At 49.8% G+C, this 141,222-nt stretch overlaps 1 protein-coding gene across 3 annotated transcripts; it reads left to right on the top strand.

The window, feature by feature from the left end:
• The first annotated feature begins 35,922 nt into the window (after window positions 1–35,922).
• ARHGAP32 (Rho GTPase activating protein 32) lies at window positions 35,923–125,374 on the top strand. 3 transcript variants are annotated; one of them, XM_083877901.1, is made up of 20 exons: window positions 35,923–35,944; window positions 36,466–36,550; window positions 53,561–53,647; window positions 66,309–66,446; window positions 68,323–68,415; window positions 69,875–69,997; window positions 70,751–70,828; window positions 76,163–76,244; window positions 97,352–97,501; window positions 106,296–106,398; window positions 108,002–108,146; window positions 108,772–108,854; window positions 109,679–109,786; window positions 111,080–111,225; window positions 112,975–113,176; window positions 113,938–114,083; window positions 114,992–115,066; window positions 115,563–116,414; window positions 117,061–117,923; window positions 118,977–125,374. In XM_083877901.1, exons 2-20 carry the CDS (start codon window positions 36,497–36,499, stop codon window positions 121,215–121,217), a joined length of 5,769 nt encoding a protein of 1,922 aa, XP_083734027.1. In that variant the 5' UTR covers window positions 35,923–35,944; window positions 36,466–36,496; the 3' UTR covers window positions 121,218–125,374. The 3 variants fall into 3 exon arrangements, with proteins under 3 accessions (XP_083734027.1, XP_083734026.1, XP_083734028.1); XM_083877900.1 differs by lacking the exon at window positions 35,923–35,944 and having other exon boundaries at window positions 36,350–36,550; XM_083877902.1 differs by lacking the exons at window positions 35,923–35,944; window positions 36,466–36,550; window positions 53,561–53,647; ... (3 more) ...; window positions 70,751–70,828; window positions 76,163–76,244 and adding an exon at window positions 85,484–86,205.
• The last annotated feature ends 15,848 nt before the right edge of the window (window positions 125,375–141,222 follow it).

Genomic DNA, 141,222 nt, shown 5'->3' with positions numbered 1-141,222 from the left:
TTAGTTCTGGCAGTGACATCCCCTTTTTTTGTCACTTGTGCAGAGTCCAGACTGTGACAGGAGTCAGGCTGAGCTTATTAAGGTTGGCTGTCTGAAGACAGATCCTTCCTCATGTCCTGCCTTTCAGCACAGAGATAAAATTGCTGTTGTCTTTTAGAAGCAAAGCTTGCATTTAACAGGATTATAGGAGTATTTCCAACTTCTGCTCTCACTCCAGTGCTCCTGATGGCTGCTCGGAGTGCGGGGAGTTTGCTGGTTACTGATGTCAAAGGGAATATGCTGTGCTGGTGCAGATTTCCTTCAGGAAAAACATCCTTTTCCAGGTGCCATATCAGAGGGCTGCAGAGGCTTTGCCCTGCCCATAGCAGTGACTTGGGGCTGGAGGGAAGAGGGCAGAAAGCAGCAGTGCTGGGCTCACGTCAGGACAGTGGTTGGGAGGGCAGGGCAGGGCAGAGCCAGGTGTGTTCCCGGGGTGGGGAACATCCTCTGGCCAGGACTGATGGGGGTTGATGTTGGAGCTGGTGCTCGGCACAGGCGGCTCAGGGTGGCTCTGGTGTCACAGTGTCCCCCCTGCCCAGGGCTCTCCCCCTGAGCTCTGCACCCCCTCCAGCTCCACACGCAGCTTTCCCAGGCTCTGGCCCCTGGGGATGCTCTCTGTGGAAAAAACCTGCATTTTTTCTTGTGCAAGGAGGGGACAGTTTTATCAGACCGTTAGTGAGCGTGTCCTTGGCTCCCCCGGGTCTTTCTGCAACACCCAGTGTAACGATGTCCTGTGTGACATATCCTCGGTGTTTATATCAAAAATACAGAAATAATCCTTTAATCCCACTTTGTTGAGCGTTTTGGTTTCTTTGTGCTGAATATTTCTTTGTGTTGAGCTGTGTTTCTCCTTATTATTTGATACTTTATGAAAACTTCATGCTCTGGTGTCAGGGAGCACAGTTTGATCTTTTGATGGTCTGCACCTCGTAGTTGTCATTAAAAGGAATTAAATCCCTCAGTTTTCACCTATGTTGAAAAAGGGAATGTTATTCCCAGCTTCCATTCAGTTATTAGCTTGAAGAAAAGAGGAAAAAAACCCCAGAGAATCTCTGGTGAAAAGGAGAAATCAGGTGAGTTTGGAATGGTGGGTATGATGGACAGAAAGCAGAACTGGGATGGGATCTGAACTTCCCAGTCCTGAGGATAAAGAGCAGGCAGCTCATTAAGCTGTTGAGTCAGAGCAGGGCAGGCTCCAGTGTTTTTTAATGTAAAAATAAAAAACCCCAGGCAGATAAACACCTTTTGTGTGTTCTTTTGATTATTGGGTACAGTGACAGGGTGCAGTGGCAGGGGCTGAGCAGGAGTGGGAATTTCTAGAATTCCACCCAGCTCCTTAGGACAGAGTGGTGCAGCTGCTCACTCTTTGTGTTTGTTGGGGGAGGTTGTGTGTGCTGTTTCTGGAGCAAACATGCCTGAACTGGGGATCCAGAGAGAAGCTGAAGTACAGCCCTCAGCACCTGGGTGCATTTCCCACTCCAGCTGCTCCTTTTGCTGATGGGAAGATCCAGAGTGATTCAGAGTGGAGCTGACAGGAGCAGGAGGGCAGGAATCTGAACTTGGTACCTTGCTTTAAAGCGTCATTTTTATTTCAGCTTCTCTTACACCCCGTGTTCCCTCCTTCTGAAAGTGTGACTGTGGAATTAGTTATCCCAGCACCTCTGGGGACACCTTGGAGTCTCACACCTGCTTTTCCATCAGCTGCCTTTCCTTTTGCAATCCACATCTAATCTAGTTTGCTTCTTCCTGTGGGTAAAGCAGCAGTGAAAGTTCTTGTTAAAAATCTGTTCCATTTTCCCTCAGCCTGGTCCGAGGAGCCCTGTGGTGGCAGGTGCCAGCCCTGTGGTGGCAGTGGCTGTGCTGGGCAGGGCCAGGCATGGCCAGAACAGGATCATCTGTCAGATTATTGCAGTTCTGAAGGGCTGTGCCTTCCCTCTCCTGTGAGGTCCCACTTGGCCTGACTGAGCTCCTGGAGCATCCAGAGGTGACACAGCCTTGCTCCTGGGGTTACACACTCCAGGTTCACTCTGAGGCTGCTGAAGGTCTGAATTCTCCAGTTCATCCAGCCTGGGGAAGGACTTCTAACCTGATACTTCCTGTAATGTTAAAGAGCAGAAAGCCCTTGTTCATTAGCATTGACAAGAGTTTAACTCAGCTTCTTGTTTCTTGCTTCAGACAGTTCAGGCTGGGGACACTTTTAGCTGGGGGATGATGTGGCTTTTCTGCAACGGGAGATGATCTTTCCTGGCCACAGAGCTGGTTCACAGCCTGCAGTGGTGGTGGTGCTCTCTCCTGGCAGATGGATTAGTGCACTGTGCAGCCCTGGTGGGATTTAACCACCCTGGGGAAGGGCAGTTCTGTGGCTGTGACTCTCCACTGGCTCTGGGTTCATGTTCCTGTTCTGAGTTAATGAACACCACTGGGCTGGGGGTTGTCCCTTTTACTGTGCATTACACTGAGATTTTCCTGCTCGCAGGGCTGTTGAATAGTCAAGGATTTCTCAACATTTTTTCCCCCCAGAGTTTATAAATTAGTGCTTCAGCCCTTGTTCAGGACTGGACTGTAGCAGGTGGGATTTCAGCCCTTAAAAGGAGTATTTTAACCCTGCAAACAGGCTGGATTCTCTGGCCACTTGTTTTCATTTGTGTATTTCAGAAGGCTTTGTCCTTTTGAAAGTGAAACATAACAAGATAGCGCACAAACCTTTTTCAGAAATAATAAATACAATATTTCCAAGCCTTTTCAGTCTGCTGTTCTCTGTGCCATAGCTCTGCTTGCTCTATGAGATAAATGTCATTTGTAAATGTGCATTGTATCTCTTTGCAGTGTCACTGTGCTGGCCTCTGTTTTGGGAGTGTAAATGTGCTGGGCCAGTGGATGCCATGTTTTAAAAAAAAATTATGTAAAATACCCAACTATTTCAAGTGCACATGCCTACAGTGGCCCTGTTCTTATAAAAATTGTGTTCTAATAAAAGTGATAGGAAAAAACTTTTGACAACCCAAAGTCTATGCAATTGAGAGTCAAAAGATAAATAAAAAGATTACTTGACTGCTTGGTGTATTTTTTTTTCATAGTTTCTGAGCATATCTCATAATCTCTGTTCCTCATGAGCAGTGGGGGAAACAAGGCCAACATACACCAGATACCAATTTCAGAGGATGGTCCTTCTTAAATCCTGCTATTTGTGGTTGCAAAGAGCCACTAAACCCGTGCCCCGAAGGTGAACCAAAGCTGTGTTGACTTTTTTTCACATACAAACTAATTTGTTTAAAGCTGCTACGGCTTTTTGCAGGACCAATAGTATGAGATTAACACGGCTCTGATCATTCATATCCATCCTCAAATCCCCCTGGGAAGCTGTGAGAGTGTCAGAGCTCTGCTGGGGGCAGCTGGGGGCTGCTCTGGCAAAGCCCAGGGTTGTTCTTTATGGCACGGGTTGGGATGGAGGAGCTGGGCCTCCACCTGGCAAAGCCCAGAGCTGTTTTTATGGCACATATTGGGATGCAGTTCTGGGATGATGGAGGAGCTGAGCCTCCCTCTGCAGCCTTGCAGCCAGCGTGAGTTTGGGAAGCAGCTGAGCTGCTGGGGCTGCCAGCCAGGGGTTCATTATTGGGAAGAAAAGACAAACACCCCCCTCCTTCCCCCCGCTGGACTCTTGAGAGGGAAGCGAGTTTCATACGGAGATAATTATGCTACTGGAAAAACTGCTGTGACAGCTCCCAGCACCACAAGGGGAGTTCTTGTGGGGAAAAAGCCATGTCAGACATACCAGTTCCTTCCCTTTTCTCCCATTACTGCAGTGTGCAGGCACAGCCTTGTCGTGGAGCACTCGAATCCTCCCCTTGGCTTCCCTTACCAGCTTCACCTCACAGAGTTTGCTGTTTCCAATGGAGTTTTTAAAATGACACACTTCATGGTCTGCTTTAGGAATGCAGATGGACACCTGAATTGTATTTTCCCCTGCTTACAAAAGCATCCATGATTGATTGATTGCTTCTGAGTGCAAAATGGGAAGCTTTTTCTTTAAAACAGAACCAAAATGAAGAACTCTCCCAGTTTCTGTGTGTGTGTCTATGTATAAGCAGCACAGAATGAACCAAAATTCCAACTAAGTATTGATTCTGAACCTGTGTTGTGCTCCTGGGCTCTGTTTGTGCAGTGTTTTTAGCCTTGTTGAGGTGACAACAGTTTTCTTACCTACTTCATGGAAACCTGCCCCAATCTCTGTGTTAGGTCTCCCTGGACATCTCGCAGCTCACAGCCCTTTCTCTGCAGAGTCCCTGCCTCATTTCTAGTTAATTTCCCCCAATTTCCCAGTGGTGTCTCTGCAGTTGACAAAAAAGGCTTTTCCTCAGTTCTGGAGCAGCAGAACCTTGGCAGAGATGTTGGTTCTCCCCTTGTGTGCAGCCCTGATGACTTGCAGAAATAATCCAGCTTTTCTCCACTCCTCAGTGTTAACAAACATTGGAGACACACCAGTCACACAAAACCCTTTTCTCCAGCAAACATCCCTGGGTTTGAGCACATTCTCACTTTTCAGTGCTTGACCACACATGGAACTTCTCAGGAGCAGCTGCTCACAAATAATTCCAGATGCTGACAGGCCCTGAATACAATTCTGTTCTGTTTTGTGTGGAGCCTGTTTGTGCTGACCCTTTCCAATCCCTTTTCTTGCTTTTTAGGCTCAGGATCACCTCTTTGCTCACTTAAAGACACTTGTAAATCTCAAAATTCACAGACAAAAGACAAAATTCCTTTTATTTGTTGTTCTATTCTTCTCTCCATTTGGGGCTGGTGGAGAGAAGGTGCCTGGCTGCTGCTCTCACTGTCCCTTTAGCAAGAATTGTGGGGTTTGCAGGGTCTGACCAGCTGCTGGGTGTGCAGACAACACTGATCCTGGTCTTGGCTTTGCTGCTTTATGAATTTCAGGAGCGAACTTCATTCCCCTGAGAATTTGTTACTCAGGTTGGGACCATTGGCCAGGGCAGATCTGACACACTTGGCCACAGGAAGATAAAGATTTTCCCTTCCAGGACTATTGAATCCATCTCCTTGATTCTGACTGTCCTCGGGTCAGAGCAGGAATGGCCACAAAGGCTGAGAATGAGTTTCAGATGAGCCATGAGCAGTCAGTGAGCAGCGAAATCTGTGCCTGACTGTGCTGCCACTGGAGCAGCCAGGAGAGCCCCACACAGCCAGGCTGGGGGCACTGGGAGCACTGGGGGCACTGCGGGCACTGGGAGCACTGGGAGCACTGGGGGCACTGGGGGCACTGGGAACACTGAGAGCACTGGGAGCACTGGGGGCACTGGGAGCACTGGGAGCACTGGGAGGGCACTGGGAACACTGGGGGCACTGGGAGCACTGGGGGCACTGGGAGGGCACTGGGAGCACTGGGGGCACTGGGAGCACTGGGAGGGCACTGGGAACACTGGGGGCACTGGGAGCACTGGGGGCACTGGGAGCACTGGGAGCACTGGGGATACTGGGAGCACTGGGAGCACTGGAGCTCTGCTGGAGCCCGTGTGAGGAGCAGCAGGAGCAGGGATCCAGCTGGAATGCAGCTGCTGCAGGATCTGGCTCCTGGTGTGGGCTGTGCCAGCACAGAGCTCTGAGCAGGCACAAAGGGCTTTGAATCTGCTGCTGGGAAATGTGAGTTTTGTGTGGGTTCAGGAAGCCAGGATGGGTTAATCTGCAGCCAGGAGACCCCAAAAGGGCTGTATTTGTGCGGAATGAATGGTCCCATGGGGTGTCAATGGCTCTGCTCCCTGTGCTCCAGCATCACTGTGCTTCACAACAACTCCTACCTCCTGGAGCACAACCCTGTGAGAGAGTGTGGAACCACTGAGGGGTTTTACCACACACTTCTCCTCTGGATCCTGTGGAGACAGGCTTAATGACACAGGAGGAATGCTCTGCAATTGCAGATTTCAGTGGCTTTAGGACAATGGTGAAAGCACACCCTGCTGCTTCATGGGGTGGAACCTCCTCCTGGGCTGTGCAGCACTTTCTGCTCCTCTGAGCAGTAGGAAGGGTGTTAAAAATGATGTGCTTGGGTGCTAACACCACCTGGCTGTGATGGCAAATTGCTGAAACGTTACTGGAAGAGGAAGAGTTCAAGGTGACTTGTTAAAAACTATTTTTCAGGATTTCATTTGACTCACTTCATGCCTTATAAACTCACTCCTCACACCCTGTGAACTCTGCTCTCCACACTTCACACCACCATGGCAGAAATTAACAACAAAAAAGAAGTTTGTGTGTATATGTTTTCCTTGTGTTCAGTCCTGGATCTGTGTGCAGTTGGGTTAATTCTCCCAGCACAGAGCACAGCCAAGCAGCACAAGGGAAAAAGTATCTGGAGTGATATGAGGTAATGGTGCATTTTCTATTCTTCCTTCACAAGTGCTGCATTGGCAGATCTGGCTGGCTTTGGGAGCAGCTGTGAGATCAAGGCATGAGATAGAGCTGGGTGAAAGAGAGGGCCTGTCTGAGCTGCCGTGCAGTGCTGTTAGGAGAATGCAGCAGCTTTAGGATGGACTGAAAATTACTAGAATTACCTATAGACACCAGAGTAGAGTGAAAAAGACAAAAATGCAGTTGCATATATTGCATCACCTCCCCTTCCTTCCCCCTTCCGCTTTTCCCCATCCCCTTTCCCCCTTTCCCCCTTTCCCCCTTTCCCCCTTTCCCCTTCCCCTTCCCCTCCAAGTGTGTCATCTTGTTCACCTTTCCTCCACAAGATAATTTAATCATTATACTGAAAACTGAGAATATTTCATTGCTGTTTGACTCCATGACTAGAGCTTTGAAAATACAAAATCGGAGAGTCTTGCAGTGAAATGGTGAGAAATTCTGACATTGTTTTAATGTGTTTATAATTCAAGGTCATGGCCAGTCCCAGGGACATTTGTAGAGGTTTTGTAAGTCCTGGGGGTTGGTCTGGCAGTAAAAGTATTTCCCCATTTCTCATCAGCTCCTTGAAAAGCAGCAGCAGGACATTTTTTCTGCATGTGCTTGTTAAATGTGCACACACTTCTTGTTCTCTTTGGAGGGGATTTTGAGTACAGCCTCACACAGAACTGTGAGGTTCTGTGGCAGCATTTCCTGCTTTATAAATATTTGAAGAGGACCAGCAAGTAACCTCATCTTCCCTTCTGCCTGGGTCAATGGGGAGTTTCAAATACTGGGATAATGTTCCCTGCCTTGTGGAGTTATTCTGTGCCTTCTGCAGGGAAATGGCAGCAACTGGGATCTGTATTTTTTGACTATTTTTGTGTATCCTATTGAAATAACTGAAATACTGCCTCGACTTTGGAGTGTGTAACATATTTCATGAACTCCACAGCGCCACTGGAGAAAAGGTGCTGCTCTGCCCGATGCAAACTCTGTAAATGAGATTTTGGATCTGATTACAGCCAACAAGGAAGAGACATTGGATATGGCACTGGAAACAGACACCATGAGATGTGAACCCCTTGCTGCTGCACACACAGGATGTTTAATTAGTACCTGGACCCTTTCTGAGTCAGGCTGTGCCTCTGCTTAGGGAACATTTTTGACAAATCCCCAGTGGCTCATAAAAGAGCAGAAGGTTTTTGGGCCGTTCTCTCTTGTGCAGACTCAGAATTTCCTTGGTGCTTGCTGAGGACAGACCAAAGCCTGTGGGTGCACAGGGACAGGAGGGCGCAGGAAATAACCTCAGGCTGCTGCTGCCTGGTAAAAAGGAGCTGTGCAGTTAGGGATGAAATGGATTCTGAGGTGTTGGATGGAGTCTGGAGGTGTCACTGCTGAGCCCTCTGTGCTCAGCCCCTTTGGCTGCAGCTCCTGTGTGGGAAGCTCTGGCCAGGGTGTTGAGATTCCTGCAGTAGTTGGGGTTTTAAAGGTGTTTTATCATAACCCATCAGGTTCTGGAAGTGCTGATCAGCAGGGAGCTCAGTCACCTGTGCAGCACAGGGAGCAAACAGGAAATTCTGGTTTGGGGAGAAGCCTTTTTGTGTTCAGCACTGTTGGAGAGGGGGAATATTGGAGTAGAAACTTCACGTCCTCCTAGATACGTGTGGTTTGCCCACTCTTGATTTTCCCTTTGCACATGTATTTCTTAAAAATTGGGATACAGCTCAAAATTGGGATACAGCTCAAAATTGGGATACAGCTCTCTTGAGGGAAATAAGGAGTTCAAAGGAAGCCAACAGCCCCTGAGTACATTGGAATATGTCCAGGTGTGTGCTCTGATGGGTTGAAATATTCTTGCTTTTGCTGCTGCCATAAATAAAGTATTTATAAGGCTACTGGTGTCTTGTCTCTCAGATATCCTTTCCCAAACACTCCCCCTTTCCCAGCTGTCCTAAAACACTCCCATAGTCAGTAAATTAGGGAAACAGCACCCACTGATGTTTGACACTTTCTGTGCAAACAGAACAGGAAGGACAAACAAGAACCCCAAGGGATACCTTTTGTCACTGTCACGAGCCTCAGGACTTCATAAAAATGATGCTTTTTGCTCCTTGAGTGTGCAGAAGGGAATTGGCCCTGCCTGGCTCTCTGTGCAGGAATAGGTGTGTGGCAGCAAGTCAGGGGAGCACAGAGCTCAGCTCTGAGAAAGGTTCCTCTGTCACCATTCCCAGCTGAAGGACTCTCACAGTTAAATTGAGGATCCTGGAGTGCCAGGAGAAAGGGAATGGGTTCCCACTGCCAGAGGGACAGGGTTGGGGGGATATTGGGGGTGTTGTTCCCTGTGAGGGTGCTGAGCCCTGGCACAGGGTCTGCAGAGGGGCTGTGGCTGCCCCATCCCTGGAACTGTCCAAGGCCAGGGCTTGGAGCAGCCTGGGATAGTGGAATTCTGTGGCACTGGGTGGTCTTTGAGCTCTCTCCCAACCCAACCTCTTTTGTCTCCATGGCTTATGGAATGTTTTTCCAAATAAGGAAAAAATATTCTTAAAAACCCACCCCAATTTCTGCACAAAGTTTGCAGAGAACATCTCAGTGAGCTCGTTTGTCTCTGGAAAGGAAAAGCCTGAGAGGAGGGAAGGAGCTGTGGCCTGTGCTGTCACATGGAATTGAGTCTCCCTCTGTGAAGTGCCCGGGAGCAGAGGGAGACCCCAGTGACCCAGTCACATCCCTGTGGGAAACCACCAGAGCCTGGGGAGGGCAGGGAGAGGAGCCTGGAATGGGAATGAACCTTCCCACAGACTGAGAGGGACTCACTCCTGGGTCAGTCACATTTCCAATGCCCACACCGTGGCTGCAGGAAATCCCACTCCTCTTGGGCAGAGAGAATTAGGGAGGGTTACAGGCTCATTTTTGTTGCCCTGGGCTTTTCCCTGCCCTGGTGACAAGAGGAATTGTCATTTCTGAGCGTTCTGACAGATGTGGGGGCAAGGAGCAGGTGCTTTTTGGGATGGTTCATTGCCTGTTCCGTGGCTCTCAAGCCACGTCCTCACCAGGAGCCATTGAAGTGCTGCTGAACAGGCTGCCCTATTCACTGAGGCTGCATTACATCTTGTAATTTTACTTCTTTGTTCACTGTATTTTATTTTTACCCATTCTCTCACAGCCACCTCTTTTTGCCGAGTTATTCATTGTGCACTAAAAAGTCTCTTTTGCAGGTGTCAGTTCTAAACTGATCCTGGTTACTGGGAGAGGGGGAAGAGGCTGGCAGGGCACTGCTCAGTGCCCTTTTCCTGGGCACTGAGATTAATGTGTGCTGCTTTCGGCAGGATCTCATTGCTCTGGGAAGGGCAATGGCCCAGTCATTTCATTATCCTGCTGCTCTGCACAGGTGCCAGTGGAATAGAAATGCTTTCATTTGCCAGATGACCCTTTGGGTGCTTGAGACAAACGCTTTCAAAAGCTGTTCCACACTTTCTTCTTCTTTTTTTTTTTTTTTTTTTTTTTCCTTTTTTTTTACTTTCCTTGTGGAAGTGACAAAGCTGTAAATCACCTCCTCACTTGCTCTGGCACATCACACCTGCAACCTTTCTGAATGCCTTCAACATAATGGACAGTGTGCTTTCACTGGTAGGCATTTAATAAAATCATTAAGGTGTTCTCTATTTATTTGTTTCCCCAAGAGGGTATTTTATTGCTGACAGCATGAGTCAGGACAATTGAAGGTTGCAGTGAAATATTCCAGCCTCTACACTGTGATGCAACTGGAATGAAGTGTTACCTTAGTCATGCTGAAAATAAACAATTCATGAACTGCTTCCGTGGCCCTTCCCAGCAGCTCCTTCCCCCAGAAGTGTTTTGGGAGCTCCTGGGAGGGGGATGTGGTTCCTCAGAGTCTGTCTGTGTGCAAACAGGTTGTCAGCATGGGTTAAAAAGGTGTCCATTGTCATGTTTTATGGAGGGAAGGCTTTTTTGGAGGACAGACAGCAGCTGGCATTCTGGCTTTTATTCCAAGCTTCCCTGACTGAGGCAATGCTGAGTCTTCTTGTGCATTATTTACACCATTTTAAAAGGAGGGGTAATAAAAATAGCTGTTTTACAGGAACATTTTGACTTAATTGTGAAGAGCCGCATGGCTCAAGTAGAAAAATTACTTCAGGGAAAAAAAATTGTTTTATTCCTGTTGGTCTTTTGAAAGAGGGTTGAGAGGTGGGTTGTATTTTCAGCAGGATTGTCCTTGTTCATTCCAGCCCCTCGAGTCCCTGGGCTGTGCCCGAGGTGCTGGGGGGGCCTGGCTGTTGACAGGGATGTCAGGAGGATGTTGCAGATGTCACTGTCCTCACCGTGGCTTCCTGTTTTTGGCTGTAACTGGTTGTGATACACCAGGCCAGGGTCCCCTTTGATCCCTCACTGCCAGCTCTTCTCACACACCTAATTCTGTGTGCAAGTCATGGAGCCCTTGCTTTCCTTGCTTTCAGGGGTTAATTTTCTCAGTAGTTGGTTATCAGGAGTGCTGTGATGGGAAAGGAGAACATTCAGAGCATCATTCCTGGTGCTGTTACCTTTCAGCTGCCCTTTTCTCCCCTCCCCTGTGATTTTATAGTTCCCTTCTCCAGCCAACACAGTTTCACAGAGTTATTCTGCTGCACAGAGGAGCTGTTGGCATCCTCTCCTCTTTTATTATGCTGGTGCAGCAGCAGAGTGATGGCAGAGATGCAGAATTGACACCAGTTCAACCCTGCAGAGATGCAGAACTGGACCAGGCCAGGTGAGATTCAGCAAGGCAGAGATAAGACCCAGGGCTTTTCAAGGGGTTGTGTTTGCCAGGGGGTGATGATGGAAAGGAATTGCAGTTACCTGATCCATCTCCTTTCCCCTCCTGCCTTGTAGAGCCCAGGAGCACCTGCTCAAATGTCACTGGGTGTCACCCAGCTCGGGCCAGGCAGATGCCCAGTGAGTGCCTTGGGGTCTCTCTGGGCTCCAGGCTGAAGGGACAGTGATGCTGCTGTGGGAATTTGGGAGGGTGGAGGATTAAATGTTCTTGAAAATCTAATTGCATCAAGGTTTGCAAAGGAGAGTGTGAGTAAGAATGTGTTCAGACTGAGCAGTGAAAGATGCACAGCTTGTCTTGCTCATCCATCTGGTTGGATGATGTTATCTCTGTTTAACAGATTACATTTAGTCTTACCTTTCCAGGAGGAGCTGTTGAGCCTCAGCAGTTATGGCAGAGCCCTCCTGGAAGGTTATGCAGGAGAAACAGGAGGTGGAATTTCATGCTCAGGAGGAGAAACAAGGAGGTGCAGGGCTGCTCTGTCACCTTCCTGTCCTGACCACCTTCCTGGGCCTGGCAGGGCAGCAGGATGACCCTTCTGCTTTGCCACTCGCCTACTCCCTTTGCTGGCTTCCCCAGGCTTGCATCCTGTCTGCTCTGTGCTTTCCTGGCTTGTGGCTGGGCTCACCAGTGTGAGCTTGGTGATCACACTGCTCACCACAAAAAGCACCTTTGCAGCCCTAAAGCCAGGCTTTCTGCTCCTGTGCCTGCTCAGGTGTGCTGGGGGGGGATCAGGATGGATGAGCATTCTCTCAGAGACAGCTCTGTGCACACAGGCACAATTCCAGCCAGGGAGCTCTGCTTCTGTCTCTTTATTACTTTACTTACTTTTTATGGTACCTGTCTATATTGAAAATACTTGCTTATCAGCTGCTGTGGTTTTTTGTTTGGTTTTTTTTCCCTTCCTGCTGAGTCATTGCACAGCTCACCAGTCCTCAGTGAGCTTTGCTCTCTGGAGTCCTGCCTTGGTTGTCACATCCCTTTCTGCTTTCCTCCTCCCTGCAGGGTACCAGCTCTCCCTCCAAGCCCCTGTGCAGTGCTGCTTCCATGGTCTCTCTGTGATCAGGGTGAGTGAGGCGTGTTCTAGTGGCAGGATTTGTTCCATGCTCAGGGCCTGTTATTCCTGTGATGTTCACATTCTGAAATTTTCATTTTCCTTGCACAGGGGTAGCTGGTGGGTGCAGACAGGTTTTCCTGGAGTCCAGGGGTCAGGAAACCTTGTTTGGTTTTGATTTTCCATGGATTGCATTGCTGGCAGCTGCCTTTGCAGTTCAACGCCTTTCACATTTTTTATCCCCTGTAATATATTAGAGAGGGCCTCTGTTCTTTGAGTATCTTTTCAATCTTGGCTATGAATATATAGTTCACTGTTTTCTTCTGTCTTTATCCCACCTTCCTTCTGCCTCTAAAATTGGATTGGTATTTCAGAGACTTTCTTGTCTGGTCTGATATAAAATTAAAGAGGTTTCATAAGCCCACAAAAATTCGAAGGAGCACAATTAAAATGTTTTGTTTTAAACAGTTGCATTTTCCCCCCCCAGTTTTAAAATCCCCTTGTTCTCAGTCACAGGTCATTTCTGTGGTTCTTATATTTTGTTGTTCATAGTTTGCTTTTAAAATTAACACAAATATTACCTATAATTTTCTGCTGAAGTGTTTGTGTTTCAGATGCTTCCCCCGCCAGTTAATTAGAAATAACAACAACCAACAAAACTATTATTTTTTTTCTCCTGGCATTCCCAGGGGATTAGGGTGATGTTGCATGAGGAGGCACCCTCATGCTGAGCCACCCTCCATGCCCAGGGACTCAGCTCCAGCATTTGCAAAGCAAAGATAATGTCCAGATTCCCAGTCAGTAGGAGGAGACAGAGGCTGACAACAGGGCAGGATCCTGGTTTAGCACTCAGATCTAGTAGTGAGTAGCATCCTGCCTGTGGCAGGGGGTTGGAATTACTTGTTCCTTAAGTTTTCCTCCAGCCCAGACCTTCTGGGATTCCTTGATGTGCAGAATCCCCCCTGGGGTTCCTGGGCAGGAGGTGGCCCAGGTCAGAGGGAGCTCTGAGCAGGGATGATGTCCCTGTCCCTGACCACGTCTCTGTGCAGCCACAGCTGGTGCAGTGACCCAAAGTGCTGCTGTCACTGCACCAGGTGTCCCCATCCTGGAGCTCTGGTGTGCCCCTCTTGTCTGCTTTGATGTGGGCAGTCCTTGCACTGATGTTTTATGGTCTCCTGGCATATCCAAGCACAGCTTTTAGCATAACTGGAGTCACTGTTTATTATCAGAAGTCCATATAATGTGGGTTACACCTGGCATTTCAGTGGTGTGCTCCTCTCAGCAGCTTTAGAGTTAAGGTTTGGGTTTCCATCTCTTGGTCTCCACTCCAAAACCAAAAATACATCTAAATTAGACTGAAGGCTTGATTAATTGTTCTTTCTGTGTTCCTCTGTGAGGCAGCAGGAAACCAAGCAGCAGGGTTTCCACTGAGAGCAGCCCTGAGTGCCAGCTTGGCTGCCTTTGCCCCACGCTGCCTGTGGCTCTCCAGGGGAAAAGGGGCAGCAGTGGCTGCAGCTGGACCCTTGAGAGCCAGGCAAGGGAGAGTGAGCAGCTCTTTCCTGCTTGTCAGGGGTTTATTATTCACTGAAAATGCTAATTAGCAGTTGTAAATTATTCAAAAAGCCGAAGTAAATGTGTTTCTGATTGTGAGAGATTTCATCAGTGCTGGGTGAGTTGTCACTGGAGGGAAATGTGCTCTGAGGCACTACAGAGGGTTTGCCCACTGTGCTCCTGCAGGTCTGCAGCTCTCGGGCACTGCTTCTCCTTGTACCCCCTGTGCCTTCTGCTCCCCTCCCACTTCCATCCTCCCATTCCCTGGCTCAGGAGCTCCTGTGCAGAGGGGAGGCAGGGCAGGTCTGTCCCGGGGCTGTGTGAACCCAGGGAGTCATGAATCACTTGGATTCACAGCTCCACTGTCAGGAATTAATTGCAGTGTGGCTTTGCACATTCCCTGCCTGTGTGACCCCCGCCTGCTCAAATCTGTCCCTGATGATGACTTGCTGCAGTTGGAGGCCTCCATTTAATTCCATTTAACTGGTCAGGAGCTATCCAATAGGAATAATTATAGTGAAATATAGAAGTAGTGATTTCTAGATGGAGAAAGGGCTGAGCAGCCTCCTGTTTGTTTTTGATACCAGTGAAGTGCAGTGATAATGGGAGGGTAGGGGGAGGACTGTTGTAAATATGATGCAAGGACCACCCATCATTTAGTACTATTTATTTAAGGCAGAGTACCCAGAGCTACTCTTTATTTATTTGCTTATACTTATCTTTTATTATTTGTTCAGCTATTCGGGTTCTGGCATTGCAGAGTTCATTTCCATTCATTTCCTTGTAAGAATTCACTAGCAAGTCTCCTTGGGGTGGGTTTTCCCCCCCTGGTTTCAACCACAGAGTGCCCCATAACCACATACGCAGGCAATTGGGATGTATTAGGGGGATAGAAAGTGTGGGATGGATAGAAAGTGTAGCTCTGGGTGTGTGTCTGATAAATGTTTTAGGCAGAGAAAGGTTTCCCTGCTCAGCAGCTGTGACTGGGCAAGTTCTGAACGTTGTTTCATGTTATGAGCAGTTGTCATTTAGCAGCACACGAGACTGATTGTGACTGATGAGGTGATGGCTCTTGATCATTCCATGTGCTGAAAATGTGGCTTTTTCAGGATGTGCTCCTCTGAGGGAACACTGAATTTGCTGTGGCTTTGCACTGGCACTGAACTACGAACAAACCCCAGAGGAGCCCAGATGTGTGTCCTTGGATTAGGTTTGGGTCATTCTTTACAATTTGGGGTCTCCTTTGATGTGAGCCACATTTGGATCCTCTGGGAGAGGATGGGGTTGGCTCATGCTTTGTGTGATGCTGAGGTTTGAAGGGTCCAGCAAGGGCAGAGCAGCACTTGATGGGCATTAAGAGGGGCTGGCTGGGAGAGAGCTTGGTCTTATCAGGACAAACAAAAAGAGGAGATTGCAGAGTGAGTGCAGGGAACAGCTCCTGACTGAGAGCTGGGTGAGAGGTCCCTGTTAGTGTCACTGGGGTGAGGCCAGGCAGCCAGGTGAGCCCTGCTCTGGGGTGTGGATTGTTGTGGGAGTGGGAGAGGCCTCAAGGCAGGACATCCCACTGCCCCACCAGGATCCTTGGCTGATGTGCCCAAGCTCAGACTCCTTGGCAGAGCAGGAGGGTGGGAGCAGCATCTTTTCCCATCTCCCTTCTGTGTTCCAGCTTTAGAGATGCTTGTAGCAGTTTATTAATGGTAAATAAGAGGTTTGTGCCCTTTTCCCTAGAGGTGGTTTTTTTAAATACTCTTATACTTGTTCCTGAGTCAAACAAAAGAAATCCAAGCCAGGGCTCAGTGATTCTGATTGTTCAGTGATTTCCTAATTCCTTTTTCTCATCCTGGGCAAAGTGATGAGAGAAACTTATTCCAGAGGAATTTTTTAATTGACTGTCACTGTGTTCTTCTGAAGGAAAATGCCGAGCACCTACTAAAATAACATCTTTTATGTGTTGCCAAATAAAAGAGCAGGTCTGTGCAGTAATACGTATGCAAAAGCATGAGGATTCTGTGATTATTTTTATAAAGCTTTTTAATGACTAAGAACATGTCTCTGAGCTTGTAAAAGCTGAATATTCCAACAACTTATTCTTTTCATAAAGTGCTTAAAGAAATGCCAGTTATGCAAGACCTGAATGCAGATTCTTAGAGCCCAGTTGCACAAACCTCTTAGTTCCATGTTCCAGTCCCTTCCAGAATGTGGAGTGCATCTCTCTGTACTCACTTGTGTACTTGGAGATGGATGTGACTGAGCTAAAACATAAAACACAACCAGTTGGGACAAGAGGCTGCCCAAATGATGGTGGAAGGGTAGGAAAAAAGAAGGTGAGTCTATTGCTTTTTGCTGCTTTCAGATTTAGGGATAAACTGAAGGTGGTTTGGTGTTGATTTTACCTGTACCCACAGAACTGTGCTTGGAAGTCTGAAACCACTGAACTGAAGAGCTGCACAGAACACTGAGTTTGTTTTAATTTTGTGACTTCTGCCACCCAGAGCTGCAGTTCTGAGACCCTCAGATATCCAATCCCCCAGGCTGGAACCCACTGAGCTCCACTCAAACCAGGCAGTAAATAAATAAATGCAACATGAGCAGCCCTGGTGCACCCAGAGTGCAGAGAAAACCAGTCTGCACTGTGCTGATATTTAAATGACATTTCATTCCAGTGATTTTTAGATGTTCTCTTACTGTAATATAATGTTGTTACTCTCCTGAATTTCCTTGTGCAGTGCATTCACTGATAATTGAATTTTGGCTCTCTGATGATGAACTTCCCTCAAACAATCAATCACAGGAATCCTTGAGCTGTGCCAGGTTCTCACTCTGTGGCCAAGGATTTAATACAATCCATTTAACATTTGTTTATTTGTGAGGTGGGCTCGGAGCTGCCCTTGCCAGGCTTTTCCAGCTTCATGTTGTGTCATCCCGGAGTCAGACTTGAGAAATCTTGTTTTCTGTAATGCAGATGGACATAATGTAATCAGGGAGGTGTTGACAAAGCTGATGTGAAACACACGAAATCAAATCCTCATCAGGTCAGCACTGTCAACCTGCAATTCCCATCCCTTCTTTCCTTTTTCCTGGGTCTCTGAGCTATCTCTGCTTTCCACATTGTGTGCTTATTTTCTTCCTTTCCACTGTATTAGTTTTAACTTCATGGACACAGAGTTTACTTGGAGAATCGGGCTGAGAGGGCTGAGTGCACTCTGGTGTTTTCCCCATCTCCCTGATGTAATTTCCTAATTTTTGTGTGTGTTGGTGGTAGAAGTCTGAGATCAGAAACGAAGATGTGTCAGGGTTTCTCACAGGATTCCCACTTCTTGCCCAAGTTGGGTCAAATCTCAGTTCTTTAATAATTTTTCCTCCTTTCCTGGTGGCAATGGGCAGCTCATGAGATGTGAAAAGTTGGACTTAATTTGGCTGTCATTTATTGTAGGGGGACACCCACAGTGCTTTACATCTTGATTGATTTATTTTAAACCCTCTGAAGCAGAGTTTTCAAGGTATTTCTCTGTTGATTCACCGCCGGATTATGTTTCCAAACTGATTGAGAGTAATGGTATTAAAACTCCACTTGTTACATTTGGAAGGACAAGGATGCTGCACCGTTACCTGACAGCAAGAAAAATCAGGGCGACAATGGTTGGCTCTCACAATTAAGGGATGAATATGACGTGTATGTTAAGAGGAGTTTTATTGATGTATTTAATTTTATTAATGTATTTGTTGTGCATTTTATTAATGTATTTATTATGTATTTTATGAATGTATTTATTAATGCATTAATTTTATTTATTTATTGATGTTACTGTAACACGCTCTCCTCACAGGCCTCTGTCCTCTCCCTCACCCGGTATTGTTGGTAGGCGGGGCTTGTCACCAGGGGGCGGGGCGTGGCAACACCTCACCGCCAATCACATTTCAGCGTGATTTAGTCTCCACCAATGGACGGCAAGGAAGAGTTGACTGACAGGTTCTGGGCGGGGCCAGGGTTACCTGAGGCAGCACCGGAGTATAAAAGGCGGAGCAGAGGCGTGAAGGGGTTGCCGGTCATGGGGGCTTTCAGCGCTGCTTTTTCTCTTTATTCGGTTTTTTGTTGTGTTTTATTAAGGTTTAGTAAACTTTTAAATTCTCCCACATTTGTCTCGTGTACAGATATACAAGTTCTAACTAAATTAATCGACCTGACCTACCAGAGCGCTTCAAAGGGTGGGTGTGACAGTGGGCCGGCCCTTCGGTGAAATGTCCTGTAAACATTTGTTCCAGTACGTTTAGTTCTCAATTTACAATGAAGAAGGGTTCATTCATCTGCAGAGAAATTGTTTAATGGCCTCTGTACACCAGAACTTTTATTAATATAACAGTGTCACATTTCATGGCAAGGGCAGGGCTGCTGAGAGGTTGGGGAAGTGGCATTTTAAATAAAATTGTATTTCTATTCTAATGGCCAGGATTAAATTTTGTAGTGACTTCTCACTCATTTTCCTCTGCCCCAAATATATATATATATACCCAAATAGAGCTGTTATAAAGCAGCTCCTTTAGTTAATTTGGACTTTAGTATTTACCAGATCCATGTGTCAGTGTTTGGTGTAAGTGCTCCTGGGATTTGAGGTATTTTCTAATTCTGGAAAAGAATCCATGGCAGAAACAGGATAATTTGTCTTGTTACAGCTTGACATGTGTGGCGAATCAGACATATGTATGTTGTGCTATTTATTTATTTATTAAATAAAATAATGTCAAGTATACATAATGCACATGCATATAAAAATGTCTGAGTGTGGTTATTTTCCTTCGTGCAGGCCACTAATGGGCAGGAAAAATCCAAAAGCCACCAGCCTTAATCCATAAAGGACTAATATTACCTGCAGCACCTTCAGCCTTCCCTGCTCTGTGTCTCAGATGGTACGGAATGAAATAGTGGCTATTAAAGATTAATAAGGGTGCACAGATGGTTATCAAGCACTGATAATCGTGTCTGAGAGAAGAATCTTCAGTGTCATTTCCAGCATTTCTGTGAAGTTGTGGCCAAGTGTGGCCAAGTTTGAGTTTTCCTCAGCAGTAAAATATTCCAAGTCCAGCAAGAGCTCAAAGAATCGACTGTTTTAAAGTCTCAGTTTTGCATGTGGAGCGTTTCCAATTTGCAGTAAAAGTCCAGAACACCTTCACAGGAAGAATAATGGGGCTGCATTTTGGGATTACAGTGGGACAAGTTTGTGAGGAGTTTATCGTGGAAGTTTTATAGACACAGATTAAAGGAAGAATGTGAATACATAGGTTGGAGTGTGGTAAGAACAGCTGGGTGCTGTGACATCCACATTGATCCAGTGTGAGGTACAGACCCTGAACATGAGCCTGGTCCCCAGGATTATTGCAAATAGCACACACTGTCCTCTGCACTGTCACCACTGCAGCCAGCACATTCCAGAGCAGAAATCTGGCAGGGATTGCCAGGAGCCTGAGAAGCCGTGCCGTGAATCCATTTGTACTCCCAAGTGCCAATAAAGATGTAAATGCTGTAACATTGTTTTGAGGTCTTTAAACTGAGGAGGGACTTTGATAAGCCGATTGCTTTAACTGCTGAGTCTTCATTGCATCACCCTTCCTGCCATTCCAGCAGCTCAGGGAATTGGACTGATGCTGCTGTGGGATAATTCGTTTAGAATCTTTTCATTCAGCTGTAATATGGTCAAACCCCAACACCTAGAAATCCTCAGCAAAATTGTATTGAGCCTTTTTCAAAATCATGACATTGATTTAATGAGCTAAGAGGTTGTTTTTAAATTTTTAGTCTTTCAACTCTCAAATTCTTTTAAACATCTGTTGCAAAGGTGAGGGTCTCCTTTCTGAGCTGCCATTGCACCTCTGTATTCTAAATCATGGCATCTTCCTGCAGATGTTTTTCAGCTCTCTGCAGCACCAGGTGGGTGTTCTCCCTCCTGGGGACAGTGAGTGACATTTAGGGTGGGAATGACACAGACCTGGTGAGCAGCTTTTCCCTGGGGCATTGGGACTTTCTGTTTTGAGGCTCATTTTCTCTGGGATGTGTTTTTTATGGGAGCAGAAATGTGATCACAAAGATGGGGATGAAATTATGTGGGCTATAATTCCTAACCCAGCCGTGCCATTAACTGCAGTGTTAATTACTTCATCCTTAACCCGCCTGGAGGGAGCAGAGCAGAGTTAAATGACTTGGCCCAGTGTCAAGCACCATGTTGGGGTTTCAGAACTTCACATCTTGGATCTGAAGCAAAGGGGTTTTATTAACTGGCTTTCACTAGGCATGTTTCACTCGAGTGGTGCATAAATCAGCAGGGTTAGAAGTTTCTACCAGCCCTTTTTGCCCATGCCTTTGCATTGCTGATTATCAAAATGCTTATCATAAATACATGAGTGGTGATCTATTAAGGGAGTAAAAGGCTGCCTGAATATCATGTTTTATGAAACTGGAATGGGTGACTTTGAACAGGCCTTTGGGACGTCAAGTCTATGCTATAGTCTCTGCAAAAGCACATTTATACAAACACAAAGTGAAAAAACCCCACATATCAACAGAGTGCTGTCGTGGAGTGACTGAGGAACTTTTAGGAATTCTGTCTCAGTTTTCATTCTGAGCCTCTGATCTCTGTGCAGGCTTGGAATAACCTTCACAGGGTATTTGGGAGATGGCTCCTTATCTGAAGAAAAGTTTTGCTTGGTCACATCAGGCTGATTTGAGGTGCTCTCTCTCTTCAGGTAGGGTCAGGAAGGGATGAGAGCTGATGGGTGTGGAGTCAGACTAAGATTTGGGAAATGTTACCCTATTTCAGGCAAAACCTGAAAGGAGGAGGAATCCTGAAAGGCGGAGATGTGTATTTCTCCTTAAACATGTGTGTATTTCTCCTTAAACATGTGTATTTCTCCTTACAAATGTGTGTATTTCTCCTTACAAATGTATGTTTCTCTTTGCTGTTTGCCTGGGCAATAGGAGCCCTTTTTCTGGACTGAGAATCACTCCTCTGCATTTTTCTGTGTTGTGAGACTTGTAAATTGTGCAGTGATTAAACAAAATTATCCACTGATTGGTTAGGAAGTGCAGATTTCTCTCCACCAGACTTACACTCTTGTCCTGCCTGTATAATGAGCAAGTGGGAGAAACTCGGGAGTCTGTGGGATTTCTGGATGTGTAAAATCATTTTATGTTAACTGAGCAGTGTAACAGACTGAGTGTGAGAAGAACCATGACTAAATATCCACTTCTGTCCTCCTTTCCAGAATGATGAAGTCCTCTGTCCACGCAGAAGAAGATGACTTTGTTCCCGAGCTGCAGAGGAGCATCCACCCCCGGGAGAGGCCGGACTGGGAGGAGACGCTCAGCGCCATGGTAAAACTGCTGGGCTGCATCTCCCCTTCCCCTTGTTTTCCATTTGTACTCCCTGAGTTTCAGCTTTTTAAATGGATTGCACAATGCTCTGAACAAGGCCAGAATGCTTCCCTTCCTCCAGCAGTTTATCAAGGAGAGGGAAGGAGCTCTCACAACGCTCCTGTCCTATTAATGTGTGCCCCAAAGCAGGTCTGGTAACCAATTAAAAGGTCCGTAATGTCACAACGATTTTCAGTCTGCATTAACCTCTTTTTCTGAGCATGAAGGGAACTTCTTGTAAAAACATGCTCTTTGAAGCATGCAGCATTGTGAAGACATGAGATTTTAGCAAAATGCTGGCTAAGTCTACATAAATAAAACCTCAGCCTGAGAGCAAACCTGCCATCAGAGGGACCAGAGCTGCAGAAAAGGCCACACAAAGGTTTTGTTCTCATTTCAGACACTGCACTCAGGTGGGCAGTGGGCCACAGACAGCTGGATTACCTCAATATACATGGGGGTTTTTGCAGCCACAGCTTCTCTGGGCACCCTGTGCCAGGGCCTCACTGCCCTCACAGGGAAAAATTTCTTCCCAATATCCCATCTATCCCTGCCCTCAGCAGTGGGAAGCCATTCCCTCTTGTACTGTCACCCTCTGTCTGTATAGAGTTTCTCACCTGCCTATTTATGAACCCCTTTAGGCACTGGCAGGGGCTCTGAGCTCTCCCTGGAGCCACCTTTTCTCCAGGTGAACATCCCCAGCTCTCCCAGCCTGTCAATTTTTGCATTTACACTTTGTAATTTTTTTCCTTCCTCCTGTGTGGCTGTTTTCTCCTTCTCTCCACACTGGGCACAGTTGGGAGCACTGTCTGATCCCATCAGTGTTGCTCAGGCAGCAGCTCTTGCTCCCAGCTCAGAGCTTCCCACTCTGGAGTCTGGTGGGAGTCACTGTGTGACACCTCTCTGCTGTCTGTGACCTCCAGGTGTGTCTCAGCTGTCAGGCTGTAATTCAGTGTCCTCACCTGTGACACAGGTTTCCTGGCATGTCTCATTTGGTGTTGATTTTTTTCTCCTGGTTGATTTGCAGTGAAGGGAGTGTTCACCTGCTCGAGGCTGTTGTGCTCATGGACACTGCTCAGCGTTTATTTTATCATCATGCTCCTCTCACTGCCCAATTAAATCACATTTTGAAACGTGTCCTCTTGCACAGCTCTGTGCCAGCAATGCCAAAACTGACTGGCCTAGTGGGGATTTAGAGGATGATAAACAGGGAAATTCCCATCTGGGATTGCTGCACAGTGACTTGGTGTGATGAAGGACAGTAAAGCTACTGAACCTGTATTTAGAGTGGCTGGATTTGTGCTCACAGTGTTGATTTGACCTCAGAGTCCTCTGAATACAGTGTAAGGAGGGGGGAGAAAAACCTCTCTTGCTTGTGTTTACTATGTTGAATTAAATCTCTACTTCCAACCTCTGCCTTACCTCCAGTCAGGGGCAATATTTAGATGTAAATACTTGTTCAGCAGTGACACTGTTCTCTGTTTAACCAGCTTGTCTTCAATATTCTGCCTTTTCCCTGATCATCTGAAGCCTGAGATTTCTTCTGTCACTCTGTTCCTTCACTTTGCATTTTTAGCAGCCTGTGCTTCAGCCTTGTCCCAGAGACTGCTCTCTCCATGTGTGACTGTCTCAGAGTGCCACAGCACATCTAATTTTTGGTTAGTGGTTGTTGAAGATCCAGATTTTAGGTTTTGTTGCTGCTGGAAGTCCCAGCCCTCAGGGAATGGAGGATGCAGGGTTGGAGAAGTTGTTCCCCCCATTGGTTCCCCTGCTGGAGCCCTGAGGGCACCAGGCTGTGTCACCTCACAGGAGTGTCACCTTCTACCAGAGACAAGGGACGCTGTGGGGAGCTGGGCAAATCCTGCCACTTGTCTCCTGAACTTTGCCTTGGTACATGCTTTTATTAAGAAAAGTCAATTTATGCATTTACAGTTGCATGAACAAGTTGTCCCTACTCTTCTTCCCCACTTTTATCCACAGTGTTTGTCAAAGGCCTTGTTAATAATTTATATAAATGCTTTGTTTCCAGGGCTTTTTCTTAACATGAAATAAATTGAAGGTCTTTCTAAATGTGTGGAGGTTGAATGTCTTTCTGTACTGTAAATATAAGGTGACAGAAACTCTTATTTTAATGTTCCTCTCATTGCCAGTTCATTCTGGGCACCTGAGTGGCTTCAGTCCTTTGTTTGCTGCAACTTCTTTTGTCTTCTTTAATTTATTATTTATACTTTCATCTGCTTTTGAACACTGCTTGTTTTGTGTTTGTGGTTTAGCAGGAGGACAAGTGATTCTCTGTTGGAGACCTGGTTTGTTTGGGGGGAATCCCAGAATTGTGAAATGGTTTGGGTTGGAGGAGACTTTAAAGCTCCCCCAGTTCCACACCTTCCACTATCCCAGGTTGTTCCAAGGCCCATCCAGCCTGGCCCTGGACACTTCCAGGGATGGGGCATCTCTTCCTCAGTATTTCTGGTGCAGTTCTGTGTTGTAGGTGTGGTCCAGGCTGGAGGAGAGGCAGCCCTGACAAAATTCCCAGGAGTTGGGTAATGAGGCAGCTGCCTGTGCTCCTCAAGCATTGCTGTATTTTATATTCCCCCCCGATTCCTGCTCTGTATTTTTAGAATTTGGGTGTATTAGACACAATTTTCTGGGCCCCAATTCCCACTGTGCTGCACCTACTGGGTAACCTTCACACATCCCGGGATTTCTGCCTCTGCTCCACTTCACAAAATGCAGTTGATGATATTGACTTTCTCCATAGAACACTTCTGAGTTCTGGGGCTGCAAAGCCTCGTGTGAGCCAAGGAAGATTGCAGTTTATGGATTTTCTAACATTTCTCCAAGACAGCGATGTTATTTTGAAGGAAAGGGTTATCTTTTCCTTGTCAGGCCCTGCTGAGTGCTCTATTTCTGAGTTACAAGGAATGAAGTTGTGAAAGAGTCTTTATATAATATTTCTCACATGAGCCTACAAAACAGCTGTCCTCAGCCTGCATTAACTTCAGCATAAATTGATATTTCTGCTTAATATTACATTAACCACATGTTACTGACCTCTTGAGTTACTCCCTTCACCTCCTGATGAGTTCAGGGAGTTTCCCTGTTAGCACTGAGCCAGTGGCTCTCTCCCCATCAGGCTGCTGTGCTTACAGATCCTCTGCTCCTGCTGCCTTTGTCTTCCACTTGTCTAAACTGTGTGGGGAGGCAGGATTAAAATGCTGAGATAAATACAAAAGTCTTCATTTATGCACCCATTTGCAAATATGCTGACACAGGAAGATGCCACCTGAAGCTGACAGTGGAGATCAGGGGAATACACTGGAAAAATGACCTGGAGCTGGTGGAGGGAGTCCAGAGGAGGTCACAGAGATGCTGCAAACCCCTCTGGAGCCAGGCTGGGAGAGCTGGGGGTGCTCACCTGGACAGGAGAAGCTCCAGGGAGAGCTCAGAGCTCCTGAAGGGGCTCCAGGAGAGCTGGAGAGGGACTGGGGACAAGGGGTGGAGGGACAGGACACAGGGAATGGCTCCCACTGCCAGAGGGCAGGGCTGGATGGGATCCTGGGCAGGAATTGTTCCCTGGGAGGGTGGGCAGGGCTGGCACAGGGTGCCCAGAGCAGCTGGGGCTGCCCCTGGATCCCCGGAGTGCCCAAGGCCAGGCTGGACATTGGGGTTTGGAGCCCCCTGGGACAGGGGAAGGTGTCCCTGCCCATGGCTGGGGTGGCACTGGATGAGCTCTGAGGCTCCTTCCAGCCCAAGCCTTTCTTTGATTCTCCACATGCTTCTGAAAAAGTCACTTTTCCTGCACGTTTCCAATTCCCTCAGCTTTGGAAGCCTTCAGAACATGAGTCTCTAATCCTATGGATGGTTTATTTTTTTGGGGTGCAGCTCTGGCTGGGATCTGACAGGATCTGGGAGTTCTGTTGTCTGTAACAGGGCCACGAGGTGACACCTGCAGTCAGGTAGGACCAGGATGCCCAGAAAAGGGGAACTGCTAAATTACAGACAGAAAACTCTCATGAATCTGTGAATTTGACAAGTGCACAAGAAAGCAGCAGCTGCAGTTGGTAACCATCATCATTTTAGGTAGGTTTGTGCTGATGGGATTTTCTGAGAAGAAATGCAAGGCTATAAATGCTTTAGAAAGGCACAGGGTCAGAGGCTGCCCTATGAAGTCCCTGGAATAATCTTAGTTCTTAGGTCTGAGGGATCCTGAGATCTGTATTTCCAGCATTTAATGCCAGTTAGGGAGGGTACCATGGCTTGTGAAGGTAATAAAGGCTCTTTAATGAGACCTCAATATATCACTGTTAAATCTGGGACATGAGTGAGGAGAAAACTATTTTTAAATGCAATTATGAATGTGTGCAGAGATTAGTGCATTGGAAGGGTTTAAAGAAAGATTTTTTATGTCCTTAATGTTTGTTTCTCATTCTTTGTACAGCACTTGGCCAGTGCTGCCCCAGGTCTTGAGTGGAGCTTCTGCAAGAATAGATGCCAAAAATAGAATACAAGGGGCTTCTTTTTTAATTAGTGTTGGTTTTTAGTTCACAAAGCATCAGGCCTGTTTCTGATGCAGGTTGACATGAATACTTCCCGGAGCTGTGGAAAAATCTGAATAAAAAGAGAACGTGGTGAATCCATTTGCCTGGCCCCGTAAGCTGTAGTGATTTCCAGGTAGTGGTTTACTGAAATGATCTATTTTTAGCTTCTGAGATATGCAGATATAATACTCTTAAACATGTTAAAATTGATTTTTTGGATTTTTTTCCCCGTGTCTCTTCATGCATTGTATGTGCTTGAACCAACACCAGAATTCTACAGCTGAGGATGTGTTTGGAGCTCTGAAGTCACTGACAGAATTTTGTCAGGCTGATCCTGGTCTCAGATGGGTTCCACATCATGGAAAAATTTTCTTGGGGAAAAATGTGCTTTTGGACTCTGACTGCCCAGCTGCAAATTATTTTTAATAAAAAGTCTAAAGTTTTCAGCTCTCAAGTGCAAGGGGAAGTTTTAGGACATATGAAGCTGAAAATATGGGGGTTTTCTGCTATTTTTCAAAAGGATAATTCAGTAGAAATGGACTTCAGAATGATGGAATCCCCTGAGCTGGAAGGGACCCACAGGTCACTGAGTCCAGCTCCTGGCCCTGAACAGGAGGGCCAAGGATCCCAGAGATCCCACCCTGTGCTGAGGGTGTTGTCCAAATTCTCCAGGAGCTCTGACCCCATCAGAGCCTGGCTGAGGTGGTTCTCATCTAAATGCTCCAGCATTTGGCATCTGGCTCTGAGTCTGAGGGATCACAGCCTTAAATGCTGTGGAAAATGTTACCTGTAGGTTTGGGTGTTGGTTTTGTGCTGCTGAAGGTCCTCAGGCTCTTGGCTTGCCTGGACTAGTGAGTCAGAACTGTGTTAATCCTGCAGGAGCTGCAGGGAGTCCCCTGTGTCCAGAGCTGGGCAGCATTTCCATGTGAACTGCTGCAGGCTGGGAATGGGGATAACAGAGGGAAGGGGGGGAGAGCAGTGAAAGTCCAGGAGGTGTGGACAGCACAGGCACTGCTCTGACACAGATGTTTTGGGACAGGCCAGAACACCAGGCAGGCATCAGGTGCAATAAGATTTTGTCAAAGCACTTCTGGTCTGGCACTGCACCAGTAACCTGTATTTCCTTTTCAGTCCACAAAACTTGCTTTTCCTCGTTATTGCTGCATGAATCTGGCATTATTTTCCCTTGTTAAGCTTTTGGCAAGGGTTTCTGGTGCTGTGTGAAGTTCTTTCTCTGCCTCTTGGTTAGAGGGGCCTTTTCATTTCACAGGCTGGCTCCCAGCACAGGCTTGTCCCTGGGAATCTTCAGAAACTGGGGCAATCACTTAATTGGCACATTGGCTTCCATTTGTCTTTGCCAATTAAATAAGTTCAATTAATCCAGAATGGATACTGTATTTTTGGCAGGAAGTATTAATTCATAGCAATAGTTTAGTTTCCATAGGCAAGAGCAGCAGTAGTTTCTGGTTACATTTACAGCCTTTCCCGTGTGTGGCGGGGCATAGATTGCCAGGGCACAGATTGTTCATGGAATCATGGGATGGTTTGGGTTGGAAGGAACCTCAGAGCCCATCCAGTGCCACCCCTGCCATGGGCAGGGACACCTCCCACTGTCCCAGGCTGCTCCAAGCCCTGTCCAGCCTGGCCTTGGGCACTCCGGGGATCCAGCGGCAGCCCCAGCTGCTCTGGGCACCCTGTGCCAGCCCTGCCCACCCTCCCAGGGAACAATTCCTGCCCAGGATCCCATCCAGCCTTGCCCTCTGGCAGTGGGAGCCATTCCCTGTGTCCTGTCCCTCCATCCCTTATCCCCAGTCCCTCTGCAGCTCTCCTGGAGCCCCTTTAGGCCCTGGCAGGAGCTCTGAGCTCTCCCTGGAGCTTCTCCTCTCCAGGGGATCACCCCCAGCTCTCCCAGCCTGGCTTCAGAGGGGCTTCAGCCCTGGAGCATCCCCGTGGTCATTATCCACCTTCCCAGCTCTTGCAGCATCAAGTGTCCTGTTGTGGCCTCCTCTGAGTGACACAGGGAATTTCTGGAGAGCAGTGTGCCTCCTGTTCCCAGCAATGTCACCTTTCCTGGAGGCAGCTGGGAGTGAGGAGTCCTGCCCAGTTCATGGTGTGAGATCCCAGGCTGAGCTTTCCCCATACCCTTGGGCAGAGCTGGTGAAGTGACTCTGCTGTTGTGTTGGTCAGGAGTTTATGGACAGTGTATGGAATAAAGTGCATCCTACAGGCAGACACATTCCTCACATTGCTGTGTTGTCACAAGGCTCTGGGCAGGGAGTGCAGTGCATCCCCGTTTTGTGCTCCTGCCATTGGAAACGGCTCTTGGCTTAACACACAGAAATATAAATTCCTGTTAGCTGTACTGACTCAGGTGCTGGGGTTGGATGTTAGGCTGCTGTTTTTTTCCAGCTTCTCCATCTTGCTGCTGCTGCACTGGGACAACTCCTGAGTTGCTAATTCAGTTTATACCTATAACATAACATCACTTTGTTATTTGCACAATCACTGGCTGTGGCCAGGAGACTTAGCAGAGTGGGGTTTGGTTGTTCGACCCTGAATCCAGCTCTGTTGGGTTTTATGTGATGAGAAATTGCTTCTACCATAACAACCCAAAGCTCCAATTGTCCTTTTATATCCAAGCCATGATTAGGATCCCCTCCTCTCTCTGTGCATCAAACAGTAGCTGGGATCTTCGGGGTCTTTTTTTTTTTTATCAACAAGAAAGTGGAATCAAAAGTATTGTTCCTGTTGGATGTTCTATTTTCTGTGGCTTTTCTCTATAATTTATTTTGTAGGCTGTGCAGAAGTAGGACTCTAACCCTGGCTGCCTTTCCCACGCATATTACATGTGGGATTTTTGTTCTTAAAGAAAGTACATTCCTGAGCCACTCTGCCATTGTGTGGGGCTGTGCACTGTACCCTGCAGCTCCTGAGCCCGGGCCTTTGGGAATGGTAATCAGGCTGCACTACAGTGTCACATCCAGCTTGGGGCTGTCAGGGAGTTATCATGCTAATGCTGCCCTCAGTAGCTGATCCTTCACTTGTGCTTGGTTTCATTCCTTTTACCCCTAAAACTATGGATTCTGTGAAGGAAAAAACACAAATGTGAGGCTGTTTTGCTGAAAATCACCAGCACCCCTTGGGTGCTCTGGGTTCATGTGCAGAGGATCAGCAAAAATCCTTGTCTCTTTAAAGGCTCACTCGGGAAGTGTTTCCATGGCACAAAACCACTCTGCTGTGCAGAGGTGAATTTTGGTCACAGTGACAGGGCCGTGCCAAAGGAGGTGCTCAGAGCTGCCAAGCTGCTTGTTCTGTGGCTTGGATTCCACTTGAGTGGTTTTACATGGGAGCTGGAGAAGGTTTTACCCACATATCCATGAGCTGCAGATCTTTATTTGAAACCACAGTAGACAGTTAAGAATTTGTTCTTTGCTCATTCCAGGCTGATGCTTTAAACTGTGGTAAATGGATGCCCTGGACTAACTCCTCTGTGATGCTCAGTCTCCAGAATGAGTGGTTTCCCTGAATTTGCCAGCTCATGGCAATGCTTTAAAGTGTTGGGGGTTTTGTTTTGTTTTTTCTGATTTCCTCCCCTCCCCTCCCCTCTTTAGTGGAGATACTGGGAGTATAAAACCCACATTCTGTGTGGTCCTTTAAAAAAAGGAGAATAATTCCCTGTTATACATGCCATGAAGTAAGCACTGATTGGAGCAATTTGGAATGTGGAAAATGGAATTAAAAGTTCTAAACTCACAGAATGATGCACATTCAAATGTCTTTATTGAATGCAGATTTCTTAGACATGGGATTAAGAATGTGCATTGCCAGTGTTCAAAGTTCCCTTACTGTAAGCACTTGTCATTTTTTCATTCCTTTCCTCTATCCCATTATCTCAGTTGCCATGAGATTTTAAAGGCATCTCTGGCTGGGTGTTTCTCCACATTCCACAAAAAGTTCAATATTACCTCAAATTCCTTAGGCCATCCTGGCCTTGAGCTCTGCACCTAAAGCACCCTCCAGCCAGAAAGGATATTTGCACTGAGGAAGAAGCTAAATGATGACTTCAATTAAAATAAAAAATAAAATGAAATAAAAAAATGAAAAGGTTCCAGTATTTGTCACTCGGGAAATCGTCCTTGTGCTGGTGTTACTGAATGTGCCCGTGCTGCCCTCTGCTGATGAGAACATGAACAGCACAGGATTCATCCTTAAATCAGAGTCACAGGGTGGTTTGTGTTGGAAAAGATCTTAAAGCCCATCCAGTCCCACCCCTGCCATGGATGGGAACATCTTCCACTGTCCCAGGTTGTTCCAAGCCCTGTCCGGCCTGGCCTTGGGCACTTCCAGGGATGGGGAGACCACAACCTTCCATGTCAGTTAAGAAATGCAGAATTGGAGGGGGATATTTAATGTTATTTTTAACTTTTTTGGTAAAGCTGCTGTAGTATGACAAGCACATATTTTTGTTTAAGATGGCATTGCCAGACCTGGGTATCTAAACCGGGTGTTGCTGCTTTATGTTAAATATGTACAAATGTCTTAAGCAGCTCTGAAAAATGTAGCTGTAATGTGCTAATGTGACAGAGTCATGTATGTATGAAATGTATGAAAATACTGTATGGAAATACTTCAGAAATTCATCTGGTCCCACTAACTGAATCCATGGAAAGTGGTAACATGAAGAACTTGGCAAATATTTGCATTTCCATCCCATTGCCCCTATACCTCTGACACTTTGGGGTGAATGTTGTCTGTTTGTCCATTCCCATGTTTTTGCTGTTCAAAACAGTGACCCAGTTGTAGCCTTGCTGTGCTCAGGACATCTGAATCCTTTTAGGGATAAATGTTGTGGAATTGGGGTCCTTGGAGCAGCTGGGACATGGTGACTTTGCATTTAGTGGAGCATTCTCCCTTTCCTTTGTTGGTTTATTTATTGTGGAGAACTAGTGTAGTTGTCACAACATCTGAAGGAAGAGCAGAGAGGACTCTGCCTCCCTGGAGGGGTCAAAGCTGAGATGGACCAAATTTCTCCCTTCATTGTGCCCCAGGTGAGTTCCTGGGCAGTGATTCTAGAGAGCAGGTGCTGATGGAGCCATCACCTTCCACCTCACAGGGATCAAGGATTTTTGAGGGACACTTTTCCTTTTTAGTGCTGCAGGAGAAACTCTCTGATGGAGTGGGTGCTGAGCCAGCTCTGTGTAGTGAGCTGGTACCCAGAATTTGGGGCAGCTCTTGATGTTCTTGTACATGAGCACCCACTTCAGACCTCTTCATTCCTCCTCCTGCCAAGTGAAGAAATTACTGCTCCCTGCAGAGTAAAGACTTCCTGAAACATTTCTGTTCCTGCTGTTCTCCAGCAAAGAAGTAACTGAAGCAAAGCTTTAGTGGTTTTGAGAGCTCTAAAGGGGGTTTAGGTTTTTTTCCTCTCTTTGTATTTTTTCCTTCCAAGAAAATTGAGGGGAAATGAAGATGATGTAAAGGAAAGACTGTCATGGAAACCAAGCAGCATTTGGAATCAGCTCTGCTGTTTTTAGAAACAAGGCCATGTGCTGACAGCATCCAGAGCAATCTGGTCCCTCCAAAGTGGTTTTGGTGAGAGACTGACAGTAGAGATTGAATAAATGTTAGTGCCTGTCTAATAGTTATTCTTGCTTTGTGATAACCTTGGATTAAACTCCTGCCTTCAGAAATCTCACCTGGATTCAGCCACCTGCCCAGGTGTGTCTGTGGTGCCTCCTCAGGGTCTTTCTGTAATCCTGTGGAAAACCAGCCAGGGATTACTGGTGACATTCCAGGGTTTCTTGTGCCTCCCAGAGTAAGTCGGAGGCAGCAGGAGAAGGGCTGTGGGCTCTGCACTGGTTCAGTTCTCCCCTGTTGGGGATACCAAGGTGGAAACTCCATCAGGCCGTGTTCACTGGACTGTTGTGCAGAGTTCTACACGGATTTTCAGGTTGTGTTACGTCTCTGCGTGTGAGGGAGACAGGTTGACATGTTTTCTGATAAATGCAAGGAGACTTTCTAGGAGAAAATCCTTTCATATTATGCTGTGGAATCGTTAGATATAAATTATTTATGACTAAGGTTTTGTGTGCTAGAGAGCACAAAGATGAAGCTTTCTAAATCACGTCTATAAATAAAAAAAGACCAGAAATTTCAAATGCTTAAAGCTAAACAGCCCCATTTGTGAGAGCTCTCAGATTCTGCTCTCGGATTCCCAGGGAGATCAGGAGCAACACTTGAACCTGTCCAGGGCAGGGAACAGAGCTGGGGAAGGGTCTGGAGCCCCAGGAGGGGCTGAGGGAGCTGGGGAAGGGTCTGGAGCCCCAGGAGGGGCTGAGGGAGCTGGGAAGGGGCTGAGCCTGGAGAAAAGGAGGTGCAGGGGGGACCTTGTGGCTCTGCACAACTCCCTGACAGGAGAGGACAGCCCAGGGGGGGTTTGGGATCTCCTCCCAGGGAACAGGGACAGGAGGAGAGGGAACGGCCTCAGGATGGCCCAGGGGAGGCTCAGGGTGGATATTGGGGAAAATTTCTTCCTGGAAAGGGCTCTCCAGCCCTGACACATCTGCCCAGGTCAGGGGTGGAGTCACTGCCCCTGGAAATATTCAGAAAACACGTGGATGTGCAGCCTCAGGACACGGTTTAGTGGTGAGCACGGGGGTGGCCCCAGTTATGGTCCTGATCCTAAAGGCCTTTCCCACCCTGAACAATCCTGTGATCTCAGGAGGGTTGGACAGGCAGACAGATTTCTGCCTCTTCCCTAGAGGAGGGGTTGACTGAGATATTCCTGCCTGGCAGTTCCTGCAGGGTATCTGTGACAAAATACTGACTGTCTGCAAGATTATTTCAACTATTACTGATACAAGTGCAGCTTTTGGAAGGAGAATTCCTTGGCTCAGGGCAGGCTGGTGCAGTGGTGTTGCCTCAAAGCCTTCCCTGCAGAGGTAAGAGACTGAGATTCCTGATGGATCAATTCCCTCATTCTGGGTTGAGCTCTGATTTGTTTTCCAAGGTTTGGACCGGAGCACATTGATACAACAGTGACATTCAGCTGTGAAAATGGGACTGAAGCATTTGCATAAACAGATTTGGTCTGCAATTACCAGGTTTCCACAGCACAGCAATGCACAGAGAATAGGGAAGTGAGAAGCCACTGATGATGCCGGGCAGCTCATTTCCAGATGTAAATAATCCAACTGTTTCAAAATTATTTTTTAAAATGAAATTACTGTGACACAGAGCACAAAATATGACAAATCTCATTTGGAGGGTTTTGATTGTGTTTTGAGGGAAGAGTGACCTGCATGCTACATGCCAAGTCTTGCACCAAAAAAGGTACAAAACAGTGTATAAAATCTATTTTATGTGGCTGTGTATCTTTGGTTTGAATGGAAAGGAGTCGTGGTTATTTAGGAGTGATCCAGTTTCTAAAATTAAAACTTTTCTTTTTTGGTATCCATCTCTTCATCAAGTTTTTTTTCTCATGTTGGTACCTGTTATTGAGGATTTGAGCTTGCACAGGTTCTGTGCCCTCACCTGTCTGTGGTTTTGCCTCAGCTGAGAGCCTTGGGGAGATCCCTGTTCTGCAGCAGTCCATGGAGCTCAGAGCTCATTGCAAAACCCCTGGAGTCAATGACTGCCTTGCATTTCATTTCATTGTCGTCCAGGTAACTGGATGCAGGAGATGGGAGAGGCAGAAATCAGCTCAGTTTGGATTAACTCCACTGGGAAGGAGAGGATAATACAACTTTTCCAAGAGAGGTGCTGGCATTTCAGGCTCCTGGAGGTGTGAGTTTTGCCCACGCTGCTTTGAGTCAGATCCAGGGAGGTCTCTGCCCACTGCTGCAAACTGGCTTAAAGCCCACATTTTCTGTCAGATTGTTTATCCATTTTTGTATCCCACCAGCTCCTACTGCTGATGGAGAAGAAAAATCACTTTTCTTCCTACAGAAATTCTGTTCCTTAGAAAGTTAAGCAAGCGCATCCAGCTTGGCCTAAAAGCAGCTTATTGGAATGGCACATTTATTCTTGTAATTAGTTATTTTCTTATGTAAGAGACCTGTAAGGTTTATTAAATTGGTGATCCTCTTAATACTGAAATTCACAATGACACTCTCAAGTATCCTATTACATCCTGAAGTGGTTGTGTGCTCGGTAAGTCAGTCAGCCCAGGGCAGGTTTATTTAGTGTACAAATATTGTTCCTGTTTTCCTCTGGTGTCCCCCGTGATGGAGAATTGAACCCCAGCAGAGCTCAGGCTTAGGCAAGGGCAGCTGGAGGAAGGAGGGGATGGGAAAGTATGACAGAACAGAAAGGAAGGAGTTTGGAGTTCTGGCCTCACTGAAATAAATGAATTTTAGTGATTAAGGAATTTTAATATCCTCAAGCACTTAAACCAATAGCTTCAAACATCTGTTTTACAAATTCACCTCCCATATATAAGCAACTCTGTCATTAACTTGTTTCCCACTGTGTGAGCAATCCAGATTTTTGCAGTGCCTGAATCTACACGCACAGATGTCTGGAAAATCAGGTACTTAAGGAGGAGTCCAGGTGTGGAGTTTGGGAATATCTATTTCACTCCCCCCTCTGAAAAATCTCTGCTTTAGAAACCAGACGTAGCAATGAATCAAACACTGGATTTCACAGTTACACCGAGGGTTAGCAAGGCTGGGGGCAGGAAGGGATTGTCACCTCCCTGACCCCATCCCAAGGGTCAGTTTTCCCTGTTAAAAGGCAGAATTCAACTCAAGCACCTCTGAGCTTTGTGCAGAGCAGAGGGGCTGCTGCATGTATGTAATCACAGTCTTTGGATCAATGTTGGGGTGAATCTCAGAATGGCAAAGACTCTGCTCAGTGAGACATCTGTCTCGAGCATCAGTTGTGTTGAGGCCGGAGCTTTGAGCCGTGTTTTAACCCCTGTTTCTGCTGTCTCTCCTGCAGGCCCGGGGCGCCGACATCCCCGACATCCCCGGGGAGCTCCCGCTGCGCTCCTGCGGCAGCACCGCCAGCATGAAGGTCAAGAATGTCAAAAAGTAAGAGCACACTTCTGTGATTTCCCTCCCATCTGTCCTGGGCTTCCAGTTCTGCTGTGCTGAGTTTTGGCTGTTGTGCTGCAGCGAGTGCAGGGCGTTCAGCAATGATTTGTGGTGGTGTGTCTTTGGCAGGGCAACCAAAATCCATGTGGAACTGAGGGAATTTCAGCTAATGGGACCTGAAACTGGGCATGAGAGGTTTTGCTGGCAAACTCTCCTCTTTCTGGCCATAGAAACAAGGCTAGGCAGAGTTTTGAACCTCACTCTTGCAATGGTTTTAGTTTTCTTTAGCGATTCTTCCTGAAAGTGGTTAATTAAAAAAGCCTCACAATAGAACATATACAGAAAAATCTCAAAAGAAGCCCAGGCAATGTGCAAGTGAGATAATTTTCCCTGTCTACTTATGCTCTGGGAAGCTAAACCAGGACAAGTGGGTGGCCTCTATGTATTTTTTATCTGGTTTTTTTTTTTTTTTTTTTTTTTTCTTTTTGCATTCTGCCCTCTGTAACTTCATTTGAATGGCTTTTATACAGTTTTCTTTTCTAAGGGATATTTTTTCTTCCCTGATCTCCCAGGTTTTTTTTCCCCTGCGGGTTCATGCTGTATTTCTGTCTCTGCTTGTCTCCCAGAGACTGTAAACCCAGTCATTACGCTTGCAGCAGTGGGGGATCAGAAATAATCAATATTACTTTGCTAAAAACGCTGACTTGAGGAGCAGAACTCGCCGAGATTGATGGATCTGAGCCTTCAGCTCACCCCTCTAGTGCTCTGCTGAGAGGGAAATGGCCCTTTGTTCCAGTGCTGAGCAGCCAGATGCTGCATCTCACTTCCCACTTGTATTCCCGTGGGAAGAGGGAGCTAGATAATGACAATCTCATTGGCTCACCACCAGGAATATCTATAGGAGTCTGTAACAGCTTCGGCAGAAGCAGGAGCATGTTGCAGAGCCAGAGGAGCTCCCCGGCAGCCCCCAGTGTGACTGGAGACACTTGGGAATAATAATGCCTGACTTTTGAATTTGCAAAAGGCAAAGGATAAATAGAGTTTGTTCTGCACCCTCAGATACATCCCCCCGGGACTGATGGGCTGTGATGCCTTTCACAGGTAAAGTTCTGCTTTCCTTGTGTCTCGTGTAAGGCTGTGGATGTGCATTTGTGAGGTGCAGCTGCTTGTCCCTGCTCTGTGATCCACAGGCTGCTTGTGGGATCTGGTGCTGCTGGAATGTCACACAGCTCTGCAGGGCTGCAATGGGATCTGGTGCTGCTGGAATGTCACACAGCTCTGTAGGGCTGCAATGGGATCTGGTACTGCTGGAATGTCACACAGCTCTGCAGGGCTGCAATGGGATCTGGTGCTGCTGGAATGTCACACAGTTCTGTAGGGATGCAATGGGATGTGATGCTGCTGGAATGTCACTGTAGGGATGCAGTGGAAAAGCCACTTGGTAGTTCAGCTTTCCTTTCTCACTCACTTCCCTTCCCCACTGCTTTGGTGCATCACATCAACAAATCCCTGTGTTCCCTTGGCTTCAGGATGAGAAAGTTGTTGTTCTGTATCAGTACATGCTGTTTATCTCTGTGGGGTGCTCTGCATCCATCTCATGGTGTGCTCTTGGTGTGCTCCAGGTTATCCTTTACCAAGGGGCACTTCCCGAAGATGGCCGAGTGTGCACATTTCCACTATGAAAACGTGGACTTTGGCAACATACAGGTGAGTCTTGGATTTCTTTTATACACAATTCTGCTTGTGCTTCCTGCTGACTGACCTGCTGAGAAGGTGGAGAGGGACCTCCACTGACACTTATTTAGTTTGTTGTTAGATGTTTAGTGATAAGAAGTTAAAGCTGTAGAGATTTTGTCTGGAATTGTTTCTGTGTGCTAGGGCAGAATTCACAGTCAGTCACGTGGAGCTCTCCTTTGAGCTTAGAGATGGTTTTATTTGGACTGGATTTGGCTGATGTCACTGTTTTAAGACTGTACCAGACATTCAGTCTTGAGTCGTCTGTAATCACTGCGTGTGTATTTTTGGTTTGTGTGTGTGTGTGATTAAACGATTGTGTGAATGTATTTATGCAAATATAAATAAATCAAATTTGCCCCTTCCCTTAGCTCTGCATTGTGCATTGCAGCAGCTGTGTCATCAAAATACCAGAAACTGCTTGTCAGCCTGAGCTGTGTGTTGTGGAAGTGTGCAGGCTTTGCTCCTCTGTGATCCCTCCCTCAGGAATACGGGCACAAGCATTTTCCAGGGAGGGCTGAGACCCAGGAGTTTCTCACAAACAGGACACATTTTGTTCTGCACTTAGAGAAGCAGGAATGCCTCCAGCATCTGCCAGCCTTGTTGCCAAAAAGGAGGTTACAACCTTTTCATTTGTAAAACATTTCCTGTAATACTGAGTGAATTATTTACAGCCTTTCATGCTGCCATACTTGACACTTTTGCGAGCAGAATTATGCAGCAGCTGGGTTTTTTCTCTGTCTCTGTAAAATTCCAGCTGGAAAGGAGCTTGGGTGCTGTTCAGGGCTGGGGTGTTGCTCACCCTTGGTGGCTCTGGGAGGGTTGGCTGTGCTGTGTGGGCTCTGCAGGCACAGGCACACACTGACAGAGCCAGGCACACAGTCCTGGGCACAAACAGAGTGCAGAGAGCTCAGTTCCCGTGGAGGTGCCTGGGAAATGGGTGAGCAGGAGCAGTCCTCACTCTGCTGAAAACTGTTTATTTTCATTTTCTGTGTGTAGGAGCAGCGTGGCTGATCCCTGTCCCTGCTTTCTGTCTCCTGGTAATTTGCTGATTTGACACAACTAATTTATCACTCATTCTGGAGAGAAGTTTTGTGTTGGAGCAGCTCTGTGTCCACACAGGTGTGGCTTTTACATCCTGTGGTCCTCTGAGTTCTCCCTCCCGTCACCCAGGGATGTTCAGCACAAAGTGCAGCTGCAGAGGGAGCACAAGCTGTGCCTGGCACTTTGGTTTGATGGCCAATAATTAATTCTTTTGTGGCTTTAAGCATTTCCTGGGATGTTTTCAGAATGAACCTGTGGAGTTCAATCTTCATGATGGTGAGAGGCAGAAATACAATGAGGTAATACATCCTTTTCAGGTTTTCCTGAATCATGTTCTGCTGGGAAGTTCCCACAGGCAGGAGTGGTTTAGCACTGCTTTCTGTGATGTCACTGCCACTCCTGCAGCTTCCCCTGCTCTTGCTCAGAGCTCCCCTGGCATAACCAGACCAGAGGCTGTAACCAGAGGAAATCTGTCTGGAAAACAAAAACTGGAGGAAATAAAAATGGTATTGGTTATTGAGCTGTTATCGGTTATCTCAGCCCTGAGCTGTTTTCTGTGTCTGTGCTGTGGAACCAGGAAGAAAACAGAGTCTGGTGGCAGCATGAGAAGAGCTGTCATAAAATTGAGACTCTGTGTGTGTTGAGGGGTCAGTTCTCTGTTTCTACCACATCTGCCTCTGAGAAACCCTCTGTGTTTAGCTATTTGTGTACCTAAAGCAAAATCTGTGCCTAAGTACAGTGACTTCAGCCCTCTGTGCCTCTAATTGCTTCCTTTTCCTGAGCAGGTTTCTGTTAAATCCCCACAGTGTCAGGACTTTTTTAGATGGTGAAAAATCTCTTTGAGAACAAGAGCTTTGCTGCTGAAATGCAGAAAGATAAAGTATTGCAGCGCTGCCTCGGAATACCAGTATTAATGGTAAAATAAATGAAAGCTGTTAATACAACAGCAGCATTAGTTGGGAGATTTAAAAATAGGTTCACACAGGGCTCATGCATTTTAATCAGGTTGGAGGCTCCTTTGTGCTCCCAAGGTAGAGCAGAGAATAGCAGTGGGCTGGAGTGATGAGAAGTGACAGCTTGGCACCTAATAGAGAATTACTGAGTTGCATCTGAGGCCTGGTGGGTGTAAACTGCTTTCAAAATCTATTCACTGTTAGAAATTTGCATAGTAGGAATACAGTATTATCTGTCCGTGTCAGGAATTGTGTAATGCTGTCTATTAACAGCCTGGCCAAATTTCAGGTTGTTTTGTAACAGTTATGTCACTTATAATATGGTCTCATGGTGCAAGAAGTATTAATAGCCTGGCATTTCACCTCATGAGATCATTTTAAATTCAGTTTCCTGGGAGGTATGGAAAAGGATTTGTTCTCTTCTTATCCTTGCACTGTGCTAGTGAGGCTGGGTGCATTTTGGGGGGCTTTTTGTTTTCAGAAATACCCTTCCACACTGATTCCAGCAGCAATATCTCACCCATTCCTGTGGCTGCCCAGCCAGGCTCGTGTGGCATCCCAGGAAATTGTTGCCTGCCAGGCAGAGGCAGTGATGTCACAGCTGCACCAACAGGTTAAGCCTCACAGGTTGCATCAGTGCCCAAAATTCACTGGCATTTGTCTCAAATACCTTATTTTCATTATTGTGTTTATTTTAAGGGCTGCATCGTTCATTTTTAATTTCTAATGAAAAGCCAATTCTGCCTCATAGATGGGTTATAGTCTGACATGGGATAAATGTCCAGAGCTGTGGTTCAGCTTCTTCCTGGTCTGTCTCCCAAGGAGATAAAATGTTTCTTCTCAATTTACCTTTTTCCTAATTTAGCTTCTTCTCAGTTTACATAAAATAAAAGGTATCTCCCCTTTAACTCTTTTGACCTGGTTCTCACTCATTGAACAATTGGTGGTAGATCTTCATAAAAATCTCTGTACAAAGTGGTTAAAGTCCAAGTGGTTGAAATGCATTTGTGCAAAAGAGTCTGTAATTACTCCTATGAAATGATAAAAATGCACCCTGTTAACATCAATACTGTGCATCTAGCAAGTGCAAGTTTGTTTTATATCTGTTGGTTTTCTATCAGATTTATGAATAAATAACTGAAAAGAATTCATCAAAACTCTGTGGGACCTATTGAGGCAACTTCAAATTCACCAAGTTTAAAAACGTGAGACAGAAAAATGGATATGGAGTCCCATATCCTTTTGAACACATTAAGAACTGACTCTAGGCTGAGACAGGGTTAAATTTCTTTTATAATTTAAGAAGATATTAATGTAATTCAATAACTATATGGTAAAACAAGTCTGCCAGGTCTCCAGAAGTGTTTGGACTCTGCTCCCAGGGGTGCACAGGGTGGGATTGTTGAGGTGTCTCTGCAGGGCCAGGGGTCTCTCCCAGCCCTGGATATTCTGTGATTTTATGAAATATGATTTTACTTTACTGAGTGCTAAATGCCGTTAATATAAACAGGAGAAACAGTGATTAGGAATTCCTTAAATATCTACTTCCTGCCAGGAATAAAATACTCTGTTCTTCACTTGAATTAAGACATTATCTTCAGCTCAGTGGGTTTTGGTAATGGAATATGGAGAGCTGATCAGCTCCACGCTTTGCAGATAATATTCTTTACTCCCTCCAAAGCCATTTGCTCAAGGCAAATGCTGTAATGCACATTTATATCACTGCAGCATCTTGCATTTGACACAGAATTATCCCTTCAAACAGCACAGTCTCTGTGTTTGCCTTGCTCTATCTGCTGCCTAAAAATAAATCCCTGTGGGAGCAGGACTGGGTTACAGCTCCTCTCCTTATCAGCACAGCCTTGGCAGGGCCATGGCAGGAATTGTGTTATCAGTGGTAAAGGAAGTATTTGAGGCAGAATCACTTCCGCCTGCGCAGGGATCAGCTGCCAGGAATTCCTGTCAGGATCTGAGCTCTGGGAATGCCTGTGCAGCCTCCAGCCAGGCTGGTGTGTGCAGGGCTGCCTGCAGCTGCAGCTGCCTCTGCCCCTGGAATTGGATCTTCCTGTCCTGCCTCAGGAGTCACAAACATTGCAAAGAGCAGCTCAGCCCTTCCGTGCCTGTTGTCAGCAAAGCCTGCTGAGGAGATCCTCTTAGGGGTCATCTGCTTTTGGTTTGCCTTTTTTTCTTTTATTTAATGATATTCCCGGGAAGGGGGACACAGGGGGAATGTGCTTGTGGAGGAGTCTCTGTAATTTTTTTTCCTAAGATGCAAAGGAAACAAAACCTGTAAAGCCTGGCCAGGTGCCCTTGGCTGGGGTTAACTGGGACAATTTCAGATGCCACATCTGGAAAGAGTCTGGTGGATGAGCTGGGAGCAGCAGGGATGGGGATGTTCCCTGCTCTGTGTCTGCCTGGGGTGGGACAGCCTTGCCTGGATCTCCCATCAGGGGTTTGACCCCAAACCTGCTCAGTGCCTGCAGTGCAGGGGGTTTGTTTGTTTGTCCCCAGCTCTTCCCTGGGGACGATGCTTTCAGTGCCAGGCAGCCAGGAGCAGCATGAGGAGCTCCAGGCTGCAGTATCATTTATCCCACTTATTTTGTGAACTGTTTAAGAAGGAAAAAGTATTGATTTTTAAAGGCAAAACATCAAACAGCAGTTGCCTGTCCCAGTCCCTGTAAAAGATGCAAATTCTCGTAAGAAGCGTAAAAGTTGGCCTGAATTTTGGTGTGTGTTGGGGGTTTTGAAAGACAATTTTGCTGTGTTCTGCTTTGTCTTTATGAATATTTGAGTGAGATTACATGTGAAGAGGGGCCCCTTTTTAGTCCTTCATATTTGGATGCTGTTAATCTCCTCCCAGAACTACCTGGCCAGATTCTGGCAGGTTCCCCTTCTTTAAACTGAGGACTTCCCCTCCCATTCCCTGTCCTGTCCTTGTGATTCCCTTCTCATTGCCTTCCACAGTGCAGGTGGGGATGTTGCAAGGGCTGTTTTAAGGATGTGGGCACATAAAAACAACTGTTCAGTGTAGGTGGAAACTGCCTCCATTAATTTAATAATTCCAGCCACAACTCCCTGAAAATTGGCACAACCTCCTGCCAAAATCAACAAGTTTTAAAAGTTTGGAGTCTCTGGGCCAAGGTTTTTGCTGCCAGAGGAGTAAGGAAAATATTCGAGTAAGTTCACCTTGGTTTTTGGATTCTGCTGTTTCCTGGTCTTTCCTCCAGTCTGCCACAGGCTCCTCAGAAAAATTCTTCCCTGGAACAAGATCACACCTGTGAAATTCCAGGTTTTCTGGGTTTTTTTCCCCTGGTGAAATGGGAAGAAATCCAGCGTGGGTTCTGTCGTGGAAGGATGACTTCAAGTGACTCCAGTCCACAGAGCAGAAGGAGATTGAGGCTGTTCCCATGTGGATTTACTGCTAAATCATTCTGGAGGTGTTTCACACCCTTTGCTCCCTTTGACTGACTGCTCTGAAATCAAAACTTCATCTTTTTTTATAAAGGAAAATGCAGTTTGGCTGGCGCTGCTGAGCTCGTGGAGTGCCTCTCACAGGGGCTCTGTATTTCCCTGGATTTATTTATCTTGATCAGCTCTGTCTGATTCCATCTGTGTTCTTTATTTTTAAAAGATGCTCATGAGACTGTGTACCCATGGAAGGGTGGGCTAGAACCCACAAAGGAGTATTACAGGCAAATGAGATTTTTTACCTGTTAGTTCAATACAACTGGTATTTTTTGGGGCCTTTCTTACCTTCTCCTTTTTCTTTTGGATGTTTTTATGAATTTATGGGGAGTAATCCATCTCTCCACAGGAGAACAGACCCATTTGGAACAGAAAACAGAGACCTCCTGCAGGAATCCAGCTTATTTTCCCTTCCCCAGCATTCACCTCTGGAAATACAGCAAACTTGTCTGTAGAATTGTAGGGTTTTGTTCATTGTGGCTATTGGAGGGCACGAGTAAATCTTCAAGTGGCTGTAACAAGCCCAGCTGTTATTTTGACATTGACCTCCTGCTGTTTGCCAGCCCCATAAATCATCTTTACCAACATGTTGAGGAAAAGTGTTAAAATTGGTTTAATTAGTAACTGTGTTGGGAAAAAAAAAATCTTCCCTGCAGTTTAATGACCTGAAAAAACCCAGAAAGCTGTATTATACATGTAATTAAAATATGTTATAAACTTGAAAAGATTCTGTGGGCTGCAGAAAAACAATGCCTGTTGTGGTGGTGCTTGGAGGGAGATGAATGATGATGATGATGATGATGTCTGCAGCCAGCCAGCCCTGCTGCTACCAGGAATGGTGTTAAAATGCAGCAGAATACTGGGCTCATGGATGTGCCAGCGTGCCAGGCTGGGCTGATTTAATAACTGCCTTTGAGTTGTGATCCCTGAGATTTACAGGAGCAGGGCTCTGTGTTTCCCCTCTCGAGGAGGTTTGTGAAGGCAGGGGATGTATGAGCTGTGAGCCCAAACTTCTGTGGGAACATTCCCGGGCTGTGTTTGAGCTGTACCTGCCTGCAGAAAGGGCACTTTGTTCAGACCTTGCTCTGATGGCAGAGTTTGGGGGGTTGATGACAGAATTGGCAGCTCAGGGGCAGCAAATCAGGCTGGGGGTGTTAAATGTTCATTCATCAGCTCAGCCTTCCCTGGAGTGTGTGCCCTGCCCTGCCCTGCCTGCCCTGCCCTAGGGATGTGTTCATTCATTCATTCATTCATTCATTCCCTGCTGCAGGAGCACAGGAATGGGAGAACTGACACAGGGAGGGAGGGAGGGATGGATGGATGGATGGATGGATGGATGGATGGATGGATGGATGGAGGGATGGATGGAGGGATGGATGGATGGATGGATGGATGGAGGGATGGATGGATGGATAGATGGATGGATGGATGGATGGATGGATGGATGGATGGATGGAGGGATGGATGGATGGAGGGATGGATGGATGGATGGATGGATGGATGGAGAGATGGATGGATGGATGGATGGATGGAGAGATGGATGGATGGATGGATGGATGGATGGATGGATGGATGGATGGATGGGTGGGATGTTGGGGGAAACTCCTCCCTGTGAGGGTGGGCAGGCCCTGGCACAGGGTGCCCAGAGGAGCTGTGGCTGCCCCATCCCTGGGAGTGTCCAAGGCCAGGCTGGATCCTGGGGTTTGGAGCAGCCTGGGACAGGGGAAGGTGTCCCTGCCCATGGCAGTGGGGACTGGATGAGCTTTAGGGTTGTATGTCCCAAGCCAAGCCATTCTGTAATTCTTTAGTTGTGTCTGGAATATAACCTGATCCTGGAATATGACATTTCAAAACTTTCAGCCTTTGAAAGAACTGAATTTGGACCAAGTTTCCATTTACCAGCTTGAAGCAGTTCAAAAGTCAAAACATCTTCTGTTATTTTTTACAGCTTGAGCCCAGGAATTCACTTTGCAATGTTGCTAAATTATTTAATAATTCTTTATCTGCTGTGTCCTGCAGTAATTGTAGGTGCAGCAGTGCTGGAATGGGCTGGGAACCCAGTGGGAGCTGAGCCTTGGGGCAGAAAGGAGGGGAATGTCACATCAGGACAGGGGTGCTGCCTTCCTTGCTGGGGTCAGGGAGCTCAGGGTTACTGAGGCTCTTAATAAAAGGTGTGAGACTTGAGAAACATCAGAGAGGTGCAGAGTCCCCTGGCTCCAGGGTTTGATTTAATGTTGTGCTTTGCCATTTGCTTTCAGATTAAATAAAAGCTGGGCTGGGTTTGGGAGCTCTTTGTGGAGGAGTGAGTTCTTAGGCTGGTGCACTTTGAATTATTGATGGGTTTTAGCAGGAACACTGAGCTCTGATGGGCACTTTGGATACACCCTGGACAGCTGTGTTGGGTTTTATTTCCCCTGCTCCCTCCTCCTCCTGAACTCTTTAAAGCTTTCCTGTGTCCCTCAATTTCCAGCTGCATCCCACTCAGGGGAGTTCAGGGGATTCTGCAGAGCTCTGGGGCTGGTGCTGGGCAGGGGCACAGAGGGTTTGGCCCTGGAGCCCTGATTTCCTCTCCCAGCTGACCTGAACATCTCAGGCCTGTCCAGTGTCACAGAGATGCAGAACTTTGGCCGTTAATCAATTCACTCACAGAGTCTGGAAAATAACGTTCCAAATTTACCATTTATGATTTCAAGATAACCCAGGGGACAGACTTGGAATTTTAACAGCAAAATACCCGTTTGCTCTTAGAGTTCTTTGTGGTGCACCACATGGATGAATGGTTTATTTTCCTATTATAAAAACAATTAAGGTGTGTCCTCTGTGAGGTCCCAGATTTGTCATTGTGACCACTAATTCCCTTCTCTGGTGATTTAAGGGCTGGGCCATTTAATTTTGTTAATGAGCATCCCTGGGTTAATGAGTCACACTCAGTGACAGCAGGGCCAGCCCAGGGGGCTCCAGGGCTGCCCAGTCCCTCTTTGTTTCTCCCCTTGTGCTTTGGTCAGTTGTGTTCCCTGCCTTTGCTCCCGGAGTTCAGTTCTTGGTCCTGCTTCTCTCATGAAAAATCCCAAATCTTACTCAGCACAGCAGAGTTCAGATCACACAAATGCCTCCCTTTGGATGACAGGAGGCTGAGAAATGGCAGCAGAAATGTATCTTATCTGCACTCTGAGTAGAAAAGGTGCTTAGAACAGTGAGACAGGATCAGTGAGTCCCTTAAGCCAATTAAGCTGCTCATTGCACACATTTCCCTCCACCACAGTTACTGCTGCTGGGGGTTCTGTGTCTTCTCCTCCCCTGGCACTCCTGCTGATATCTCAGCTATATCTATAAGGCATTTTTTTTCCCAGTGACTTTGATTCTTATCAGTATGGAAAAAAAAAGTTAATATTGATTTAGTGGGAGAGAGAACAGAAGAAGTGAGTAAGAGACTAATAGCCTGGAATGACAGGGCTGTATCAATTCTCAGCTCCCTCAGAGGAGTAATGTGCTTGTTTCCAGCAAATGGAAAAGTAGACTATGAGTAAAACTGTCACTGGCCTCCCACAGAATGTAATGGATTTTGGAGCTCAGAGGAAAAAAGGCAGTCATAACTAACTCTGATTTTAATGCACTTTCCTTGAAAGTCAGCAGTTTTATGAAATGCCATATGCAGGGAGATAAAAACTGTGTACATCTTATAGAGCTGTACAAAAAATGATATTCACTGCCTTAGCCTTATGTTTTTGACTGGGGATGAATGCACTTCTCAATAAGCTTAAATGTGTTGAGGATTTGAGTGGTTTAATATCCTTATCTGTGTCACCAGCACATTAACTGAACCTGTGAAAAAATGATGGACAAACACTGTAGGAAACCCCATTCCTGGTGCATTCACGTGGCTTTTCTGTGTAAGTGGTTCTTGAATGAGCCAAATAAATCTAAATCCTGGTCCCCTGGTGGGCTGATGGGGAGCGCTGTGTCTGTGCTCACTGACTGGCAGCAGCCAAGGGAGGATCCTGCCCGGTTCAGGGGGAGACAGTGAAAGAAAGGATGCTTTGTCTTGTGGCGAGGCCACTTCTCTTTTAAATAAATTAATAATCAGGCAGGTGCTTTAATTTAATTGCCTCTTTGTTTTAGCCTGAAGGCACCAAGTGCTGGCTCCTCTTGCAGAGCTGTCTCCATTGTCTGGGCCCTGTAAATACTCTCACAGTTGTGCTGGGCTCTGCTCTGGAGAGAACCCGGGCTGCAGGAGCAGGAGGATGATGCTGCTGCTGCTCCAGGATCCTGTCCCTGCCATGGCTGGTAGTGCGATGCCATCTAGTGAGCACAGGGCTCTCAGGACTGCCCTGCTGGGGAAACTCAGAGCTCTCCGACCTGCAGCTCATCCCAGGCAACTCCAAACAGGTGCATTTTCTGCCCAGAGGAGCTGTGCCTGCCCCGTCCCTGGAATAATTCCATATTACCCTGGGAAGGAGGGAGCTCATGGCATTCCTTCCCTTTGGTGGTGAAATCATCACCAGACAGGGCTGGGCTGGGATAAAACCACTTCCATGGCTGGTGATTCCCAAAGTGCCTCTTTCTGCAGGGAAAGGACTAAACTTGGATATTCTGCCTTGGCAGAAGTGGGGTGGGATTGCAGTAGCAGTAACATGAGGTGTGGTGTCCCTGAGAATAATCATTGTGCTAAATTACCACCCAATTTAAAAATTGAAACCCACAGTGAGCCCGAGTTTTTGGGTCTGTGGGGAAGGGGGTGATGTCCCTGTCAGTGCTGATCCAGTCTCAGGTGCTGAATGCCAAAATCCAGGCAGGGAATAATGATCTGCAATAGTGGATCCTGCAGAGGGGTCTCCTTCACTCTGTCACACACAGACCCCTCAGACACACAGACCTGTGTGTCCAGGCTGTTCACTGGCCGGGGAAGGCTTTGACAGAAAACTTTTCATCATTAAATGTTGTTTTCTGTGCAGTGAACAGAGCCCCCTGTGCTTCAGCCCCGGGCTCACATCCTGCCCTGTCCCAGCTGTGCAGCACTGGGGCTGCAGGAGGATTCCATGGGGCTGCAGGGGAATCCCATGGGGCTGCAGGGGATTCCATGGGGCTGTGGGAAATTCCCTGGGGCTGCAGGGGGGAATTCCATGGGACTGCAGGGGAATTCCATGGGGCTGCAGGGGAATTCCATGGGGCTGCAGGGGAACTCCATGAGACTGCAGGGGGATTCCATAGGACTGCAGGACAGTTCCATGGGGCTGCAGGGGGATTCCATGGGGCTGCAGCCGGAGCGGGCTGACAACCCTGGGAGAGCAGGGACGGTGAGGACTCAGCCCTGCCCGGGCTGTGCGGGCTCTCAGCCCTGCGCTGGCAGTCGCTGTCATTTCCCTGCCCCGCTCTGGGGCGTGTGCGGCTCCCGGCTCCATCCCTGCCCCATTCCCTGCCCGCTCTCAGCACGTTCCCTGCCTGTTCTTAGCTCGATCCCTGCCCGCATTCCTTTTCCGCTCCCAGCTCCATCCCTGCCCGCTCCCGGCTCTATCCCTGCCCGCTCAGCACATCCCCTCCCGCATTCCCCGCCCGTTTCCCGCGGCTCTATCCGAGCCCGGGGCTCCCCCGGGGGTCTCTCGGGCCGGGGGCGGTCCCCCCGCGGTCCCCCCGCGGTCCCGGGCGGATGGGGCATGGGGCGGGCGGGCAGGGGGCTGCCGGGGGGGCCGAGCCCCGGGGCCGGCGCTAGGACAGGGGGCCGGGGGCAGGGGCAGGGCAGGGGCAGGGGCAGGGGCACAGGCACAGCCCCCCGCGGGCGCTGCCCCGGGCCCAGCCCGGCCTGGGGGGTCCTGGAGCCGCTGCCGGGAGCGGAGCCGGGGCTGTCAGATCTTGGATAGAGAGCCCGGCCATGGGAAGGACAGAGCGCTGGGACAGGGGTGAGTAGTGCCCGGCCCCAGAGACCCCCCGGGCTCGCTCTGGGATCGCTTTTGTGTTTGCTGCGGGCAGCGGGATCAAGGGAAAGCCGGGCGGGGGGCGCCGAGCGCTGAGCACTGCCGGCAATGGGGGGACTCACATCCCACTGTGTTACAGGGCTCTGCACAATCTCCAGGGGTAACATTCCACTCCAACAGGGGCCCTTTGCACAGTCTTCAGGGTTTTGTGTTTTTGTTTGTATGGGGGAAGGTGGTTGTAGTTTCCTGCAGACTGTTTTCCATGACAGATTTTAAAGCTCAGGATAACCCAAACTGGGGTTCTCCTCCTGGAGATCAACCTGTGGCCTTTGGGAAGAATTTTTTTTTGCAGTCTGAAAGCCATATTATTGAGGGGTCGGGAATTGGCTGGGAGTGGGGTGGGGTGGGGAACGTCCCAGCAGAACTTTCCTGTCTCAGGAGAAGGGAATGGCTTTGGAGATAAACGATTTTAAACCTCTGGTGCATTTCCTACTAAGTGGAGAAATGAGAGGCCAGTAATAAAAGGAGTGTCTTGCGTTTTTTTGGTGCTAAAAGTGTTCCAAATTTTGCTAACATATAATTCCTGGGCTATTGCTAATAATCCCTGGGACATCCCCTTTTTTATGAGGGTAGGGTCAGCAAAGGAGATTTAACCATTTATTTCCTCTTCTTTGTTCTTTCATGTGCCTTTAAAAATAATCTTTTGAATATAAAGGAATATCTGTTGTCAAAGTGAGTGCAGAACTTTTACCTGGATAATATTGCAGACGTTTATTCCATGTGTCTGAGCAGACCTGTGGGTGTGTGAAGCAGCCTTGGATAAACCTTTCACCAGGTGCAGGGGTAGCGGTGTGATGCCCCCGTGGATGCTGACAGCAGCCACAGAGCAACCTGCAGCTGGCAGAGGAGCTTTAGGAGGTTGCATGCATTTCTTCAGTCATGGCCAGTAAATTATTAACCAGACAGAATCAGCATCTGGGCTTTCTAGGAACGACTCTGTCTGTGGCACCTCTGGAGCTCAGTGAGCCCCAGGCTCCAGCCAGCAGCACAAGGGGTGCTCAGCATCTCCAGCTCCTGTGCTAAACTCTCCTGGGAATTTCCCTGTCCTGCCCTGCCCGGGTAAGGCTCTGTAGCTGTCAGAATGAACCAAAGCTCCCTTTGTGCTGCCTCAGCTCCTTGGCTTTTTTTGTAGAGACTTGGACTTAAACCACTTCCTATTTCCTGCCTGTCTTTGCTCCTTGCTTTTCCCAAGGGCCACTGAGCCTCCCAGCTTAGTACCCAGATCTGCAAACGTGAAACGGGGGAATCTTCTCAGACTTTTCCCCCTCCATGAACTGGTCAGGCTGAGTGACACCTTGCATTTGCTGCTGATACACACCTGTGTCACTCAGAACTCTGAGTTTAATGTTTGCCATAAGTTAAAAAACTGAGGGGGTTTTGTGTTTTATTTCTCTGTGTGTTTGGCTGAGCAGAGGAAACAGCATTATTTGGACTGGAGGCTTTCAAATTCCTGCACAGTGTGTGTGGCACTGCTTTTCACACCCAACATTCAGCCACTCCGAGATTTAAATGAATTATTTGGGATCTGTTTGATTTGGAGCTTTTTCCTTACAATGATTCCTTACAGGACACTTTTGTGAATAGCCAGACCTCCTTCCCCTTCCCCTTCCCTCCCCTTTTTAAAAGTTAGGATTTCATGGGGAACAGCTCAGTGTGCTCTGGAGGTGCTCTCAGGTACTTCCCTCCCAAGTCCTGTGCAGCTCAGTGAGAGCCAAGTCCCAGAAATTTAAAACAAAACAAGAAGTCCAAAATCCTCTGCCTGGTCCTGAAATCCTCCAAAAGTTACTTTTTGTAGAGTCACTTAAATATGTCTTCAAACTCTTTTTTTTTTTTACATCAAATCTCTCTGCTTGGGGCCTGGTTTATGGTACCTGGAGGTGTCCGTGCCAGGAATTGCTGCTGTTTGTAATTAGATTTTGTCAGCAGTGTAGTGTTAACAGGAACCTGTGCCCGCAGGCATTTAACCCAGCCTTGCAATTGCTTTTATTAAGGAAATGTTTCATTTATGCCATGTTTTTTTATGGAAATTGAATTTAGAAGGGATAAGTTGTGCACCCCAAGATTGTTTTAATTTCCTTGTGGCTGCACCACAGTTATTTCCTTTCCTTGGGAAAACCAGAGCCCTGGGGGGGTGCAGAGCTCAAGGTGAGGATGGCCAGGGATGGAGCTCTGGGAACAAGAGCAGGGCTTCACACACACCCCTGGAATGGCCAGGACATCACACACACCCCTGGAATGGCCAGGACATCACACACACCCCTGGGATGGGCTGTTTTCCCCAAACAACACCACAGCCATTCCATCAGCCCCGTGCCATGATGGAGCTCAGTGTGTGCTGAGCCAGAAGCCCCCAGGCTGGGCTGGCCCTGCCTGCTCTCCTGGAGGAGCTGTGCTTTGGGTTCCCACCAGAGCTGGGCTGGCAGAGCTCTGGGCTTTTTCTCTTGGTGCCCAGGAGTCATGGGTGGGAGTCAGGAACAGATTCTGCTCATTTCTTTTCTAGTTCTCAGTCCCTGGAGTGTGTGTCTGTGCAGGGGAGTACAGGGAGCTCTGTCCTGTGCCCTGTGTCCTTGGGAATGGCCTGAGAACCTCCCTCTGGGCCAGGCCTGCAGGAGGAATGGGATTGCTGAGCTCCCAGCCAGGCTGGGGCACTCCCCAGCTCTGGGCACAGTCACTGAGCTCAGGGACTTTGCAAACTCTCACTCTTTGTGACTTCCTACCCCTTGTAAGTCTGGGGAGAGAACAGCCTCCTGTGCCTGTGGCTGTTGGTTTGAGCCTCTGCTCAGTGCTGTGTTTGATGTTGTTTCCTGGAACCCCAGAGACTGGAAGTCGTGTCCCCCCAAAGGAGAAGGAATTGAGGTTGTCATGAAAGCAAAAAAACTCTACAGGAAAGGAATCCATGAAGCAAATCTGTGTTTCTCCCATGTCTTCCCAAATGTCATTCCAAGTGACATAAATTCTGTGTCATAAAAAAAATATTAAAATACAATCCAGGCTTCACCCAGCTGGGGTGAGGAGCAGTTCTCAGCCCAGTGCCTTCAGTCTAAAGTTCAACTCTGTTTATCTGGAGGCCATGATTTCCATGGCCTGGAGTCCAAGCAGGGTGGAAGTTTCTCAGCATAGAGAGCTTTAGGGACAAAAGACAAACCCAGGAAATTCCAACCAGAAGCCCCACAGGTGGCAGATGGAGCTCCTGGAGCAATCCAGGGTGTTCTGGCCAGTCCCCAGTGCCCCAGGCCCTGCTCTGCCTGCAGCCACATGCAGGGCCTTCCTGCTTTGTTGTTAATAACCTCAGATATTTTAATTCCATGAAAACATTCTGTTTGCAGACACTCAGAAGTTGTTTTTGCCTAATGGGGTCTCCAGTGGCGGCATCTAAGAAGTTTTAATAAATATTTCATTGCTTGTGAAGATTGACCTTCTTACACATTTAGAGGAAATAAGAGGGTGAGACCACTTGAGAAAACATTTGCAGCTTAATGCAGGAAAATCTGAGGAAAGTGTCTCTGATAGAACCCTGAGATTTTGTGTCTCAGCAGGCTCAGGCATCCAATAGACTTGGCTTAGGAGCTAAACAGATTCCAGTTACACAGCAGGGCCCTGCCCTGGCAGCTCCACCTGGGGTCAGGGATTGGAAGGGGGATCTGTCCGAGTTGGGCATTTCTGATTGCACTTGGGTCAACGTTACTCCTGATTTCATCTCCAGAGAGGCACCAGCTGAGAGGATCCCCTGTGATTTGTGTCTCAGAGCAGAGCATGGGGGGGCCCTCCTGTCCAGAGCAGTGTGTGAGGTTGGGAAGGGGAAACTTCACAAGGAATTGCCTTTCCTTTCCTCCTGCTGCATGCAGGAGAAGTGTGGCACTGGGCGAGTGTTTTGCCTGGTTTCATATTTATCCTAGATTTCTTTCTTAGCTGATTAATATCCCTTGACATGCCTTGTCTTTCCCCCTGTGTGTGATGGATGAGAGTGGAGCTGTCCTGCCCCAGTCCCTGGAAAACTGAAAACCCAGCAGGTCACAGCTCAGAGCTGCTGTGCTTGCAGTGGAGCCTTCACTGCCACCTCAAAGTGATGCCATTTCCCGTCCCTCTGGGAGGAGCTCAGGGGTGTATATTTAAGAAGTTGCAGCAGTTTATCCCATGCCAGGAGCTCTATTTTTCCTTGGGAGCCCAGCCCAGCAGGCTCTTCTCAGTGTCCACACATTCCATCACACACATCCCTGGGAGTGTCCCAGGCCAGGCTGGACAGAGCTCTGAGCACCCTGGGATGGTGGAAGGTGTCTCTCCCAATTTGGGAGTCTTCTCCTCAGCCTTTTTTTCATTTCTGCTTTCATTTGTTTCAGGATTTTTTTTTTTGCTCTTGGCTAATTAGGATTTTTTTTACGGCCTTTAAAGTTTTATGGACACATTCCCTTTATTTATTTGCTTTGCAAACAGTCTTAACTTGCTTAGATGGTTTGTAATTTCTGTTCTCAGAGAAGATCATTAAAGATAAGCCATTTTGGTGGGATAACAGGGCCAGGAGTGGGATGGGATGCTCCAGGCTCAGTCCATGTGCAGGAATGTCTCCTCACTGCTCTCACACAGACACATCCTGATGAGGCAGTTAATGACTCTGGGTGTGATAAATGGTGCCATAAAACTCTCTGCTGGGGTGAATTGCTTGACAACACTGAAATTAGGAGATGTGTTTTATTATCTAATGTCTGCCTGAATGTATAAAATAAAAAAATAAATAAGATGTGGGAAGGGGGTAGGGAGAATCACTGTTCTATATTCACTATCCATGAATATTCATAGAGATATTTTCACTCATCAATTAATTTTGCAGACTTCTAAGCTGGAGGTTTAATTCCTGCCTCGAACCATTTCCCTCCCCATAACAGTTTTATTTTTGAGCCATATTTTTATTTTAACCTGTCAGATGGCATTTCAGGGTCTGTGTGTGCTGAGTGTCTCCCCTTGGCAGCTCCAGCCCTTCCCTGGATCCCTGGGACTCAGGATGTCTCAGAGAAGGCTGTGTGGGTGTTGTGCTGGTGTGGGTGTTGTGCTGGTGTGGGTGTTGTGCTGGTGTGGACGTTGTGCTGGTGTGGGTGTTGTGCTGGTGTGGACGTTGTGCTGGTGTGGACGTTGTGCTGGTGTGGGTGTTGTGCTGGTGTGGGTGTTGTGCTGGTGTGGACGTTGTGCTGGTGTGGACGTTGTGCTGGTGTGGGTGTTGTGCTGGTGTGGGTGTTGTGCTGGTGTGGACGTTGTGCTGGTGTGGACGTTGTGCTGGTGTGGGTGTTGTGCTGGTGTGGGTGTTGTGCTGGTGTGGACATTGTGCTGGTGTGGGTGTTGTGCTGGTGTGGGTGTTGTGCTGGTGTGGACGTTGTGCTGGTGTGGGTGTTGTGCTGGTGTGGGTGTTGTGCTGGTGTGGACGTTGTGCTGGTGTGGACGTTGTGCTGGTGTGGATGCTGTGTTGGTGTGGACATTGTGCTGGTGTGGACGTTGTGCTCCAGGTGCCATTCCCTGTTTATCCCCCTCGCTGACCTGCTCCTCTCTCCCCTCTCCCTCTCCAGCTCTCGCTCCCAGAGGAACAGAACGAAGTGACCAGGAATGGCTGTGAGTCCAAGGAGCTGGTGTACCTGGTGCAGATCTCCTGTCAGGTAAATGCTGTTTTCTCTCCCCAGCCCGGGTTAATCCTCTCTGGGATGTGTTGGGATGTGACACCTCCCTGGGCTATGTCTGGGGTTCCCTGGCTCAGTCCCCCAGGGATGCTGCCTGTGGTGCTGCCACCAGCACGTTTTGGGAGAGGAGAAGCATCATTTGTGAAATAAATAATCCTCACTGGTGCCCAGGGCTGAGCCCAGAGACAGGGGTGGGTGTGCTGAGGCCGAGGTCACTCTGGGGGGACACGGACACCTGGACACAGCAGTGACCCACCAGGGACAATCCCAGCCATGGTTTGTTGCCACATTGTGCTGCCAGGAGTCCTGGTCTGCTCCCAGACACCTGGAGTGTAATTCCCATCTCAGGATGCTTTGGGCAGAGGAATCTGCTACTCTGCCCCATGGATTCTTCATCTGCTGGTCTGTTAAAGGATGGGCATAGAACCAGCCACCTTTGTCTCCCTTTCTTCCTTGTTTTCCTTTTTTTCATTTTATTTTTACTTTCTTTCCTTTCCCTTTCCCCCCCTTTCCCTTTTTTCCTCCTTCTTCTCTTCCCCTTTCCCCCCTTTGCTCTTTCCCCTTTTCTTTTCCCCTTTCCCTTTTTCCTCATTCCCTTTTTTCTCTTTCTCCTTTTTCTCTTTCTCCTTTTCATCTTTCCCCTTTTCTTCTTTCCCCTCTTTCCCTTTTCTCTTTTTTTCCCTTACTTTACCCATATTTTTTCCTTCTTTTTTTATTTTTTTAGATCTTCTTTTATTTTTCTTCTGTTTTCAAGTACTCCCCCTGGTTAGCTCGAGTTCCTCCGTTCCCCAGGCCTGTGATCACCCTCTCCCATATCACTCCATGTCCCTGACTCTCAGATCCATAGAAAGCTGAGGAATTTGTGACACTTGGATCCAATGACCAGGAAGGTATGGGAGGAACTGCACAGCTGAGCATCTTTTGTGCCGTGGAGATACTTCACCAACCCCTGACACCCCCTGGCCTCTCCCAGTGCCCAGGGAAAGGCCCCATTCCATCCCACACTGGACACCAACAGTGTCAGCCTGGATTTGGCTCCACAGGAGAGTGGGAGGTGTGAAATAGCTCATGGAATGATGGTGCAGTGGGGACACGTTTTGGCAGGGTGCATCTGGATCAGGCCAGAAATATTGGAGGAAGGAGGAGAAAAGCCTGAAAGCCAAATTTGGCTTTCCTCACCCTTTGGATGTGCTTCCAGCACTGGTGTTCAGCCCCTGCAGCAGCCTGAGCTCTGCCCTGGATTGCTCAGATGGACGTGGGGAATTCTCTTAGGGAGGCTGGATCCACAGAAATGAAAAAGCTTTAAAAGAGCTGTGATTTGTTGCAGAAACAGGGAAGAGTGAGGGTGTTGCCATCCTGGCAGCTCTTGATTCCAGAGCCTTGGAGAAATCAGTTAAAGCCCTGGGTTTGTGGTTCAGTGCTGGGCCTCCCCAGTTGGGCTGTGCAGACCCACCCTGGTGCTGTGGCCCATCAAATGGCATTCACTGGCCCATTTCCCTCTGCAGCAGCAGCAAAGCAGAGCTTTGAGCAGCAGATATTTCAAACATCCAGCCCAGCCTGAGCTGGGTTTGGCAGGACACAGCTGCTTACACTGAGGGAATTCTATCCTGTAAGTATCATTTTAGTGGTGTAAAGAGAATTAGTGCTCCATGCCTATTTTGCAAAACCTTCCCAGATAAGGTTTGAAAACTCATTCTTTGGGAGGTGTATCTGTGCTGCAAGTCAGCTTGTGAAATCCAGGCTTTGTGTGAGGTTCAGAAGGGGGGGTTAAGTCTCTCCTCAACTTTTCTTCTACTTAAAAACCTAAAAAAAATTAATCCAGTCTATTAGCTCTTAAGAAGTGGGAATATACAGAGAGCTGTTTCAGAAAAGAGGAGAGATAGGATTCTTCTTTTGATTTCTTTGGAGAAATTTAAACATGAGAACTAGGAAGTGACAAAGAGAGAGAATTAAACCTTATTGGGAAGAGCCAATGATGGGAGGGTTTGGTTTGCAGTTTTTCCCAGCAATGCAGATGGATTTTCCTTTTGTTTCCAAGTGAGATTGCACTGAACTTGCATTTCTGGAAGATGGATTTCTGTGAAAAGAGTGATATTATTAAAATAAAAGGGAGGGGTGTGTGAGGATTGTACTCAACCCTCTGAACCTGCAGACAGCAGCTGGTCATCCCTGTGGTTCCTGAAGGAGCCCAGGGAATGGCTCAGACCCCTGAGGAATTCCTGCTGTACCTGCTGCTGTGAAAGTCCTTGCACAGTGTTTGCAATCCTTGGGAGTTTCCACAGGGAGAAGCAAAGAATTTCCATGGTCTGAACCATGTAAATTTATAAGGGGTTACTTTGTGTGTGGGGAATAAATCAGCACAAGTCAGAGCCTGCAAAAAGGCTGGGATGGGCTAATCCAGTCAACTTGTGCCTTTTGGATGTTCTGGGGTTTGTTGGTGTGACATTACAGCAACTCCCTGCTTGTTTATTTAAATATTACAAAAGAAGAATGCCCAGTCCCAGCTTTTGTTCTGATAAATGAAAGACACTTTTAAATGCTGTTTACAGTGTGAAATTTGTGGTGTTGGAGCACCTCGAGCATCATTTTTGGTGACGTTTTGAGTTGCAGGGAGAGAACAAGGACTGGCTGTGGAGATGTTCATGTTCTGGGGGAGGCTGTGACCTCCAGCCTTTCCCTTCTGGCTGCTCATGTCCGTGCTCAGAGGGGATTGTTGGGACGGGAATGACAGCACTGCTCTCCAGGGATGTCACACTGCACCAGCACAGTCTGAGGCATTAAACACAGGCTGACTGCTGTGCTGCCAGCCCAGCCACAGCACCTTCCTGCTGCACTTTCTGGGGGATGATGCCAACAGAGGAAGCCTTTTTCTGCTTCAGCACTGGTACATTCCTGAGGCTGTTCCCAGAGCTGGGATTCTTGTGGTCCAAGCAGGGTTTTCTCCATTTTCCTGCTCCCATTTCCAGGCTGGCAGGAGCTGAGCCCTTCCTGGGCACAGTGCTGTGCCCTGTTCCTGTTCTTTGCTGCAGAAAAGAAAGGCTGTGTTTGCTTTGATGGATGGAATTGGGTCCCTGGTGCACCAGAGGAGACAAACCTCAGACACTTGTCCCAGCCCTGCCCTGCTGAGATTGGAGCTGTTTGAAGAGCAGGATTTGCCAAGCCCTGAAAGATTCCCCATCCCACATTCCATGTGCACCAGTGGGTGTTCAGGGGCACAGAAGGGAAGGGCAGGGAAAACAGGCTCCAGGGAGGAGGAGCAGGCAGGATCCCCATCCCAGAGGATTTGTGGGGAGGAGAGGAGTGTGAGATCCTCCCCACAGGGTGATCCCTCAGTCAGAGGAGCAGCATCTCCGGTGGGATGTGCTGGTTCTGCCTGCCTGGGATAGTCCAGGCTGGAACCACAAATGGCTGGCAGGAGGATTTTTGAGTCAAACATTCAAAATATGGTTGGGTTCTTTGTCTTCTTTATTAATAGTTTGTGATTGAAGCTCAAACACCTGGAGAGCAGGAACTGAGCAAGTGCTACTTTGCTCCTGTGAAAAGCTCTTCAAACAGATGTCTGAAGGACAGGTTTAACTCACAGATACTCTTCTGTGTGCTTTATATACAAACAGAAACCCAGAGAGGGGAGAGCTCTCATGTCTTTGTTGAAGGGATGTATCTGTGTGGAGCATCCAGGTGGATCCTACCTAGTGCAAAATCTGTTTTCAGAATGTGTGTTAACCTCCTTCTCCATGTTTCTATGGGATTTTCTGCCTTGATTTAGGATTTTACTGAACAGAACAAAGGCAGTTAGTGGGTGCTTTTATTAAACAGTAATTTTTCACAGGCTGCAGCCTCCTGTCCCTACCTGTGTGTCCTCACCCCTTGGTCAGGGCCAGGCTGTGTGTGGTCAGGGCTCAGAAAAGCTGCTCTACTTTCAGAGGCATTAAAATTCTGGTCACTGCCATGACCTTTCCCCTGCCTTGTTTTCTGCTCTTCTTTTCTGCCTCTCAGCACCACTTGCCTGAAGATGACCAGGGAAATGAAACTTCCCTGACAGGTTGTCCACGAGTTCGGTGCCTCACATGTGCAGTGGTTTGGAAGTGGAATCATGGAATGTTTGAGCTGGAAAAGAACTCAAACCCCTCCAGTTCCACCCCCTGCCATGGGCAGGGACACCTCCTGCTAGAGCAGGTAGTTCCAGGCCTGTCCTGGGATGGGGCAGCCACAGCTTCTCTGGGTAACAAATCCCAGGTATTTTGTGAACCCACAAAACCTTTCTAAAACCTGCCCACAGGCCTTTCTGGCTTGGAGATTTCTACCCCATCCTTCCAGATATTCCCACATGTTGAAACCTCTGTCCTGAGCTGTTCTCAGGCTTTGAGGGCTGTTTCCCATTAGGCCAAGGAAAGCAGCAGAATTCCTTGTTTCCACTGTGCTAATCCATCACTGCAGTGCTGTGCCCTGGTGGAGCTGAGGTCACACACTCTGAGCCTCCTGCTCCCAGCAGCAGTAAATAAAAACGGAGTGACAGTGGGGATGAGAATTAATCAGGGATGCCTGAAGCTGGCAGGCAGCCTGCAGGGTGCTGCTGGGCTGTGCTGGGACCTCAGGAGATCCCAAAGCCAAGGTGGAGGGGCTTTGAGCCACCTGGCTGTGTTCCAGGCTGTGGGGAAGTGAGCTGCCATCTGCAGGGGCTGAATTACATCTGAACTGCTTAATTAACACCTATTACTCTGTAGCTGGCATGGTAACACTGAAGGATAAATTAATTTAGTAGTTGGGGTAGTAGTTACTGAGGACAGGGGTTTGACTGGCTGGTGTTCAGTTTTCCTGCACGGTTGGGGAGGGCAGCACTCCCATCCACAGGGTTAACACTGGCTGTGCTGTGTCCTGTTTGAAGAGCAGACTCACCACAGCCTTTGCTCAGCCTGGGGGTTTGTCCTGTGATCCTTAATTCTCACACGGAGTCCTTGAGGTTGGAAAAGCCCTCCCAGACCATCGAGCCCACCCTGTGACTGATCCCCCCTTGTCACCAGCCCAGAGCCCTGAGTGCCACCTCCAGGTCTCCTTGGGCACTCAGGAACCTCCCAGCCCCTTCCAATGCCTGACCACCCTTTCCAGGAGGAAATTCCTCCTGATGTCCCACCTGGACCTCCCCTGGCACAGCCTGAGGCCATTCCCTCTTGTCCTGTTGGGACATGTCACCGTGGCAGTGACAGTTTTGAGGCCAGAGGGATTTTTGTCCCAGCAGGAGCAGCAGTGCCCTGTTCCAGCTGCACCCCTGTGTCCTGGGGCTCTGGGTTCCCTTCCTGCTGGAACTGCTCCTTCAGCCCAGCCAGGGCACATTCACTGCTCTGCTCTGGGGATCATCCACTGCTAATGAGACATGAAAAATTACTGTCACCCTAAACTTTGGTCTTTAATTGCTCCATTCATGGCTCTCTTTGGATTTGTTTTTTCTCTATTTAATTATTTACACCCGTATTGTGACAGAAATGGGGTCAGCTCTTTCTTTTCTTAGCTCTGGATGCATGAGATGCAGAACCAGGGCTGTAGCTGCGTGTGGATTTTGAATGGAGTAATTTATTTATAGTGTGACACTGCAGAAACAAAAACTGCTGTGGAGCTGTTGGTCCCAAAGCACATTTTTTCAGCAGGTGCAGATGTAGGTGCACTTCAGGCTGTCCCCTCAGCATGGCAGGGACAGAGGCTTTCTGTGCTCAGACTGCAGTGGAGAAATGCTCTGGGGAATTTATTTGAGGGTGGGTTTTGCTGGGGAAAGAGGGTATTTGGGAATAACCTCCTCAAGAAGAAAAAGGACCTGCATGAGGCTGGGTCAAGGGGAATGTGAGTGATACATAAAACCCCAGATGGTTTTCCCTGAGGGAAACACCCCAGCTGAAGGGAAAGGCCAGTCCTTGCTCTGGGGAGGGATGAGGAACAAGAGGGAAACTCATTTGTCAGGATTAAGTGCAGTATCACATCAAAGTGCTGCACTGGGAGGGTTTCTGTGAGCAGCAGAGGCTCTCACAGTTCCATGGTAGTTTGTTAATGTCGTGTCCTTTGGGAGTTCTGCCTCCAGACAGAAAACAGCCCCAGAATTGGAGCTCTCTCCTGTCCCCAGGCTGTGCTCTGGGCTGGGGCAGTGGGGGCACTGCAGAGATCCAGGGACAGGGCTGGGATGGAGCCTGGCAGGGCTCCTGCCCCACTTGTGGTGCCTTGGGGACAAGGCTGGGCCTGGCCACAAATTGCAGGGGACACTTGGTGTGTTCTGACGGGACACTGAGTCCTCCCCACAACTGAGCAAGTGCAGCTGTTTGCAGAGGAGCCCTTTGCCTTCAATTGACTCGTTTTACAGCTTTTCCCAGAGGAGGGCTTGTACCAGATTCACTGCACATGAAATGCAGAGCAGGCAGGCTGGGAAAGGGTGGTTTCACAAAGGCTCTGTCAAGGCACAGGAACCACATCAAAATAAACACTGTGTGTGTAAAGGCAGAATCATTGACTCATTTAGGGTAGAAAAGACCTCCAAAATCAGGGAGTTTAACCTTTGTCACAGCCCTGCCAAGTCCCCACCAATCCATGTCCCCAAGTGCCACATGAACACGTTTCTTTTAACTCTTCCAGGGGCTGTGACTGCTCTGGGCACCCTCTGCAAGGGCTTGACAACCTTTTCCATTACAAAAATTGAACTTTATATCCAACCTAACCCTGCTTGGGGCATCTTGTCCTAAAGATACTTCAGTGATAAATCAAAGATGCTTCATTTTCACTGTTTATAGCAAATATTTACTGGCACAGAGCCAGGTAACAACATACACCATCCCAATAGTTTTCTGAAATTCTCCCAGTTACACTGAGTGCACATGGATTATTTAACTAGTGCTCTGGAGATAATTTGTAATGGAGCTGTCTGGGCAATAAGAAGGCTGAGAGTGCCACTGCTGCACTCAGTAAACAGAGGTGCTTTGCATGTTACATTAAAAATAAATTTTGTTTAGAGGAGTCAGTCACAGAATTCTCAGGGAGAACCTGATTTGAGGTTGTTCCTTAAATTGTTGGGGCTTTCCCAGAGTTACAGAGCAGCTTTGGGCCCAGGTGTTTGTTGTCCCTCTGAGTTGTGTCATTCTTTATTTCCTAGTGACTGCAATTAATTGATAGGAAACTGATAATTAATGCTGAGAGATTAATTTATGCTGTGGAATAAGGCTAATAAGGATTCACCACATAAATATACCAAATTTTCTCCTCTGGCCATTTGTATATTCCCCCCATTTTGTGCCTGTTCCTCCCTCGTGTTTGTGTGCTGTGACTCCAGGTGGAGTGCTGAAGTTTTGGTGTTTCATTCAGAAATAAAGTCCTTTTATGTTGCCTTAGTGCAAACTCCCTTTAAATTCTAAAGATTTATAATTTCCTTCAAGTTAGAATAACACAGCAGAAGTTGTGGAATCACTTTGGTAAACAATTGTAAGTGCAGATAAAGCGACCCGAGGCACCAGCTACAAACACTTCCTGGGTGAACTCCCAGGGATGGATTTTATCCATCTTCCCTTCTGTTTTGACTAAAGCTCCAAACCATTTTCCACTGTGACTTGAAACAGGCAAGGGCTGCAGGGTCAGGCTGGAATAACACACAGAGCCTGAGCCCCAGACAGCTGGGAGAGTCACCCATGGCAGAGTTAACCTCTCCTGCTGCTTTTCCAGCCATTTAATCTGTGGTGTCTTCTTACTCAGGGGTCAAACCGAAGTGACTTTTGCCTTATACTTTCATCTCATTTTCTGCTCTCGCTCTCCATGTGGGCTGCAAGGTTCAGGAGAGCATCCATGTGTTCTCTCTGAGGAAATAAGCATTTGAACCAGAAGAGAAAGGTCTATCCCTGTCTAAAAATAAATAAATCCTAAGTGCTGTAGAGCAAACCCAGTCAGAGTGTGGGGCAGGAAGGTTGTGTGTGCTGGAACTCACTGACAGCCTTAGAGGGGGATTGATGGACAGGAGGGGTCCTGTCTGTGACATGGACACTGATCCAGCTGCAAACAGGAGTGTGTCCTAGACAGCAAGATCAGTAAATCTTTAATACAAAATTCTAAGTTTTGTGACTGGATGGCAGCACAAATCCTGCAGCAGCTGCACCTCCCCTGAAGGCTGGGAACCTCTGGGGGCTGCTCAGAGTCACTTCTGCCAGATCTGAGTGCAAACAGTTAAACACACACACAGATATTCCAGCATGGAACTGGCCTGGACTCAGGGCAGCCCCACTAGAAATGAGAGTGATTCTTGTGCAGATAATTGAAGAGTTTAAGGGAGGATGGAGCAAAGTGAGGCTTTGGCTGTGGGAATGGGAATGGTTTAAAATTGCATCCTCTCAGATTTGCAGTGGGCAGTGTCTGTGTGTTGGTGATGGAGCAATCCCTGAGCTGCAGAGATCAGGGTGGGAGTGAATGGGAGTGACACTGCTGCTCCTCTCAAATGCCACAGGACTGGGCTGAGCTCAAGGGGGTAGGAAACTACTCCAGGCTGTGGCTGCTCAGTGTCCTCCATGGGCCATTTGATCAGCAGAGCTAAAAATATCCCTTGTGGAGCTGAACTCTGGATCCCTGTCCCTGCCAGTCTCCTCCTGTGCCAGGGGAAGCCTGGGGGAGTCTCTGATCTGTGATCCCCAGTGCTGGTGCCACTGAGGGGGGGTCAGAGCTCTGCCTCACGGGAAATTAAATCATCATTCAGTAATCTCCACTCATTTCTTTAGCGTGGCATTTCTCCTTGCTTTGATAATTGGAAAAAAAAATCAGCAGCTCAGAGCAGAGGCTGAAATCTCAGCAGGCTCTCATCATACAGTTAATCCTGCCCTGCAGAGCAAGGGAGAACAGATCAGGGTGGAAACAGAGTAGGGATGAGACCAGATTTTCCATTCTCTGAGAAATTCTACATTTGTCATGATGCTTTTTGTTGTGAATGTAAAAAGAATTTTTTTTTCCTACAAAAAGAAATTTCAAAAAATGCATTGATTTATTTTTTCAAGAGGAACTTGTTTTTAAACCAGTGGTCAAATTTCCCTTTTAAAGATCCTGAAACTATTTAATGGCATTATTGAAATCTTCACTTGATATTTGATTTTTTATTTTAAAGAACTTTGTCACAGCCAGGTTTGCAGTTGAAAATCTGAATCTGGGAAATCACTTTGAGCTGAACTTCCCCTCTTATGTCCCGCTGCAGTGAATGGGATTTCAGCTTGTGCCTCTGTAAATCAGGACCATTAATAATTAAGGAAATGAAAAGTAATTATTGAATTAGAAAATTAGAGACTGATCAAAAATTTATTTGGGCAACAGTTTATGGAAATCATTAAAAACGTGAAGAAGACATTTTTGCCATGTGGGTGTTGAGTGCCTGAAGCACCAGAAATGTTGAGCTTTGCCATAAAACACATTTGACAACACAAGACCAACTTAACAGGCACTTATTTGTCTCTAATATAACTCTCTAAATTTAAAAAAATAATCATTTTCCCAAACCTTTCTGGCACTTGAGAATTTGCAGGGAAGGGGAGCAAGCTGTACAATTTTTATTTTGGTTTAGGGAAATCTTTGTAGCACTTTGGGTCTGGGGTGGGGCTGCTGCTGTTGCTGCTGCTTTGGCTGTGCCTCTCCAGGAGTCTGGCTGGGAGAACCCAAACTTTGCTTTTTTTTTTTCCTGTGATTTATGCTGGAAATCGAAAGGGAAGCACTAAATGCTGTCCACTTCCTTCCTTGATTGCTGCAGTGATTCCTTCCTGTAGAGTTAATTGCATCCCATGTAAATGTGGCATTAAAAAAATGTCACTCAGGTTCCAAATCTGCAAAAAACCTTTTCTTAATACAACTTGAAGTCCAGCCTAAAGCATGGGAGCTTTTTGAAATGAGTTATGGCAGGGTTAAAAATTTAGAATGTTGGTGAATACTCCCCTTTAGGGTGTTGGGGTAACATTGTTCTGGGTGGAGATGTGTGTTGTTGCTCCTGAAGTGCTGCTCTGTGCCAGCACAGCCTGGGCATGGCCACTGAGAGAGACAGGAATGGGCACCCCTGTCCCAGAAAGTGGAGGGGCAGGTGCTGAGCTCTGCTGAAAGAGGTGACAGGACCTGAGGAGCAGCTGGGGCTGTGCTGGGGAGGTTTAGGTTGGATTTAGGGAAAGGCTCTTCCCCCAGAGGGTTCAGGCACTGCCCAGGCTCCCCAGGGAATGGGCACAGCCCCGAGGCTGCCACAGCTCCAGGAGCCTTTGGACACCCAGGGGTGCCCAGGGTGGGATTGTTGGGGGTCTGGGCAGGGCCAGGAGCTGGACTGATGATCCTTGAGGGTCCAACTCAGGATATTCCATGACTCCATGATTCCCTGTGACCCTTTTGAGGAGAGCCTGATGCCCACGATCCCAGTCTGAGTGACCTGGGATGGTGATGAGGTTCTGGGCTCCAGACACCTACAGCATCCCTCTGCTGGGGCCTGGGCTGCTGGCAGGGAGAGCTCAGGGATGGCTCAGGGATGGCTCAGGGATGGGATAGCTCAGGGATGGGAGAGCTCAGGGATAGCTCAGGAATAGCTCAGGGATAGCTCAGGGATGGGATGGCTCAGGGATAGCTCAGGGATGGGATAGCTCAGGTATAGCTCAGGTATAGCTCAGGAATAGCTCAGGGATGGCTCAGGGATAGCTCAGGGATGGGCTAGCTCAGGGCTAGCTCAGGGATAGCTCAGGGATAGCTCAGGGATATCTCAGGGATATCTCAGGGATGGGATAGCTCAGGGATAGCTCAGGAATGGCTCAGGGATAGCTCAGGGATAGCTCAGGGATGGGATGGCTCAGGGATGGGATAGCTCAGGGATAGCTCAGGAATGGCTCAGGGATAGCTCAGGGATGGGGGAGCTCAGGAGAGCTCTGCTGTTGCTTAGCAGCTGCGAGCTGCAGTTTGGAGGTGCAGGAGCTGATCCCAGTTCCCTTCCCTCGCTCTGCTCTGCTGCTGCCCCTGCTCCAGGAGCCTCCCGTGGGGCCAGAGAGACCCTGCTGCTGCTCTGGGTAAGCTGTCCCTGCTCCTCCATCACCTCCCCCTGCCCCTGGCAGCCCCTGGCTGGGAGAGGCTGGTCCTGCACACCCTGGCACAGCAGGGGCTGACCCAGCTCATTTTACTCTGCATTTAACTCTTCCTGCCCTCCTTCGTGGCAACCAGACTGCAAAGCTACACCAGCCTTTAAAAGGAGATAAAATGGAGTTACTGACAGGTTTAGGATCATTTGACAAATGGTTTTGTTGTTTGGGTGGTCGTGTAGGAATGAAGTGACGGTTTGGTGGCAGAGGCAGGTCCAGGGATTTCTCAGGCTGCTGTTCCCTGTGGTGGTGACTGAACCTTGAAGGTCACACTGGCGGCTCAGTGAGAGAGCAAGAATCCCTGAATTGCAAAAGATGGAGAAATGGGGAAAGCTGACAGCTCCCTGAACAGAATTAGCCTCGCACTCCTGGTTTTATTTTTCTCCTTTAGGGAAAAAGTACAATTGCATAATGTGGAAATCCCAAATGGTTTATGCTGTGTAGGTGCCTCTTTGTAGGATTGTGAAATATGGTGATTTCTCATGAACTGAAAGCAGAGTTTATGGACACAGTCACAGTCTCTAATCATTGAGACAGAATGTGGCTGGATTGGAGGGTTTATATCTGCAATTGCCTCGCAGGCTTTGGATATTAACATAAAACTGATGCTTAGAACTTTGCTGATAAAGAAATCAGTGTAGAGGAATTGTGATTGGGAATTCACAATAGGCCATGCCTTTTGTAACCCAGAGCAATCTGGTTCCTTCATTCCTTCCTTCCTTCCACATCCCTGGAGGTGCCCAAGGCCAGGCTGGACAGGGCTTGGAGCAACCTGGGACAGGGGAACCCCCATGGCAGGGGTGGCACTGGGTGGGCTTTAAGTTCCCTCCTGTCCCAAACCCCTCTGGGATTCTGTGATTAATGACCCTCCATAAAGTGCTTTGACCTGTAAACTGCTGCATTATTACAGCATTTTTTATTGATCATAATAGGCCGTGGAGAATTTAAAAGTCACCCTTAGATATTAAAAACTTCACAAAGCAAAGTGTTTTGTGCTGCCAGAGTCCCTTCCTTGTCCTCTGGAGCAGCCTGTATCTTGTCTGTGTTTTAATGGGGGAAATGATACACACTCAGGAATAAATCTGCAGCCAGAGTTGTTCATCATGGATTGTTTTCATAATTTAGCTGAAGGTTTGCCTGGGGCACCTGGCAGAAATTTTGCAAGCTTCAATCCTGCCTTCAGATCTCTGGGTTTATAAGCTTCTATCTGTTTGGGATCTGATTTCACGCTGTTTATACAAGCACTTGGTGATTTACATTTGTGCAAGGACACCTTGTGTAGGAGAACGCTACAAAATCCCTCAAAGACAGGTGGAAGTTAAAGCTCTGGATGGGTCTCACCATGCTGGGCCACATCCAAACCTGTGGTTTAATAATTAAAACAGCACCACTAACAGCTGGTTGGAGCACGAATGGCGGCTGCAAATAAATTAAAACATGAAAACGTTACTCAGGCACCTCAATTGCTTTCTGAAAAAAATGCATTTTCTGCTGAGATTTGCAGTGCTGGGGCACTGCTGACAGCCTGGCTGTGTTTGTGTGTGCAGGGCAGGAGCTGGATCGTGAAGAGGAGCTATGAGGATTTCCGGGTGCTGGACAAACACCTCCACCTGTGCATCTACGACCGGCGCTTCTCGCAGCTGGCGGAGCTGCCCCGCTCCGATGCCCTGAAGGACAGCCCCGAGGTAAAGGGCCCCCCTGGGCACCCAGGGCTCAGCCTCCACCCAGCCACTGGGGTCTGCTCAGGGAATGGCCTCCAAGGGAGGTTTAGTTGGATTTCTGGGACAGTTTCTTCTTGGAAGGGGCTGCCCAGGACATGGTGGAGTTGCCATCCCTGGACGTGTTCACAAGTGTGTGGATGTGGCACTTGGGGACATGGTTTAGGTGTTTTCCAGCCTCAGCAATTCCATGTGTTTCTAGTACAGAGGAGTTTTAATTCATCCTGGGTTACATTTGAAAGTCAGTGTTTTCCACCCTTAATTTCAGTGATCCAAAGGGAAATGCCCTGCAAGTTCAGACAATTTAATTCAGCTCCTGACTCTGCAGTGGTATTTGAGTGTCAGGAAAGCAGCTGTCCTCTGGTACCTCAGTTGTGAATTTGGTTTTGTCTTTGGAAACTCTGTCAGTGATTTCCTGGCTTAGTATTACCAACTGAGCATTCCCAGGAAATCATTCCCAGTCTGAGGCTGCAGCAGTGCAAGAGCCATCCCATTTGGAGTGCTGGGCTGTCATTTTTAACTGAGTGTTCCTGAAGTGTTTTTAAGAGCATTTGTATTAGTGTGTTGTTTAAAAAGCTCTTTTTCCTCAAAGAGGGTTTTTGTTTTTTTTTTCTCAAAGAGACACTTTTCATTTCTTGCCTTACTGTCTTCACTCGGAGTATGATGAGCTGAAATTACCACAGCTTCTCACTGCTGGTAATTGAAAGGTTTATTCGTGTCCAGAAAAATCTCCTGGAAAGCAGCAGGTGAATCTTGCTGCATCATTTTGGAGGACGTGGACACTGAAATTAGAACCCCCAGGAATTTCACAGGGTGTTTGCCATGGAATTCAAGGAGCTGATCATGCAGCCCCATCACTCAGCAGAGTCTGATTTATCACTTTGGCTTCACACGGGATTTCTGGGGAGGATTTAAAGTTTAAATTCAGCAGAAGCAGCAATATTCAGGAAAATGAATTCCTGGTTTATTTTTAATTATATTTTAGCCATTCCTATCTCTTGCATCCTTACTTGTACCATTGATTTAAGTGGACTTTAGAGCCTGAAAATCTGCATTCTGTCTGCAGGCTCAGAGGATGTGAAGATGCTGAACAGCTCTGCTGCTGTGTGAAACGTAACTCTGCAGCTGTGGGGTGTCTCATCATATATTTTTTATTTTGAATTGGCCACACTGGAGCAGATGTTTGAGGAGAACAATGTTTTAAAGAGCCCGACAGATCCTGGGCCACAATGCTGCTTTTATACCACTGTCACTGCGAGACTTTGGAAAGACCTCAGTGGTTTCTCTGTAATAAAAACCAGTTTAGTGTTACAGAAGGGACGTGGCAAAGTGTATTTTTAAACCCCTCTGCTACTGCTTCAGATATTACACTTTGGCCAGGGGGTCAGTCTGAGCTGCCACATCCTTAAGGCTGTGCCAGTGTGTGGAAGTGTTGGCCAGGGGTTTGTTCACTGGGTGGTCTCAGGGGTGTTTGGTGGCCCCGAGACACAGGAGTTGTTTGTGTGTGAGGTCCATGATGAGGGGAAGGTTTAGATTTAAGGTGTCTTGAAAGGGAAGTTACAAAAATCTGCACGAATCTTACACAATGATAATAATAACAAAATTATTACTTTCACAGAGAACTGCTTCTTTACCTTTTCTTCCTCTGTAACCATTATAACCCTGCGTGCAGCTTTCTATCCTTCAAATGACAGAAATACATTTATTTACAGAAGGGAACACACCTCTGTAACTCTTGTCTGTGGCAGTGGGTGATTCCTGGTGTTCCCTGAGCCTGCAGGAGGCTCTCCAGAGGAAGGAGCACTAACAGAGGCTCTGTGTGTGTGTGTGTGTTTGTGTCCAGCTGGTCACCCAGATGCTGATGGCTTACCTGGCTCGGCTCTCCAACATCGCCGGCAACAAGATCAACTGTGGCCCTGCCCTCACGTGGATGGAGGTACAGCACAAACCCCGAGTGTTCCCTGTTTCCTGGCCTTGGGAATGCAGCAGGCACACCCTGCTCCTTCTAGACACTGAAATTCTATCCTGAGAGCTTTATTTCCCCTGTTACCAGCACACAAAAGGTGCAGGACACACCAAATCAGAACCAATATTAACAGTATAGATTTTTTTCCTTGTTACCTGGATTTTGTGTCTCAGAAACATATTGACCTGCTGGTATTCACAAATGGAGGAGGTGGCAGTCCCAGTGGGCTGCTGGGAATGCTGGATTTAGGGCTGGATCTCCCAGTGAGGGGCTGCAGAAGGCTCACTCATTTCAAAGCTCACTTATTCCTCCTCTCCTTTTTGCCAAGGCACTGCTGCAAATGTGGCACATTTCTAAAACTCAGCTGTCTCTGTTATGGTGTTTCCCTGCTCTCGGGTTTTTTTTCAAATCATTTTTCCCTGTGGCAGCTCCAAACCCAGTAAACACTCTGTGCTGCTGTTGTCTCCCCTGCAGACAGAGGTGGCCTTGTGCTTGCAGCGGCACAGTTTGTGTGTTGTGAGCTGCAGCTGCAGCTCTGCTTTCAGCTTTAATGGTCCTGTAGCCTTTAAACAATGGCCCTCCTGGGGAGGAGGGCAGGGAGGGCTGGGTGAGTGTCCAGCTGTCCCTGCTCAGGCTGCCTGCAGACGTGTGCCTTCCCTCTCTGCACACCAGGAATAGAAGCAGCTATTAATAGACCCTGCTGCAGCTCCTTTTCCAACGGTTCTGATAAGGATTGAGTGTGATTTCCTGCCATTTCCCCCGCTGATATCCTCCTCACCCTGAGATCTTTTGGGATGAGGAAAATCCTGGAAAGCAGCAAAGGGAGGGAGGAAGTTGTGGAGAGAAATAAGACACAGAATTCACAGCAGCAGAGCAGGGCTGGGGATCACAGCAAACCCAGTGCAGGTGCAGTGCAGAATAACCTTTGTGACTCACTGAGAACCCTGCAGAATTCTGCACAGAAATCTGGGGGTTTTGGAAGTAGGCTGATCATTGCAAAGGAGGGGTGAATGTTTTCTTAAAAAAAAAAAAGAAAAATTAAGGGTGGGAGAAAATGGAAAGCAGCATTAGATTTTGGTTTGACAGCATTTTCTCCTCCCCTCAGTACCTCCAGCATTAATTCCACCTTGTAGGGGATTTTTGTAGCACATCTGCACTGCCATGGGAAACCACCATGGTTTGGTGTTAAAGGGAGGTGCAGACCCTCCCTGTGAGCTCCTGTTTGCACACAAAGGTGCACCAATCCAGCCTTTCCCTCCTCAGTGGACGGGCACACCAGACCTGGAGCCCCCAGTGAGCTGTTCTGTCTGTGCTGTGCCCTCTCTCCTGGGGCCCAGGGCTGGGCTGTCTCTCTCAATCAGCCTGAAGCCTCTAAATGCTCCTCACTTGTCCTCAGCTGCCTCACAGTCCCCTGTGCTCTTTGTTTCAGATTGATAACAAGGGGAATCACCTGCTGGTCCACGAGGAATCATCCATTAACGTCCCTGCTATTGCTGCTGCCCACGTCATTAAGAGATACATTGCTCAGGCAGCAGATGAACTGTCCTTTGAGGTAAACAAAGCACTGGCATTCCTTGTGCTCAGCCACAGATGAGTGTAATCTGTTTGTCTGGGCCTGTGTGCCCACCAGGAATATGTCCAGACACTTCCACAGTGTTTTGTGAGGTGAAGCTTGGAAGATTGGGTTAAATACTGGATCTGCAGTGAGTTGGATAGGGGCAGCTGTTCAGTCATCTTTAAAGTACAGCTTTACTTGGCATTAGTATCTTCAATTAACCAGCTCCTGCCAGCTCCTCTGGGTGGCCCTGAGCAGAGCCCAGGTGTTTTCTGTCCAGGGTGATGTCCCTGTGTGTGTGGACACAAGTTCCATTTCCCCTTGCCCAGGTTACCCCACTGGGTTCCTCTGAGCAAGGCCCTGTCAATAACCATGTTCAAGAGCTTCTACTCCCATGAAAAGTAAAGGACCAGACTGGCAAAGGATTGCTGCCATGGAGACACATGGACAGGGCAGGGAGTAAAAATCAGCTCAGCCACTTGAGGAGATTTTCCCAGGTGTTTGAGACCATCACTGCAGTTTATTGAGAACCCTTCTGTACCCCTTGCCAGGGCTCTTCAGGCCCTTTTCCTCAGGAGCAGCTGTGCCCTGTGCTGGATAATCCAGGAACTCTTCCACGTCACAGCTTGGCTTGGCAAAGGCAGATGTGCAGCTGCTCCAGGGTTTTGCAGTTTTTTGCACTGCTCAGACTGTGGTTGTTGGAGCTGTGCTCTCCTCCTGGCCGTGGCTGATGCTGTTACTGTTTTGCAGGTGGGGGACATTGTGTCTGTCATCGACATGCCACCGAAGGAGCTGACCTCGTGGTGGAGGGGAAAACACGGGTTCCAGGTAGGGACCAGCTCAGCCACAGCAGTGGGACTGGAATAAGGGCAGGAACCTCAGGGCTTGTCCTGGAGCTGCTCTGCCTGCCCAGGGTGGCTCAGGGGAGTGGGCAGGGTGTCCCTCCCTCCCCTGGTGTCAGGGGACTCCCCTTCTCTGGGTCTGGAGCAGACACAGGGTCTCCACTGGAGTTTCCTTCTCCCTCCCCACGGGCAGGAGGGCTGGCCATGGCCTGTGATGGGCTCTGGGAGCTTCTGCCGCACCCCCTGCAAGGCCACTGACACTGTTACTCACATCATCCCCTTCCTTCCAGCAGCTGAAACCAGATCAGGCAGAACAGAGAGGGTTTGGAGAATTCCAGCTGATGAGACAGTGCTGCTGACTTGGACAAGCCACCCACCCCTGCTGTGTTTGTTGTGTGGTGTCAGTGTTCTTGTCCCTGTAAATGTCACAGCACAGAGATGGAGAGTGAGTTTTCAAAGGGTCCTAAGCACACCTGGGGCTCAGGTACCAAACCTTGTGTGTTGAAATGGCACTGTCCTTCCAAGGAGTTTTTAATCCTTTAGATTTTGCCATTTGGAAATATAAAAGTTTTAAAAGTCTCTTTTAACCAAGCAAACCCCAGAGGCACTGGGGGCTGGGGGTACTGAATGTGCCATCTCACATTTCAGCTTTCAGCTACAGGGATTTCCATCTGCAGCTGCTGTGAGTGGGTGGGATGAGGAGTTTGCTCTGCAGAGGCTCAGGACTGACCAGACACTTGTGTAACTTGGCATGGAAAGTCTTCTCAAGGCTCCTCAGGTTCCCCCTGACAGACCTTTCTGTGCCAGCCCCAGGCTGTGGCCCAGCTGCTGTCAGTGCCCAGAGGCTGCATCTCCCAGTCCCAGCAGGATGTGGTTACCCCACCCCAGGGCTGTGTGCTCGGCCAGGGCATGGAGACACAGCTTTTGTTGTTTTGTGTCAGCTGTGGGAGTTGAGGTGACATCTCATTTGTAAAATCAGAGCACCGTGGACATAGAACACTCGCTCTGAAATTTCACTTTCTACAGGCAACACACTGGTGCTACTTGAACAAACTTCTGCCTCTGAACTGTGTTGTGGCTTTGCTGCACTTGTGTTCTCATCACAGACGCCTTAAAGCTGAATGTGCTGTCCTGTCACAGACACACAGGATGGCTTGGGCTGGGAGGGACCCCAGACATCAGCCCTCAATCAATAAAGTGCTGTGACACTGCTTGGAACAATCAGCCTGTGCCATGATTGACTTCCAAGTGAATCAATAAAGCAAAACAAAACTACTCTGTGGTCTGTGCCTGCGTGTGGACACTTTGCACAGGTCTGGAATCCCTCTGTGGGATGTGATCAGTGTGGGCTCCCTCTGTGCCATCAGGCTGGCTGACCCTGGAGCAGCTCTGGAGAACAGCAGGGCTGTTAAAGGCACAGGGGCCAGGCAGCCCTTCTGCAGTTTGTCACAGCTCTGTACCTCTCACATCACAGTGACCTTGCTGTGCTTTCCCAGCATAAAAATATGGTGATGAGCAGACTGCCTGAAAAGGGGTTTTCTGTGTCCCTGCAGAGCCAGGCTCCTGACACAACTCATCTGAGCAGCTGCAGAAATACAGCACCATAGTCTGTCTTAACAGAAAATTAGGGGTGGAGTGATCTTGTGTCCTTAATGACAAGCAGGAGTGGTCACAGTGTGATGAGGTGACAGCCACACACCCCATGGAGGTGCAGCTCTGTGTCCCCACAGCTCCACCAGCTCAAAGTCCCAACCTGTGTGTCCAGTTTAAGGCTCATGAGCTCTACATGTACAGAACATGTACATTTTCTGCTGGAATGAAGCCTTTTGATGATACGAGCAGTGAGAATTCAGAGAAAGGGAATTTATCTCTGGTGTTGTTGCTGCACCACACCTGGAGATGAGTTACAGGCAGAAATGTCCTTGGTGGATGCTCAGAAAGAGTGTGTAGGTGAAGAATGTTGTTACAGCAGGAGGTGTAGGGACAGATGAAGCTTTGCAGCCTCTAAAGCATTTGTTAGAGGAAAACAGTTCTGTTCCTGTTTAGGAACATTGCAGTGATAGCAATCTGTTCATCCAGTCATTTGAATTAATAGAATAAATCAACAGAGCCCCTCTTGCCAGTTGTGATTCTGAGAGCAGATAAAAGGAGAAGGTCCTGCCACCAAATGTTTGGACAGCTTGTGCTGTTATTGCTTAGGGTTTTGCTTCATGTTAGGGAAGGAGCAGGATTTCATCAACCAACCACAGCTTCCATTATAAATCATGTTTTGATAGGAGGAGGGCAAGAACAGGGGGGAAAAAAATGTTTTGCTGAAAAGAGAATAAAATGACTTCTTGACTTAAAGGAACTGCCTGTCTTTGTGCATTTGAAGCAGCTGTGAGTTGTGCATGGCCAGGCAGAAGTGCCCTCACCCCAGCCTGTCCTGCAGCCCCTGGGGTCATGGGAGGGCTGTGATGGGGAGCTGGAGGCAGCTCTGCAGGTGAGAGCCAAAAACCAGCTCTGAAGGTGCAGGCACCTGCAGCTTGGATTCAGCATGGAAATCAGAGTGTTCCTGCAGCCAGAGCTGTCCCTCAGGGGTGACTCACTGGCTTTGTGTCCATGACACTCCCCTGGCACGGTGCCTGTGCTCTCTGCACACCTGAGGTCGCTGCACTGCAACACCCCTAATCCTGTGTGAGCCAAACAACCCATGAGGCTTCTTGGCATTTGCTCTGCTTAAAGTAAAATGATTTTTAAGACATTTTTCCTCAAGCCTTTTTCATCTCCCAATGCCCTCAGTATGAGTCAGTGCTTTCTCTGTAAAAATGTTACCTAAATTACAGCCACCTCCACATTACCAGCCTTCAGCCCTCTTTGTTCTGCTCTGCTGTTGCTTCGTGCTTTGTCTTTTCAATCAGTAGCTCTGTGTCAGGGAGCTGAGTCACTGGGATCAGGCCCTTGTTTGATGGACAACTGCCTTTGGTTGTCCTGAATTATTCTGGTTTTTGGGAACAGTTTCCTGAGGTGCAGAATTACCCCACAGCCTGCAGGGCTGGACAGACCCAGGGTGTGCAGCCAGGGCAGCTGAGCTGGTTTGAACCAGGCTGTGACTGCAGCAGCTTCAGCTGGTTCTGACACTGCAGGTCCCAGTTCACAGAGCCCCAGGAGGGGTTGGGTTGGGTTGGGTTGGGTTGGGTTGGGTTGGGAGGAACCTCAGGGACCACCCAGTCCCCCCCTCCCCTGGGCAGGGACACTTTCCCCCTCTGTCCCAGGCTGCCCCAAGCCCTGCCCAGCCTGGCCTTGGGCACTCCCAGGGATCAGGGGCAGCTGCTCTGGGCACCCTGTGCCAGCTGGAACCACCTGGCAGGGAAGAAGTTATTCCCAATATCCAATATCTAAACCCCATCCAGCCCTGCCCTCTGGCAGTGGGAGCCATTCCCTGTGTCCTGCCATTCCATCCTTGTCCCCAGTCCCTCTCCAGCTCTCTGCTTTCCCAAATGCTGCTGGCACCAGTCAGGAATGGACTATCAACAGGTGCCATCCCACACAGGCATTTTTTTCCTGAATAAAAGAAATCAAAATAAATTTTTGGGCCAGGAGTTCAACTCTCTTTAACAGGAGCTGAGGATAAGAGGAGAAACAATCCTGTTCCTCCTGTCAGTGGTGCCCTAAAGGTGAAGAGCATTTCAGCAGGGACTCCCTTGGGAATGAGGTGGGGGTGTCCTGCTCTCTGTGTCTTGGCAAAGGCTCAGGGGAAATTCTGCACAGGAAGGCCAAACAAGCCATAGCAAATTGCAGTTCCCTTGTCAGGATTTGCTAGACTGTCAATGGATTTAAAAGGAAAAGAGAAAAAAAAATTGACTAGAATTGAATCCACACTTTATATTATGTCAAACCTGAAAAACAAATCCAAATGCCTCAATGTTTCATTTGCCATTTACCTTGCTGGTACTTCCTCATTTGTTTGAATTCCCTGCCCATAAACTGAAAATTATCATTGTTACTCTGACTTTTCCCCTTAAAGCCTCTTGTGCCCTCCAGTTTTAGCAGCCACTGGCAGGGAAGTGAGAAGATAAAGCTGTAGTAGGTGTTGGAGAGCAGTTCTCGTGCAGAGCATCCTGTACCTTCCTCCTCTGGTGGAGTGGAAATATCTGTAGTGATACAGTGGACCTTTAGATGACCTTGCATTTATCTAAATATACACCACTGGCTATTCATTTTCCCACGTTGCCAAATCCTTTAATCCTGGCTCAGGCTCAAATAGTGCCTTGCTACATCTGTTGAGATTAACTCTTGGACTAAACTCATTTATTTATACAAAATCATAGAAAACTTCCCCTGGGAGGAGGAGTAGCATCTTTTAAGTGAGTGGGAATGAGGCACAAGTTGTGGGTTGTATCCCCAACAAGGATCTCCTGGGGATCTTGCAAGAAAAGTTAGAATAAATAAGTCTGAAAATGTAATTAATTTCTAGCAATGAGTTGTCATCAGGGAGCCAGCACAATTCTTTGCCTCTAAAAATCCATTGTAATTATTGGTGTGAATGTGGCAAAGGTGATACATGGAGAGCAGGTAGAATGTTGGATTTGGGGGAGTTCTGGGATACCTGGGAGCAGTGACAAAACCATCCAGGGTCTGTCAGTTCTGCCCTGCTCAGATGAGGAGTCTGGGGAGGTGTTGGTGCCTGAGTTACGTCTCATAAACAAGAGCTGAGGGTGAGAAACACGGAGAAAAGGTGGGAAAAGATGGACTGTGGATTAAAGTTACCAAAGTCTGCTCTGGTCTGACTTTCACCTGGGATGAGAGTAAGAAGAAAGATGCTGGGAAATAAGAGAGAAAGTGGGGATGCAGGGAAATACCAAATTCCTCTGTGGTCACAGCTTAGGCTGAATCTTCAGACAGGGAAAGGGAGATAATTTCATTTCTTCCCAGGTACAGCAGCACCTCTTGAGTGGCAGGGGAATGTCTGCAGACACATCCTGCTCCAGGAAAACATCAGAATCCTTCCCACAGCCTTTAACTCTTACCCTGGTTTAGAGGGACTCTGCAGCCTTTTGCCTTTGAGGGGCTGCAGGGAGAAATGCTGAATTACAGGTCAGTGCAGGGACAGTGCAAATTAACATTTACAGTTAATGACTCCAGGACCCTGCAGTGCCTTGGGCTCTCAGGCTGTTCCCTCTCAGGCTGTGGCAGCAGAGCAGAACCTGCACTTGTCAACCACTGCTGGTCCTTTGGTGCTGGGTAATGTCAGGGAGGGTCAGGCAGGGGGAGTGAGGGGAGATGGTGGTTGGACAGTTCAGCTCATAACACTCCATTCCCTCTTTCTGTTTCACTCCAGGTTGGATTCTTTCCCAGTGAATGTGTTGAGCTCATCAATGACAAAGTCCCTCAGTCCGTGACCAATTCGGTGCCAAAACCAGGTGTGTAAATCAGCTTTTTTTTTTGATGCAATGAACTGGACTGGAGTTCTCTATGTGTGTTCCATGTTTAATAACCTCCTTCACACGTGTCATGAGTGTTGATCATCCCCTCACTCCTCTCTCTGTGTGTCAGTCACCACACGGTGCCCCTCTCTGGGCAGTTCCCACTCTTGAGTGTCTTTCACCTGTACAGATTTGTGTCAATGCCCACTCCTGCCTGCCTGGAAGGGTTTAAGAATTTCAAGACACTTTGAGCAGTCTGCAATGAGAGATTCCATGAAACATCCCAGTTCTGGGTGACCAAGGGAGTGTTGCATGTCAGGATTTTTTATACAGAACAAAGATGAGCAGGAATGTTTGTGCTGATCAGATGGAACAGATCACCTTGGTGCTGCTCCTTTCTGCTTGAGGATAAACAGAGGAAGTTGGATGTAACAGAATTGGAATGCTGGTTGCTTGTGCTCTGGGTACAGGGCTCCATCTGCTTCCTCCTGCCTTCTGGACAGTTCTGTATTGGAGGAAAAACAGGCAAATTAACCCAAAGTTCTGCTGAAGGAAGGAAAAATAAACAGAGAATGGGATTTTGGATCTGACTCTGCTGCCAACCTTCCCATCCTTTCAATGTGTTCTGGAAGTGATTGGCATTAGGTGTGCTGGCATAACTGACATCTCTGTAAAATTTGCTGCTGGGGAAGCTGAAATTTAAAAAAAATGTTCTCTATATTCATATAGGTAAAGATATTTCTATATATCTTTAATATTGAGAAGAAGATTGAGTGTTCTGTTCTTTCTTAAAATGTTAAGCAGCTGGGAAATGGTGTTGAACTGGTTCTCTTCTCATCCCTCTGCACTATTTTAATGATGTTCCTTGTCTTGGCACAGGAATGGGCATTCCCTGGATGCAGGACCTGCCTGTGCCCAGTCACTGCCCCGTCAGCTAAAGCAGGAAAGGCAACTTGGAGCCTGAACACAAACAAATATTCATTGTTAAACGTGACCCTGGCAGTTCAGTGAGCTGAGCTGCTGGGAGCAGTGTCTGCTTTAGGGGGAGATAATGGAGCAGAGTGGAGGAATTGGGAGATAATGGAGCAGAGTGGAGGAACTGATTCTCTTTGGCTTCAACAACACACTGGGGAGTGGATTTCCCCCTTCAGCTCTGGGAAATGTTTGGTATAAATTCCACAAGTGCACGTCCCATGAAAAGTCCTAAGTTGGAAGATCCTGCCAAGTCCCAAAGGTGTCCCCTGACCTTCCCTGGTGGTTGTTCCATGGGAACATGAAAAGGCTTCTCTGGGAGAGCTCTACAGAGCTTTGAGATGTAAGGAGTGGTGCAGCTGGTCCTGTCATCCTGCTCCATCTCTGCACACAGAATTCCTGATCCCACTCCTTGGGAGCCTCCTTTGTGCAGTTTGGGAAGGGGCAGCACTGGCATGATGGTGGCAGGAGTCTGGAATTCCTTCCTTGGACACTGCAGGAGCTGTTGGGAGAGGAGGCAGGAAGGAGGTTCTGTAGTCAGGGAGTGCTGGATGTGGTGCTGACTCCAGGAACTCTGGCGGGATGAAAAGTGCTGTGTGAGGTGGGGGAGTGGAGGAAGGCAGGGAGGAGCTCCAGTCCCAGATGTGCCAGCACAGCCCAGGGGGTGGCAGGGGCAGGACTGAGGGGCTGGAGCACCCTGAGTGCTGCCAGATGGGAAACTGGACCTTCCCAGGGCACCTGCAGAGCCAGATGGGAATGGCATTGCTGGGGTGATGCTCTTTCCCCATATTCCTGCATTTTGTGTTTTCCAATCCACATTATGCACACTGGATATTTCTCATGCCCCTAAACACCCACATGAATTCCTTTTCTCCCTGTACCTGTATTTAAAACATCCATTTGGCTCTCCCCAAGGAACAGAGACTTTCCTAAAAGTCTCACTTGGAGCTGTTGTCCTCATTTGACATGAGCAGGGTATTTCATCTTGAATTAATGTGCAGTTTTAGGTTTGGCCTTGATGAGCTGCACTTATCAACAGGCCAACTTTGATTTCTTTAATCAAAATATGATGTGTGGAGCATCCAGGACACTGTGTATGTGCAGAGCAAAGCTCTCTGCCACGAAGGAATTTCCAAACACAGAATTCCTCGTGCTGCTTAATTGTCCCTGGATCTGGCCGGGCTGAGGAACCTAATGAAAAGCAGATGGAAAGCAGGGAACTTCCTGCCCTGGGTTTCTATTATTATTTCTAATTAGAGGGTTTGATGTGCACGAGGGATGGGGACAGCAGTTTAATGGAGCCATAAAATACTGCAGTGGTCTCTAGTGCAGGGCAGTGACTGCAGCTCATGGGGATGGAACACAGGGAAGGGCAGAGGAGGGCTGGGCTTGAGGGCAAACTCTGCTTTTGGAAACAATATTTTCATGGGCTGTGGCAGGACGTGCTTTGTACCAGCAGTGATGGAGCCAGGCCTGGGGCTGGGGATGGGAAATGGGCCTTACAGGAAATCTGCCCTTTTTATTCACTTCTGAGCAGTCAGAGGCAGATGAGAGAATATCAGCTCTGCCCCAGGTACCTCTCCAATATATTGGACACTAAAGTTTGGAGTCAGGAGAAGGAAGGTTCCTGTTAAAAGGAGAAGGAAGGTTCCTGTTAAGAGGTGTTTTCCCTCCTCTGTTGGACTAAGCCTCTGCCCTCTGTTTCATGTTCAGCCCTGTAATAAAATGTTTGTATTTTTTTCCCCAGCTGGGATGCAAATGCTTTCCTGACTGTTTCTATTTATGTAAAAAACCCTGTGAAGATCAAGGAAGGTTATGTGGGCTCATCCAATCCCACGTTTCTTGAACTCTTTCCTTTTCTCTAAATTCTCCCAGTATTCCTAGTGGGATACAATACTCTAATGATAATTTTTTAGCCTAACATATTATATTGGATTGATATCTACTATTTCATATTTAATATTATCAACTTAGCTGAATTTCAGTGCCAGAATAGATGGAATCAGCAGGGTTTGGATTTGGGATAAATCAGGGAGAGTGAAGTGAAGCTCCATCCACTGCACATACCCAAACCCCAGGAGGCAGGGAATGCTGGAACTGGGATGGAGGTTTTCACAATGAGGGCAGATTTTATTGCTGTGACTGGCCATGGCCACTGATAAATAACCTGACAGAAAAATTTGGGAGGAATCAGAATAGTGAATCTTGTAAGATCCAGGGAGTTCCCTTTGGGGGCATAAATGTGGAGAAAATATTTTTCTTAATGTTTTTCCATTTGTATAGTCAAGTTCCTTGGATCTCTGAGCCCTTCAGAGATGCAGTTTCTGCCAAGGATCAGCAGCAGTTAAATTCAGATTACACAGGGAGGCTTTAGCCTGTCTGTTTTTTCAGGCAGGCTTTTTTGTTAGGTTTTTAACACAAAAACAAGGGATGGCCACATTTCTGGTTATTTAATGCAAGTGGTCAGTGTTGAGTCCTGCTCCTCCCTGAGCTGTGAGAAGGAAGATTCTGACAGCAGAGCAGCTCTAATATTTCCCCTCAAAGCCATGAGGCTTATTAGTGGTTCTGCTTGTTTTTCCTGTGAAATGAATTCCTTGTGACAGCCCTGTCCCTTTGTGAGTCACAGAACTGCCACAGGGATGACAAACCTGGCTGTGGCTGCTCCAGGAGCAGCACTGGAGAGCTGGGGAGCCACATCCTGCCCTGCCTGGGCACCCCTGGGCACCCCTGGGCTCTGGGGCTGGGTGATGTTGTTCCTGTCCCCCACAGGTCATGGCTGCAGGAATTCCAATACCAGGAATTTAGAAATATTTGTGTGTTTTAAGTATGGAGGGTTTGAGGTCCTGTTCAGGAGAAAGTTCCTTTCTGGGCTCATTTAGGCACTGAAATTGTTCTTTGGGCTCAGATGAATGAGCTGAACCCTGGGCAGAGAGACAGGGGCTGGAAGAGAGTTTTGTAGCTGGGACAAAGTGCCCAAACCTCTGGTGTCCCAGCAAAGGTTGTTCCTGTGTGAGCTGTGCTCTGTTAAAATCACTGATTTCTCTTCCAGCATTTGTCAACACAAAATGGCACCTATTTAATATCATTTTTAATACTCTTTTTACAGTGAAAACTCTGTTTAGGGTGGTCTGTGCACAGCATCCCAGAATCCCAGACTGGTTTGGGTGGAAGGGAGCCTAAAGATCATCTGGTTCCCCCCACTGCCATGGGCAGGGCTGGAATTGGGAATTTGGGGAGCACCCACTGTGCTCAGTCCTGAGCCAGCTCCAGGCACCAGCACCATCCCCCTCATCCCCAGCAGCTCAGTTTGCCAGGGGTTGGGTGTTCACTCTGCTTAGTTCAGCTCCCCTCATCGTTTTTGCTGTGGGCTCAGTGGATCCCCTCCCTCAGGCTCCTGTTTGCACACAGACATTGATGGGCAGGAGCAGTTCAGGCCCAGAACAGCCCAGAGCTCAGCTCTGGATTTCTCCAGCTCTGTCTCTCCAGTTGCTGTCTCTCCACGTTGAGTTGTTGGTCTCCAGGAGATTTTTAACTTTGTCCTCTCTCTTGCCCTCTGCCTGTCCCTGTGCCCCCTCCCCTGGCCCCATTATCAGATCTGGAGATGGACAGTGTAAAACCAGGCTCTGCATTTGTTACCGAGGCTCTGCCCCAGCCCCAGCTGAGCTCAGGTAGAGCCTGTTCTGTCCTTACCACGTCTAACCCTGTTTGTGGTAGCAATAGCCCCCCACTAACCCCCAGCCTTGCTGGCAGAACCTAGCTGAAGTGCAATAAATAGTGAAATAGAGAATTAGTCATTTCTTTTTAATATTAAAACTTGTTGGGTAGAAAAAGCAGTACCTGGTTTGAGAACCCACTTTCTCAGGGGCAGATTTTCTGTGAGTGATTTCCAGACCCAGAGAGTGAATCCAGGTCTGAAGGTGATGCTCAGCACACCTGGGCCTTGCCCTATGCTCACTCTGCAGTATCAGCAGCCATGGGGGTGTTAGAAATCAGCTTCTTTTCCCACCCAGCTGCTGCATTTCTGAATATTACACATTCTTCTTTCCCCAGACTTTCAATTTGTGCCTCACTATGCAAAGAGTTCCCCAAACCCTCTGTGACCATGCTCTGGAGGGAAGAGAAAAAGGAATTATTGCTTGAATAAGAGAGGGAAGAGACGTGGTTAAATGTATTGTTTTATGGCAATGGAAAGGACCCTCCTGTGTGCCCAGTGCACTGTGAGAGCAGAAAGCAACTGTGTTGTGTTCTCATTGCCATGACAACGTGGCTGTCACTTGTCAGAACTGGCACTAGGTGACATTAAAGTGTTCCAGTGGAGCTGAGATGTGTCCCTGGTACGTTTTATGTAATTAAACATTTGATCTTCAGTTATTGAGAGGTATTTGACAACAGACGTTTCAGTTTATTTGCTTGTGTGTTCAGTCATCCCTGGACTTCTGTTTCCCTGGATCTCACAAGTGCTTGGAAAGGGGCTGTAGGTGGGACTTCAGGAGAGGCAAAGCAGGAATGTGTGGGAGCTTTATTTCTAAATTGGCACCAAGGCAAGGGCAGATCTTGCACAGGCTGCAGATGACACTGTCCCCTGTGTCCCCCTGTTTCACCCCTCTCAGGACTGGGGTGAACTGTGCCTTACCAGAGCTCACCCCAAGCTGTTCTTTGGGGTTAAATGAACAGGTTATTGATGGATATCTGATATCAAAGCAATGCTGATAAATACAGCCAGTCAGAGCTCATTTGAGTCCTGCCATCCAAAGAAACATAGAATCATGGAATCCCCTGAGTTGGACCCTCAGGGATCATCCAGTTCCACTCCTGGCCCTGCACACACACCCCAAAATCCCCCCTCCCTGTGCCTGAGAGCATTGTCCAGGGGCTGAGGCTGTTCCAGGCAGAAAAAGAACCTTTTCCTGATGCCCAACAGCTCTGGTAGAACATTTCAGTCCATGAAGGAGCCAGTGCTGGTGCAATTCAGTGACTGGTAAGTCCAGGCATCTCTTCTAATTGTATTTGAGCTGATTGCAAATCTTGTTGTGGTTTAGGTGTAAAGCTCTGCTCCTGCTGCACTCCTTGTCTGGATTCCCATTGTACCTTCTCCAGTCATCAAAGGAGGATTTATTTTTAAACTGAGCTTTAGGGCTTTATTTCACTCCCATCAGAAGTGCTGAAAGCTTGCTTTAAAAAAATAGTGTTTTGCTGGTAGTGTGGATCTTGGATACGTGAGGAATGTCAAACTGCACCTTCAATAATTGTGTTGTTTTTCTGGATTTCAGTGCAGTGAGCTCTGGAAAGTGCTTATTTACCCTGAATTGCTCCAGTAATTACCTGGTTTTAGGAGAAAGGAGATTTATTGCAGGGGCTGCCCAGACCTATAAGACCATTTAGTCTTTTTAGGTCTTTCAGTTTGTACTGCAGATCAGGACTGCAGCAGTATTTTCCTGAGTTTTTCATTTCCTTGGAGCCTTTTGCTCTTTGCTCTATCTCTACCTTGTTTTAAGCGATTCCTCTTTTGTTCCTTCCCATTTTTTTGGCAGAGAGGGATGAGAGCTGTGGGCTGATCTGTTGGAAGTGCTGCTAAATACAGGATTCATCTGGCCCTCTATGAGATTTGCACCATAAAAATCTGTGATTCTGCTGGAAAAGTAGGAGTTGGAGAGAGCAGCTTCCTGAGCCTGTGTGCTGGGAACAGACATGGAAAATTCTGTGTTCCCTGGGCAGGCAGGAACGGGGTGGAGGAGCATCCCAAAAGCAGCAGCAGCAGTGTCTGTCCTGCCTGGGGTAAAGAGTCACTCCCAGCCCTCTCTGGGGGCTGCATTTGGAGAAAATCCCTCTGTGTTTCAGCCAGGCAGCACCACTTGTGCTGTTCTGCTTTTCCAGCAGCACTTTGGGAGGAGGAGGCAGCAAGGCTCTGCCTCTGGCTCTGCTGCTTCACTCTCCCTTTGCCCACAGGCACAGGATGCTCTTGGCATCCCCAGTTGTGCAGCTCAAGCTGTGAATGACCCTCTACCTGTCCCATTTCCCTTTGGCAGGGAGACAGGGTCTGGATGTTTCTCCAGACCTGCATGACAATCCACCTGAGGACTCTCCATGGTGTGTACCATGGGAAGAGCTGCAGGCACACAGGGAATTTCAGTTTTGGGAGTTCTTCACCAAACTGGGACAAGCAGTGGATTTACAAGGAGCAGGTTTTAGAGTTAAAAAGTGTCTGCACCCTCTGCCTATGGGAACATGTTTTTATTTCTAACTTGCTTTTGCTTTTTGCCTTCAGTGGCAAATCTGAAACACTTTTCCTGTCCACCTAAACAAAATCTAAACCTTGGCTAACTCCTGAGTGAGACACGAGCAGGATTTGTATTTCACAAAGCTCCTAAGGATGCAGAGCTTTAGGGAGTCAGGGCATTTCTTCTTCCTCCATAATCCTTTCATCCTTCAATGTTTGTGACAATGGCAGTGAGAGGCAGGAGTTCACTCTGGCAGTGCTGTAAGAGCACCCCTGGCTGTTCCTTACCCCACACTGAGCAGTTTTAGCTGGTGTTGATGCAGCATTTGCAGTGAGAACAAACCCATGTTTCTGTGACATTTCCTGGGTGCTATGGAAACTGTCTGGGTGGTTCTCAGGAAGTTGTGAGTGAGTTGGTTGACATTTTCTTCAAGAGGCTTGGATTTGAAAGGCTGGAGGGGAAGAGCAGGATCTGGGGATTAGTGCTGTGTCTGGAGGGCACAGGGGGAGCTGGGGCAGGGCAGATCCATCCTTTGGGGAGAAGCTGCACTGACACAATGGGGACCCACAGGCTCAGGGGCCCAGGCTGCTGAGGTAAACTCTGGTGTGATCCTGTGCTCCCTGTCCAAGCAGTGAATAGTGAGTGTTCAGAGTGCAGGAGAACAGGATTATCAGGAGATGTGAGTCAGCAAGTGATTTTGAAAATAGCACAGAGGAGAAAGCGTGAGCACCTAAAGAAATGAGTTTCCCCCTCCTGCTCATCAGGATGGCTGCAGATGGAAAGGCAAATTCCTCCTTAATCCTTCTGACCCTGAGGCTGCCCACCTTTAGCTGGAAGCCCACATTTCTCAGTGGGTGACAGCAGTTACTGGGATTGATGGACTGCTGTTAATGGGGGAGCTCGAGGTCAAACAGCACAATGGCAGAACTTACCCCACAAATCTGCAGTAAATGCAGGTAAGGTCACAGCTCCACTGGCTCTAGGAGCAGCTTTGGCTGAGGCTTTCTGCCCTCCTAGCTTTTGTTGCTGCTCCAGGGCTGGGCAGGGCTGGCAGGGCTGGAGTCAGCCCCAGTCCAGGGTCTGTGTGCTCTGCCCTGGCTGGAGTCAGCCCCAGTCCAGGGTCTGTGTGCTCTGCCCTGGGCTGGAGTCAGCCCCAGTCCAGGGTCTGTGTGCTCTGCCCTGGCTGGAGTCAGCCCCAGTCCAGGGTCTGTGTGCTCTGCCCTGGCTGGAGTCAGCCCCAGTCCAGGGTCTGTGTGCTCTGCCCTGGGCTGGAGTCAGCCCCAGTCCAGGGTCTGTGTGCTCTGCCCTGGCTGGAGCCCGGCTGGAACTGGGGCACTGGGAAAGGATCCTGTCACTTGGCTTTGCTTTCCAACAGCAGAATCCCAGAGAGTTTCTAATTGGGTTTGTTTTCAGTGATCTGATCATTGATTCAGCTCCGTGCCTTGGCTGGGAGGGGGCACGGTTCCTATGCTGACACAAACAGGACAGGTGGGTGCAGGGCACAGTCCCCAGGGCTTGGGCACAGCCCGTGTCCCCTCTGCAGGTGGGACCTGCTCCCACCAGAGCCCTCAGCGTGCCCAGAGTCTCTCCTTCCTTCTGTACATGCTGAGACTCATCTCCAGTGTGGCCCCGGGGGTTTGCAGCAGTGACTGAGGATGGGGATCCATGGTGGCACAGGTGTGCCCTGGGCTCTGCAGTGCTGGGGATGTGGCACAGGTGTGCCCTGGGCTCTGCAGTGCTGGGGATGTGGCACAGGTGTGCCCTGGGCTCTGCAGTGCTGGAGGGATGGGGATGTGGCACAGGTGTGCCCTGGGCTCTGCAGGGGTTGGGATGGTGGCACAGGTGTGCCCTGGGCTCTGCAGGGATGGGGATGGTGGCACAGGTGTGCCCTGGGCTCTGCAGGGATGGGGATGGTGGCACAGGTGTGCCCTGGGCTCTGCAGGGATGGGGATGTGGCACAGGTGTGCCCTGGGCTCTGCAGTGCTGCTGGGATGGGGATGTGGCACAGGTGTGTCCTGGGCTCTGCAGGGATGGGGATGTGGCACAGGTGTGCCCTGGGCTCTGCAGGGATGGGGATGTGGCACAGGTGTGCCCTGGGCTCTGCAGGGATGGGGATGTGGCACAGGTGTGCCCTGGGCTCTGCAGGGATGGGGATGTGGCACAGGTGTGTCCTGAGCCCCCCGGGTTACCTGGGCCAGGGCAGTGGTCAGACCCGCACAGGACCCCAGGGTGGATCAGCCTGGGCACCCAGAGCGTCCCCTCTCCAGCAGGGCCCCCCCAGGGCATAGGGGACAGGGAGTTTAACCCTTCACATTCCACTGGCACTGCCCATTCCCCCCGTGCTGCCGCGGGCACCACCGGGCACAGCCACATTCAGAACTGCCTTTCTACATTTTTACACCTGGATTTTATTTTTTTTTTAAATATATATTTCTATTTTATTTCTATTTTTCCGTGTGCTGTCCCCATCGCTCCTGCCCCCCTGGGGCTCTGCCGGGCCGGGCAAAGGGCAAAGGGCAAAGGGCAAAGGGCAAAGGGCAAAGGGCAAAGGGGCGGGCGGAGGGCCGGCCCCGGGGGCGGGAGGAGAGCGGGGAGGGAGGGAAGAGGGAAAGGGGAAGGAAGGAAGAAGGAGGGAAGGCAGGAAGGAGGCACCTGCGGAGGAGGAGCCGGGGAGGGGCTTGGCAGAGCCGCAGAGGCTGCGAGAGCCCGGCGCATCCCGCGGGGACCGGGGAGCGGCCGGGACAGGGACAGGACCGGGACAGGACCAGGTGAGAGCGATAGCCCGGGACAGGGCCGGGACAGGGACAGGTGAGAGCGATAGCCCGGGACAGGGCCGGGACAGGGACAGGTGAGAGCGATAGCCCGGGAACAGCCCGGGACAGGGGCCGGGAACAGCCCCAGAGGAGGCGCCGATACCCCGGGACACCCGGCCCGGGACACCTGGCCCAGGTAAAGCACCGGTACCCGGGACACCCGGCCCGGGACACCTGGCCCAGGTAAAGCACCGGTACCCGGGACACCCGGGCCGGGACACCTGGCCCAGGTAAAGCACCGGTACCCGGGACACCCGGCCCGGGACACCCGGCCCAGGTAAAGCACCGGTACCCGGGACACAGTACCCGCAGTGCCCGCCCCGCTCGTTGCTCAGTGACTTACCAGGTATTTAATGCTCGTGTAGGGAATGGGCGGCTCTGGGTGGGGATTCCTCCTCCCCGGGGGTGGGGATGGGTCGGGAAAGAGGCTCTCGGTGCATCCCGTACACTGGATGTGGGGCAGGGACTGTCCCCTGGGGGGCACAGAGGGGCTGGGGCTGCCCTGGACCCCTGGAGTGCCCAAGGCCAGGCTGGACAGTGGGCTGGGAGCAGCCTGGGGCAGGGGGAGGTGTCCCTGCCATGGAATGAGATGAGCTTTGAATCCCTTCCAAGCCAAACCATTCCACGATTTGATAGCAGTTGGTACCCCTGGTTGGGCCCGGGGCTTTGCTAGGCTGTCCTGCCCAGGACACCCTGCCCAGGGTGATGGTCCTGCCCAGGACACCCTGCCCAGGGTGATGGTCCTGCCCAGGGTGATGCCCCCAGGGGCCTGAGCCCCTCCCTGCCCGGGATGGTGTTTTCAGCCCGGTGGGATGTACCCGGTGTCAGGAATTCCATCCCTGGCTGCAGGTTCCAGCCCTGTGCTCTGCAGTGCGAGAGGATCCTCAGAGAGGTTCCCTGTCTCGGTGACCAAACACCAATTAAATTTCCATACTTACCCCTCTCCTCCTCCTTGTTGTTTCACTTCTATTTCCCTCTAACTAATCTGTTCCTGGAGATTTCTGTTCCACCTTCTCCCCGCTGGGTCCACAGTTGTAAACTGTTTTATTGGATTTATTCTCCGATGGGTGTTATGGGCTGTAGCAAACCCGAGCTGTAAAGGCACCTCTTTCATGTCCAGGGTGATTTGTGTGAGGTTTCCCACCCAGACCCGGCAGAGAAGGAATTCCACCCCAGCCTGATCCTGGGGCTGCAGTGCCTCTCTCAGATTTATACCCTCCTCCCTCCCAGGGAATCAGCCAACAGAGGGGAATGCCTGCAATTTAAATTTCAATAGATTTTTGCATCTCACTTTATCCTTTTGTCCTCCCTCCCTCCCCAGCCTGGCCCATTTCTAGGCATTAATGTTATTTATTGATGCTGTTGGTCAGGAGAAAGGGGCTCCCTATCCCAACTGCCAGCCCTTGTTTGCTGCAGCCCCGGGGCAGGGAATGCACACGCCGGAAAATAAAATTCCCAGGGAGAGACGTTTCTGTGATCACAGCAGACACTTTGCAAGTGGCCATGGCTCGTCTGTTCAGATTTGTTCAGAAAACCTCCCAAAAGCCAGAGCCGTTGTAAGGGCTAAATGCCCTGCAGGAGCTGATGATTTGTGACAGAGGAGACAGGAGCCTTCCCTTCCCTCTCCTCCCGACCTCCTTTGTCCGGGCACCACAGGCCTGATAAAAGAGTCTCATTGGAAATCAAAGCCCTGCACTGGGAAGTGAAAGGAAAGGAATATAAAGCAGGCAAAACAATGCATTATCTGCATTCGTAAGTCTTTTAAAACAGATTTAATTCACCTCAAATCCCCAAACGTTAAAGTCCAATTTTCACTTTCAGTGAAGTTTTTTACACTTTCTATAAAGAGGATGTATGTGAAATGTAGTTTTTATCCTCTTTTAGCTGTTGTATCCTCCTTGTGTTGTAAAAAGTGACTGTAATGTGAATGAAAATTGTGGTCATAGTCTTCAGTATTTTTTTTTGTTTCCACTCGAGTGGAGACTTAACTTCCAAAGGCATAATCATCTCAAGGCTTAATGCAGGGGTTAATGGCCAAAGTATGGACAGTTTGGGAAGTGAGGGCTGTAAACAGGAGCAGAGGCAGAGCAGTATCAGCCTGGGAAGGGCAGGTCACTGCAGTTTGGAAGGGACTGCTCTGGGCTGCAAACACTTGCCCTGGGGCAGTGGAAATGAGAGAGGCGCCTTTGGGAAGGGATGGGAGGGGAGCAGGGATGTTCCTGCCATCCTGGGAGCACCAGGTACCCCAGGACAGTCTGTCCCCAGGGGCTGGGCTGTGCCAGGGGCAGCAGAGCAGCAAGGCAGGGCAAGGCAGTGTGCCTCCACCTGGGGCTGCTCCTGCTCCCAGAGAGATCCTGCCCCTTCCCCAAGGACCCAAAAGGGATTTTCCTTCCCTGTGCCTTCCCAGGGCCTTGCGTAAGAGCAGACACACTGTGGGATTGGGTTCCATCTGCCAAACTCCTCGATATTCCACTTGTGCTGTTTGTGGATTCCTGTCAGATCCCTTTCCATGGCTCTCCTCCTCCTCCTCCCACCAGGCAGGGCTGGGGAGGTGCCACTGTCACTGCAGTGATGCCACTCCCGTGTTGGGATGGCCTGGGAAGGTCCCAGGCTGCTGCCCGTGTTCCCTGGATGTGCTGCAGGGTCACCTTGGGTTCCTGGTCAGTTTTTGGAGGATCTCCTGCAGCGTTGCTGCCACGTGCAGAAATGGTGTGGGCAAGGCTCAGCCTGGCTGCAGCGCCAGGGGCTGTAGGGAGATGTTTCCATCAGGGAAGGAGCTGCAGGGAGCACAGCTGGGCTGGGAACAGGCACAGCAGAGGCACTTTCCTTCCAGGGACTGTGAGTTTGGGAACAGGCAGCTCTTGGTGCTCTGAGGCTGCAGCCACTGGGGCCAGAGCAAAAGGTGTTTGGTTTAGATGATCTTTAGGGGAGGTTGAGGTTGTCCATTGGACAGTTCCATCTGTATGGACAGCCAGCAGCTCCAGTCAGCTCCAGCAGGGAGAGAGTGGCATTGCCATTGCTGTCCCTTGTGGGTCACATTCCTGTTGTGATGGCTGATGAGCTGGAGAAGCTCCTGGCAGAGATGACCCTGCTCTGCTGTCACCCAATGCCGAGGTGGCACCTTGTCTCTTGAGCGTACTTCATTTATCCCTGAGTTGTGTCTGTAGAGTTGTCCAGCACAAGGTTGTTGGTGGTCATGGTGACCCTCAATGCTGCTGCCCCAGTTGAGGTTCCAGAAATTCCTTTAACCAGTAACACCCTTCATGGGCCACATCAGCACAACCTCTGGGGTCGTTCTGAAATTTGGTTTCTTTTCAGACCGTGCAAATTGTGTATCAGAGATACCCTCAGGTTACAGTGTCACGTTCTCTTCAGTGGGGATGTAGAGTTGCACACATTTGGCACATTTTGGTATCAGATCTCACATTTTTGGTGTGCTGTGAGCTTGGGCATGGGAGGTCAAACAGTCCTGACCTGCCAAAGTGCAGGTGGGTGGAAGGCTGACACCATCTCCCTGACGGGCAGCTCAGGTTTTCAGTTTGTGATGGTTACCTGAGTCAGAGCAGCCTCTCTAAAGGATCCTCAGTCTCCAGGGCAGGTGAGATAAGCAAAAGGACTGCATTAAGCTCTGACAGAGCACAGAGATTTAGCTAGAATGAAAGAGAAAAAAAGATATTTCAGGTGTCTCTCTGGATATTTTTCTCCTAGCTCCACGTTTCCCAGTTTGCTCCCCTTGTCTCCCAGGTCTGCAGCTGGCCCTGTGACCTTTTAGTGTCACCCAAGCTGCTGACCCTCTGCCGTGTGTGCTAAATCAATTTGTTTTCAGCTCCCACTCCTTTTCCAGTCTGGGCCTCTAATAACTGGTTTCCTTTGCACTGGAGCCCCATCCATCATCATTTCCTCCCCCAGTTACCTGTCCCAGCCTGTCCCTGCTGCATCATCACTGGCACTCTGTTAGTCAGAACTGTTGGTTTTTTCCAAAATACAACTTAAACTCGTTAATAGAATTAATAGATTGACCTTGCCAGTGCTTGAAACCTCTCTCATGTCCCTGTTAGCCTTCAGCTACATAAATACCTGATTTATATCTCCTGGCCATGTGTCACTGCCCTGGGGCAGGTGTGCTCTCCTTCAGGGATTATTTGAAGATGTCCTGGGGTCTGTTTGTTCAGGAGGTCAGGTTGTATCATCTTAGTGCTCCCTTATGGTCTGAGATTCTGTGCAAAGATCAGCCATGTTTTAAGGCTTGAAAATAGCACATATTTCTTGGTGTAATAGACTTTTGCATCAGACTGACCTGGTGGTTGTCATTCTTAAGCCATGACAAACACTCAGAAAATCTGGCAGAAGAGCATGGGAAGAGGTTTTGCTGTTGTACCTCAGCTCCTGGTTCACGTCTGTGTTTTCTCAGCCAGAAAGAAGCTCCTCCAGGCAGTTCTCACTGCAGATGATCCTGGTGTGTGTCACCACAGACCTGATTGTAGTTAAATGAAAGTGGCCACCACCCTGGTGGCTTCTGGATTTGCAGTGTCCTGTCTGTGGCAGAGCAGTGACCAGAGCCAGAGGCAGCAGCAGGTGAAGGAATTGTGTAATTGTGGATCTCTGTGCCAGATGTTCCTGTGCTGAGCCAGAGGAGCTGAGGGTGGCTGTTGGCAGGGCTGGGTAACAGCTGGAATTGTGCTGAGGTCACTGCACAGACACTGCCCCAGGGATGCCACAGGAGCTGCTGAGGTCACTGCACAGACACTGCCCCAGGGATGCCACAGGAGCTGCTGAGGTCACTGCACAGACAGTGCCCCAGGGATGCCACAGGAGCCGGGGCAGATGCAGGAGATGCAGGTTTCTTATACCAGGCTTTGTGACTAAACAGCACCAGCTCTTATCAATGACCTACTTTACTCTCCATATGTGTGGGGCTCTCGTGGTAGCTGGAAATCTGCCCTTATCCTTGGCTGGTTTCTGTCTTAGTTAATTTGAATAGTTTTTTATCAAACGACACTGAAATTAATCACCTTTAACAAATATATCTCTTCACTTCAGAGCCCAGCCTTAACTGATGGCAGCCTGGCACAAGAGAAATGCTGCAGCATTAGAAAACACACATTTATTTTGCTCTTGTTTATGACAAACCAGTCAGTACACATTTATGAAAGTTATTGGAGATGGAAAAGATATTTTTAGACTCTCATATGTATGGAATTTTAAATTATCTCTTGAAAATCTTTATGCCTGCTGAGGGAGCCCAGCGTAAAGATTAGTGAGATTATTGCTGTGTTGGTTGGTCCTTCTTCAAACCCAGCATCCTGTGCAAGGACCAAGGGATGGTGCTTGGTGGTGCGTGGTTCCAATTCTGCTTGGGGTTTTTAGGGCTGTGTAAATGAGCTTCCAAAATAGAATGTGCTGTGGCAGGAGGGAAGGAGGAAAATGTCTTGTTGCTAAGGAACATGACAGAGAACTAACTGGGAGATGTGACTCAGTTCTTGGCTTGGCATCACCTCTCCTCAGCGAGATGTGGGTCTGCAGAGCGGGATTTTCCCAGTCTGGGGGGTGGATATTGAGGATATTGGCTGATGTTTTCAGGAGGGGTTGGGGTGATGATGCTGTGCAGGGACCCAGCTCTGCTCCCACCCTTCAGTGGGATCCCGAGTGTGCAGAATCAGGACTGCAGGAAATGTGTGGCAAAAACAGCCCCAGCTCCTCATCTCCTCATTCCTGGTGCTGCTCTTTTTTTTTTTTTTTCAGAAGAGTCTGTTGCTTCTCCTCCTCTCCCCACAGCAGTTTAGTTTAGGAAGAGAATGGCTCTGAAGGGACTAATAGCCTGGAAAAAAAATTTGCCTGGTTTGCTGTAAATCTCCCTTCAGAGAGGATGGATTTCACTTTTGGTTTCTAATGATTTTCTTTATGACATTCCCACACCTTTTTCCATCTCTGATTTTGTGCCTGCCAGTGCAGTTTGCTGATTGCTGTGGAGCTCTGCAGCCACAGGAGTTGTTGCTTTGGTCTGAGCTCCCCCCACAGCAGGGGCCAGCTGGGTGCTGTGACCTGTAAAATCCCTGGGAATAACAGAAACAACCAGGCTGCCCGTGTGCTGTGCTGGGAATGTGGGTCAGCAAACACCCTCCAAGATTATTCTCCTGGAGTCCAAGTGTGCTAACCCTGCATCAGGAAATGTGCTGCTCTTACCCTGGGAAGGGGATTTTGTCAAACCCCAAATGTTAGTGCTGCCAACAGGGAATGGGGCAGGTGCTCTTTGTTTGTGGAGCGGGAGCTTGTTTTCCCTTGGCAAAGGCTAATGGGGCTGCAGGGAACAGGCAGAGGGCTGGGGAAACAGGCTGGGAGTTTGGGAGGGTGTCCTGGGGGAAGTTCCACTGCCCTGGATGGGGCTTGGGGCAGCCTGGTCTAGTGGAAGGTGTCCCTGCCCATGGCAGGAGTTGGGAACAAGATGAGCTTTAAGGTCCCTTCCAGCCCAAACCACTCTGGGATTCTGTGTTTAGACTCTGTTGCCAGGTCACCACTGGCCTGGATGTCCCCTGGCCTTTGGGAAGAAGCAGGATGAGTCAGCTGGGAGATGCTGCAGGCTTGGCTGGCTTGTGTTTTGTTCTTGAGCCTTTGCCTCAAGAGCCCTGAGAGCATCAGGGCAGGAGATTATTCCTGATCCAGGTCACGGCAGTGGTTCAGCTGAGCCTCAGGGAACAGTGTGGGGACACCCAGCAGTGCCACCATGGGCTGAGCTGGGGGTGTGGGGACACCCAGCAGTGCCACCATGGGCTGAGCTCAGATATGGGGACACCCAGCAGTGCCACCATGGGCTGTGCTCACAGGAAGGCTCAGGAGTCCTCAGCACATCCCAAGAGATCCCCGTGGGCTTCCAGGACAGTGAGTTGTGCTGAGCAAGAGCACCAAGCTGATGGCTGGCACAGCTCTCCAGTAAAGCTGCAGAAAGCATGAAGTGATTGTTATTTAATAGCTTTTACCAGTGTCAGGGGGTTTGGGCCTCACTTGCACCATCAGTGCTGGTGGTGTAACAACAGCTCTGCCTGATCCATGAATGTTCCTGGGGGAGGCACTGGGCAGCTTCCCAAAGCCACAGTGAACTACCTGGCACAAGGATTCCTTTTCCTTCCCCCCCTTCCCACTCTGTAAAGGCTTTGGCCAGCACAGTTATGACAGCAGAGCAGGGGGAGATTCCTGCTTGCTCCTAATTGACACATTTGTGCCAGCAAAACTCTGGAAGTGGTACAGACTCAGGTGGGGTTTTTCAGTTGGGTTTCATTTGGGTGTTTTTGCAGCCAGGCTCTCTACACTGGATGGAGAATTTCTCTTTTCTTCCTCAGGCCAGGATATTAAGCCAAATCTGCCTTTCTGAGGAAAAGCAGCCCTTGCTCCTTCTAGGAAAGTTTCTTGGTAAACAATATATTTTGTAGTGGTTAAGTTTGAGGTGGAAGGTAATATAGATAAATGTTGGCATTTTTTATTAGTTTGGTTTGGCTTTCAGTCGGTAACTTAAAGCACAGCAATGATTTGTAATGGGCTGTTACTGATGCTGGTTCCCAGATTTATTTCTGTTAACACCTTGTGTGGAGATGGAAGCTGTGAGTGGATCAGCTCTGTCCTGTCCCTGCTTATTAGTGGGCCAGTGATGGTAGGAGGGGTTAATTGTTTTATCCACATCTGCTGGTCACACTTGTAGATTTGTGTCAGGTCTAAACCCTGAGCCTTGATTCCCTGGTTTTGCTGGGAGAATTTCCAACTGACTGTTGCTGGTGCTGGGGCAGGAGGGCCCTGCTGGCTGCTGCTGTCACTGTCACCTGTAGGACAGCCAAGCTTTGAGAAAACATGGATTCTGCAGCATTGCTGGCAGCTTTTGGCATTGGGGCTTGTCCAGAGCCTGGGGGTGCAGTGCTGCATTCCCCTGCCCCAGAATGCCAGGAGTGAATCCCTGGGGATCACTGGGGGTGATGCAGAGCCTGGGGGTGCAGTGCTGCATTCCCCTGCCCCAGAATGCCAGGAGTGAATCCCTGGGGATCACTGGGGGTGATGCAGAGCCTGGGGGTGCAGTGCTGCATTCCCCTGCCCCAGAATGCCAGGAGTGAATCCCTGGGGATCACTGGGGGTGATGCAGAGCCTGGGGGTGCAGTGCTGCATTCCCCTGCCCCAGAATGCCAGGAGTGAATCCCTGGGGATCATTGGGGGTCGAGAGTGGGTCATGCCAGAGGGTGGGAGGATCCCACCTTGGCTGCAGCCCCCACAGCTCATCCCTCCCAGACACCCACCTGCCTTCCTTCTCCTGATAACCTGCCAGCAGGGAGATGGCTGCTTGCATTTTCTTGCTGTTCTCTTGTTGTTCTTCCCCCACCCAGCAGAAGCCTGAGTGAATCATTCCTGCGTGGGCACAGCCCTGGGAGCTGGGCTCAGCCTCAGAGAGGCTCTGCAGGGATCTGGGATGAGCAGAGCAGGCTCTGTGTGACCAGGGACCCTGCAAACGCTCCCACAGGCTGGGACAGGGGAATTTCTGGTGGCTGAACTGCCCTCACAGGGTCCTTGGCTGCTGCACCCCTCCTGTGTGGCAGGGACTTTGTGGGAGTGAGTCTGCTTAATGGTGCAGAAAACAGGAGTTATTGTGACCTGCACTGAGGGGCTTAAAGGCAGAGCAGATTTATTGTGTTTTAAAAGCTCAGGTCACTTTTCTGGTCAATGATGCCAATACCAAGCCAAGTACATCTTTGGACTGTGGAAATGCATCCATTGCAGGTTTTTTTTTCTGGTTTTAGTGCTGAGGTGACACCCAAAAATCACTTTTTGATCTGCATTAGTAGTAGAATTTCTTCTAGAAATTCTAGAATTGGATGCATTTTTCTCCACTTAAAATCCATTCTGTGATGGGCTCGTTTTTCATTAAGTCAAGCCAGGTACCTGGTATAGAGTGTGAAATTATTTAAGTGAATACACACATAATAATGATTGCTTTATTTGGATTAACAGGTGCTCTGTTTGCCTGTTGTAAAAGCGTGTCTCAGGTCTCTCCCCTCCAGTGGAGTCACCACAGCAGCCCCAGGTGCTGCCCTTGGAAATCCCACACTGCTCAGGGTGACTCTGTGTGTCCTTGAGCTGGGCTGATAAACCAGCCCTGATTTCCCTGTGATGGTGAATACAACCAAACCCCATCCTGACTTTGTTTGGCATGTCAGCACAATCTGTTCCTTTATTGCATGCAATTAAAAAAAAAACCCATCAGACTGCACACACTCCTTTAATTAAAACCCCCACAGCCACAGTTTATCATGCTCGAGGCTTCTGTGGTTGTTAAATAAATTTGGTTTGATTGCTGAGGGTGCAGATGTGGGGTTTGGTGGGGATTTTGGGATTTCAGGTATTCAGGTGAGGATCAGTTTGGTGTTGTACTGCTGGGGGGATTTGTGCAGGAGGAGAAGTTTGCTTTCCTCACATCGGTACAAATGTGTTAAAATTGGTGGAATCAGTTTCATTATATATAAAAATAATAATGTATCAGGTTTATTACATATATCAATAGAGGAACCGTGTAATGTCTGGTAAAATGGAAAGAGAAATACTCATCTGTGTCAGGGATTAAAGCATCTTTGAGCATTAAGTGGTATAACGACGATCTGGGGACAAGGTTTTCCTTGTTCCCTGGTTGAAGAACCCCAGAGTGAAGCAGTGCCCGTCCACATTTGCTGTGCTGAGTCCCAGTTTCAGAGCTGCTCTCTGTGTTTCACATTTCACTGGGCAGCAGAGCTGACCCCAAAGGGGTGAGCCTTGGTCCCCAGGGCTCTTGGCTGCTCTGGAAGGTTGCTGATACTTGATTGCAGTATTTGTGGGTTTAATGCAGATGGAATATATGGTTTTTGCCTTTCCTGCCCGGGATGAGAGGGAGGAGCAGTGGAGGGTGATTGCTGCTGCTGCAGGAGCCTTTACAACTTTACAGCAAACTGCAAAACTTCCTCACTCATAAAGCACGGCCCTTTGTACCCAGGGGTTTGTTCCCTTCACCAGAGCTCTTCTGTTGAATTAAACTGCTTTTAAATCCTGTAAACAATGGCACTTTTGTTGGGGAGGCTGGAGGAACAGTGACATTCCAGGGCATTGTTTGTGCTCCCATCCAGCCTGAGCCCGGCCTCTCCTCCCAGAGCCAGGTCACTGCTGTCACCCCCTGCTCTCCTCTGCCTTGCCCTGGGTTCAGCTCCTGGGCAGGTGGGTTTAGCACAGGGACCAGAGTTCCCCAGCACAGCCCAGAGGGACCAGAGTTTCCCCAGCACAGCCCAGACAGGCAGAGCAGGAGGTTGGAAGTGGTTTCTGAGCCACCTCCTCCTTTCTTTGGAGGCTGCATGTATTGATTCAGGAGAGGATAAAGTGCATCTCTTCAACCAGCTGCCTCAGTGACCCCTCAGTGCATGAACCAGGAGGTGTCCAAGGACATTCAGTGCTGGATGTGATGCTCAGTGCTCTGGGCAGGGTGACAGGGTGGGCATTTGGCACAGGTTGGATTTGACAGCCTTGGAGGGCTTTTCCAACCTCAGTGACTCTGTGATTCTGTGTTTTTGTGCTCTGATGGTTTGAGCAGGGAGGTGCTGGGGCTCTGGGGAGGTGCCTGTGCAGGTGCAGAGAGGCCCCAGTGTGCTGGGAGGGAGGTTGGGCTCTCAGGGATTCTCAGAGATTATAACTCAGCCCTTTGTTCTGGAGGGGCCTCAGAGCAGGACGAGGGCCAGTCCCAAAGCTTTATTTCTGTGTGTGGATTACACAGTGGTTTGCACAGGAGATTACCAGATTTCTGAGCTGGGCCTCATTCCCAGAGAAATGAAATTGCCCCTCCCAGGTGCTGCCCACCATCAGCCCTTCAGGTGGCTCCTGCCTGAAGCTGCTCTGCAGAGAAATGTGTCTTTGTGTTGGTCCTTCATTCCAGCTCACTGCTGGTAACTCTGCACTGGCCACGGGATGGAACAAAAGCCAAGTCTTTGTTTAGTGTCGAACCTTGGAAAATCTGTTCCTGTGAATAATTGCTATTAATGTTAATGTGCTCTGTAGAGGTGGCTCTGCCAGTGTTTGGAGACCTGGAATGAGGTGGCTGTTCCTGTCTCTGCAGTGTCAAAGAAGCACGGGAAGCTCATCACCTTCCTCCGGACATTCATGAAGTCGCGCCCAACCAAACAGAAGCTGAAGCAGCGGGGGATCCTCAAGGAAAGGGTGTTTGGCTGTGACCTGGGGGAGCACCTGCTCAACTCCGGCCATGACGGTGAGAAACAACCTGCTCCTGAGTCCTCCCTGTCCTGGGAGTCTGTCAGGGGCATTGGGGCTGTGCAGGTCGTGCTGGGGGACAATTGTGTGACACTAATCGTGGCTGGAAGGGAAACTGAGGCTGATGAGAAGCAAACATTGTGCCTCAATATGGGAAGCATCGTGGTCGGATGTGGGAGCACTGGAGGTGGCTGCAGCTCCTGCAGATGGGTTTTCAACCTCTTCAAGTCTTCAATGAAGTTTTTGTGGGTTTTTTTTTTTTTTTTTTTTCCAGGAATATAAGCTTTATTTGTATGTCAGTGTCAGTGATTAATTAACAGGCATGTTAAACACCTACATCTCTCTTCACTTGGTACCTTTGTATGATTCCAGCACAATTTGCAGTGTAAATCCTTCATCTGCCTTTTCCTTGGATTTCACGGGATTTACAGGAATTAACTGAATATTGTGTGACTTTTCCTCTCTGTTCGGGGTCCCTTTTCCCTCCCCATCAGCACTTCAGGGAGGCAGAGGCGAAAATCTCTCCATTCCAAGAAAAAAACTACCTCAATTACAATTATTACCACTCTTCCTGGGTTGAACTTTGATTTCACGGGGCTCTTTGCTGCCCTTTCCCTGTGCCACCTCCAGTCCAGGTTCCTGCTCATGAGGTCCCTCAGCTCAGGAGTCACCAGCTGCTCTCACCCTTGATTTAATAACCCTTGTTATATGTGTGATAACCTGTGCCCAGGTTTCTCCCTGGGGAAGGGTGTCTGGGGGAGGCAGGGGGACTGCAGTGGCAGGCTGGTGGTGCTGCTGCCCTGGGGAGAGTGTGCCTTGTTGTTTCCCTGTGTGCCTTGTCACTTCCCTGAGACTTCTGTGTGCCTTGCCATTTCCTGATAGTTTTCTGTGTCTTGTCATTTCCCTGAGAGTGAGTTCTGTGTGGCACTGAGCAGTCACAGGGAGGGAGGTGAGGGTTTAACAAGTGTTTACAATAACAGTGTGAGGGATGAGCAGTGCAACCCCTGAACCCTCCCGTGTTTGTGCTGATTCATGGTGGGGATTGTGGGGAGTGCTGGCAGTGTCCCGGGGGTTGGGTTTGGTGTGTTGCTTTTTTCAGTTCCAGTTTGGTTTGTGCTGACACCCTGAGCTGTCCAGGCAGTTCTGGAGCCCTCCCAGGGTAGGAGTGACACCTCCATGAGGTGCCAGAGTCCTTCCCCACAGCCCTTGGAGGTGAGAGGAGAGAGGGAAGGGCTCATTGCTGTCCAGGTTTTTGGTGAGGTTCTGACTCATGGGCAGATCACAGGGTTACTTTTCAAAATCACCTGTGCTCCAAGGTGCTTGGGAAGGAGGGGATTGGGAGTCAGAAGGCTCCTGGGCACAGGGCTGGGTGTGCATAGGTGTGTTGCTGCAGTGAAAGTCTCAGCAGGGTGTCCTTTTCTTCTCTCTTGGCACACGTCAGCGCTGAATGATGGGCTGGCACCTGCAGTAGTAAAACCAGTTTCGTTATGAGGGATTTTGGACTTCTCTGTTGGCAGAGCCCGTGGTGATGCTCCCTTCAAGTATGTTGGTTTGCACAACATTTCTGCAGTCAGCTCCAGACACCCCATGGAGCCTGCCTGGAGAGTCCTGTCTGCATCCCATGCACTGCCTTACTCATCTCTTGGCTCCTGCTGGGCTTGGGATCCTTCCCTGCCAGGGGAGCGTCACTTGGCAGCACACCAGGCTCAGCAGGGAGTTGCTGTTTCTCCAATGCCCTCAGAAACATTCCCACTTGGGTTGGTGTGGTTGCTGCCTGCCTTGCTGGTTTGAATTTTACAAATTCACAGGGTTGGGAGGAACCACAGGTATTGTCCAGTGCAGCTCCTGGCCCTGCACAGACACCCAACAATCCCACCCTGGGCATCCCTGGGTGTCCAAAGGCTCCTAGAGCTGTGTCCATTCCCTGGGCAGTGCCTGAACCCTCTGGGGGAAGAACCTTCCCTAAATCCAACCTAAACCTCCCTGGCACAGCTCCAGCCATTCCCTGTGTCCTGTCACAATTTTATGGAGCTGTGAGAATGCAGCAAATCCACCCCAATCCCTGACTCCTGAAGAGACCTTGTTCTTATTCCCTTTGTAGGCAGAGATTTTTTTTTTCTCCCAAGTTTTTCTCTCTCGAAGGAAACTAAATAGAACTTAAATTTAGCCCAACCTCAATTAGCAGATTGTGCAGGCAGAGAATGTCTGTGGAGTGTGGGAGCTGCTGGAGTGCTGCATTGCAGCCCCTGCACTGTGCCCTGGTTCCTGTTTGCCCAGGGAGCTCCCCACACTCCTGGGGCTGTGACAGGGCTGGGGTGAGGGGGGATGTGGGGCTGGGCTTGGGGAGCTGGGGGTGTTCCTGCTGAGCTGATGGAGGGACACCCCTGTCGCAGCCCCAGCAGAAGTCAACGTCCCTTGCTGACCACACAGCATGGGTATTTTTTAAAAATTAAAAAATCACATATAGATCCTTTACTATAGGAAACTCGACCAGTTAAAAATTCCATTTGTGAGTGTATCTTTTCCAGTGATGGAAGGTGATTATGTGTGAATGTGACAAGGCCATAAAGAGGTACAAGAAATGCTGTGTGCCATTAGCCTCCAAAATCCTCTGTGGGTACAGCTGGGTGGATGATGGATTATCTCTGGAGGTGAATCCACCTCACTGGGGGACCCCAAGGCTGTCAGCCCAATTGCTAAGGGAGAAAGGGTCACTCCCAACAAGGGCTGGCTGACAGAACACTCCTGGATGGAAGGACAATCCCCGTGCTCTGCAGCCCCAGCAATCCCAGCACACAATGCCCAGCAGTATTTGAATAAAAAGTACATTATAAAACACCTCTCACAGCTCAGGAGTCCCTCACCTGCAGAGAGGCAAAGTGGCTTTTCCCTGGTGGCTGCTGACCCAGCCCTGCCCCGTGGGCACTGTGCCTCCCTCTGCCCCCTTGTCCCTCTGTCTGCCCCCTTCTTGTGATGGCTTTGCTGCAAGAAAGACTTTGGAGTATTTGCAGAGCTTCCGCATGCAATACACCCTCAGTTTTCACCTGCAGCTCCCATGGAGCTCTGTGGCAGCTCAGCAGCCTGGCCTGTGATTCCCAGGAATGTTTGGAATTGTTGTGCCCTGAGTGCTGGCAGCCACATCAATGGGCTTGTTGGGGCAATAACAACCTGTTCCTTTACAAGGGTTTATTGGAGTGTTGGTTTGTGTGATGTGCCTGTGACATTTCCCTCTCAGTGGTGACAGGGGCCACAGCCATTCCGGCAGGGGAGGGAATACTGGCTCTGGATGAGGCTGGTGTTCGTATTAGATGTGCTCACTCTGGGAATGAGCCCCTGGGGCATTTTTGTGCCTTCAGGAGGTATTTTCAGGGTATCCGAGCTGTGACAAGTTTGGATGTGAGCTGAAAAGTTTCAAACCTCCAAAGCAGGTTGAACTCTGGCATCCTGCTGTCCCAGTTTTCAGTGTCTGTTTTTAAGCATTTCTATGCCTAAAGCAGTTCATGATTAGGACACAAATCTGAGTTCTGAAGTTGTTGTTTGCAGTTCTCTTTTCTGCTGAGACATTCCTTGTGTGACTTTGCCAAGTCCTTGCAGTCCCTGTCTCCTTTACACTTGTTATCCAGGCAGGTGGGGATATCTGGAGGTGATTCCCTTGTCTGCCCCATTCCAGGTGTGTTTTTAAAAAGGGGATCCCAACTTCTTCCTTGGCAGAGCAGGAAAAACAATGCATCCAGTAATTTCTGTAATGCTCTCCTGGATATCTGAGCTTGGCTGTTTGTGTACAGAGCTGCAGCTCACAAATCAGGGCTGGATCTTGTTTCCTGACAAGGCTACCTGCCCTGGGGACACTGGAAATCCTCCTGCAGCAGTGTTTGTGTGTCTATAAACAGTTTTCTGTTGTGCACTAAAGAAACCCTGGCCTGTCTCAGCATTTTCACTTGCACTGTCACAATCCTGGGCACACACAGTGACAAACCAGTTTCCTTTCAGTATTTTCTGATTTATAGAAATCTTTTAATTCAAAATCAGTCTCCAAAGGACTGGGGCAGTCAATGGTCACAGCTGCACTCACAGTTCTGCCCCTGAGCTGGGAGCTCAGACCTGTCCCTGCCACAAATTTTTGGCCTTGGGGAACTTGTTTGTTATCTCCCATTCCATCTCCAGGCCTGTACAATCAAACTAATAACCCGTGTCTGCCCCCAAGGTGCCACAAGGTAAATTCCTAATACCCAGGAGGTACTTGGGAGATTAGGGGTGGGATATAAATATCAAATAGTATTTATCTAAGTGCCAGCACAGGTTGGCAGGTGACATTTAGTTGTGAAAGTCTGTAGGAATTAAGTGAATTTCCCTGTGTGTTCCCCCTGTATTTATTGTGTTCCTTGGGTTGGGTTTGCCTCCCAAATCCAGACATTTCTGGTGTTCAGCTGTGACAGGGCAGAGTGCTTTAGGTGGTGAAGTCCCCTGGGTGTGGAGATGAGTGTCTGTGCACTCCTGTGACATCAAAGGCACATCCAGGGAAGAAAAGGGAGCAGTTGACCCAAATTGGAGATGAACAGAGAACTCCCCTTGCTGTAGATGTGTTTTCTGCTGCACAGACTAACTGACACAAGTTGATTCTTGCAGAGGCCAATAGTTTTGAGCTGTTTTGGGCGAATTTCCAACCACAACAGGCGCTGTTATTGCTTCACCATCTGCCCTCCAGATCACTGGAATTTGAGGTTATTGAGTATGGGGTCAGCATTACAAAGGGGTACATGGGAACCCTGTGGAGAATCCCTTGTTTGGGGGAACATCCTTGGGGCTGCTGGGCAGGGAACACAAGCCTTTGCTGTTAAAAAAGACCCAGTTTGTCTCTTCCCTTCTCCCTTTCCCTGCCTGCAGCTGCCAGGAGGAGGATTCTTTGTGCCTGAGTGACCCTGAGGACAGCTGGGAGTTGAAAATTAATTTGCATTTCGAAACACTTCAGCTGTGGGGAGAACAAACATGAGGAAAAATGTCACAGTCAGTGCAGGAATTGCCTGTGCTCCTTTCCTCCTGCTCTCAGCATGGGGAAAACTTCTCCCCCCCCCCTCCTTCTCAATTTATTGGAGGGAGTGTAATTGGTCTAAACAAAAAAGCTCCAGCTCACTGGCCAAATCTGAGTATTAGTAGTGTCTTGTTGGATATTAGGAAAAATTCCTTCACTGAAGGAGTTCTCAAACACTGGAGCTGCTCAGGCTGCCCAGGGGTTTAAAAGCTGTGGGGTTGTGGCACTTGGGAACGTGGCTCAGCCATGGCAGGGCTGGGAGAGCAGCTGGGCTCAGTCTGAGAGGCTTTTCCAGCCTTAATGACTCTGTGATATTTTGTATTAAAAACAATTAATTAATTAGCTGTCTGGGAGCTGTGTGTGTGCAGCCTGGGAGGGGATTGGCTGTCCCACATCTCCATCAGGGGTGGTGGGCAGTGAGGATCCCTGGAGCTCAGATCCCTGTCCTGGCACAGCCTGGGGAATGTTGCTGATCTCCAGGCCCTGTCATCGACCTGCCCTGCCCGAGGCAGCCCAGGGCCATTCCTGTTCTGTTCCTCAGGCCTGAACTTTGCACTTGGCTTTCCACAGTCCTGCCTGAGCTGCCATAAAAGACACTTTGGGGTGAGGAGGCAGAGTCCAGTGCTGATGCCACTGCTGGGTCAGGGATCAGCTCACGGGCTCTGCTCCATCTGCAGTACCCAGGTGCAAAAGTCCCACTCAGATAAGAGCTGTGGACGTGTGCCCAGGGGCTGGGGCAGCCTGGACTTTACACCAGTGGTGTAAATGGATAAATGTCAGTGTGCCTCACTGCTGGGAAATGAGGGAATTGGAGAATCACAGAATCCCAGACTGGCCTGGCTTGGAAGGGACCCCAAATCCCACCCAGCCCCACCTTCCACCAGCCCAGGTTGCTCCAAGCAAAAAAACCCAAAAAACCCCCACCCAACAAGATGATAGGAAAGGAAATATGCCTCGTGTGAGAGGATGAATCAAAATGTTTTTCGGAATGAAAACGATAGAACTTCTGCTTCCTCTTAATGGCAGAGAATTAAGCAGTTAATGAGCCCTGGGAGATGCAATAAACCTTTCAAGCCAGCTGAGAAGTGCTCTGGAAGGACTTGGATTAATTCCTTTGGCTGCTGTGGTGATGAAACGTGCTGGAGTCCCCTTTGGTGAGGCATCCACAATTCCAGGCCTTGCCCTTTGTCTCCTGGATCCACCTGGTGCTGGAGACAGCAGAGGGAGGAGGGAGGGCTGGTGGTTTCTGCAGTGGGAGGTGTGTGCAGTGTCCCCTGGCTGTCCCCAGGCAGTGGAGTTTAGCTGACTGCTCTGCAGGGAGGTTTCCTGGAGTCACTGGCTGAAGACCCTGTGGCTCAGAAAAGGACTAAAACCACACTGAGGGTCAATGATTTTTGTTACTTGCCTGGGAATCTGGCACTGGAAAGGGCTGGGGAACACAGGCACCAGTTCTGGGCTCTGAGGATCCCTTGGGGGGCTGCAGGAGTGCACTGAGTGTCCCCCTGTGCCTCCTCCTGCCTCTCCCAAAGCTCCTGGGCATTGCCAGGGCTGACCCAGGTGGGCCTTTATGGCTCTTAATGCAAACCACCTGTGCCATCAACTCTGTGGTTGTAATTGCAGGAAACCACAGTAATTAACTGCCATTAGCAGAACTTTAGTGTTGCTGCTGTTGCATCCTGTGAGAGGAAATGTTGTTTTGTTCCCTGCTGGGATGAGGCTGAGGTACCTGGTGGGTTCAAATCGGGGTTGTGGTTTGGGGTGTAGAAGCCAAAATCAGTTCCTGAGCTGTGGAGTTCACCTGCAGGGGGGGATTTCTCCAGCAGATGGACACAGGTTCCTGAAAAAGTCACAGTGTGGCATCAGAAACTGCTGTCAGTGATGGTCTGGGCACACTTGATATTTGCAAAGTCTCGGCTTGTGCTGTCATCCTGCCTGTGCCTTCTGAGGGAACAGTCACTGTTCCCTCCATGTGTGGTGGAACATCTCTGAAATGGGTAAAAGGGCAAAAGGAGGTTAAACACACACCCAGTGGTCAGGTGTCTGTTCAGAAATCTGACAAACAAAGTCACCGTTCCAGCAAAGGCCCCTCAGGTACAATTTTAGCCCTACTTGAATTTCAGTCTCTTCTCCAACCGTGCAGAATTCCCCCAAAATATCCCTGGTGCTGGTGTGGTATATTTAGCTTAAAGAACAGATTGTCCTGGTAACCAGATGAGGAAATGCTTGGAACAAGCCTGCTGGGATCTTTTCAGGGTGTATTAATTATTCTCAATGTGCCCAGGCTCTTCCATGACAAAAGAGAACTTGAGGCAGAGCATTGGGGCTGCAGCCCTCACCTTCCCTTTGGCTCCACTGTAACACTGAGCCCTGGCTGGCTCAGCTCTGTCTCTTGGTGCCTTGGGGAAATCCAGGTGAGGCTCTAATCTGTGACTGACCTGCTGCAGGATTTACAGCTCTCACCCATCCTGTGCTCCAGTGCAGAGCAGACACGCCCTTACTCTGGGATACACCTGCTGATTTCCAGGGAACCATCTGAAATGAGCCCTCCCTCCAGCTGTGAGGGTTTGCTGCAGGCTGGGAAAGGAGCACTGGGGAGGCTGGGGGAGCACAGAGCACCCAAAGGCAGCAGCCCTGGGGAGCAGTGCCTGGCAGATGGCGTTTGCTGTGTGCTCTAAGGGGATTTGCCACATGCCCTGCTGAAATCTGTGTCATGGGCACATTGATTAGACCTGGCACCTAAAGAACACACCGAGATCACCAGAGGAGCTGCTGCCAAAAGGTGCTGGCAGAGGGATCCACGGGGATCCCAGCCTTTTCCAGGAAGGTTTGCTGATGCTCACAGGAGCTCAGCCCTGGTTTTCTCTGTGTGTTCAGGGCAGTTTTACTGCCTTTTGTAAATCCAGTCATTTGTGTCACGGGCACATTGATTAGACCTGGCACCTAAAGAACACACCGAGATCACCAGAGGAGCTGCTGCAAAAAGGTGCTGGCAGAGGGATCCACAGGGATCCCAGTGTTTTCCATGAGGGTTTGATGATGCTCACAGGAGCTGAGCCCTGGTTTTCTCTCTGTGTTCAGGGCGGTTTTACTGCCTTTTGTAAATGCAGTGATTTGTTCCTCCTCAAGCTTACAGGGATGGACACATGGCTGCAGTGCTGGATGTGCTTGAGCCTGGGAATCCAGCTGGAAGAAATGGGGTGCTGAAGCGGCTGCAATATTAACTTGACACCTAATTATATCCCCTGGGCTGATTTTTCCATTCTGTCGTGCCTCGCTCTGTCTGAGCTTTCTGTGACTGTGGGATGCTGTGGAGCTCTCCACATCCAGCCATCTCTGGCAGACATTTGGAATGAAATTATCAGTTGTAAAAGCTCTCCTGTCTGTGCCCCCAAAAGCAGCATCTCCCTGATGTTTGTATTTCCTTAAACCAAGCAGGGTGGGTTAATCCTGTATAGATTTGAAAGATAATGTTTATTCCATTTTACATCTCTTCTGGAATGGGATTTCACACCACAATTCCTGTGGGAGTTGTCATGGGACATGCACCGTCTCTGACCAGAACTGGCTTTTTTTTGACCTGATTCATATCCTTGTTAGAGCAGGAACACTTCTGACCAGTCTCCACATCATCTCCTGAAGTCAAATTTCCTCCTTTCTCCCCTAAGGAGGAACTGAAGCCATGGCCCAGGTGGGAATATTAACGGCATCTGCCAAGAGCAGGGCCTGAAGTGGGGCTTTACTGACCCCAGGTGTTGTTGTTCAGTGCCCCAGGTCCTCAAGAGCTGCACGGAGTTCATCGAGAAGCACGGCATCGTGGACGGGATCTACCGGCTCTCCGGGATCGCCTCCAACATCCAGAAACTCCGGTAAGGGCTGCCTTGGCCTTCCCCAGGAGACTCATCCTTCCTTCAGGGTGGAGTGTCAGGATCCTGGTGTCCCTGTGCTGTCGTGTTTTGTTTCTGTTCTTCTCTCTCTGAGAGCGCTTTGGAGCAGCTGATGTTTCTCCCTGCTGGCTCCCCAGCAGTGCATTGGGAGTGTGCAAAGGATGCACACCTGAGTGTGGTGGGTGACACTGCTGTGCTGCACAGGGAAGGGCCAGGAGGGTGTTCTGGTTAGGAGCTGTTCCCACCATTCCATATTCTGCAGGGGAACACCTGACACAGTGTGAGCTTTATTCCCAGAAAAACCACTGGAGTAGGGCAGGATACGGGCAGGGAGTTTGAGCCAGGGCTGAGTGTGTGTGTGTGGGGTGGGCTGGTGCCTTCCTGAGCTTTTTCCAAGTGCAGGAGCTGAGTTTCTGTCCCAGACGTGAGCACGGGGTGAGTTAGAAGGTGCCTGTGGGAGTGGTGTGTGCTGGGCACTGGGGGTGTGGAAAACTGAACCCTTCCTTTCCTCCTCTGCTGTCCTCAGGGTGAGAGAAGGATGGGCTGTTCACCTTGAGAAGGTGAGGACCCCTTGTCTAGGGGAAGGAAAGGCTTCCCACGAGCTGTGTCCATGTCCAGGGATGGAAGGAGCTCATCCTGATCCCAGGAGGGCTCAGTTCCAAACACACCTGGTGCCCTGGGCACGTTCTGCTCCTCGGGCAGGGTGAGCTCAGGGCTTGTGTGACCCCCTGGGCACAACCTGCCAGCTCTGGGGGGGGACAGGACAGGGCTGGGCCACCACACCCGGCCCCAGCTGTGGCTGCAGCACTGGCAGGATGAGTCCCCGTGGCTGTGAGCAGCCTCAAGGCTCTGGCAGGGACCCCGAGGTTCTCCAGCTCCCAGGGCCTGGCTCAGCACTCTGATCCCCCTGGAGGATCCTGTTAATTGGAAACAGCCCTTCCCAGCACATTCTCCAGCAGCAAGCCAGCCCTCGGCCTTCTGAGCTCAGCTCTTATTTCATAAACATTGGGGGCTGATGGGGATTGGTGACTCTCTCTGAAAACCAAGGGAGTGCTCTGGGGTTTTCTTCATGTGGTTCCTGGCTGTCTTCTCCCTGCAGCAGAGGCAGGCTCAGCTCACCAGCTCATCCCCAGGAATTCCTGCACTCACTGGTTTCCGTGTGCTGCTGATGGAGGTGCTGCTGCCAGGGCTTTATCCCTGCCATTTCCAGGTGTTTGAAATGCACAGGGACAGCAGCTTCCATCATTGCTATGGGCAATGCCAGTCACAGCCCTTGGGAGTTAAACTTGTTCTTGTGGCCTTGGTAGGTGTTCTCTGGAGACTTTGTGAAAAGCCCTGATGCAGCAAAAGGGATTGCAGCCAGCTGGTTGGAAAACTAACTGAAAATGCTTTATTAGAAAAAAGAAAAGTCTCTTTTTTGGAAGATATTCCCACTGGCTGCCCCACAACCGTGGGTCATGTGGCTTTGGTGACTAAGTGTGTATTTTTTCCTGTAAATCAGGAAAGCCTTGCTGCAGTTTGTGCTGGGTTTGATTCCATTCCTCCCCCTCAAACCCCTTCACCCTCTCTCTGTTCTCGTTGCCAGCCATGAGTTTGACTCCGAGCAGATTCCCGACCTGACCAAGGACATTTACATCCAGGACATCCACTGTGTGGGCTCCCTGTGCAAGCTGTACTTCCGTGAGCTCCCCAACCCCCTGCTCACCTACCAGCTCTACGAGAAGTTCTCAGTGAGTGCAGCTGTGGGGCACTTCCCCCTGCAGTGGGGCTTCACCTGGCAGAGCACAGAGCTCCTGGAGGCTGGACCTGCCTTCCACACCTTCCCCTCTGTCTGCTCTGCCTCACTTGGGGTTTTTAGAGCCATCAAGAGGGTGTGTCACCAGAATTCCCAGCCTGACACTGCTGCCCACACTCCTGATTCTGTCCTGCTATTCCAGAAGGGGCTGGCAGTGCCCTGGGGTCTGAGGGGACTTTTCTGTGTCCCCTTTGGACCACTCAGAGGTGCTTTTGTCCCCTGTGCCACCCTGTGTTGGCTCCACTCTGCTGTGGGGCCCAGCAGAGGATCCCTGGCACACTTCCCGTGCTTTGCAGGAATTCCCCTCTGGTTTCCATTTCCCAGGAATGGGATTGATGGGAGGCAGTGGGAAGCAAATGATGCTCTGGGCTGAATGTCTCCTGCAGGAATTCTCTGTGCCATTAACGTGCCCCAGGTCATGACTGACTTGGCCTTCCCTACGTGATCCATATGACAGGCACCTCACCCAAGGGGGAGAAAAGCACCAAAACCCACCTTGCTGCCCAGACTGTCACGTTATGAGTTTATTTGCAGCTAAATCCTTTCCTGCTTCATTCCAGGATGCTGTTTCTGCTGCTACAGATGAGGAGAGGCTGGTGAAGATCCACGATGTCATCCAGCAGCTGCCCCCTCCCCACTACAGGTGATGATGCAGCTTTTGGGGTGTTGTGGGAATTCTGTGAGAGGAATTCTGTACTTCCAGTTTCCCTCTCAAGGCAGCCACACTGTGCCTCTGCATATTAAAATGGTTATGGCTGTAGAAAGTTGGTTTATATTTTAATTAGTTCCTTACCAAACGCTGTACACTAAACATAGTCCTAATTCATGTCCTTGGAAACTCCATTTAGGAGGGAAATAGCAGCTTGCTATATCAGAGTAAGGAAACAGTTTTGTTGTGGGGGGGCACAATACCAGTGCTAAGAACACCTTTTTAAAAGTGAAACGTAGCCAAAACATTGCTCAGGCCTTCAGTCAAACTTGGCCAACTGTATTTTGTCTCCAGTTTGCCCCTCCCTGCAATAATAATAATTAGCAAATAACAACAATGCACTGAGAATAACTAATGTAATTAATTATATCAGTGTTATATATTAGAGTAGAACTCGGGTACAGTTGGCTGGTTTTCAGTGTCCTGGGGTGTCTGAATCAATAGTTCCCCCATCCCAGGATTAGCATTCCACCTTTCCCCACACATCCCTGAGCAGCCCCTCGCTGCTGTCACACATGTGCAGAGGGTTTTTTTTCTGGAATTCTTCTTTCCTTGAGCCTGGACAGGTCAGGAGAGACTCCCTCAGCCCAGTGTCAGCATTGCCAAAGCCAGGCCACCGTGGGGCTGGGGGAAGGAGTTCAGCATTCCTTCCTGGGAGCTGTCAGAGCAAAGGGAAATAACGAGCTGGGTTTGTTCTGTGGATCACAGCTTGGCTTTGCTCAGTGGTGCTGAACATTTGCCTCTCTCCTGTTTTCCAGGACACTGGAGTTCCTAATGAGACACTTGGCTCGTCTGGCTGATTATTGCTCCATCACAAACATGCACACCAAGAACTTGGCCATTGTCTGGGCTCCAAACCTCCTCAGGTACCCTGAGATTTTCCCATTTCAATAAAAGATAAATGTTTACGTTCACAAACAACAGATACTCCAGAAAATCACAGCTTTCAGCAGCTGGAAAGAGCTCCTCCTTTCTTCAACCAGTGTGCTCTTCTCCTGTAAAATATGGGAAATTATTCTGAGCAGGATTTAAGATGAGCTGGCAAGTTCCTGACCTAGTGATGTAAAACAGGCCTGTACTCTCCTGTCTCACACAACACAGTTCCACTGGCTGCTGCAGTTCTGTCAGTGGTGACAAGGAAGAATTCCCTCAACCCTCTTTTAGAGGATAATTTCTGCTCCCCTGGTTAGATGGGACTGATGTGTCCTTGATCATCCAGGCAAATTCCTACAGTGGTGTCACTGATGTCCCACTGCATAACTCTCAAGAGTCTAATTTGACAGTTTTTGCCTGCAAGAATTCAAACTTAGAGAAATGATCTTGGATGAATCTGTTTTGAATCTGCATGCCAGGGCACTTTAAAATTAATGGTGTAACTTACAAATTTTGCTTTAAAAGAAAAAAAGAATATCACCCTGCCCTTTATTGTACTGATTTCTGAACTGCTGCTGTTACCAGCCTGAGGAATCTGTGTGTGCAGTTCATGGGATCCCAGAAGGGTTTGGGTTGGGAGGGATATTAAAGCTCGTCCAGTGTCACCCCCTGCCCTGTGCAGGGACACTTTCCACTATCCCAATTGCTCCAAGCCCTGTCCCTCCCGTCCTTGGACACCCCAGTTCATGCAGGTGGGCTCTTTTTCCTGGCAGTTCTCCCACAGGCAGTGGAGTGACCTTGTGTTTAAGTTTGCTTTGGTGAGCCCTGAGGCATTCACTCTGCAGGATCACTTGGAGACACTCCCTGCTCAAGGAAAAATCCTCTTAGAGGCCACAGTAGGTTTGTACAACAGCACTGCCTTAAACTGTGCCAGTCATAGAAATGAGTTAGCAGAAAGCTCTTCACTCTGGGTGTTGAGTGTATTAACCTCAGTTCACACCTGTCCCACTCTCCCTTTTCCTCCCAGCCCAGTTCCTCTTGCCCTGTCAGCCAGACTTGAACCTGATCTGAGGTTTGGCTGTGAATCCCCACAGTCAGTGATTGTTTGTGAGCATTGTTGAGATTTAACCCCAGAACTGCCCTGAAGCCTTTTTTATCCAAATCCCAGGCCCTTCAGCCCCACAGAGCTGCCCTGAAGCCTTTTCTGGCCGAGCCCCAGGCCCTGCAGCCCCACAGTGCCCCAGCAGGAGTGTCCCTTCCCTTCCCTGACGTGGTGTCCCTTGCAGGTCCAAGCAGATCGAGTCGGCGTGTTTCAGCGGCACGGCCGCCTTCATGGAGGTGCGGATCCAGTCGGTGGTGGTGGAGTTCATCCTGAACCACGTGGATGTTCTCTTCAGCTCCAAGCTCAGCTCTGTCATCAGAGATGGGGCAGGTGTGTGTTCTGGCCTTGCTTCACTCGGGCAGGAGCAGCAGCACTGCATGGCTGGCTGAGCCTCCCCTGCGACATGGAAATGTTTTTATTTTAACCTGGAGGACACATATCTGGGTTGGGATGGCAGGATCCAGACAGAACTGGCCTGATTTTAGAAATTGCTGTCAGTGCCTTTCTGAGAAGCCAAGGTTGCCCCACAGGAATGCAGAGGTGATTGTTTGGCTTCTACTTTTATGTCCTACCACTGAGAAATTGCAAAGAATCACTTAAATCTTTGTCCCCTGCTCCCTTTTTAAAACAGTCTCCACTGATGGCCCTGCACACTCACCCATTGAGCTGTGTCTGTCTGCCCTCATTCATACCTGTATCTGTTCCGTTGGGAAGGAGCAGAGTTGTACCAGGAGGAAAGTTCACTCTCTGTGTCAGTGTGGCTGCCACGAGCTGTTCCTGCTCCCAGGCAGCATTAAACTGCACCATCTGCCTTGATAACCTGCCCTTGCCTAAAGCAAGCACAGTCACTGCAGTCACCCCACCTGGGCTCTGCAGAGAGCTGAGTTCCCACTGTATTTGCTGCTCTCTTCCTTTAAACAAACCCTACCTCTGCCTAGGCTGGCAGAGTTGATCCAAGTCCAGCTTTTTCCTCTGCTGTAGGGCAGTTCTAAGTCCAGGGAAGGCAGAGGTCAGCCTGGCTGAGCAGTGCCAGCCCCAGCAGGCTGAGTCTGCCAGGCGAGGGAAGATAAGCATGCTCAGAATCCCAGCCAGATGATTAGCCAGGCTTAGAATGGCCCATGTAAATTTGGCTAATTGTTTAATGACTTGGTCATTTGCATTCGGTAGCTCTGACACAGACCTGGCAGGGAGAGGGTCAGGCTGCTGGCTTGGCTCAGTGCAGGAATGCTGCATTCCAGAGTGGCTTCTGGGGGCCTCTGGGTGTGAGCACAGCTCCTGCTCCTGCACCCACCTGGGAGAGGGGGAGGTGGTGCTGCCAAACCTGTTTTAACCCAGACTTCACCCAGGACAGCATTTACACTTCCAGACCCCCCAGACTGTGCATCCTTCACACAGAGCTGTGCTACAGCCATGGAAATGGACCAAGCAGGATGTTCTGCACTGGCACATCTCCCCCACAGCCCTGAACTCACCTGGGAATAACCCCAGAAACACCTGTACACGAGGCAATGGCAGACACAGGAGAGCTTCTCCTGCAGGGGCTCTGTGTAATCCCTCCACTGAAGTGTCAGCAGCAGGAGGCAGCAGCAGCTGCTTTCAGACTTTACACATTCATTCCCAAAACCAGGCACAAACTCTGAAGGCCACGGGCAGGGCACACAGCAGATTCTGTTTGCTGTGTCCAGGTGCCCTTTGGTTTGTAGCAGCTTCAGTCACACGTGGCATTTCCTGCTGCACCAAGAGGTGAGATCTGGGAGTGACCCAGACAGGCTTTATACAAAGGAAAAAAAATAATTTTTTTGCAGGCTCTTGCATACATATGAAGGAAAGTATGTCACAAAGGTTTCCATCCTACCTGATTCCCTCTGCTTTTTTATTTTTTTATTATTACACCAAGTTGTTACTCTTTTAGTCATCAGTGTATCTGTGGCATTGTGACCACATTCTGTCCATGTCTTTTATGTTGGGATAACAAAGGTTCAGAAAAACACAGCACCTCCCTAGACACACAGAGCTGAGCTTTGATCTCTGCACTGCTGTTTGCTGACTCTCCCTGTTGCCTGTGGTTTTCCCTTGCAGGGCACAGCTCTTTATCCCGGCCCAAGTCCCTGCTGGTGTCCTCCCCCTCCACGAAGCTGCTGACGCTGGAGGAGGCTCAGGCACGGACACAGGCCCAGATCAACTCCCCCATTGTGCCAGACAGCAAGTACATCGAAGTGGGAGAAGGCCCAGCAGCTTTGCAGGGGAAATTCCACACAGTCATTGATTTCCCATCTGAAAGGTAGAGATGGGTTTCCTCTCCAGAGTGTGTAATAACTGCGTTATTTTGAATACAGCGAGAATTTGCATATATATATTGACTTGAGAATTGTTATATATGTAAAGTATTCTATCCAGTTTTCCACCTGCTTTGGGAGTCTGGGAGGGTTCAGCTCACATCAGTGGTCTTGGTTTAGCCAAATAATTTGTGCTGCACTTCCTCTTGTTTGCAGCAGGGGTGTAATTTAATGTATAAATCCATGTTGTCTGTGATGTAGCAATGCCTGGACCAGTCACACACAGAAATGTAAACAGGGGGAACACCTACAGATGTTGGGGTTTTCCAGGACTGAGTGCCTGTCACAAATGGAGATTCCCTTGGGGTGAAGCAGTTGGACAGGCTTGAGGACACTGGAAATTAAACATGGCAGTGGAGGAGACTCAGGTGGTTCTATAGCAAGAGTGAGAGATGCTTTTCAACACCTTCATGGCTGCCCAGCTTTCCAGAGAGCTGGGGCTTCTTCCATAAAATCCACCCCTTGGCTGCTGGACTGGACAAGGAAGAGACTTTCTGCAGCTGCTTTGCAGAGGTTGAGGGAATTTACTCAGCAAGACTTTTAGGGCTGAGCTGGAAGAATGAAAACATCCTCAGCTGTGGGAAAGAGGCAGTTTCCAAGCAGAAACCAGGAGTTTCTGAGCAGAAAGCAGAGAGTGCTGATACAACAAGCAGCCAGGATTGAGCTGCAGCCCCCCTCCATCCATGTGTTCCATTTTCTCTCCCAGGAAAAGGCCTCCCAGCAAGATGAAGAAGTCTCCAGTGGGGAGCTGGCGTTCCTTCTTCAACCTGGGGAAATCCTCCTCCATGTCCAAGCGCAAACTGCAGCGCAACCCCAGCGAGCCCTCGGAGATGAAAGCCATAGCCCTGGCAGGTGAGGGCCCCTCCAGAGCCCGGGTTTTCAGCAGTGCAGGGATGTTTCCAGCGGGCTTTTATCTCCTTCTAGCGTCCAGACTGTGCATGACACCTCCAGTGGCTGTTCTCTCCCAATGGATCTCGGGCAGCTCTGGAGCCCCCAGGCCTCTGTGCTTGGCTTGGAGCAGCTTTGGGAAGACAAGATGTGGCTGCTGCTCTTAATAAGTCACAGGATAATTCCTTCTGACACTCTCATTATGAAATGACAATACAGTCCTGGTTCCCCTTGCTGCTCTCAGAAGATGAGATGAGATGAGGGAAAGGCACCTTCCCACAAACCCATCCCTCCAAAACCTGTATTAGAGTACCCAGAGAAGTAACACACCAACAGTCACTTGTAGCCACAGCCAGGATATGTAGGTGGAATTCTCAGCCTTTTCCATATATAATTTTCGGTTTCTTTCCAAACTTAAAAATAGCAACAACATGTATTTGCAGTAAAAACACACCACAAATCCCAAAACATGGGCCTGGGAGAACTTTTATCCCCTCATCTCCCAGGTTTAGCTTAAAATTCTTACCCTCACAGTCCTCACACTCTCTGTGATGCCCTTCAGGACTGTCTCCTCAGAGACTGAAATTATTTATTGCCCATAAGACAGGGTGTGTAAAAGTTCCTTCCTTCCCCGTTTTTGAGGGGTTTTGCTTGTGGGGAGTTGTTTCCCAGCCTGTCACCTGCAGCAGTCACCACTTGGGTTGGGTTACTGTTTAAAGGTAAAATGGGAAACGCACCTTCAAAACAAAATTCCTCTCAGGACAGTGATGTTGGTGCTAGAAACGCATTTGTATTTTTCCTGCCACCATCATCCAGCTAAATGTAAACCTTTTTCCCGGCTGATCCTTCCCCTGTGTGGTTGTTTTCCTCAGGAGGACGAGGAGACAGCGGGACGCTCCGCTCGGCCAAGAGCGAGGAGTCCCTCAGCTCCCTGCACGCCGTGGATGGTAAGGCACAATCCTACTGCACTTCCAAGAAATGGGAATGAGGGAGGCACTTGGACATCTCTGCCTGTAGATATTCAACAGGCCAGTTTTCCACCCCTCCAGGGGAAGCTGAGCTTGCTGACTGATGAAGCAGCTTTCTGGTCCCAGCACAGATGGGTCTCACAGAAATGCTCTTGATGGCTTTTCCTGCTTTTAAGGTTAAAAAAAGCAAACCTCTTGCTCTGGTGTAGCTGGCACTGCAAGGAAGGCCTTCAGCACATTTCAAGCGTCTTTGCTTGTGCACACAGCTTAGTTTCAGAATAAATCATGCCTGGCAAGGGCTGTAAAGGAGTTTAAGCAAATGGAATAAGCAGTCACTGCCAATGATGATGCTTGGTGTGCAGAGATCACCAGGGGAGCCTCTCGCTGCCTTAGGACTGCTCTGGCCCCTCACCAATGGGCCTGGCCCCTGCACAGGAGGTTTTGTCCCTAACCCAGGGTGTCTCCTCCCTTTCAGGTGAATCCAAACTGTTCCGGCCCAGGAGGCCCCGGTCCAGCAGCGATGCCCTGTCTGCCTCCTTCAACGGGGAGCTGCTGGGGAACATGAACCGCTGCAACTCCTACGACAACCTGCCCCACGACGACAGCGACGGCGATGAGGGGCTGATCCACGTCCCTGCCCTCATCTCTCCCCGCTCCTCGGAGGACGTGGACCTCAGCCCGCCCGACATCGGCGTGGCCAGCCTGGACTTCGACCCCATGTCCTTCCAGTGCAGCCCCCCCCAGGCAGAGTCCGAGTGCCTGGACAGCAGCACCTCCCTGATGGAGTCTGTCGATATCAATAAGGACAAGCTGAGCCTGCTCAAGAAGGATGGAGAATCAGGCAGCCAGTCCCAGACCCCAGGCAGTGCCACGAGTTCTGAGCCAGTGTCCCCTTTCCAGGAGAAGATGAGTCCCTTCTTTACACTGGACCTGAGCCCCACGGAAGAGCAGGCCTGCAAACCCCTCAGCTTCTCGCCCAAGACAGCCCGAAAGCCCATCAAATCTCCGCCACTGAGCACAGAACCCACCTCCTTTGTGCTGCCCAGCCGTGTGCCAGAGGCCACAGGAGGAGTGCCCACCACATCCAGGAACTCCTCTGCTTCCAGCTGGAGCAAAGAGATTGGCATCACTGAGATCACAAACAGGTCCCCAACCCAGATGTCCTTGCCCCTGAAAAACAGTGAAACAGGAACAGGGGAAGGAGCCCACCAAGAGCTGCAGCATCCCCAGCTAGTGGCTGCTTGCAAAGCAGAGTTGCCAGAAGAAGGGGAGAGAGCCATGCCAAGCAGTCAGAATAAGACTGTACCCAGTGGACACACCCAGCCAGGTACAGTGCATTTTCCTCCATTCTTTCTTTAAGTTCCAAAGGGGAGCTGCTCTCAGAACCATCCTCCTCTGCGTGCCTTTAGGAGAGGGGAGTGCCCATCAGTTCTGGTCACGAGTGTCTTGCAGGGCTGTGCAGATCAGTAAAGTCTTAACCTCTGCCTTCTCCCTACATCACACAAATCTCGGATAATTTCCATAATGCTTTATATGCTGCTTTTTTTTTCCCCATCCTGTCATACGTGAAAATCTCTAGCATGTCCTTCTCGGTCATTTCAGCCAATTGACCATCTAAGACTTTTCTTTTTTAAATTAAAAACCTGCCAACACTCGAAGAAGGAACCTTTCTTCCTAAAACTTTATGATCAAAATTGTGTAAGGGTATCTCATTCTCTGCTACCTCCTTCCTACCTCTCTAGAAATGCAAGAGAAGCCTTTAGACAATCTCTTGGGTTTTTTTTTCCCTCTTTGTGATGAACCTGCTGTGCTGTCGAGCAGCGTTTGCCTGCGAGACACAAGTTGTTTCACATCAGAAGGAACTGCCACTGTGAAAGTGTGGAGAGCATCTATTTTTTTATAGTAGTCGTTAAGGTCACTCTCCTTATTGGGTAACATAAAATCACTGTCTCTCTCAATTTTCCCCCCATTAGGAGCAGTTGCCCTCGACTCCCCCCAGGATCCTGTTCCCGTCAGTTCTGTGTCTCTTATCCCTCCTCCTCCTCCGAAAAACGCAGCGCGCATGCTGGCCCTAGCGTTAGCCGAGTCCGCGCAGCAGGCGTCCGCCCAGTCCCACAAAAGGCCAGGAGATGCTCCTGCTGAAAGCACAAATTATGGAGAGGCTGAAGCTGGCACAGCTCTAGAAAAGCTCCATCTCTCTGCGGGCGCTCCCGACAAGCTCCACCTGTTCACTGCTCTGCCCGAGAACCACCTGCACTTCCAGCCCGGGGCGCCTGTAGAGCAGGACTGCCAAGGCACGGCCGGGGAGCAGAACCACCCTCCCGGTGCACCCGGAGGCCAGGAGCCCCCCGCTCTGCACACGGGCGTGCCCGGGGACGCGCCTGCCTGCAGGGACACGGAGCAGGAGCAGCCCGGCTTCCACCCCGGCAGAGCAGGGGACAAAGCCCACCTGGGGGGCCGGGAGCACGCTGCCCTGCACGGCCCGGGGGTGCTGCCAGAGCGGGAACTGCCCTGCACAGACCCGGCTGCAGAACAGCCCCACCCGCGCACAGGCCTGGCCGGGGACAAGCTGCACGCTGCCTGCACGGCCGAGGACAAGCTGCAGTGTCCCTCTGTGGGTCCTGCTGGGGACAAGGGCAGTGCCCCAGCTGCAGTGCCATACCCCAGTGCCCTCCCCAGCGCCGCTGCCGAGCCCCGTGCCCCGCCCGGGGCCGCCCCCCAGGCTGACACCGCCGTCCCGCGAGCGGCCCCGGCCCCGGCACAGAGACAGGAGCACCAGAGACAGGAGCAGCAGGCAGCCGTGGGACAGGTGCCAGCGGCCAAAGCACCTGGGCAGGTACGTGCTGCTCCCTGCACAGCTCCTCTGAAAGGCTGAGCAATAGGAACGTCAGCCCAAAGGGTAACGGGTGGGATGTGCAGAGCGCTGGGAGTGCGGTAACACAGACACGGCCTTGCAGGAAATCCTAAGAGAACATCCCAGAATACTCACGCTCCTTGGTTTTAAGGAAGATAGTGTCTGTAGGGGCAGCAGGCAGAGGGATTGGTAATTCAGAATGCTCAGAAAGAATAATTTTTTCATCCTCTGACAAGGTCCTCTCCCATTGTCCTAGTTAGGTTCTTGTCCAGCCAGCAACAGGGTGAGAAGACACTTAACCTGCACCAGGGGAGGTTTTGGTTGGACAAAAGGAAAAATTGCTTCACAGAAAGGGTGATTAGGTGCTGGAAGGGGCTGTCCAGGGAGCTGGTGGTGTCCCCATCCCTGGAGGTGTCCGGGGAGCAACTGGATGTGGCACTCGGTGCTCTGGGCTGGTGGTGACAAGGTGGGGATTGGTCTCAGGTTGGATTCAATGGTCTCAGAGATCTTTTCCAGCCTCAATGATCCTGTGATTCTGTTAAACAAAGCAGGTCAGATTCCTTGTGCAGGACTGAAATACGGAAGTGTTCCATCAGAAATCCAAACCCCCCAGGCCATGGAACATGCCTGGCTGCAGCCTCTCCTAAGCCCTGGCAGCCGCATTTAAGGCAGGAATTTCTACTCTGCTTTACTTCTCGATCTGCTCACCAGGGCCTGAGGAGGTTAAATCCAGGAACATTTTCATTAACATCAGACATTTAAAACCAGCCACCAAAGAGACAGCCACCTCCTCCCCTTCCTCTGGTTTAGCATTTGCAGAACACACCAGTTGTGATGGGCCCCAAAACCTGCCAGTGGTGTCCTGCTTGCCCATGCTGAGAGAGGGAACCTACACGTCTGTCCTTCCCTAGCAAACAGAAACCAGGCACAGACCTGCTGGAACGGAGCTGGTCCATACCAGTGTCTGGGGTGTTCTGAGTACAGAACAGCAGGGAAAAGCTGCTTGTCCCTAACTCTGTCTGCTCTCCCCTGCAGATGTGGAGCACTGCTGCACCTGAAAAGCCTCCGGAGCCCACGCCTGGCTTTATCTCCGAGAGCAGTTCCAGTGCCCGTGGCTCCTCCTCTGTGCCCACGGGCCACCAGGGCCACCTGGAGAAGCCCCGGGAGAGCACGAGGGCTCCCCCTCTGCACCTGCGCTCCGAGTCGGTCCCCGCTCCCTCCTCCTACAGCTTCACCCCGCCCGTGCCGCCCGTCAGGACCCTGGAGAGCAAGATCGCCGCAGCCATGCACTCCAACAACACGGACACCATCAACAACTCCAACTACCACTCCTTCCTGGCCTCCTCCATGCTGGCGTCCTCCGTGGAGGAGGCGCTGCTGCCGCCGCCACCGCCGCCGCCTCCCAAGCACTCGTCCCTGCAGCCGGTGTACGTGCCGCACCCCAAGCCAGAGAGCCTTCCCGAGCCCGTGGGGCCCGATGGTTACCTGCACACCAAGCACCAGTACCGGCCCGAGAGCCTCCCTGCCCACGGCTACCACGGCAAGGCGGAGCAGCACCAGCCCTACCCGCCGCGCCCGGAGCCGCCCGTGGCCGCGGGCCCGCGCTACGGCTCCTACGGCACGCAGGGCAAGGGCTCTGCCGCGGGCCTGCACCCCAAACCCCGCGGCCGCCCCGACTTCGTGTCCTCCGTGAGCCCCGCGGGGCTGCGGGGCCCCGGCTACGCCGAGGAGGCCCCCCCGTACCCCACCATCCGCAGGGTGCAGTCGCTGCACGTGCCCGGCCCGGCCGCCGCCGCCGCCATCCGCTCCGTGCCCATCTCCCGCACGGAGGTGCCCCCGGACGACGAGCCCGTCTACTGCCCGCGGCCCCTCTACCAGTACAAGCCCTACCAGCCCCACTCCGACTACCACGTCACGCAGCTCCAGCCTTACTTTGAGAACGGGCGCGTCCATTACCGCTACAGTCCCTACTCCAGCTCCTCCAGCTCCCCGTACTACACCGCGCCCGACGGGAGCTTCTACGACCTGGATCCCTACAGCACCGTGCGGGTCCGGCCCTTCCACGGCCTCCCCGGCCGGGAGTTCGGGCCCTACACGTCCCGGCTGCAGAGCAAGGGGCTGTACCGCTACCCCAGCCTGGCCGCCTACCCCCGGGCAGGCCTCATCAACCACCTGGGCAAGGAGCACAGCTTTGTGAGCAGGGACGTTCCTCCCGCCCCGGACATCAAGCACATGTACATGTCCTGGGACCTGGAGGACATGGAGAAGTACCGCATGCAGTCCATCCGCCGCGAGAGCCGCACGCGCCAGAAGGTCAAGGGGCCGCTCATGTCCCAGTACGACAACGTGGCCCCGCTGCTGCAGGACGAGCTGGGGGGCCTGGACGCCATCCACCTCCGCAGCAAGTCGGACCCTGGCAAGAGCGGGCTGCTGACGGTGGCCGAGGGGAAGGAGGGCAGGTACCCGGGCAAGGCGGCCACGCCCGAAGGGGATGAGCGTTACTACGGGCAGCACGCGGAGCCCGAGCTGGACAGAGCCCACTACCACGGCGGGGGCTACGGGAACGGGCAGCCCGAGAAGCCCTCCCTGCCCCAGAAGCAGAGCAGCATCCGCAACAGGAAGATGCACGAGCCGGGCGGCAGCAGCAGCGAGCACAGGACGCATTTGCAGCAGGAAGCCAACCATAGGCAGCCTCCCGAACCCAAAAACGGGCCCCCCTACCCCGAGTACAGGCCCAAGGGTGGCCCGGAGCCCTCGGAGCCCATGGGCTACCAGCACTCAGGCAGCAAGTACATCCCGGCCGGCCAGGAGACCCTGAGGCTGAACCACAAGGAGGGGAGGCTGGCAGAGGACAGGCCGGACCTGGAGAGGCCCCGGGGCAGAGCGGCCATGGAGAAGCTCTCCAGGGACTGCTACAAGGAGGAGGAACACGCCGCCCCTCCCGCGGCGCCGCCGCCCAAACCCGAGCGCAGCCACAGCCTCCGGATGCGCGAGCACCCCGAGCCCATGGAGAGGGACCCTGCCCTGCTGTACCCCTACCAAACCCTGGGCAAGCGCCAAAGCACCATGACTGTCATGTCCCAGTACGATAATCTGGAGGATTACCACACCCTGCCTCAGCACCAAAGAGGGGGCTACGCTGGAGCGGGGGGCTTCGTGCCCCCCGGCTTCCCCCACGTGCACAGCAGGACTTACGCCACGGCGCTGGGGCAGGGGGCCTTCCTCCCCACAGAGCTGTGTCTGCAGAGGCCTGAGACAGAGGTGCACGTCGAGTGAGCTGGGGGGGAACCAGGGATAGAGTCTAAGCAGCCTCTGCTGGACAGTGGACTGTTTTATTTTTTCAGTGATGGAAAAAAAAAATTCCCCGACCCTGCCCCGGTGAGCAAAGCAAAGTCCCCCTCATCCCTCCCCCAGCCCCCGTTCACTGTTTTTATGTAGTAGAGCTATAGATTTTCATGTAGTTTTGAGCCACCTGGGAGGGCAGGGCAGGCTGTTGGCACACAGGTGTTGCCAGAGGCCGGGCAGGGCTGACAGAGATGCTGTTGGGGCAGGGAGGGAAGGAGTTTTCCCTTCCCAGATGTGACACTGGCTGCTCCTCCCCACGCCCACAGTCCTGTGTGTGATGGGCTGTGCCTGATGGGCTGTGCCTGCAGCTCCATCCTGCTGCAAAGGGCCCACCCCAGGCTGCCCCCCAGGAAAGGGTCCTGGAGGAACTCAGAGTTCAGCCCCTGGGAGCTGCACAGGCAGAGGAGCTGGGGCAGGGCTCCCCAGGGGTGCTCTGCCTCTCCCATGGGTGTCGTGCACCCCCTGCAGCTGCTCTGGGCTGGAGGGGGACTGTTTTCACTTAAAGCCCCTGGAGCAGGCTCTGGAGCCAGCTCAGAACACGACACACTCCTTACATTTCTTGCTTATTAACAAAGCTGCTTCTGCCTACAAGAAGTTCCATTTCCTTCACATTTCTGTGTTGTAAGCAGAGGCCAGCTGGAGGAGCCATGCAGGGCAGGTTTAGCATCTCTCACACCAAAAGAAATAAAACTATGCCAACCCCTGCCCCCAGAGCTGGGAGCAGCACACCCTTTCAATGCCAGTCCTTCCTCTTTGCTGCAAGGCTCTCCATGGCCCAGATGAGCTCGTTCTGTCCTGTGGCTGGCAAGACTGTGTCATCTCACTGCAAAAAAAAATACTGGAAAAATAGATTTTAAAAATTTCTATAGCATTATGTAAATCAGAGCCCACCTTACCAGCTGTGTGTGACAAGTTCTCTGCATGAGCAGCTGCCCTGGGCCAGGTCCTGCAGCAATTCCATCAGGGAATGCTCCTGCTGAGCTCAAGCTGGAGGTCTCCAGACTCTGCAGCCTCTGAGTTCCCTGCTGGGCAGAGATCCCTGTGGAGCTGTGGCACACGAGCAGTGGTGTGCAGCTCCCCCAGTACTCAGTGAGTAGGGACAGAAGGCCAGTGCCCTCTAAAATACACCTCCAAAAACAGTGTCCAAGCTGTTGAAAAGCTTTGATATTGTAAAAAACAGCCTGGCAGCCCCTGGTGCTGCCCCTCAGACTCCCCAGGACTCACACACCCTGTACAAACAAAGCACATCCATTCCATTAGGTAGGGCTTGCAAGCAATACTTGAGATTTAGCAGTTTTTAAATGTTCACTGATAAATTCCAAGGCCATTCCTGTTCCATGTGGTTGAAGAACTTCTCTACCTGTTTTGAATCTTTAACGTTTTATGGAAAACCTGGAAGTCCTGCAGTTAGCACCCAGCTGCTTAGGTGGGGTTTTTTTTTTGAACAAAAAGTTTCATGGCTATTTTGGGACTTTTAAATCCTAAGGAAAACCTGCTTCTAGTTGCTGACTACTCTGTAGCTGTTTGCTTCTTTTAACCTTGGAGCCTTGTCTGGGGCTGTTTCAGTAACTACCTTCTGGTTCTATTTTATTGTGCAATGCTGGTGTTTTAAGCATTTTGTTTAAAAGAGTTCTCACGTGTTAAGGAACAAAATCTGGCAGTAAAAAAAAAAAAAAGGAAGAAAGGGAAAAAGAAAAAAAAAAAAAAAAAAGAGAAAAAAAAGAGAAAAAAGCAGCACTGTGATCCAGGTTACCACAATCTCCTCACAGGGAATTCCCAGGTAGAGGGGTTGGGGTTTTTGGTGAGGGAATGCTTTTTGTAACGTTTTCTTTTAAGGAAAACTGACAGAACTGCACAGAAAGGGAGCACTGGGTGAGCCACCCTGTCTCCACTGGCAGGAACTCCCAGGAAAGGCTGAGCTGTCCCGGTTCCTTGGGAGCCAGGCTGGATTATCTGTGCTCCCAGCAGAGCTGCTTTGTGCCAGGGCCAGGACCAGCCTCACCCCTGGGCATCTCCCAGGTCTCCAGGTGACGCAGGAACAGTGTTTGGTTCAGGCTATTTGGGATTCAGGTAACGAGAGCTGCAGGTCCAACCTCTCTCTCTGTGAAAGCCTTAACTCCCCCCTGCCCCCAGCCTTCCCCTCCCTCTGCCTGGGCCTTATGTCAGCCAGGACTCCCCTGCCACTGCCAGGGGCTGCTCCCAGCTCTGCTGATTGCAGACGCCTCTGGATTTTCCTGCTCAGAGCCAGTGTCTCCCTGCAGAGCCCAAGTGCCATCCCTGGACAGCCTCTGCTCAGAGCTGTGCTGGGCTCTCCCTGCGTTGTGTCAAGTGCCAGGAAACAAACCCTTCAGCACCTTTCCCAAAGGGCTTCTGGAAGTGCACACCTTTCCCCTGACCCAGAGGGCTGCAAACAGCCCTTTGGGGATGAGGAGAAGGCAGCAGAGCAGTGACTCCCAGCCATCTCAGCCAGGTGTGCTCCAAGGGTGGGAGCTCTCCAAGAACCCAAACTCGTGTCCAGCACTGCTGAGCCACAGTACAGAGTTAAAAAAAGGTGAAGGCACCAGCTTTTCCCAGGTACCACAGCCCAACACCTTTCTTTTGTCGTTGCTCCTGCCCTCAGCTTCAGCAGCGTCCTGCATGATCCCGTCCCGCCAAGCCATAGAGTGAACTATGCAGTCCTGCCCCTGCCCTGGGCTCAGCCTGCTGCTCCTGCAGAGAGTTCTACATCCTCATTAACCCCAGAGTTCATAGGGGAGGTTGGAAAGGGCGTCATGCATCAGAGCCAGGCAGGGAGGTGACACCAGGAGTCTCAGGTGAGCTGGAGGACAGTGACAGCCCAGTCCTGTGTCCCCAAGGGGAGAGAGCAGGGGGACAGCACCGCAAATAATCCTCTGACCCAAGTGCAGCTGTGCTCGGGCTCAACAGTTCCTTGCCTAACACATCCCCACAAGGTGACAGCAGCTCTGCTCCTCAGCAGTTCCCTCACGCGGGCACTGCATCCTCACTGCCACTCCCTGTGTTCCCAGGAGGGTCTCCAGGCCAGGACTGGGGCTCCAGGAGTGTTGCTCCAGGAGTGTTGCTCCAGCTGTGGATTCTCACCTCTGCTCTGGAGCAGGACGTGACCCACAGGAGACCTTCCTTGGGAAGGGGTGTGCAGCCAGAGGTGAGTCATGAGGACTTGGCCCCTATGAAGTCTTAAGTTCAGCATTAATTTCTGATTTTTGCAGAGTCTTATCAGGTGATATCTATATGCATCTCTGAGAACACCCCCACAACTTTGTGCCTACGTCTTTGCAGTGATCCCCCTCCCCTGCTCACCCCGGGGGATCAGTAAGGATTGCACAGTGGTAGTAAAGTTGCTACACAAAACCAAAACCGACTTGAAAACGTCCTGTCCCTCTTTGACCCCAGAAGGGACAGAACCTCAAGTGTGCTCTGCCATCCCCTGGGTGGCAGGGCATGGACTCGGGTGGTGTGTTAAATGTCAGGAAATCTGGGTGAGAAGTTGTTTTCCTTTCGTTGCGGCGGCTTAGGCACGTTCCTGTTTCCCCAGATCCCGTGGGGAAGGCCTGGGGTGGTGTGAGCAAACACCACAATTGGACCCCTCGTGTGCAGAGTCCTGCCTCGTCCAGCTGGGGGGAGGGAGGGAGGGAAGGGAGGGAAAGGGGAGAAAAGGGTTTTTTTGCCGTTCATTTTCCTGCTGTACAAGACTTGATTTTTCTTTCCCTGAGCCGCATGAGAGAAACATCCCAGAAAGTCTTGGGTTACCTTTGGAGTTACCTTCACTTTAATTTATAGAGTGTCTTTTTTTTTTTTTGTGAACTGGTGTAAAATGTATATGCCGACAAGCTCATGTATTTTTATGTAAATATTTTTTGTGGTTTCCCTATTTGCCCCTCTCTGTAAATATTTAGAATTCTCATATTCTTCTCACCTTGTATGATGCAGATGTGGTTTTGTTTCTGTTTTTTATTTGTACTGTAATGCAACAATCCAGACTGAGGTGTCTTGTGGTATTAAACAAAAGCAACAGTCCCACTGAGCTCACACTCAGATGTGCAACTTGACAGCATTAATCAAGCCAGGTTAAAAACTACTCAGGTGTGCCTGTGTGTATTTATTCCTCTGCCTCGTTAATTAACAGTGAACTTTAAAAACAAAACAGGAAGAGCCAGCTTGGGGCTGTGCCTTGGAGGGAGGGAGGGAGGGATGCTGGCAGGGAGCTGGGGATGGAGGAGGTGACTTTGAATTCCCGTGCCAAGGCTTGGGCTTATCTGTGCCCTCCCCCTGTGCCCATCGCCGCTTCCTGACAATAAATCACCTGCCTGGGCTGTTGGAGTGTCCCTTTCCTCTCGCCCAGCACGAGCACAAACAGCCTGGCCTTGGCACGGAAGGCACAGGGCAGATAAATCAGGACAAACAGATGGCACAGGCCACCTCTGAGCTGGCTGGGATGGATCCTGGGCACCACAGTAACTCTGCTCATAGTTAATTAACAGCAAAGAGGTGATTAAAGGAAGCGAATTTCAAACATTTTTAACACTCTAAAGAAGGAACTCACACAGTGTTTTCATTCAGTAAATGTTAAGGGTTTAGAAGTGCTGCCAGGAATAAAACCAGCCTAATCCTCCTCTCCCTGGAGGAGAGGTGACCCCCCTGCTGATGGAGCTGTTGGGGCAGGGGTGGCTCCTGCTCTGCCCAGCTCTGCCCAGAGGCTTTGGGAATCTTTGTTTATCTGCTCCCAAATCCTCACTTCCCTTATCAACACACATTCAAATTCTGTGCTGCCATCCTTGTAACATCCCAGGGACAAACTCAGCCACCCCCCTGTCCTGCCTGGGCCAGGAATTGCTGCTCTTCTGAGCCAGGACAGAGGCTGCACCACGGGGACCCTCCATGCTCATGGGTTAGGGTTAGGAACCCTCCCTCTCATGGGAGGACAACCTTGGAGCTGCCCTTGGAGGGCAGGACAGGACCAGGCTCACTTGGCAAAGAAAAAAAAAAAAAAAAAAAGTTGACTTCTAAGTTCAGTAGACAAATTCCCATTTAACTGAAGTGTTGGTGGCTGGTCAGGCACTGCCAGGGGTGGGTAAATCTGTCCCACTGGATGGGTGAGGAACAGCAGGAGGATGAACCCCAGGGATGTTTCCTCAGGGAGCAGCCCCAGGAGTGACATCCCACCTCCCCACCTTGCCTTGGCCTGCACTGCTCCAAAGGCCTGATCTGGCATTCCTTTAATGCCAAGTATTGCTGGCTCAGGGTTCCACAGCCAGGAGAGGGCTCGGGGTGCCCCTGCAGTGCTGGAGCAGCTCAGGTGTGCCCAGGTCTCCAACAGGATGGAAACTCCAGCCCTCCCTGGCAGCCTGTCCCCAGCAGTGTCTGTGGGCAGAGCAGGCTGAGGAAAAGGGATAAGAACAGGTTTAAGTTGTGCCCAAGGGCCGGTAGAACCCGGCACATGGAATTGGTTTTCAGCCCCAGGAGTTTCCAGCAGGCGGCGCTGTTTGCCCACCTTTGCCTCTCAATCCTCTCAATCCCAGCCCGGGCGGCCGCTGAAAGGGCTGGTGATGTTCCTGTCCAGCAGTTTCTGCTCGGCTTTCCAACTTCGTGCAGCTGAGGATGGGTTTCTTTTTAGGTTTTTTTTTTATATAAGAATTGATCTGCAGGGTGGTCAGTGCCAGCAGCATCCTGAGGCACATCCTGAGGAGCAGCCCCACCTTGAGCAGCCTCCCCCAGCCCAAACCCTGAGCCCAAATCCCCTCCAGGAGTGACCCAAGACCTCTGCAGGGCCCTGCTGCTCTCCAGGGCAGCCACTGCCTGTTCCCATCCCTTTGCCTCTGCCCCAGGATCTGTCAGAGCAGCACTGCCCTGCCCCTCTGCCACCACTGCACCAGCCTTTCCTGGAGGGGTTTGTTAATCCTCTGCCATTTGGGTGCTCAGGGCAGGGGGAGCAGTCAGGGGTGCTGGGAAGGGCTGGGGTGTCCTGCAAAGGGTTTGATAAAACCTGGGGGCTGCAGCTCCAGCAGAGCTGCTGAGCACCCCTAGAGCCACTGCAGAGTCCTGTGGGGTGAGCAGACTGTACCCCAAACCTGAAGGCTTTAATTCATAATTCAGAGCACAAAGCAAAGGTGTGACCTGCAGGAAGCAGCCCTGGAATAGGGAATGGGCTGTCCTGGAAAAAGGAGGGGCCTTGGTGCATTTCACAGGGATATTAAAACTGTCTCAACTCCATCCTGTGCATCTTAATCCTTCCAGATTCTTCCCAATGGGCCAAGGAAAGTCACCAGGCTCAGACAGACCTTGAGTCCAGACCGTGTCTGTGTTTTATGGCCAGGCTGCAGGACAGGCTCCTCCAGGGTCTGCCTGGAAAGTTCTCCCTGCCCCACAAATCCTCCTCCAGGCCTGAGCTGCTGCCCAGCCTGTCACAACACAGTCCCTGTTGCGCCACTCCGAGGGGAAACTTCACTGCTCTGCTCCCCCCACAAGGGCAGGAGGAGGAGGATGGATCCCCTCAGAAACATCCTGTACAGGGTCTGGATTCATCAATTCCAGGCAGATGCAGTCAGGAGGCTCCCACCTTTCGGAACAAGGAGAGTTTCCCCTCTAAAAACCAAAGGCAGGAGGGAGGAATGAGATCCTGGCACAGCTCTGCCCCTGATGGGGTTGTGCATTTGGAAGGATTGTAGGTGTGACAGGTGAGAAAGAGGAACAGGTTACACAGAGGGGGAGGTTTTCAAGTAAAAATGCATTCATCCATTTTTTAAATGGATGCTGGAGGAGAGTATTTGACTCCGGCAAGTGCTGAAACTTGATGCATTATTCAAACTGTGTGAACGCTTGAAGCCTGGAGACCTGGAAACCTTCACTGAGAACAAGTCTCCTGGCACGTTCCCAGGGAGGAAGTGTGGGTGATCCGTGTCGTGCTGGCAGCACAGGCAGCTGCAGAGCTTTCCATGGATTCTGGCTCTGCTCTGCACCTCAGCCCTTCACAGCAGCTCTGCCTCCCCTCCACCCCCAGACCACAGCAAACCCCAGTGGGATGATGCACTCGGGATAATCCCAGGGAGGAGCAGCCCCTGACCCAGCAGAAATGATGCAAACACACATGGAAATGCAGCAGGGAGGCAGAGACTGGGGCGAGGGAGAACACAGCAAACCACATTAAACTTGCAAGGGAAACCCAAGTCCCCCCTCCTCCAAATCCACTCCGGCCCTCCCAGGCAGCCAATCCCATCCACAGCAATATTCCAGAGAACCTCATTCTGCTGAATTCGAGCTATAAATTCAAGCATCAGAATAAAAAAAGAGGTGCCAGACGGGGCCAGGTTTTCAGACAGGCAGGCAGGCAGCCAGCAGCACAAACACCCTGAGCACGGGCAGACATCTGCCTGGCCCCCTCCCCCTCACAGCCCTGCTTTATTTATTCCCTTCTTTCCTTTTTTCTATTCCTCACATTCCCTCTGGTTGCTCTCTGAGGGGGACCTGCACCACCTCACCCGTGGGGTTTTTGTTTCAAGCCTTTGGTTTCTTTTCTCTGAATCCAGCTCAGGCTGTGCCAGCCTTTCTCCCTCCATCCAGCCCCACAGGGGAGGGAACTGGAGCAGGATCTGCCTCATCTCCTGTGGCCAAAGGCAGCTGGGGAGGGAAGAGCAGGGGATGGATCCCACCACAAACTGGCCGGCCATCCATCCATCCATCCATCCATCCATCCATCCATCCATCCATCCATCCCTCCATCCATCCATCCATCCATCCATCCATCCCTCCATCCATCCCTCCATCCATCCATCCATCCCTCCATCCATCCCTCCATCCATCCCTCCATCCATCCATCCATCCATCCATCCATCCATCCATCCATCCATCCATCCATCCATCCCTCCATCCATCCCTCCATCCATCCATCCATCCATCCATCCATCCATCCATCCATCCATCCATCCATCCCTCCCTCCATCCCTCTGCTGGCAATTCCTCACTTTTGAGTCCCTGGCAGAGCTACACCCCAAACTCCTCTCTGGGTACAGGACTTGAGCCAGCAGGAGGAGGGTCCCCAGCTCTGGGCAGGCACTCAGTCAATCCTGGGCTGCAGCTGCTGATTTTAATGTCCTTTCAGACATTTAAAAAGTCATTTAATGTCCTTTCAGACATTAAAAGTGAAAGTCGTGGTGGTGCACAGATCCAGCACAGATCCAGCACAGCACCAATAACAATAAAACTGTAACCACAGGGTCCTGTCCCAGCCAAGGGACAAAACCACACAGGCCTCACCTAAACACATCCAGAGTCCCTTTGGTTCTACAAGTGCTCTTAGCAGGGACTTCCACAGTCCTGGAGATTAAAAAGCAATGTCTATTTGATTTTAATCAATTTAAGATGAGCTGTTTCCATTTAAATTTTGTGGCATTCTTGTTTAGGTTTTATTCCACCTCTCCCCCCGTTGACTCAGGGATGTGACATTTCCATAATACACTGGCCTTGCACTGAAATTGAGATAATTCCCTGGCTGTGGCCTTTTGGAAAGCAGGAGCAGCTTCCCTCCATCTCAGTGTGTGCCCTGTGTTCCCTCAGAGAACCCCAGAACTCTGCCAGCCCAGGAGGAAAGGGCAGGAGCTGTGGCAGGCACAGCCTGCTGCACTTTCATTATCACAGTCACAACACGCTGCCAAGCTGGGCGAGTATTTTTAGAACTGGGAAAAAAAAAAAAAAAAAAAAAAAAAAAAAAAAAAAAAAAAAAAAGCCCAGGCGTTTATCAGAGAATTATTAATACAAAAAAGCACCACTAATATTAGCAGTGTGTCTTTTCCCTGTACTTATACAAATTTGGGGTTGGTTTTTTTTCCCTTCTCCAGCTTTTCTAGGCGAGGAAATTGGTGCTTTTCCAGCACTGAGAGGGCTTGGAGAAATAAACCAAGGCAGGGGACAGGGATGGGGCCTTGAGGGGGTGCAGGGATGTCTAAAAAGGACTTTGACTCCTGCCATGGACGATGAGAGCTTCACACCCCACAGGCTCCCCCAGGGAACGAGGGAATGAGCCTGGGCACGAGCACAGTGACACACACTGAGGATCCAGGGACCAGGTTCTCCCATTCTCTGGGATATCCCTGCTCAGGAGATTTGCTGACAGGTCAAGGCAGCTCATCTGAGTAAGATCTGCATGGACAGACTGGATTGAACCCCCGTGTGGACACAGCTAGAGGCAGGTTTCATTTATTTCAGCTCTGAGGTAAATAATTAAAGGCCACTTTTGTTCTGGCCAAGAGCAGCTGTGCCAGTGTGGGTTAAGTGATCCACCTTCAATCCTTGCCATTAATTAATCTGGACTAATTTCCACCCACCCAGGTATCCCTGATCAAACAAACCTGGAGCAGGACAGAGTCCCCTGAGCTGACTCCAGCCAGTGCTTTGGGGGCAGCCAGAACTGATCCAGCCCCAGGCAGCAGTGGGATCAGGCAAATGGGGAACAATTCCAGCTCCTTCTGCAATGACAGTGACCTGCCTCAGTCCCTGGGGCTGAGCTGAGCCCAGGTGTGAAACAATCCAGGATCCAGCCTGGAGGATCTGGAGATGCTGGGGCAGGTCACAGGGAGGAGCCCGGGGGGGTTTGGACATCCCATCTGAGGAGACCCCACAGGGTCCTGGGCTCTGCCACCCTCCACTCTGTCCTTGGTCTGGTCCCCTCATGGTGCTCTCAGCTCTGGATTCCTGCTGGGTTTGCCCCGGGTTCAGTGCCCAGGGGACACTGAGGCTCCTGCCAGAGCCATTTCTGGGCACCAGGTTATTCAGCAGGAGCCCAGGGGAGGGAAGGAGGGATTTCACTCCTCCAGAGGGAGCCGCTGCTGCCAATGGCAGAATAAAATACCAGAGAGAGAGAAAGAGACTGAGCCCCCGGGATTGTGATGGGGATGGAGCCAGGGGCTGGCACTGCAGAGGTGAAAGGGCTGGGCAGACACTGCAGAGCAGGGAGGGAAGAGCAGAGGAGCCACCAAAGGCTCTGTATGTCCCCGAGGCAGGAACAGCAGCTTTGTCAGCCTCGGGCTGCTCAGAGCAGCTCCAGGCCAGGCAGGTGATGGTTTGTCCCACTCAGGCTCCACATCCCGTTTCCCACAGCTCCACATCCCCATTTCCCACAGCCAGGCTGATTTCCACAGTCCTGTTCTGGGCACTGAGAGCAGAGACTGAGGATATTGCACCACAACCCTCTGAGCTGGAAGGAGACGTTCTGGAGGGGTTTTATCAAGATAAGATAAGCAGCAGCTCAGCTGCAGAGACAGAGACCCATCAGGACATGATCTGCTTGGCCCCTTTGGGCTGATTTATATTTGGGGAAAAGAACAAATACAAACACACATAAATATCTGAGACAGCCTCTGTCCTCTGCAGGCAAAACACACCTACAAACCCTGGTGCTCACAAGCCTTGAGCTTCATCCACTCCCCTGTACCAAAGGCACACCCTGGGCAGAGCCAGGAGCTCATGGAGCATCATTTTGGAGGAGGGAAAGCCAAAGGAAAATGAAACTCTGACAAGTTTTACGGAAATGGCACCAGGCAGAGGGAAAGAGCCCAGAGCAGCAGGAAAAGGCTCCCACAGGAGGCAAAGGCCAGAAAGCTGCAGAACCCCCTGGACAGGAATTCATTTGTCCATCAGGTCCAAACCCTTACCCAGGGACACTCAGGTTAAAGAGCAATAAAGTTTGAACCTGCACTGTTGGAATTAAAAGAGCAATGAAGTTTGAACCTGCACTGGAAACCTGCAGCTGAGGACCTGGTCCAGCTCCTGAAATGATGTTTTTTGCTGTTAAAGGATCCGTTTTTTCCCAGCATAAACAAGGCCATGGGTTAAGTGCAGCTGTTCCAGCAGAAACAGGCAGAGATAAAAACAAGGATAAATCAGAATGGGAGCGAAGAGAATAATTACTTTTGCCTCTTTCTGTTCACAAATGGGTTGGAGCAACTGAGAGTTTTCCTGGATCTGTTTATGATGGGAAATTTGCAAGGCTATTCCTGCAAATAATTAGTTATTGATCCCTAAGTTTGCTGTGGGAAAAGCTCTCCTAGGCAAGTCAATCTATTATTCAAGCCACATTTGTTTAGGGATTTGTGGCACTGGAGCCACATTTTTGGTTTCCTACTGATGAAGCAAAACTTCATCTTTCTCCATGAGTGAGGGAGGTGTTTGAAATCCCTTTTTTTTAGAATCAATCCTTTTTTTTTTTTTTTTTTTTTTCCCTCTTCTTCTTCCAATAAATGCTTTTCTCCAGTATTTGCTTAAAAGGTTTTGAATATTTCTTGGCAAAAAAAAAAAAAAATTGTTATTTTATTAACACTCTTGGAGCACTTTCCCAGCATACAGATGTTCTAACTCATAACAACATCATTAAGTGACTCTCTGAATTTCTCCTGACACAAGTGAGGACAGAGTTTTCATTTCTGCTCAGCTTCCTGATTCTTCTCCTGACAGAAAAGCTCTGATCAATTAAAAACACCCCCAAACACACAAACCCACACAGATTTCACACCAAACACATCACAAATCTTTTCCCATTATCAGGACTGGCTGGAGTTACCCAGTGTAACAAAAAGCCCCATTTGATCTTCTCAGGGCAGGGATTTCACTCAGGAGATGCTGAGCCCTCACCAAAATCCTCCCTTATGTCCCTTTTCCCAGGGCTGTGGGAATCTGCACTTTCCTCCCTCTCCCATTCTCAGGGAGCATTTATTGCCCTCTCTGATCTGAGTCCTGGTTGGATCCAGCCCCCCCCCCAGAACAGCAGGGCAGAATTTCACTCTGCAGCAATTAGAGGCAAAACCTGGGCAAATTACCCCTCAACTCCCCTGCCCCATCCTGCCCTGGGCAGAACAGGCTGCCTGTGATTGATTGATTGATTGATTGATTGATTATTAGGGTTTTACAGGGAAAATCTGAGTGCAGGGGGGTGAAGGAGCCTGGGGGGTGTCCCCAGATCTGTGACCCCTGGAGTCCCCAGGGCTGGCCCGGGCCAGGCACACTCAGCTGAGGCTCCAGGCCAAGGGAAGCAGGTGGGATCAACATAAACCAAAGGCCAGAGGGGTCTGGAAAGATCCCATCACTCAATCAGGGAATATCCTCAGCTGGACCCCAGGGATCATCAGTCCCTGCCCAGACCCCCAGCAATCCCCCCTGGGCACCCCTGGGTGTCCAAACCCCCTGGAGCTCTGGGGCTGTGCCCATTCCCTGGGCAATGCCTGAACCCTCTAGGGACAGAACCTTCCCCAAATCCAGCCTGACACAACAACCACGACACTCCTTTATGTGAGCCCTGATTTCAGAGTCCCTGCAGAGCTCCCTCCCTCCTCCCTGTCTGGACTGTCCTGATTTCAAGAGCCACTTGAGCTCCTTCACATCCCATTTCCCTGCTCATCCCCCTCCATCCTGCAGCAACCCTTCCAATTGTGTTCCTCCATCCTGCACTCAGAGATGCTGGTGTGAAATGTCCTTTGTCAACCCCTCACTCCAGCTCCAGGAGTGTTTTGTTAATGCAAAAACCCTGAACTGTCCCTGCTCCTTCTATTCCCTCCTGCAGGGCTCAGGGCCGTTCCCAGCAGCTTTGGGGCTGTTCCTTTCAGCCCATACAAATCTCTGTTACCACACCACGAAGGGGTCAACAATAAACAACATTTCCAAGGCAAAGGGGGGAAATTTCTGGTTGGTTTTGGTCGGGCTTTCACTTTTTCAAGGCGTGTTGTGAGAGAAGAGATAAACCTGCTGCTCTCAGAGATAAACCTGCCTTTGCAGGCTGAACAGGGAAAGTGCATTTCCATCCCTTTGCATGGCCCAGAGCCCTCTGACAGCTCAGGAGGGCACAGGAAAACCTGGCCCCAGGCACAGAATTTGGGTTGGGAGGGTCCTCGAAGCCAAAAATCTGTTTTTCATTAATTCAAAGTTAATTAATTTTTAATTAATTCAAAGATTTATCCTCACAGGGGGATGAGCTCAGGAACTGAACCCCAGAGAATGAAAACCACAGAACTTCAATGTCCTAATGGGACCATAATGAACTTTTATCTAATTAGTAACATCCTGCAAGGTGCCTTCACACAGTGTGAGTGTCACTGGTGCCATTGGAGTGGCCACAACAAGGCCAGGGACACTCAGGGCTCAGCATTCCCAGGGCAATGCCCAACCTGGCCAGTTACACCTGCTCTTACAAGGGCAAGGATTTATTTCAGCATCACCGAGTGAGAAAAAAACAACCCCAAGACTTTGCACAGAGAATTCTGAGTTACCCACTGGTTCTCACAGGACCTTCCAAAAAGCCCCAGCGACTTTAAAAAAGAAAATACCACTTTTAAAAAAAGTTCCTGTGACCTTAAGGATTGTCACAAGTCCCTGTTAATCTGAGCAGGACAATCAACTTGGCTGTCACCAGCCCCTAAAAAAGCCCAAATTTAAGGGCCAGGATTCCCTGGCTGGTCAGTCAGTGGGGAGTGGCTTCACAGCCCTTCTGCATCACTTTCTGCACTTCCCACAATCAAATCCCATCCAGAGGAAACCCTGTGTTCAGGTTTTGGATACTCATATTAAGAAACTCTTTAAAAATTAAAAAAAAAAAAAAATCAGCAGGCAAAGCATAACTGTGCTGTGAGTGTGGTGTCAAAGTGGTAAAGAGTCCCAGGGTCTGGCTCAGCAGCCTCCTGGGTGCTGTTTGATGAGGTGACACTTTGAAATCTTTAATGCCCCTCCAAACCCTGCCCTGTGAACACCCTGTGAAATGAAACCTCTCCCTGGCCTGCAGTGAGGGAGGCAGGAGGAGCAGCCCCAGGGTGACTCTGCTCCCTGCCCAGCTGAGCCTGTCACCAGTGACTCCCTCCTCCCCTTTCCTTCTTCCCATATTAATGCCCTTCATCACAACAAGGATTCCTTCTCGCTGCCAAAACTCAATTTACACTATTTACTTTAATGACCTCATTTGTCATCCTGGCCTGTGCTGCTGCCTCTGGGGCCACAGCCCTTCCTGCTGCCAGCAGGTCTCATTTACAGTTTGCTCTTTCATTATTTTATTTTTTTTAAAAAAAGATTAAATTGCTTCCATTTCAAGGCAAACAATCTGGGACAGCAGGATGCATTTATGCATTTGATCAATGCATTTCAGGGTTATGGACATCCCAGTCCCAAATGGCTCCTGTCCACTGCATCATCGAGTTATTTCCATCACCTTTGGCTTTGTTGTTCCTTCCAATCCTTGCAGAAGATCCTGGTTGGGCCATTGGAATATTGGCACAACATTGAGCAGTGGGAAGAATTTTAACTTGTTTTTTTTTTTGGGGGAAGGATAAGAGTGTGATCATTTTCCTCATCAGTTCCCTTGCCTGTAAACCCCATTTTTTGTCTCACAGCCTCACGGCTCCAGAGAGGCACATTCCTTCATATTAGATTACATTTCCCTCTGCAGCCCTGACATGCTCAGTGAAATTCAATGGTAATGAAGTCATGTAAACGGGTTAGGAAGGAGCACAATAATTCATGTTCCATTATCCCACGAGCTGTGCAAACACCATCACACAGAGTGCTGGGCTGGGCTGGGGGAGCCCCCAAAACCCCAAAACCCCAAACCCAGCCAGGGCAGCAAAGCCCCTCAGGGCAGGGCAGGGCAGGGCAGGGCAGGGCAGGGCAGGGCAGGGCAGGGCAGGGCAGGCTGAGGGGTCACTCCTGCAATAAAACATCCCCAGCCCGTTTGCAGCAGCTCTAAAAGGAGATATTAAAGGCCATTTTCCTGCTCAGGAGCAGCTCCTTTGCCTGGTCCCAGCTCAGCTCCCACTTGGCTGACTGGGACCATTCAACCAGGGGAAGACTCTGTGACACACCTCTCCAGCCTGTTGGCATCTCCCAGCACCTTTTCCAGGGTGGAGGAATGTCTGTAGTCACAGCAGGTAAACGAGCTGTGGGCAGGGAAGGCAGGGAGTTTAATGGCATGAATTATTTACACACATTTGGCAAAGCCATCTTGCTGCACCGCAGTCCCAGCAGCAGGGATTATTAATTTATAACCCAGCTACAGCTACATCAAACACAACGAGGCTCCCATCAAAACTTAACTGTGGAGCCACAGGAAATATTGCCCAGCACCACAGGGTCCTTCAGCAGAGCCTCAGCTGGAAATCCAGCACAGCTCTTGGGATGTGGAAAAACGTCCACTGGACTCCAGGGGATAGAATTTGTCCACTGGGTTCCAGTTTGGATTCAGACACAACCTCATCTGCCTTGTCATCCAAACACCTGCAGCAGGATTTGCCTTTAAGGTTCTAAAACAGCACCAAAAAAAAAAATTGTCCCTTTCCAACAGCAGTGCCAACCCCCTTCTTCCCTGGGGAGCAAAATCCTTGGAGAGGTAACAGGGAGCTTCCCCTGCTCCTGCAGTGTCCCCTCTGGGCCCTCCTCCCCTTATGGGACCGGGGGAAAAAGGAAAAAAATAAAAAGGAAAAAAAAAAAAGGGGGGAGAAAAAGGCGGTGGAAAAGGGGGGGGGGGGGGGGAAAGAGAGGAAAAAAAAGGGGGGGAAAGGGGGAAAAAAGGGGGGGAAATGAGGAAAAAAGGGGGGAAAGGGGGGAAAAAAGGGGAGAAAAAGGGGGAAAAAGGGGGGGAAAAGGGGGGGAAAAAAGCAGGGGAAAAAAAGGGGAAAAAAGGGACACCCCAAAGGGAGAGCAGCAGAAGCCTTCGGAGGTGGGACAACACAGGATTTGATGAGAAGCTGCAGAACATGAGGGAGAAATGGAAGGAAATGAGAACACCTGGAGCAGAGTCCAGGAGGAGGAAATGAGGCCCAGAGCACAACTGGAGCAGGGTCAGAGTGGGGACTGGGGAATTCAGGAAGGGAAACACAGTGGTCCAGTTCTACAGAACGAGAAATCCAAATAAACCTGTGAGGAGAAACCTGGTCAGCAAAGAGAAATCTGCAGACTGGGAATGGAGGAGGAACTGGGAGGGCTGGAAGAGCAAACAGCAGGAGCTCCACAGCATCGTGGGGCAGCTTTATCCACTCCTGTAACACTGGGTGTGTGTGACTGACACCTGCATCGTGTCCTGCAACCAAAAATGTGCGTTGAGAATTCACATTTGGTCTCTTTTCCTTCTGTTTTTCTCTTTTTCAGAGTGCCAGGGGAAGAAACAAGCAGATTTTATTTTCAAGTTCCTGCTCAAGACTGTAATGAAAACTCAGGGATTATTTTTTCGTGAAAATGTCCACTTAGGAAAAAAGGCGATTCTCTTCTCTTTTGGGAAGAAATGGTTTCATTAAAAAACAATAAAAAGGTAAAAAGGTACTTTCTAATGAGAAGCTGGAGTCTCTTCTCGAGTTATTAACTAGCAGCCAAAGCCACACAAACACAGTTTATTATCCTCCCCAGTGTCCACACTTGCAGCAGGGAAAATTCCTGCCAGTGCTCTGGAGTGACCAGCAGTACTTTAGTTAGGAAAAATAAAAATCTGCCTGGCACACAACCTGTGTTTGTGATCTACAGCCAGGCTTTGGGGGCTCAGCTCTGCCTCGTTCAGCAGAGGGGGTGAGCCCTGGGCCTGCCTGTGGGATCCCAGCAGATTTTTTGGGGAAGAAATGATTTAAGGCAGCTGGAATAGGATTTACCCACAGCACAGAGGAAGGAGCTGTGGTTTCCCATCCCACCCTGCACAGGGGAGGATGATCCTGGAGAAAAGGGAAGGGAATCACACACTCCCAGAGCTCTTTGGGTTGGAAGGGGCTTAAATCCCATCCCATTCCACCCCAGCCATGGCAGGGACACCTCCCACTGTCCCAGGCTGCTCCAAGCCCTGTCCAGCCTGGCCTGGGACACTCCCAGGGCTGCAGGGGCAGCCCCAGCTGCTCTGGGTGCTGTGTGAGCTCTGGGAGCTCCAGAGCTCAGGCTGAACTGGGGGCTGATAACACAATTATTTATCTCGAGGGGATGGAGGTGCAATCAAGGCAGAGCCTTTCAGAGCATCTTGAGACAGGGAAATCTGAGCTCTCAGACCCAAACAGGCCCTGCCCAGCACTACAAGGGTAACTCTGCTCTGGGGTGGATTTTCACTGCTGTTCAATCCTGGAGCAGAAATCTTACAGGGAATAAATGAGCCCTTATTTTCCAGCGCTGAAAATGGCTTCAGGCATCACATCCAGGGTGATTTGCCTTGCTGGAATGTTCTGTGTCCACGGTGGGCCCTGTGACAGTCCCTGGGTGCCCTGTGGAGCTGGGGACAAGCACAGGGGGTGCTGTGAGCCTGCCCAGCACATCCCAGTGCCTGCCCAGCATATCCCAGTGCCTGCCCAGCCCACCCCAGTGCCTGCCCAGCATATCCCAGTACCTGCCCAGCCCACCCCAGTGCCTGCCCAGCCCATCCCAGTGCCTGCCCAGCACACCCCAGTGCCTGCCCAGCATATCCCAGTGCCTGCTCAGCCCCAGGAGCAGGGCCCAGGGAGCTGTGCCCCCTCTCACACACAGGGAATGGCCATTCCCATGGATTTCTGCTGTGCCAAGCCAGGAGGGCTGAGCTGCCTCTGTGTGACTCTGCTGAGCCCTGCCCCAGGCAGCTCTTCAGAGCAAATAATTAAAGATGGGCTCCAAATCCATAAATCAAAGCGAGAAGGACCTTGGATACAGGAACAAAAGGAAGAAAAAAACGACTTAAAAGTCTGCCCTGTGCTGTACAATGCTCAGAGAGCTCCTTTGCAGGCACAGTTCTGTTCACAAACAGACTGCTGAGACTCAGAGAGTTTCCTGGGAGCACGGGGCGGGGGGGGGGGGGGAGGCTTTGAATCCCCGGGTGCCTTTGTGGCTCTGAGTGCTTTGCTCTGCTCTGGAATCACAGCCCTTCTCTCCTGCCAGGGAACAGCAGAGCCTGGGAGTCCCCCAGGAGGGATCTGCCCAGCAGAGGGGACGTGACCAGCGGTGACAAAACACCTCAGGGGAGCAGCAGGGAAATGTCCCTCCACAGCCACGGCCAGGAGGAGAAAATGAACCAGGAATGACCCTTCATCAGCATCAGTGAGGTCACAGAGGGGCTGAGAGGGAGATTTCCCATTCCACACCAAAGGGGAAACCAAGACACAGAGGGGGAAGATCCCAACAAACATTCCCAATGGAATTTCCTGCCAGGAAGCCAAGCTGGGTTAGTTCATCAGTGGCTCTCTCAGGGTTGGTTTGTTCACCTGATATTTAAGTTGTTTAAAGCCCTTGGCCCTCTAAAAGCCCCAAGTTGTGTTGGTATAAAAAAGCAGAGTCCTCAAGGTTTTGTTTTCAGGTTTCTCGTGTTGTTTATTGTTTGATATCTCAGAGTTTTCTCTCTCCCAGCCGAGGTCTGGGCAGGGCTGGGACATGAGGGGACGGCCCCCGATGGGGTCACCTCACATTTATACAGATAACCACGGGTGGGGTATTTACAATTTCATACCATACTTATTTCATACTTATTAAATTGTATTTCTGACTTGGAGCCTCCCATCATTTTGCTTTCAGACCACGACCAGCAGCAGAGTGGAGTGTGGGGCTGCTCTGGGGGCACAGTCCACGGGGTCTGCCTGTGTCTAAAGTGGAATTCTCAATGAAACAGGAGTGCAGTGCTCTAAATTTAGATGCTCTATGAATTCCTTTAAAAGCCACAGAGTGGCTGAAATCTCACTCTGAGTAGTTGCTCCCACCAGGCCAAACCTGAAATCCCGGAGCCAGTGGGGAAAACCTCCCAGGTGTGAGTGCTGAGCTCCCTTCTGCTGTCCCTCCCCATCCCTGGTGGCCCCTCCAGCTGTTGCTGCATGTTCCCAAGTGACACAACCCACAGTTGTTAACACTGATAATCCCATTTTCTGCTTTAGCCTTTTCTGCAGCAAGGCTGGAGCTGGAGTTGAGTGAGACAGCAAATCAACATCAGGCCAAGGAGCTGCCATACAGAGATACCCATCTCCCAATATCAGATCTGTTAGTCTAATTCCCTTTGTTTGTATTGCAAGACAGGCCCTGTCTGGCACTGCAGCTACAGCCACATCAGATGGGCCATAAATCATGGAATAAAACAGGCAGGAGCTGGGGCTTATCTGGTAAATCACTTTGTGCTCGTGCTGTGCTGATCTCTGTGGGATGGGGATGGATGAGATCCCTGCACTGAAGGCGGTGCTGTGCTGTGACAGTTACACATGAGGGATGTTCACAGCAAACCCACGCTGCAATTTATTGTTTAGGCAGAAAAATTCCCCTTGGTTTGTAAATATTTCACCTGGGAAACATCCACAGTAAATCTGAGCACACAGACAAGGCTCCCAGTGCCCAGGGATGGCCAGGGATGGGTTCTGGGGCTCCAGAGCTGCAGCTCCTCCACAATAAAGCCCATTCAAACAAACAGGAGTGCAGCTTTTCCATGGGCTCATTGCTGGGTGTTAATGCACCCTGTGCTCCCCATTCCAGCTGAGAGCTGAGGGGATGATCCCAGGGGAAAAATTGCTCTGGGCTGTCCCGTACAGAATCAGGAGAAGTGCAACCCTCCTAAACTAAAGAACAAACGACAGGCTCACCTGTCCTGCCCAGCTCCCTCCTCTCCTGTAAGGTCAGGGAGCTCAGACTGCCTCGTTAATAAAACAACCCCAGCTCCCATCACTCACTGCAGACTTTATCAGCTCCAGACACCTCTGGCTGCCAACAGCCCCGTCCTATTTTTGTTCTGTTTTTAGGAGCAAATGCTTTCAGGGCTCCACTTCCCTGCGCTGCCCACTCCATGTGTTGTTCACACCTCGTTTACTCTTCACACCCCTCGAGGACCTGGCGTGAAAGGATCCCTCCCCTGGACAGCCCTGAGCTCAGATAGGGACTGGAAAACAAATAGGAACCAGAATTCTGTCAGCACTTGTGGCTCTGGGGAGGACAGGAGAGAGAAGGGCAAGGGAGGGTATCTCCACTCCTGCAGCTGCTGTCCTGATTGTCT

Source organism: Zosterops lateralis, assembly GCF_965231275.1.
Source record: "Zosterops lateralis genome assembly, chromosome: 25".
Classification (NCBI taxonomy): Eukaryota; Metazoa; Chordata; class Aves; order Passeriformes; family Zosteropidae; genus Zosterops; species Zosterops lateralis.
This window is presented reverse-complemented; position numbering and strand designations above follow the sequence as displayed.

Bases quoted from the DNA above. Each gene is read 5' to 3' on its own strand.
- ARHGAP32 (XM_083877900.1), top strand. From the start codon at position 36,374: ATGAGAAAGTTGTTGTTCTGTATCAGTACATGCTGTTTATCTCTGTGG. The intron at 109,787-111,079 runs GTACCCTGAGAT...TGTCCCTTGCAG, and splicing joins TGGGCTCCAAACCTCCTCAG to GTCCAAGCAGATCGAGTCGG. The intron at 114,084-114,991 runs GTGAGGGCCCCT...TGTTTTCCTCAG, and splicing joins GAAAGCCATAGCCCTGGCAG to GAGGACGAGGAGACAGCGGG.